General features: G+C 48.8%; 6 pseudogenes; all 6 read left to right on the top strand.

The window, feature by feature from the left end:
- The window catches only part of LOC121288409, a 9202-nt pseudogene extending 3725 nt beyond the window's left edge, over positions 1 to 5477 (top strand).
- Positions 5478 to 18385: 12908 nt separating this feature from the next.
- LOC121288408 lies at positions 18386 to 22045 on the top strand (annotated as a pseudogene).
- A 6149-nt stretch (positions 22046 to 28194) lies between these two features.
- LOC121288407 lies at positions 28195 to 33717 on the top strand (annotated as a pseudogene).
- A 498-nt stretch (positions 33718 to 34215) lies between these two features.
- LOC121288406 lies at positions 34216 to 39634 on the top strand (annotated as a pseudogene).
- Positions 39635 to 40916: 1282 nt separating this feature from the next.
- Positions 40917 to 55857, top strand: LOC121288405 (annotated as a pseudogene).
- A 2116-nt stretch (positions 55858 to 57973) lies between these two features.
- Positions 57974 to 76285, top strand: LOC121288404 (annotated as a pseudogene).
- Positions 76286 to 137264: the final 60979 nt, after the last annotated feature.

Here is a 137264-nt window from a genome sequence, read left to right as displayed (position 1 = left end):
GCAACATGAGCTAAAAGAATCGTAACAGCAGCAGCAGCAACAGCAACAGCAGCATAACAGCAGCAGCAGCAACTGCAACAACAGGAACAGCAATAGCAACAGCAACAGGAACAGCAACAAGAGCAACAGCAGCAGCAACAGCAACAGCATCAGCAGCAACAGCAAGAGCAACAATAACAGCCAAAGAACCAACACCAGCAAGAGGAAAAAAAGCTGCAGCAGGAACAGCAACAACAGCAGCAAAAGCAGCAGTAACAGCAGCAACAGGAAGAGCAAGAGCATTAGGAGCAACAGCCGCAGCAATTGTCGCAGTAGCAACAACAGCAGGAACAGCAAGAGCAGCAGGAAGAGCAACAGCAGCAGCAACAACAGCAAAAGGAACAGCAACAACAGCAACAGCAACAACAGCAACAGCAGCAGCAAAAGCAGCAACAGGAGTAGCAACAGCAGCAATAGCAGCAGCAACAGTATGAGCAGCAACAGCAACAGCAACAGCAGTTGCAACAGGAATAGCAGCAACAGGAACAGCAACAACAACAGCAACAGCAGCAGCAAAAACACAACAGCAATAGCAACAGAAGAAGCAGGAACTGCAACAACAGCAGGCACAACAACAGCAAAAGCAGAAACAGGCGCAGCAACAGCAGCAGCAACAGGAACAGCAGCAACAGCAACAGCAACAACAACACAACAGCAACAGCAGAAGCAGGAACAGCAGCAGCAGCAGGGACAGCAACAGCAACAGCAGCAACAGGTGCAGCTACAGCAGCAGCAACAGGAACAGCAGTGACAGCAACAGCATCAGCAACAGCAACAGCAGCTTAACAGCAGGAACAGCAGCAGCAGCAGCAAAAACACAACAGCAATAGCAACAGAAGAAGCAGGAACTGCAACAACAGCAGGCACAACAACAGCAAAAGCAGAAACAGGCGCAGCAACAGCATCAGCAACAGCAACAGCAGCTTAACAGCAGGAACAGCAGCAGCAGCAGCAAGAGGAACAGGAACAACAGCAGCAACAGCAGCAAAAGTATAAGCAACAGCAGCATCAACAGTTGCAACAGCAGCAGCTAGAGGAACAGCAGCAGCAATAGCAACTGAAAAAGCAATAGCAGCAACAACCGCAGCAATAGTAACAGCAAAAACAACACAACAGCAACAGCAACAGCAGAAGCAGGAACAACAACAGCAGCGGGCACAGCAAGAGCAACACCAGCAACAGGTGAACAGGTGCAGCTACAGCAGCAGCAACAGCAACAGAAGCAACAGGTACAGCTACAGCAGCAGCAACAGCAAGAGCAACAATAACAGTCAAATCTGCAGCAACAACACCAACAGCAACAACAGCAGCAACAGGAACAGCAGCAACAGCAGCAACAGCATCAGCAGCAACAGCAAGAGCAACAATAACAGCCAAAGCTGCAACAGCAGCAACTGGAACAACAGCAGCAACAGAAACAGCAATAACAGCAGCCACAAAAGCAGCAGCAACAACAGTAACAATAGGAACAGCAACAGCAGCATCAACAGCTGAAACAGCAACAGCAGAAACAGCAAAAGCAAGAAAAGCTGCAGCAGCAACAGCAGCAGCAACAGCAACAGCAACAGCAGCTGCAGCCGGAACAGCAGCAACAGCATCAGCAATAACAGCAACTTGAACACCAAAAACAGCAGCAGCGATTGTAGCATCAAAAGCTGCAACAGCAGCAGCACCAGCAGCAACTGCAACAGAAACAGCAGCAATAGGAACGGAATCAGCAGCAGCAACAGCAGCAACAGGAACAGCAACAGCATTAGGAGCAACAACCGCTGCAATAATAGCAGTAGCAACAACAGCAGGAACTTCAGCAGCAGCAGCAAAAACTGCAACAGGAACAGTAGCAACAGCAGCAGCAACAGCAACAGCATCAGCAGCAACAGCAAAAGCAGCAACAACAGAAGCAACAACAGCAAAAAGAACAGCAACAGCAGCAACAGGAAAAGGAGCAATAGGAACAGGAACAACAGCAGCAACAGCAGCAATAGGAACAGCAACAGCAGAAGCAACAGCAGCAACAGGATCAGCACATGCAAAAACAACAGCAGCAACAGCAGCAGCTACAGGAACAGCAGCTATGGGAACAGCAGCAATAGGAACAGCATCTACAGCAGCAACAACAGCAGCAACAGCAGCAACAGCAGCAGCAGGAACAGCAACAGCATTAGGAGCAACAACTACGGCAATTGTAGCAGTAGCAATAACAGCAGGAACAGCAAGAGCAGCAGGAAGAGCAACAGCAGCAGCAACAGCTGAAACAGCAACAGCAGAAACAGGAAAAGCAAGAAAAGCTGCAGCAGCAACAGCAGCAGCAACAGCAACACCAGCAACAGGTGCAGCTACAGCAGCAGCAAAAGCAAGAGCAACAATAACAGTCAAATCTGCAGCATCAACACGAACAGCAACAACAGCAGCAACAGGAACAGCAGCAACAGCAGCAACAGCATCAGCAGCAACAGCAAGAGCAACAATAACAGCCAAAGCTGCAACAGCAGCAACTGGAACAACAGCAGCAACAGGAACAGCAATAACAGCAGCCACAAAAGCAGCAGCAGCAACAGTAAAAATAGGAACAGCAACAGCAGCATCAACAGCTGAAACAGCAACAGCAGAAACAGCAAAAGCAAGAAAAGCTGCAGCAGCAACAGCAGCAGCAACAGCAACAGCAACAGCAGCTGCAGCCGGAACAGCAGCAACAGCATCAGCAACAACAGCATCTTGAATACCAAAAATAGCAGCAGCGATTGTAGCAGCAGCAGCAGCAACAGCAGCAGCACCAGCAGCAACAGCAAGAGCAACAATAACAGCCAAAGATGCAACACCAGCAAGAGGAACAAAAGTTGCAGCAGGAACAGCAACGACAGCAACGACAGCAGCAACAGCAGCAACAGGAACAGCAACAGCATTAGGAGCAACAACCGCAGCAATTGTAGCAGGAGCAACAATAGCAGGAACAGCAACAGGAACAGCAACAGCAGCAGGAATAGCAACAGCAGCAGGAACAACAGCAACAGGAACAGCAGCAACAGCATTAGCAGCAATCGGAACAGTAGCAACAACAGCAGCAAAATGAGCTAAAAGAATCGTAACAGCAACAGCAGCAGCAGCAACAGCAGCATAACAGCAGCAGCAGCAATTGTGACAACAGGAACAGCAATAACAACAGCAACAGGAACAGCAACAAGAGCAACAGCAGCAGCAACAGCAACAGCATCAGCAGCAACAGCAAGAGCAACAATAACAGCCAAAGCTGCAACACCAGGAAGAGGAACAAACGCTGCAGCAGGAATAGCAACAACAGCAGCAGCAGCAACAACAGCAAAAATATGAACATTACAGCAGCATCAATTGCAGAAACAGCAACAGCAACAACAGCAGGAGCAACAGCAGCAATTTGACCCACAGCAGCAGCATTAACAGCAGAAATAGCAACAGCGACATCCGCAGCAAGAACAACAGCAACAGCAGCTGCAGCTGGAACAGCAGCAACAGGAACAGTAACAACAGCAGCAATAACATCAGCAATAATAACAATAGGAACAGCAAAAACAGCAGCATCAATTGTAGCAGCAGCAGCTGCAACAGCAGCAGCAACAGCAGCAACAAGAGCAACCACAGTGGTGACAGCAACAGCAGCAACAGCAACAGCGACAGCATAAGCAACAATTGGAAAAGCAACAATAACAGCATCAATAGGAACAACATCTACAGCAGCAACAACAGCAGCAACAGCAGCAACAGGAACAGCAACAGCATTAGGAGCAACAACCGCAGCAATTGTAGCAGTAGCATCAACAGCCGGAACAGCAACAGGAACAGCAACAGCAACAGGAACAGCAACAGCAGCAGGAACCACAGCAACAGGAACAGCAGCAACAGCATTAGCAGCAATAGGAACAGCAGCAACAACAGCAGCAACATGAGCAAAAGGAATCGTAACAGCAGAAGCAGCAACAGCAACAGCAGCATAACAACAGCAACAGAAGCAACAGGTGCAGCTACAGCAGCAGCAACAGCAAGAGCAACAATAACAGTCAAATCTGCAGCAACAACACCAACAGCAACAACAGCAGCAACAGGAACAGCAGCAACAGCAGCAACAGCATCAGCAGCAACAGCAAGAGCAACAATAACAGCCAAAGCTGCAACAGCAGCAACTGGAACAACAGCAGCAACAGGAACAGCAATAACAGCAGCCACAAAAGCAGCAGCAACAACAGTAACAATAGGAACAGCAACAGCAGCATCAACAGCTGAAACGGCAACAGCAGAAACAGCAAAAGCAAGAAAAGCTGCAGCAGCAACAGCTGCAGCAACAGCAACAGCAACAGCAGCTGCAGCCGGAACAGCTGCAACAGCATCAGCAATAACAGCAACTTGAACACCAAAAACAGCAGCAGCGATTGTAGCATCAAAAGCTGCAACAGCAGCAGCACCAGCAGCAACTGCAACAGAAACAGCAGCAATAGGAACAGAATCAGCAGCAGCAACAGCAGCAACAGGAACAGCAACAGCATTAGGAGCAACAACCGCTGCAATAATAGCAGTAGCAACAACAGCAGGAACTTCAGCAGCAGCAGCAATAACTGCAACAGGAACAGTAGCAACAGCAGCAGCAACAGCAACAGCATCAGCAGCAACAGCAAAAGCAGCAACAACAGAAGCAACAACAGCAAAAAGAACAGCAACAGCAGCAACAGGAAAAGGAGCAATAGGAACAGGAACAACAGCAGCAACAGCAGCAATAGGAACAGCAACAGCAGAAGCAACAGCAGCAACAGGATCAGCACATGCAAAAACAACAGCAGCAACAGCAGCAGCTACAGGAACAGCAGCTATGGGAACAGCAGCAATAGGAACAGCATCTACAGCAGCAACAACAGCAGCAACAGCAGCAACAGCAGCAGCAGGAACAGCAACAGCATTAGGAGCAACAACTACGGCAATTGTAGCAGTAGCAATAACAGCAGGAACAGCAACAGGAACAGCAACAGCAGCAGGAACAGCAACAGCAGCAGGAACAACAGCAACAGGAACAGCAGCAACAGCATTAGCAGCAATAGGAACAGTAGCAACAACAGCAGCAACATGAGCAAAAAGAATCGTAACAGCAGCAGCAGCAACAGCAACAGCAGCATAACAGCAGCAGCAATTGCAACAACAGGAAAAGCAATAACAACAGCAACAGGAACAGCAACAAGAGCAACAGCAGCAGCAACAGCAACAGCATCAGCAGCAACAGCAAGAGCAACAATAACAGCCAAAGATGCAACACCAGCAAGAGGAACAAAAGCTGCAGCAGGAACAGCAACGACAGCAGCAACAGCAGCAACAGGAACAGCAACAGCATTAGGAGCAACAACCGCAGCAATTGTAGCAGTAGCAACAACAGCAGGAACAGCAAGAGCAGCAGGAAGAGCAACAGCAGCAGCAACAAGAGCAACAGGAACAGCAACAATAGCAACTGCAACAACAGCAACAGCAGCAGCAAAAGAAGCAACAGGAGTAGCAAATGCAGCAATAGCAGCAGCAACAGTATGAAAAGCAACAGCAACAGCAGTCGCAACAGGAATAGCAGCAACAGGAACAGCAACAACAACAGCAACAGCAGCAGCAAAAGCACAACAGCAACAGCAACAGCAGAAACAGGAACTGCAACAACAGCAGGCACAGCAACAGCAAAAGCAGAAACAGGCGCAGCAACAGCAGCAGCAACAGGAACAGCAGCAACAGCAACAGCAACAACAACACAACAGCAACAGCAACAGCAGAAGCAGGAACAGCAACAGCAGTAGGGACAGCAACAGCAACAGCAGCAACTGGTGCAGCTACAGTAGCAGCAACAGGAACAGCAGTAACAGCAACAGCATCAGCAACAGCAACAGCAGCATAACAGCAGGAACAGCAGCAGCAGCAGCAACAGGAACAGGAACAACAGCAGCAACAGCAGCAACAGGATAAGCAACAGCAGCATTGACAGTTGCAACAGCAGCAGCTACAGGAACAGCAGCAGCAATAGCAACTGAAAAAGCAATAGCAGCAACAACCGCAACAATAGTAAAAGCAAAAACAACACAACACCAAAAGCAACAGCAGAAGCAGGAACAACAACAGCAGCGGGCACAGCAACAGCAACACCAGCAACAGGTGCAGCTACAGCAGCAGCAACAGCAAGAGCAACAATAACAGTCAAATCTGCAGCAACAACACCAACAGCAACAACAGCAGCAACAGGAACAGCAGCAACAGCAGCAACAGCATCAGCAGCAACAGCAAGAGCAACAATAACAGCCAAAGCTGCAACAGCAGCAACTGGAACAACAGCAGCAACAGGAACAGCAATAACAGCAGCCACAAAAGCAGCAGCAGCAACAGTAACAATAGGAACAGCAACAGCAGCATCAACAGCTGAAACAGCAACAGCAGAAACAGCAAAAGCAAGAAAAGCTGCAGCAGCAACAGCAGCAGCAACAGCAACAGCAACAGCAGCTGCAGCCGGAACAGCAGCAACAGCATCAGCAATAACAGCAACTTGAATACCAAAAATAGCAGCAGCGATTGTAGCAGCAGCAGCAGCAACAGCAGCAGCACCAGCAGCAACAGCAAGAGCAACAATAACAGCCAAAGATGCAACACCAGCAAGAGGAACAAAAGTTGCAGCAGGAACAGCTACGACAGCAACGACAGCAGCAACAGCAGCAACAGGAACAGCAACAGCATTAGGAGCAACAACCGCAGCAATTGTAGCAGGAGCAACAATAGCAGGAACAGCAACAGGAACAGCAACAGCAGCAGGAATAGCAACAGCAGCAGGAATAACAGCAACAGGAACAGCAGCAACAGCATTAGCAGCAATCGGAACAGTAGCAACAACAGCAGCAACATGAGCTAAAAGAATTGTAACAGCAACAGCAGCAACAGCAACAGCAGCATAACAGCAGCAGCAGCAATTGTGACAACAGGAACAGCAATAACAACAGCAACAGGAACAGCAACAAGAGCAACAGCAGCAGCAACAGCATCAGCAGCAACAGCAAGAGCAACAATAACAGCCAAAGCTGCAAAACCAGGAAGTGGAACAAAAGATGCAGCAGGAATAGCAACAACAGCAGCAACAGCAGCAGCAGCAACAACAGCAACCATAGGAACATTACTGCAGCATCAATTGCAGAAACAGCAAAAGCACCAACAGCAGGAGCAAAAGAAGCAAGGTGAACCACAGCAGCAGCATTAACAGCAGAAATAGCAGCAGCGACATCAGCAGCAAGAACAACAGCAACAGCAGCTGCACCTGGAACAGCAGCAACAGGAACAGTAACAACAGCAGCAATAACATCAGCAATAATAACAATAGGAACAGCAAAAACGGCAGCATCAATTGTAGCAGCAGCAGCTGCAACAGCAGCAGCAACAGCAGCAACAAGAGCTACCGCAGTGTCGACAGCAACAGCAGCAACAGCAACAGTGACAGCATAAGCAACAGTGGGAAAAGCAACAATAACAGCAGCAGTAGGAAAATCTACAGCAGCAACAACAGCAGCAACAGCAGCAACAGGTACAGCAACAGCATTAGGAGCAACAACCGCAGCAATTGTAGCAGTAGCAACAACAGCCGGAACAGCAACAAGAACAGCAACAGCAACAGCAACAGGAACAGCAACAAGAGCAACAGCAGCAGCAACAGCAACAGCATCAGCAGCAACAGCAACAGCAAAAATAACAGCCAAAGCTGCAACACCAGCAAGAGGAATAAAAGCTGCAGCTGGAACAGCAACAACAGCAGCAACAGCAGCAGCAGCAACAACAGCAACAATAGGAACATTACAGCAGCATCAATCGCAGAAAAATCAACAGCAGCAACAGCAGGAGAAACCGCAGCAAGTGGAACCACAGCAGCAGCATTAACAGCAGAAATAGCAACAGCGACATCAGCAACAAGAACAACAGCAACAGCAGCTGCAGCTGGAACTGCAGGAACAGGCACAGTAACAACAGCAGCAATAACATCAGCAATAATAACAATAGGAACAGCAAAAATAGCAGCATCAATTGTAGCAGCGGCAGCTGCAACAGCAGCAGAAACAGCAGCGACAAGAGCAATGCAGTGGCGACAGCAACAGCAGCAACAGCAACAGTGACAGCTTCAGCAATAATAGGAAAAGCAACAATAACAGCATCAATAGGAACAACATCTACAGCAGCAACAACAGCAGCAACAGCAGCAACAGGAACAGCAACAGCATTAGGAGCAACAACCGCAAAATTGTAGCAGTAGCAACAACAGCCGGAACAGCAACAGGAACAGCAACAGCAGCAGGAACAGCAACAGCAGCAGGAACCACAGCAACAGGAACAGCAGCAACAGCATTAGCAGCAATAGGAACAGCAGCAACAGCATTAGCAGCAATAGGAACAGCAGCAACAACAGCAGCAACATGAGCTAAAAGAATCGTAACAGCAGCATAACAGCAGCAGCAGCAACTGCAACAACAGGAACAGCAATAGCAACAGCAACAGGAACAGCAACAAGAGCAACAGCAGCAGCAACAGCAACAGCATCAGCAGCAACAGCAAGAGCAACAATAACAGCCAAAGAACCAACACCAGCAAGAGGAAAAAAAGCTGCAGCAGGAACAGCAACAACAGCAGCAAAAGCAGCAGTAACAGCAGCAACAGGAAGAGCAACAGCATTAGGAGCAACAGCCGCAGCAATTGTTGCAGTAGCAACAACAGCAGGAACAGCAAGAGCAGCAGGAAGAGCAACAGCAGCAGCAACAACAGCAAAAGGAACAGCAACAACAGCAACAGCAACAACAGCAACAGCAGCAGCAAAAGCAGCAACAGGAGTAGCAACAGCAGCAATAGCAGCAGCAACAGTATGAGCAGCAACAGCAACAGCAGCAGCAGTTGCAACAGGAATAGCAGCAACAGGAACAGCAACAACAACAGCAACAGCAGCAGCAAAAACACAACAGCAATAGCAACAGAAGAAGCAGGAACTGCAACAACAGCAGGCACAACAACAGCAAAAGCAGAAACAGGCGCAGCAACAGCAGCAGCAACAGGAACAGCAGCAACAGCAACAGCAACAACAACACAACAGCAACAGCAGAAGCAGGAACAGCAACAGCAGCAGGGACAGCAACAGCAACAGCAGCAACAGGTGCAGCTACAGCAGCAGCAACAGGAACAGCAGTGACAGCAACAGCATCAGCAACAGCAACAGCAGCTTAACAGCAGGAACAGCAGCAGCAGCAGCAAGAGGAACAGGAACAACAGCAGCAACAGCAGCAAAAGGATAAGCAACAGCAGCATCAACAGTTGCAACAGCAGCAGTTACAGGAACAGCAGCAGCAATAGCAACTGAAAAAGCAATAGCAGCAACAACCGCAGCAATAGTAACAGCAAAAACAACACAACAGCAACAGCAACAGCAGAAGCAGGAACAACAACAGCAGCGGGCACAGCAACAGCAACACCAGCAACAGGTGCAGCTACAGCAGCAGCAACAGCAACAGAAGCAACAGGTGCAGCTACAGCAGCAGCAACAGCAAGAGCAACAATAACAGTCAAATCTGCAGCAACAACACCAACAGCAACAACAGCAGCAACAGGAACAGCAGCAACAGCAGCAACAGCATCAGCAGCAACAGCAAGAGCAACAATAACAGCCAAAGCTGCAACAGCAGCAACTGGAACAACAGCAGCAACAGGAACAGCAATAACAGCAGCCACCAAAGCTGCAGCAACAACAGTAACAATAGGAACAGCAACAGCAGCATCAACAGCTGAAACAGCAACAGCAGAAACAGCAAAAGCAAGAAAAGCTGCAGCAGCAACAGCAGCAGCAACAGCAACAGCAACAGCAGCTGCAGCCGGAACAGCAGCAACAGCATCAGCAATAACAGCAACTTGAACACCAAAAACAGCAGCAGCGATTGTAGCATCAAAAGCTGCAACAGCAGCAGCACCAGCAGCAACTGCAACAGAAACAGCAGCAATAGGAACGGAATCAGCAGCAGCAACAGCAGCAACAGGAACAGCAACAGCATTAGGAGCAACAACCGCTGCAATAATAGCAGTAGCAACAACAGCAGGAACTTCAGCAGCAGCAGCAAAAACTGCAACAGGAACAGTAGCAACAGCAGCATCAACAGCAACAGCATCAGCAGCAACAGCAAAAGCAGCAACAACAGAAGCAACAACAGCAAAAAGAACAGCAACAGCAGCAACAGGAAAAGGAGCAATAGGAACAGGAACAACAGCAGCAACAGCAGCAATAGGAACAGCAACAGCAGAAGCAACAGCAGCAACAGGATCAGCACATGCAAAAACAACAGCAGCAACAGCAGCAGCTACAGGAACAGCAGCTATGGGAACAGCAGCAATAGGAACAGCATCTACAGCAGCAACAACAGCAGCAACAGCAGCAACAGCAGCAGCAGGAACAGCAACAACATTAGGAGCAACAACTACGGCAATTGTAGCAGTAGCAATAACAGCAGGAACAGCAACAGGAACAGCAACAGCAGCAGGAACAGCAACAGCAGCAGGAACAACAGCAACAGGAACAGCAGCAACAGCATTAGCAGCAATAGGAACAGTAGCAACAACAGCAGCAACATGAGCAAAAAGAATCGTAACAGCAGCAGCAGCAACAGCAACAGCAGCATAACAGCAGCAGCAATTGCAACAACAGGAAAAGCAATAACAACAGCAACAGGAACAGCAACAAGAGCAACAGCAGCAGCAACAGCAGCAGCACCAGCAGCAACAGCAAGAGCAACAATAACAGCCAAAGATGCAACACCAGCAAGAGGAACAAAAGTTGCAGCAGGAACAGCAACGACAGCAGCAACAGCAGCAACAGGAACAGCAACAGCATTAGGAGCAACAACCGCAGCAATTGTAGCAGGAGCAACAATAGCAGGAACAGCAACAGGAACAGCAACAGCAGCAGGAATAGCAACAGCAGCAGGAATAACAGCAACAGGAACAGCAGCAACAGCATTAGCAGCAATCGGAACAGTAGCAACAACAGCAGCAACATGAGCTAAAAGAATTGTAACAGCAACAGCAGCAACAGCAACAGCAGCATCAATTGTGACAACAGGAACAGCAATAACAACAGCAACAGGAACAGCAACAAGAGCAACAGCAGCAGCAACAGCATCAGCAGCAACAGCAAGAGCAACAATAACAGCCAAAGCTGCAAAACCAGGAAGTGGAACAAAAGATGCAGCAGGAATAGCAACAACAGCAGCAACAGCAGCAGCAGCAACAACAGCAACCATAGGAACATTACTGCAGCATCAATTGCAGAAACAGCAAAAGCACCAACAGCAGGAGCAAAAGAAGCAAGGTGAACCACAGCAGCAGCATTAACAGCAGAAATAGCAGCAGCGACATCAGCAGCAAGAACAACAGCAACAGCAGCTGCACCTGGAACAGCAGCAACAGGAACAGTAACAACAGCAGCAATAACATCAGCAATAATAACAATAGGAACAGCAAAAACGGCAGCATCAATTGTAGCAGCAGCAGCTGCAACAGCAGCAGCAACAGCAGCAACAAGAGCAACCGCAGTGTCGACAGCAACAGCAGCAACAGCAACAGTGACAGCATAAGCAACAATGGGAAAAGCAACAATAACAGCAGCAGTAGGAAAATCTACAGCAGCAACAACAGCAGCAACAGCAGCAACAGGTACAGCAACAGCATTAGGAGCAACAACCGCAGCAATTGTAGCAGTAGCAACAACAGCCGGAACAGCAACAAGAACAGCAACAGCAACAGCAACAGGAACAGCAACAAGAGCAACAGCAGCAGCAACAGCAACAGCATCAGCAGCAACAGCAACAGCAAAAATAACAGCCAAAGCTGCAACACCAGCAAGAGGAATAAAAGCTGCAGCTGGAACAGCAACAACAGCAGCAACAGCAGCAGCAGCAGCAACAGCAACAATAGGAACATTACAGCAGCATCAATCGCAGAAAAATCAACAGCAGCAACAGCAGGAGAAACCACAGCAAGTGGAACCACAGCAGCAGCATTAACAGCAGAAATAGCAACAGCGACATCAGCAACAAGAACAACAGCAACAGCAGCTGCAGCTGGAACTGCAGGAACAGGCACAGTAACAACAGCAGCAATAACATCAGCAATAATAACAATAGGAACAGCAAAAATAGCAGCATCAATTGTAGCAGCAGCAGCTGCAACAGCAGCAGAAACAGCAGCAACAAGAGCAATGCAGTGGCGACAGCAACAGCAGCAACAGCAACAGTGACAGCTTCAGCAATAATAGGAAAAGCAACAATAACAGCATCAATAGGAATAACATCTACAGCAGCAACAACAGCAGCAACAGCAGCAACAGGAACAGCAACAGCATTAGGAGCAACAACCGCAAAATTGTAGCAGTAGCAACAAGAGCCGGAACAGCAACAGGAACAGCAACAGCAGCAGGAACAGCAACAGCAGCAGGAACCACAGCAACAGGAACAGCAGCAACAGCATTAGCAGCAATAGGAACAGCAGCAACAGCATTAGCAGCAATAGGAACAGCAGCAACAACAGCAGCAACATGAGCTAAAAGAATCGTAACAGCAGCAGCAGCAACAGCAACAGCAGCATAACAGCAGCAGCAGCAACTGCAACAACAGGAACAGCAATAGCAACAGCAACAGGAACAGCAACAAGAGCAACAGCAGCAGCAACAGCAACAGCATCAGCAGCAACAGCAAGAGCAACAATAACAGCCAAAGAACCAACACCAGCAAGAGGAAAAAAAGCTGCAGCAGGAACAGCAACAACAGCAGCAAAAGCAGCAGTAACAGCAGCAACAGGAAGAGCAAGAGCATTAGGAGCAACAGCCGCAGCAATTGTCGCAGTAGCAACAACAGCAGGAACAGCAAGAGCAGCAGGAAGAGCAACAGCAGCAGCAACAACAGCAAAAGGAACAGCAACAACAGCAACAGCAACAACAGCAACAGCAGCAGCAAAAGCAGCAACAGGAGTAGCAACAGCAGCAATAGCAGCAGCAACAGTATGAGCAGCAACAGCAACAGCAACAGCAGTTGCAACAGGAATAGCAGCAACAGGAACAGCAACAACAACAGCAACAGCAGCAGCAAAAACACAACAGCAATAGCAACAGAAGAAGCAGGAACTGCAACAACAGCAGGCACAACAACAGCAAAAGCAGAAACAGGCGCAGCAACAGCAGCAGCAACAGGAACAGCAGCAACAGCAACAGCAACAACAACACAACAGCAACAGCAGAAGCAGGAACAGCAACAGCAGCAGGGACAGCAACAGCAACAGCAGCAACAGGTGCAGCTACAGCAGCAGCAACAGGAACAGCAGTGACAGCAACAGCATCAGCAACAGCAACAGCAGCTTAACAGCAGGAACAGCAGCAGCAGCAGCAAGAGGAACAGGAACAACAGCAGCAACAGCAGCAAAAGGATAAGCAACAGCAGCATCAACAGTTGCAACAGCAGCAGCTACAGGAACAGCAGCAGCAATAGCAACTGAAAAAGCAATAGCAGCAACAACCGCAGCAATAGTAACAGCAAAAACAACACAACAGCAACAGCAACAGCAGAAGCAGGAACAACAACAGCAGCGGGCACAGCAACAGCAACACCAGCAACAGGTGCAGCTACAACAGCAGCAACAGCAACAGAAGCAACAGGTGCAGCTACAGCAGCAGCAACAGCAAGAGCAACAATAACAGTCAAATCTGCAGCAACAACACCAACAGCAACAACAGCAGCAACAGGAACAGCAGCAACAGCAGCAACAGCATCAGCAGCAACAGCAAGAGCAACAATAACAGCCAAAGCTGCAACAGCAGCAACTGGAACAACAGCAGCAACAGGAACAGCAATAACAGCAGCCACAAAAGCAGCAGCAACAACAGTAACAATAGGAACAGCAACAGCAGCATCAACAGCTGAAACAGCAACAGCAGAAACAGCAAAAGCAAGAAAAGCTGCAGCAGCAACAGCAGCAGCAACAGCAACAGCAACAGCAGCTGCAGCCGGAACAGCAGCAACAGCATCAGCAATAACAGCAACTTGAACACCAAAAACAGCAGCAGCGATTGTAGCATCAAAAGCTGCAACAGCAGCAGCACCAGCAGCAACTGCAACAGAAACAGCAGCAATAGGAACAGAATCAGCAGCAGCAACAGCAGCAACAGGAACAGCAACAGCATTAGGAGCAACAACCGCTGCAATAATAGCAGTAGCAATAACAGCAGGAACTTCAGCAGCAGCAGCAATAACTGCAACAGGAACAGTAGCAACAGCAGCAGCAACAGCAACAGCATCAGCAGCAACAGCAAAATCAGCAACAACAGAAGCAACAACAGCAAAAAGAACAGCAACAGCAGCAACAGGAAAAGGAGCAATAGGAACAGGAACAACAGCAGCAACAGCAGCAATAGGAACAGCAACAGCAGAAGCAACAGCAGCAACAGGATCAGCACATGCAAAAACAACAGCAGCAACAGCAGCAGCTACAGGAACAGCAGCTATGGGAACAGCAGCAATAGGAACAGCATCTACAGCAGCAACAACAGCAGCAACAGCAGCAACAGCAGCAGCAGGAACAGCAACAGCATTAGGAGCAACAACTACGGCAATTGTAGCAGTAGCAATAACAGCAGGAACAGCAACAGGAACAGCAACAGCAGCAGGAACAGCAACAGCAGCAGGAACAACAGCAACAGGAACAGCAGCAACAGCATTAGCAGCAATAGGAACAGTAGCAACAACAGCAGCAACATGAGCAAAATGAATCGTAACAGCAGCAGCAGCAACAGCAACAGCAGCATAACAGCAGCAGCAATTGCAACAACAGGAAAAGCAATAACAACAGCAACAGGAACAGCAACAAGAGCAACAGCAGCAGCAACAGCAACAGCATCAGCAGCAACAGCAAGAGCAACAATAACAGCCAAAGATGCAACACCAGCAAGAGGAACAAAAGCTGCAGCAGGAACAGCAACGACAGCAGCAACAGCAGCAACAGGAACAGCAAAGCATTAGGAGCAACAACCGCAGCAATTGTAGCAGGAGCAACAATAGCAGGAACAGCAACAGCAGCAGGAATAGAAACAGCAGCAGGAACAACAGCAACAGGAACAGCAGCAACAGCATTAGCAGCAATCGGAACAGTAGCAACAACAGCAGCAAAATGAGCTAAAAGAATCGTAACAGCAACAGCAGCAGCAGCAACAGCAGCATAACAGCAGTAGCAGCAATTGTGACAACAGGAACAGCAATAACAACAGCAACAGGAACAGCAACAAGAGCAACAGCAGCAGCAACAGCAACAGCATCAGCAGCAACAGCAAGAGCAACAATAACAGCCAAAGCTGCAACACCAGGAAGAGGAACAAACGCTGCAGCAGGAATAGCAACAACAGCAGGAGCAACAGCAGCAATTTGACCCACAGCAGCAGCATTAACAGCAGAAATAGCAACAGCGACATCCGCAGCAAGAACAACAGCAACAGCAGCTGCAGCTGGAACAGCAGCAACAGGAACAGTAACAACAGCAGCAATAACATCAGCAATAATAACAATAGGAACAGCAAAAACAGCAGCATCAATTGTAGCAGCAGCAGCTGCAACAGCAGCAGCAACAGCAGCAACAAGAGCAACCACAGTGGTGACAGCAACAGCAGCAACAGCAACAGCGACAGCATAAGCAACAATTGGAAAAGCAACAATAACAGCATCAATAGGAACAACATCTACAGCAGCAACAACAGCAGCAACAGCAGCAACAGGAACAGCAACAGCATTAGGAGCAACAACCGCAGCAATTGTAGCAGTAGCATCAACAGCCGGAACAGCAACAGGAACAGCAACAGCAACAGGAACAGCAACAGCAGCAGGAACCACAGCAACAGGAACAGCAGCAACAGCATTAGCAGCAATAGGAACAGCAGCAACAACAGCAGCAACATGAGCAAAAGGAATCGTAACAGCAGCAGCAGCAACAGCAACAGCAGCATAACAGCAGCAGCAGCAACTGCAACAGGAACAGCAATAGCAACAGCAACAGGAACAGCAACAAGAGCAACAGCAGCAGCAACAGCAACAGCATCAGCAGCAACAGCAAGAGCAACAATAACAGCCAAAGAACCAACACCAGCAAGAGGAACAAAAGCTGCAGCAGCAACAGCAACAACAGCAGCAGCAAAAGCAGAAGCAGCAACAACAGCAACAATAGGAAAATTACAGCAGCATCAATCGCAAAACAGCAAAAGCACCAACAGCAGGAGCAACAGCAGCAAGTGGAACCAGAGCAGCAGCATTAACAGCAGAAATAGCAGCAGCAACAGCAGCAACAAGAGCAACAGCAGAAGCGACAGCAACAGCAACAGCGACAGCATCAGCAGCAATAGGAAAAGCAACAATAACAGCAGCAATAGGAACAGCATCTACAGAAGCAACAGCAGCAGCAACAGCAGGAACAGGAACAGCAACAACATTAGGAGCAACAACCGCAGCAATTGTAGCAGTAGCAACAACAGCAGGAAAAGCAAGAGCAGCAGGAAGAGCAACAGCAGCAGCAACAGCTGAAACAGCAACAGCAGAAACAGCAAAAGCAAGAAAAGCTGCAGCAGCAACAGCAGCAGCAACAGCAACAGAAGCAACAGGTGCAGCTACAGCAGCAGCAAAAGCAAGAGCAACAATAACAGTCAAATCTGCAGCATCAACACGAACAGCAACAACAGCAGCAACAGGAACAGCAGCAACAGCAGCAACAGCATCAGCAGCAACAGCAAGAGCAACAATAAAAGCGAAAGCTGCAACAGCAGCAACTGGAACAACAGCAGCAACAGGAACAGCAATAACAGCAGCCACAAAAGCTGAAACAGCAACAGCAGAAACAGCAAAAGCAAGAAAAGCTGCAGCAGCAACAGCAGCAGCAACAGCAACAGCAACAGCAGCTGCAGCCGGAACAGCAGCAACAGCATCAGCAACAACAGCAACTTGAATACCAAAAATAGCAGCAGCGATTGTAGCAGCAGCAGCAGCAACAGCAGCAGCACCAGCAGCAACAGCAAGAGCAACAATAACAGCCAAAGATGCAACACCAGCAAGAGGAACAAAAGTTGCAGCAGGAACAGCAACGACAGCAACGACAGCAGCAACAGCAGCAACAGGAACAGCAACAGCATTAGGAGCAACAACCGCAGCAATTGTAGCAGGAGCAACAATAGCAGGAACAGCAACAGGAACAGCAACAGCAGCAGGAATAGCAACAGCAGCAGGAACAACAGCAACAGGAACAGCAGCAACAGCATTAGCAGCAATCGGAACAGTAGCAACAACAGCAGCAAAATGAGCTAAAAGAATCGTAACAGCAACAGCAGCAGCAGCAACAGCAGCATAACAGCAGCAGCAGCAATTGTGACAACAGGAACAGCAATAACAACAGCAACAGGAACAGCAACAAGAGCAACAGCAGCAGCAACAGCAACAGCATCAGCAGCAACAGCAAGAGCAACAATAACAGCCAAAGCTGCAACACCAGGAAGAGGAACAAACGCTGCAGCAGGAATAGCAACAACAGCAGCAGCAGCAACAACAGCAACAATATGAACATTACAGCAGCATCAATTGCAGAAACAGCAACAGCAACAACAGCAGGAGCAACAGCAGCAATTTGACCCACAGCAGCAGCATTAACAGCAGAAATAGCAACAGCGACATCCGCAGCAAGAACAACAGCAACAGCAGCTGCAGCTGGAACAGCAGCAACAGGAACAGTAACAACAGCAGCAATAACATCAGCAATAATAACAATAGGAACAGCAAAAACAGCAGCATCAATTGTAGCAGCAGCAGCTGCAACAGCAGCAGCAACAGCAGCAACAAGAGCAACCACAGTGGTGACAGCAACAGCAGCAACAGCAACAGCGACAGCATAAGCAACAATTGGAAAAGCAACAATAACAGCATCAATAGGAACAACATCTACAGCAGCAACAACAGCAGCAACAGCAGCAACAGGAACAGCAACAGCATTAGGAGCAACAACCGCAGCAATTGTAGCAGTAGCATCAACAGCCGGAACAGCAACAGGAACAGCAACAGCAACAGGAACAGCAACAGCAGCAGGAACCACAGCAACAGGAACAGCAGCAACAGCATTAGCAGCAATAGGAACAGCAGCAACAACAGCAGCAACATGAGCAAAAGGAATCGTAACAGCAGAAGCAGCAACAGCAACAGCAGCATAACAACAGCAACAGAAGCAACAGGTGCAGCTACAGCAGCAGCAACAGCAAGAGCAACAATAACAGTCAAATCTGCAGCAACAACACCAACAGCAACAACAGCAGCAACAGGAACAGCAGCAACAGCAGCAACAGCATCAGCAGCAACTGCAAGAGCAACAATAACAGCCAAAGCTGCAACAGCAGCAACTGGAACAACAGCAGCAACAGGAACAGCAATAACAGCAGCCACAAAAGCAGCAGCAACAACAGTAACAATAGGAACAGCAACAGCAGCATCAACAGCTGAAACGGCAACAGCAGAAACAGCAAAAGCAAGAAAAGCTGCAGCAGCAACAGCTGCAGCAACAGCAACAGCAACAGCAGCTGCAGCCGGAACAGCTGCAACAGCATCAGCAATAACAGCAACTTGAACACCAAAAACAGCAGCAGCGATTGTAGCATCAAAAGCTGCAACAGCAGCAGCACCAGCAGCAACTGCAACAGAAACAGCAGCAATAGGAACAGAATCAGCAGCAGCAACAGCAGCAACAGGAACAGCAACAGCATTAGGAGCAACAACCGCTGCAATAATAGCAGTAGCAACAACAGCAGGAACTTCAGCAGCAGCAGCAATAACTGCAACAGGAACAGTAGCAACAGCAGCAGCAACAGCAACAGCATCAGCAGCAACAGCAAAAGCAGCAACAACAGAAGCAACAACAGCAAAAAGAACAGCAACAGCAGCAACAGGAAAAGGAGCAATAGGAACAGGAACAACAGCAGCAACAGCAGCAATAGGAACAGCAACAGCAGAAGCAACAGCAGCAACAGGATCAGCACATGCAAAAACAACAGCAGCAACAGCAGCAGCTACAGGAACAGCAGCTATGGGAACAGCAGCAATAGGAACAGCATCTACAGCAGCAACAACAGCAGCAACAGCAGCAACAGCAGCAGCAGGAACAGCAACAGAATTAGGAGCAACAACTACGGCAATTGTAGCAGTAGCAATAACAGCAGGAACAGCAACAGGAACAGCAACAGCAGCAGGAACAGCAACAGCAGCAGGAACAACAGCAACAGGAACAGCAGCAACAGCATTAGCAGCAATAGGAACAGTAACAACAACAGCAGCAACATGAGCAAAATGAATCGTAACAGCAGCAGCAGCAACAGCAACAGCAGCATAACAGCAGCAGCAATTGCAACAACAGGAAAAGCAATAACAACAGCAACAGGAACAGCAACAAGAGCAACAGCAGCAGCAACAGCAACAGCATCAGCAGCAACAGCAAGAGCAACAATAACAGCCAAAGATGCAACACCAGCAAGAGGAACAAAAGCTGCAGCAGGAACAGCAACGACAGCAGCAACAGCAGCAACAGGAACAGCAACAGCATTAGGAGCAACAACTGCAGCAATTGTAGCAGGAGCAACAATAGCAGGAACAGCAACAGCAGCAGGAATAGAAACAGCAGCAGGAACAACAGCAACAGGAACAGCAGCAACAGCATTAGCAGCAATCGGAACAGTAGCAACAACAGCAGCAAAATGAGCTAAAAGAATCGTAACAGCAACAGCAGCAGCAGCAACAGCAGCATAACAGCAGTAGCAGCAATTGTGACAACAGGAACAGCAATAACAACAGCAACAGGAACAGCAACAAGAGCAACAGCAGCAGCAACAGCAACAGCATCAGCAGCAACAGCAAGAGCAACAATAACAGCCAAAGCTGCAACACCAGGAAGAGGAACAAACGCTGCAGCAGGAATAGCAACAACAGCAGCAGCAGCAACAACAGCAACAATATGAACATTACAGCAGCATCAATTGCAGAAACAGCAACAGCAACAACAGCAGGAGCAACAGCAGCAATTTGACCCACAGCAGCAGCATTAACAGCAGAAATAGCAACAGCGACATCCGCAGCAAGAACAACAGCAACAGCAGCTGCAGCTGGAACAGCAGCAACAGGAACAGTAACAACAGCAGCAATAACATCAGCAATAATAACAATAGGAACAGCAAAAACAGCAGCATCAATTGTAGCAGCAGCAGCTGCAACAGCAGCAGCAACAGCAGCAACAAGAGCAACCACAGTGGTGACAGCAACAGCAGCAACAGCAACAGCGACAGCATAAGCAACAATTGGAAAAGCAACAATAACAGCATCAATAGGAACAACATCTACAGCAGCAACAACAGCGGCAACAGCAGCAACAGGAACAGCAACAGCATTAGGAGCAACAACCGCAGCAATTGTAGCAGTAGCATCAACAGCCGGAACAGCAACAGGAACAGCAACAGCAACAGGAACAGCAACAGCAGCAGGAACCACAGCAATAGGAACAGCAGCAACAACAGCAGCAACATGAGCAAAAGGAATCGTAACAGCAGCAGCAGCAACAGCAACAGCAGCATAACAGCAGCAGCAGCAACTGCAACAGGAACAGCAATAGCAACAGCAACAGGAACAGCAACAAGAGCAACAGCAGCAGCAACAGCAACAGCATCAGCAGCAACAGCAAGAGCAACAATAACAGCCAAAGAACCAACACCAGCAAGAGGAACAAAAGCTGCAGCAGCAACAGCAACAACAGCAGCAGCAAAAGCAGAAGCAGCAACAACAGCAACAATAGGAAAATTACAGCAGCATCAATCGCAAAACAGCAAAAGCACCAACAGCAGGAGCAACAGCAGCAAGTGGAACCAGAGCAGCAGCATTAACAGCAGAAATAGCAGCAGCAACAGCAGCAACAAGAGCAACAGCAGAAGCGACAGCAACAGCAACAGCGACAGCATCAGCAGCAATAGGAAAAGCAACAATAACAGCAGCAATAGGAACAGCATCTACAGAAGCAACAGCAGCAGCAACAGCAGGAACAGGAACAGCAACAGCATTAGGAGCAACAACCGCAGCAATTGTAGCAGTAGCAACAACAGCAGGAACAGCAAGAGCAGCAGGAAGAGCAACAGCAGCAGCAACAGCTGAAACAGCAACAGCAGAAACAGCAAAAGCAAGAAAAGCTGCAGCAGCAACAGCAGCAGCAACAGCAACAGAAGCAACAGGTGCAGCTACAGCAGCAGCAAAAGCAAGAGCAACAATAACAGTCAAATCTGCAGCATCAACACGAACAGCAACAACAGCAGCAACAGGAACAGCAGCAACAGCAGCAACAGCATCAGCAGCAACAGCAAGAGCAACAATAACAGCCAAAGCTGCAATAGCAGCAACTGGAACAACAGCAGCAACAGGAACAGCAATAACAGCAGCCACAAAAGCAGCAGCAGCAACAGTAACAATAGGAACAGCAACAGCAGCATCAACAGCTGAAACAGCAACAGCAGAAACAGCAAAAGCAAGAAAAGCTGCAGCAGCAACAGCAGCAGCAACAGCAACAGCAACAGCAGCTGCAGCCGGAACAGCAGCAACAGCATCAGCAACAACAGCAACTTGAATACCAAAAATAGCAGCAGCGATTGTAGCAGCAGCAGCAGCAACAGCAGCAGCACCAGCAGCAACAGCAAGAGCAACAATAACAGCCAAAGATGCAACACCAGCAAGAGGAACAAAAGTTGCAGCAGGAACAGCAACGACAGCAACGACAGCAGCAACAGCAGCAACAGGAACAGCAACAGCATTAGGAGCAACAACCGCAGCAATTGTAGCAGGAGCAACAATAGCAGGAACAGCAACAGGAACAGCAACAGCAGCAGGAATAGCAACAGCAGCAGGAACAACAGCAACAGGAACAGCAGCAACAGCATTAGCAGCAATCGGAACAGTAGCAACAACAGCAGCAAAATGAGCTAAAAGAATCGTAACAGCAACAGCAGCAGCAGCAACAGCAGCATAACAGCAGCAGCAGCAATTGTGACAACAGGAACAGCAATAACAACAGCAACAGGAACAGCAACAAGAGCAACAGCAGCAGCAACAGCAACAGCATCAGCAGCAACAGCAAGAGCAACAATAACAGCCAAAGCTGCAACACCAGGAAGAGGAACAAACGCTGCAGCAGGAATAGCAACAACAGCAGCAGCAGCAACAACAGCAACAATATGAACATTACAGCAGCATCAATTGCAGAAACAGCAACAGCAACAACAGCAGGAGCAACAGCAGCAATTTGACCCACAGCAGCAGCATTAACAGCAGAAATAGCAACAGCGACATCCGCAGCAAGAACAACAGCAACAGCAGCTGCAGCTGGAACAGCAGCAACAGGAACAGTAACAACAGCAGCAATATCATCAGCAATAATAACAATAGGAACAGCAAAAACAGCAGCATCAATTGTAGCAGCAGCAGCTGCAACAGCAGCAGCAACAGCAGCAACAAGAGCAACCACAGTGGTGACAGCAACAGCAGCAACAGCAACAGCGACAGCATAAGCAACAATTGGAAAAGCAACAATAACAGCATCAATAGGAACAACATCTACAGCAGCAACAACAGCAGCAACAGCAGCAACAGGAACAGCAACAGCATTAGGAGCAACAACCGCAGCAATTGTAGCAGTAGCATCAACAGCCGGAACAGCAACAGGAACAGCAACAGCAACAGGAACAGCAACAGCAGCAGGAACCACAGCAACAGGAACAGCAGCAACAGCATTAGCAGCAATAGGAACAGCAGCAACATCAGCAGCAACATGAGCAAAAGGAATCGTAACAGCAGCAGCAGCAACAGCAACAGCAGCATAACAGCAGCAGCAGCAACTGCAACAGGAACAGCAATAGCAACAGCAACAGGAACAGCAACAAGAGCAACAGCAGCAGCAACAGCAACAGCATCAGCAGCAACAGCAAGAGCAACAATAACAGCCAAAGAACCAACACCAGCAAGAGGAACAAAAGCTGCAGCAGCAACAGCAACAACAGCAGCAGCAAAAGCAGAAGCAGCAACAACAGCAACAATAGGAAAATTACAGCAGCATCAATCGCAAAACAGCAAAAGCACCCACAGCAGGAGCAACAGCAGCAAGTGGAACCAGAGCAGCAGCATTAACAGCAGAAATAGCAGCAGCAACAGCAGCAACAAGAGCAACAGCAGAAGCGACAGCAACAGCAACAGCGACAGCATCAGCAGCAATAGGAAAAGCAACAATAACAGCAGCAATAGGAACAGCATCTACAGAAGCAACAGCAGCAGCAACAGCAGGAACAGGAACAGCAACAACATTAGGAGCAACAACCGCAGCAATTGTAGCAGTAGCAACAACAGCAGGAACAGCAAGAGCAGCAGGAAGAGCAACAGCAGCAGCAACAGCTGAAACAGCAAAGGCAGAAACAGCAAAAGCAAGAAAAGCTGCAGCAGCAACAGCAGCAGCAACAGCAACAGAAGCAACAGGTGCAGCTACAGCAGCAGCAAAAGCAAGAGCAACAATAACAGTCAAATCTGCAGCATCAACACGAACAGCAACAACAGCAGCAACAGGAACAGCAGCAACAGCAGCAACAGCATCAGCAGCAACAGCAAGAGCAACAATAACAGCCAAAGCTGCAACAGCAGCAACTGGAACAACAGCAGCAACAGGAACAGCAATAACAGCAGCCACAAAAGCAGCAGCAACAACAGTAACAATAGGAACAGCAACAGCAGCATCAACAGCTGAACCAGCAACAGCAGAAACAGCAAAAGCAAGAAAAGCTGCAGCAGCAACAGCAGCAGCAACAGCAACAGCAACAGCAGCTGCAGCCGGAACAGCAGCAACAGCATCAGCAATAACAGCAACTTGAATACCAAAAATAGCAGCAGCGATTGTAGCAGCAGCAGCAGCAACAGCAGCAGCACCAGCAGCAACAGCAAGAGCAACAATAACAGCCAAAGATGCAACACCAGCAAGAGGAACAAAAGTTGCAGCAGGAACAGCAACGACAGCAACGACAGCAGCAACAGCAGCAACAGGAACAGCAACAGCATTAGGAGCAACAACCGCAGCAATTGTAGCAGGAGCAACAATAGCAGGAACAGCAACAGGAACAGCAACAGCAGCAGGAATAGCAACAGCAGCAGGAATAACAGCAACAGGAACAGCAGCAACAGCATTAGCAGCAATCGGAACAGTAGCAACAACAGCAGCAACATGAGCTAAAAGAATTGTAACAGCAACAGCAGCAACAGCAACAGCAGCATAACAGCAGCAGCAGCAATTGTGACAACAGGAACAGCAATAACAACAGCAACAGGAACAGCAACAAGAGCAACAGCAGCAGCAACAGCATCAGCAGCAACAGCAAGAGCAACAATAACAGCCAAAGCTGCAAAACCAGGAAGTGGAACAAAAGATGCAGCAGGAATAGCAACAACAGCAGCAACAGCAGCAGCAGCAACAACAGCAACCATAGGAACATTACTGCAGCATCAATTGCAGAAACAGCAAAAGCACCAACAGCAGGAGCAAAAGAAGCAAGGTGAACCACAGCAGCAGCATTAACAGCAGAAATAGCAGCAGCGACATCAGCAGCAAGAACAACAGCAACAGCAGCTGCACCTGGAACAGCAGCAACAGGAACAGTAACAACAGCAGCAATAACATCAGCAATAATAACAATAAGAACAGCAAAAACGGCAGCATCAATTGTAGCAGCAGCAGCTGCAACAGCAGCAGCAACAAGAGCAACCGCAGTGTCGACAGCAACAGCAGCAACAGCAACAGTGACAGCATAAGCAACAATGGGAAAAGCAACAATAACAGCAGCAGTAGGAAAATCTACAGCAGCAACAACAGCAGCAACAGCAGCAACAGGTACAGCAACAGCATTAGGAGCAACAACCGCAGCAATTGTAGCAGTAGCAACAACAGCCGGAACAGCAACAAGAACAGCAACAGCAACAGCAACAGGAACAGCAACAAGAGCAACAGCAGCAGCAACAGCAACAGCATCAGCAGCAACAGCAACAGCAAAAATAACAGCCAAAGCTGCAACACCAGCAAGAGGAATAAAAGCTGCAGCTGGAACAGCAACAACAGCAGCAACAGCAGCAGCAGCAACAACAGCAACAATAGGAACATTACAGCAGCATCAATCGCAGAAAAATCAACAGCAGCAACAGCAGGAGAAACCGCAGCAAGTGGAACCACAGCAGCAGCATTAACAGCAGAAATAGCAACAGCGACATCAGCAACAAGAACAACAGCAACAGCAGCTGCAGCTGGAACTGCAGGAACAGGCACAGTAACAACAGCAGCAATAACATCAGCAATAATAACAATAGGAACAGCAAAAATAGCAGCATCAATTGTAGCAGCGGCAGCTGCAACAGCAGCAGAAACAGCAGCGACAAGAGCAATGCAGTGGCGACAGCAACAGCAGCAACAGCAACAGTGACAGCTTCAGCAATAATAGGAAAAGCAACAATAACAGCATCAGTAGGAACAACATCTACAGCAGCAACAACAGCAGCAACAGCAGCAACAGGAACAGCAACAGCATTAGGAGCAACAACCGCAAAATTGTAGCAGTAGCAACAACAGCCGGAACAGCAACAGGAACAGCAACAGCAGCAGGAACAGCAACAGCAGCAGGAACCACAGCAACAGGAACAGCAGAAACAGCATTAGCAGCAATAGGAACAGCAGCAACAGCATTAGCAGCAATAGGAACAGCAGCAACAACAGCAGCAACATGAGCTAAAAGAATCGTAACAGCAGCAGCAGCAACAGCAACAGCAGCATAACAGCAGCAGCAGCAACTGCAACAACAGGAACAGCAATAGCAACAGCAACAGGAACAGCAACAAGAGCAACAGCAGCAGCAACAGCAACAGCATCAGCAGCAACAGCAAGAGCAACAATAACAGCCAAAGAACCAACACCAGCAAGAGGAAAAAAAGCTGCAGCAGGAACAGCAACAACAGCAGCAAAAGCAGCAGTAACAGCAGCAACAGGAAGAGCAACAGCATTAGGAGCAACAGCCGCAGCAATTGTTGCAGTAGCAACAACAGCAGGAACAGCAAGAGCAGCAGGAAGAGCAACAGCAGCAGCAACAACAGCAAAAGGAACAGCAACAACAGCAACAGCAACAACAGCAACAGCAGCAGCAAAAGCAGCAACAGGAGTAGCAACAGCAGCAATAGTAGCAGCAACAGTATGAGCAGCAACAGCAACAGCAGCAGCAGTTGCAACAGGAATAGCAGCAACAGGAACAGCAACAACAACAGCAACAGCAGCAGCAAAAACACAACAGCAATAGCAACAGAAGAAGCAGGAACTGCAACAACAGCAGGCACAACAACAGCAAAAGCAGAAACAGGCGCAGCAACAGCAGCAGCAACAGGAACAGCAGCAACAGCAACAGCAACAACAACACAACAGCAACAGCAGAAGCAGGAACAGCAACAGCAGCAGGGACAGCAACAGCAACAGCAGCAACAGGTGCAGCTACAGCAGCAGCAACAGGAACAGCAGTGACAGCAACAGCATCAGCAACAGCAACAGCAGGTTAACAGCAGGAACAGCAGCAGCAGCAGCAAGAGGAACAGGAACAACAGCAGCAACAGCAGCAAAAGGATAAGCAACAGCAGCATCAACAGTTGCAACAGCAGCAGCTACAGGAACAGCAGCAGCAATAGCAACTGAAAAAGCAATAGCAGCAACAACTGCAGCAATAGTAACAGCAAAAACAACACAACAGCAACAGCAACAGCAGAAGCAGGAACAACAACAGCAGCGGGCACAGCAACAGCAACACCAGCAACAGGTGCAGCTACAGCAGCAGCAACAGCAACAGAAGCAACAGGTGCAGCTACAGCAGCAGCAACAGCAAGAGCAACAATAACAGTCAAATCTGCAGCAACAACACCAACAGCAACAACAGCAGCAACAGGAACAGCAGCAACAGCAGCAACAGCATCAGCAGCAACAGCAAGAGCAACAATAACAGCCAAAGCTGCAACAGCAGCAACTGGAACAACAGCAGCAACAGGAACAGCAATAACAGCAGCCACAAAAGCAGCAGCAACAACAGTAACAATAGGAACAGCAACAGCAGCATCAACAGCTGTAACAGCAACAGCAGAAACAGCAAAAGCAAGAAAAGCTGCAGCAGCAACAGCAGCAGCAACAGCAACAGCAACAGCAGCTGCAGCCGGAACAGCAGCAACAGCATCAGCAATAACAGCAACTTGAACACCAAAAACAGCAGCAGCGATTGTAGCATCAAAAGCTGCAACAGCAGTAGCACCAGCAGCAACTGCAACAGAAACAGCAGCAATAGGAACGGAATCAGCAGCAGCAACAGCAGCAACAGGAACAGCAACAGCATTAGGAGCAACAACCGCTGCAATAATAGCAGTAGCAACAACAGCAGGAACTTCAGCAGCAGCAGCAAAAACTGCAACAGGAACAGTAGCAACAGCAGCAGCAACAGCAACAGCATCAGCAGCAACAGCAAAAGCAGCAACAACAGAAGCAACAACAGCAAAAAGAACAGCAACAGCAGCAACAGGAAAAGGAGCAATAGGAACAGGAACAACAGCAGCAACAGCAGCAATAGGAACAGCAACAGCAGAAGCAACAGCAGCAACAGGATCAGCACATGCAAAAACAACAGCAGCAACAGCAGCAGCTACAGGAACAGCAGCTATGGGAACAGCAGCAATAGGAACAGCATCTACAGCAGCAACAACAGCAGCAACAGCAGCAACAGAAGCAGCAGGAACAGCAACAGCATTAGGAGCAACAACTACGGCAATTGTAGCAGTAGCAATAACAGCAGGAACAGCAACAGGAACAGCAACAGCAGCAGGAACAGCAACAGCAGCAGGAACAACAGCAACAGGAACAGCAGCAACAGCATTAGCAGCAATAGGAACAGTAGCAACAACAGCAGCAACATGAGCAAAAAGAATCGTAACAGCAGCAGCAGCAACAGCAACAGCAGCATAACAGCAGCAGCAATTGCAACAACAGGAAAAGCAATAACAACAGCAACAGGAACAGCAACAAGAACAACAGCAGCAGCAACAGCAACAGCATCAGCAGCAACAGCAAGAGCAACAATAACAGCCAAAGATGCAACACCAGCAAGAGGAACAAAAGCTGCAGCAGGAACAGCAACGACAGCAGCAACAGCAGCAACAGGAACAGCAACAGCATTAGGAGCAACAACCGCAGCAATTGTAGCAGGAGCAACAATAGCAGGAACAGCAACAGGAACAGCAACAGCAGCAGGAATAGCAACAGCAGCAGGAACAACAGCAACAGGAACAGCAGCAACAGCATTAGCAGCAATCGGAACTGTAGCAACAACAGCAGCAAAATGAGCTAAAAGAATCGTAACAGCAACAGCAGCAGCAGCAACAGCAGCATAACAGCAGCAGCAGCAATTGTGACAACAGGAACAGCAATAACAACAGCAACAGGAACAGCAACAAGAGCAACAGCAGCAGCAACAGCAACAGCATCAGCAGCAACAGCAAGAGCAACAATAACAGCCAAAGCTGCAACACCAGGAAGAGGAACAAACGCTGCAGCAGGAATAGCAACAACAGCAGCAGCAGCAACAACAGCAACAATATGAACATTACAGCAGCATCAATTGCAGAAACAGCAACAGCAACAACAGCAGGAGCAACAGCAGCAATTTGACCCACAGCAGCAGCATTAACAGCAGAAATAGCAACAGCGACATCCGCAGCAAGAACAACAGCAACAGCAGCTGCAGCTGGAACAGCAGCAACAGGAACAGTAACAACAGCAGCAATAACATCAGCAATAATAACAATAGGAACAGCAAAAACAGCAGCATCAATTGTAGCAGCAGCAGCTGCAACAGCAGCAGCAACAAGAGCAACCACAGTGGTGACAGCAACAGCAGCAACAGCAACAGCGACAGCATAAGCAACAATTGGAAAAGCAACAATAACAGCATCAATAGGAACAACATCTACAGCAGCAACAACAGCAGCAACAGCAGCAACAGGAACAGCAACAGCATTAGGAGCAACAACCGCAGCAATTGTAGCAGTAGCATCAACAGCCGGAACAGCAACAGGAACAGCAACAGCAACAGGAACAGCAACAGCAGCAGGAACCACAGCAACAGGAACAGCAGCAACAGCATTAGCAGCAATAGGAACAGCAGCAACAACAGCAGCAACATGAGCAAAAGGAATCGTAACAGCAGCAGCAGCAACAGCAACAGCAGCATAACAGCAGCAGCAGCAACTGCAACAGGAACAGCAATAGCAACAGCAACAGGAACAGCAACAAGAGCAACAGCAGCAGCAACAGCAACAGCATCAGCAGCAACAGCAAGAGCAACAATAACAGCCAAAGAACCAACACCAGCAAGAGGAACAAAAGCTGCAGCAGCAACAGCAACAACAGCAGCAGCAAAAGCAGAAGCAGCAACAACAGCAACAATAGGAAAATTACAGCAGCATCAATCGCAAAACAGCAAAAGCACCAACAGCAGGAGCAACAGCAGCAAGTGGAACCAGAGCAGCAGCATTAACAGCAGAAATAGCAGCAGCAACAGCAGCAACAAGAGCAACAGCAGAAGCGACAGCAACAGCAACAGCGACAGCATCAGCAGCAATAGGAAAAGCAACAATAACAGCAGCAATAGGAACAGCATCTACAGAAGCAACAGCAGCAGCAACAGCAGGAACAGGAACAGCAACAGCATTAGGAGCAACAACCGCAGCAATTGTAGCAGTAGCAACAACAGCAGGAACAGCAAGAGCAGCAGGAAGAGCAACAGCAGCAGCAACAGCTGAAACAGCAACAGCAGAAACAGCAAAAGCAAGAAAAGCTGCAGCAGCAACAGCAGCAGCAACAGCAACAGAAGCAACAGGTGCAGCTACAGCAGCAGCAAAAGCAAGAGCAACAATAACAGTCAAATCTGCAGCATCAACACGAACAGCAACAACAGCAGCAACAGGAACAGCAGCAACAGCAGCAACAGCATCAGCAGCAACAGCAAGAGCAACAATAACAGCCAAAGCTGCAACAGCAGCAACTGGAACAACAGCAGCAACAGGAACAGCAATAACAGCAGCCACAAAAGCAGCAGCAACAACAGTAACAATAGGAACAGCAACAGCAGCATCAACAGCTGAACCAGCAACAGCAGAAACAGCAAAAGCAAGAAAAGCTGCAGCAGCAACAGCAGCAGCAACAGCAACAGCAACAGCAGCTGCAGCCGGAACAGCAGCAACAGCATCAGCAATAACAGCAACTTGAATACCAAAAATAGCAGCAGCGATTGTAGCAGCAGCAGCAGCAACAGCAGCAGCACCAGCAGCAACAGCAAGAGCAACAATAACAGCCAAAGATGCAACACCAGCAAGAGGAACAAAAGTTGCAGCAGGAACAGCAACGACAGCACGACAGCAGCAACAGCAGCAACAGGAACAGCAACAGCATTAGGAGCAACAACCGCAGCAATTGTAGCAGGAGCAACAATAGCAGGAACAGCAACAGGAACAGCAACAGCAGCAGGAATAGCAACAGCAGCAGGAATAACAGCAACAGGAACAGCAGCAACAGCATTAGCAGCAATCGGAACAGTAGCAACAACAGCAGCAACATGAGCTAAAAGAATTGTAACAGCAACAGCAGCAACAGCAACAGCAGCATAACAGCAGCAGCAGCAATTGTGACAACAGGAACAGCAATAACAACAGCAACAGGCACAGCAACAAGAGCAACAGCAGCAGCAACAGCATCAGCAGCAACAGCAAGAGCAACAATAACAGCCAAAGCTGCAAAACCAGGAAGTGGAACAAAAGATGCAGCAGGAATAGCAACAACAGCAGCAACAGCAGCAGCAGCAACAACAGTAACCATAGGAACATTACTGCAGCATCAATTGCAGAAACAGCAAAAGCACCAACAGCAGGAGCAAAAGAAGCAAGGTGAACCACAGCAGCAGCATTAACAGCAGAAATAGCAGCAGCGACATCAGCAGCAAGAACAACAGCAACAGCAGCTGCACCTGGAACAGCAGCAACAGGAACAGTAACAACAGCAGCAATAACATCAGCAATAATAACAATAGAACAGCAAAAACGGCAGCATCAATTGTAGCAGCAGCAGCTGCAACAGCAGCACAGCAGCAACAAGAGCAACCGCAGTGTCGACAGCAACAGCAGCAACAGCAACAGTGACAGCATAAGCAACAATGGGAAAAGCAACAATAACAGCAGCAGTAGGAAAATCTACAGCAGCAACAACAGCAGCAACAGCAGCAACAGGTACAGCAACAGCATTAGGAGCAACAACCGCAGCAATTGTAGCAGTAGCAACAACAGCCGGAACAGCAACAAGAACAGCAACAGCAACAGCAACAGGAACAGCAACAAGAGCAACAGCAGCAGCAACAGCAACAGCATCAGCAGCAACAGCAACAGCAAAAATAACAGCCAAAGCTGCAACACCAGCAAGAGGAATAAAAGCTGCAGCTGGAACAGCAACAACAGCAGCAACAGCAGCAGCAGCAACAACAGCAACAATAGGAACATTACAGCAGCATCAATCGCAGAAAAATCAACAGCAGCAACAGCAGGAGAAACCGCAGCAAGTGGAACCACAGCAGCAGCATTAACAGCAGAAATAGCAACAGCGACATCAGCAACAAGAACAACAGCAACAGCAGCTGCAGCTGGAACTGCAGGAACAGGCACAGTAACAACAGCAGCAATAACATCAGCAATAATAACAATAGGAACAGCAAAAATAGCAGCATCAATTGTAGCAGCGGCAGCTGCAACAGCAGCAGAAACAGCAGCGACAAGAGCAATGCAGTGGCGACAGCAACAGCAGCAACAGCAACAGTGACAGCTTCAGCAATAATAGGAAAAGCAACAATAACAGCATCAGTAGGAACAACATCTACAGCAGCAACAACAGCAGCAACAGCAGCAACAGGAACAGCAACAGCATTAGGAGCAACAACCGCAAAATTGTAGCAGTAGCAACAACAGCCGGAACAGCAACAGGAACAGCAACAGCAGCAGGAACAGCAACAGCAGCAGGAACCACAGCAACAGGAACAGCAGAAACAGCATTAGCAGCAATAGGAACAGCAGCAACAGCATTAGCAGCAATAGGAACAGCAGCAACAACAGCAGCAACATGAGCTAAAAGAATCGTAACAGCAGCAGCAGCAACAGCAACAGCAGCATAACAGCAGCAGCAGCAACTGCAACAACAGGAACAGCAATAGCAACAGCAACAGGAACAGCAACAAGAGCAACAGCAGCAGCAACAGCAACAGCATCAGCAGCAACAGCAAGAGCAACAATAACAGCCAAAGAACCAACACCAGCAAGAGGAAAAAAAGCTGCAGCAGGAACAGCAACAACAGCAGCAAAAGCAGCAGTAACAGCAGCAACAGGAAGAGCAACAGCATTAGGAGCAACAGCCGCAGCAATTGTTGCAGTAGCAACAACAGCAGGAACAGCAAGAGCAGCAGGAAGAGCAACAGCAGCAGCAACAACAGCAAAAGGAACAGCAACAACAGCAACAGCAACAACAGCAACAGCAGCAGCAAAAGCAGCAACAGGAGTAGCAACAGCAGCAATAGTAGCAGCAACAGTATGAGCAGCAACAGCAACAGCAGCAGCAGTTGCAACAGGAATAGCAGCAACAGGAACAGCAACAACAACAGCAACAGCAGCAGCAAAAACACAACAGCAATAGCAACAGAAGAAGCAGGAACTGCAACAACAGCAGGCACAACAACAGCAAAAGCAGAAACAGGCGCAGCAACAGCAGCAGCAACAGGAACAGCAGCAACAGCAACAGCAACAACAACACAACAGCAACAGCAGAAGCAGGAACAGCAACAGCAGCAGGGACAGCAACAGCAACAGCAGCAACAGGTGCAGCTACAGCAGCAGCAACAGGAACAGCAGTGACAGCAACAGCATCAGCAACAGCAACAGCAGGTTAACAGCAGGAACAGCAGCAGCAGCAGCAAGAGGAACAGGAACAACAGCAGCAACAGCAGCAAAAGGATAAGCAACAGCAGCATCAACAGTTGCAACAGCAGCAGCTACAGGAACAGCAGCAGCAATAGCAACTGAAAAAGCAATAGCAGCAACAACTGCAGCAATAGTAACAGCAAAAACAACACAACAGCAACAGCAACAGCAGAAGCAGGAACAACAACAGCAGCGGGCACAGCAACAGCAACACCAGCAACAGGTGCAGCTACAGCAGCAGCAACAGCAACAGAAGCAACAGGTGCAGCTACAGCAGCAGCAACAGCAAGAGCAACAATAACAGTCAAATCTGCAGCAACAACACCAACAGCAACAACAGCAGCAACAGGAACAGCAGCAACAGCAGCAACAGCATCAGCAGCAACAGCAAGAGCAACAATAACAGCCAAAGCTGCAACAGCAGCAACTGGAACAACAGCAGCAACAGGAACAGCAATAACAGCAGCCACAAAAGCAGCAGCAACAACAGTAACAATAGGAACAGCAACAGCAGCATCAACAGCTGAAACAGCAACAGCAGAAACAGCAAAAGCAAGAAAAGCTGCAGCAGCAACAGCAGCAGCAACAGCAACAGCAACAGCAGCTGCAGCCGGAACAGCAGCAACAGCATCAGCAATAACAGCAACTTGAACACCAAAAACAGCAGCAGCGATTGTAGCATCAAAAGCTGCAACAGCAGTAGCACCAGCAGCAACTGCAACAGAAACAGCAGCAATAGGAACGGAATCAGCAGCAGCAACAGCAGCAACAGGAACAGCAACAGCATTAGGAGCAACAACCGCTGCAATAATAGCAGTAGCAACAACAGCAGGAACTTCAGCAGCAGCAGCAAAAACTGCAACAGGAACAGTAGCAACAGCAGCAGCAACAGCAACAGCATCAGCAGCAACAGCAAAAGCAGCAACAACAGAAGCAACAACAGCAAAAAGAACAGCAACAGCAGCAACAGGAAAAGGAGCAATAGGAACAGGAACAACAGCAGCAACAGCAGCAATAGGAACAGCAACAGCAGAAGCAACAGCAGCAACAGGATCAGCACATGCAAAAACAACAGCAGCAACAGCAGCAGCTACAGGAACAGCAGCTATGGGAACAGCAGCAATAGGAACAGCATCTACAGCAGCAACAACAGCAGCAACAGCAGCAACAGAAGCAGCAGGAACAGCAACAGCATTAGGAGCAACAACTACGGCAATTGTAGCAGTAGCAATAACAGCAGGAACAGCAACAGGAACAGCAACAGCAGCAGGAACAGCAACAGCAGCAGGAACAACAGCAACAGGAACAGCAGCAACAGCATTAGCAGCAATAGGAACAGTAGCAACAACAGCAGCAACATGAGCAAAAAGAATCGTAACAGCAGCAGCAGCAACAGCAACAGCAGCATAACAGCAGCAGCAATTGCAACAACAGGAAAAGCAATAACAACAGCAACAGGAACAGCAACAAGAGCAACAGCAGCAGCAACAGCAACAGCATCAGCAGCAACAGCAAGAGCAACAATAACAGCCAAAGATGCAACACCAGCAAGAGGAACAAAAGCTGCAGCAGGAACAGCAACGACAGCAGCAACAGCAGCAACAGGAACAGCAACAGCATTAGGAGCAACAACCGCAGCAATTGTAGCAGGAGCAACAATAGCAGGAACAGCAACAGGAACAGCAACAGCAGCAGGAATAGCAACAGCAGCAGGAACAACAGCAACAGGAACAGCAGCAACAGCATTAGCAGCAATCGGAACTGTAGCAACAACAGCAGCAAAATGAGCTAAAAGAATCGTAACAGCAACAGCAGCAGCAGCAACAGCAGCATAACAGCAGCAGCAGCAATTGTGACAACAGGAACAGCAATAACAACAGCAACAGGAACAGCAACAAGAGCAACAGCAGCAGCAACAGCAACAGCATCAGCAGCAACAGCAAGAGCAACAATAACAGCCAAAGCTGCAACACCAGGAAGAGGAACAAACGCTGCAGCAGGAATAGCAACAACAGCAGCAGCAGCAACAACAGCAACAATATGAACATTACAGCAGCATCAATTGCAGAAACAGCAACAGCAACAACAGCAGGAGCAACAGCAGCAATTTGACCCACAGCAGCAGCATTAACAGCAGAAATAGCAACAGCGACATCCGCAGCAAGAACAACAGCAACAGCAGCTGCAGCTGGAACAGCAGCAACAGGAACAGTAACAACAGCAGCAATAACATCAGCAATAATAACAATAGGAACAGCAAAAACAGCAGCATCAATTGTAGCAGCAGCAGCTGCAACAGCAGCAGCAACAAGAGCAACCACAGTGGTGACAGCAACAGCAGCAACAGCAACAGCGACAGCATAAGCAACAATTGGAAAAGCAACAATAACAGCATCAATAGGAACAACATCTACAGCAGCAACAACAGCAGCAACAGCAGCAACAGGAACAGCAACAGCATTAGGAGCAACAACCGCAGCAATTGTAGCAGTAGCATCAACAGCCGGAACAGCAACAGGAACAGCAACAGCAACAGGAACAGCAACAGCAGCAGGAACCACAGCAACAGGAACAGCAGCAACAGCATTAGCAGCAATAGGAACAGCAGCAACAACAGCAGCAACATGAGCAAAAGGAATCGTAACAGCAGCAGCAGCAACAGCAACAGCAGCATAACAGCAGCAGCAGCAACTGCAACAGGAACAGCAATAGCAACAGCAACAGGAACAGCAACAAGAGCAACAGCAGCAGCAACAGCAACAGCATCAGCAGCAACAGCAAGAGCAACAATAACAGCCAAAGAACCAACACCAGCAAGAGGAACAAAAGCTGCAGCAGCAACAGCAACAACAGCAGCAGCAAAAGCAGAAGCAGCAACAACAGCAACAATAGGAAAATTACAGCAGCATCAATCGCAAAACAGCAAAAGCACCAACAGCAGGAGCAACAGCAGCAAGTGGAACCAGAGCAGCAGCATTAACAGCAGAAATAGCAGCAGCAACAGCAGCAACAAGAGCAACAGCAGAAGCGACAGCAACAGCAACAGCGACAGCATCAGCAGCAATAGGAAAAGCAACAATAACAGCAGCAATAGGAACAGCATCTACAGAAGCAACAGCAGCAGCAACAGCAGGAACAGGAACAGCAACAGCATTAGGAGCAACAACCGCAGCAATTGTAGCAGTAGCAACAACAGCAGGAACAGCAAGAGCAGCAGGAAGAGCAACAGCAGCAGCAACAGCTGAAACAGCAACAGCAGAAACAGCAAAAGCAAGAAAAGCTGCAGCAGCAACAGCAGCAGCAACAGCAACAGAAGCAACAGGTGCAGCTACAGCAGCAGCAAAAGCAAGAGCAACAATAACAGTCAAATCTGCAGCATCAACACGAACAGCAACAACAGCAGCAACAGGAACAGCAGCAACAGCAGCAACAGCATCAGCAGCAACAGCAAGAGCAACAATAACAGCCAAAGCTGCAACAGCAGCAACTGGAACAACAGCAGCAACAGGAACAGCAATAACAGCAGCCACAAAAGCAGCAGCAACAACAGTAACAATAGGAACAGCAACAGCAGCATCAACAGCTGAACCAGCAACAGCAGAAACAGCAAAAGCAAGAAAAGCTGCAGCAGCAACAGCAGCAGCAACAGCAACAGCAACAGCAGCTGCAGCCGGAACAGCAGCAACAGCAGCAGCAATAACAGCAACTTGAATACCAAAAATAGCAGCAGCGATTGTAGCAGCAGCAGCAGCAACAGCAGCAGCACCAGCAGCAACAGCAAGAGCAACAATAACAGCCAAAGATGCAACACCAGCAAGAGGAACAAAAGTTGCAGCAGGAACAGCAACGACAGCAGCAACAGCAGCAACAGGAACAGCAACAGCATTAGGAGCAACAACCGCAGCAATTGTAGCAGGAGCAACAATAGCAGGAACAGCAACAGGAACAGCAACAGCAGCAGGAATAGCAACAGCAGCAGGAATAACAGCAACAGGAACAGCAGCAACAGCATTAGCAGCAATCGGAACAGTAGCAACAACAGCAGCAACATGAGCTAAAAGAATTGTAACAGCAACAGCAGCAACAGCAACAGCAGCATAACAGCAGCAGCAGCAATTGTGACAACAGGAACAGCAATAACAACAGCAACAGGCACAGCAACAAGAGCAACAGCAGCAGCAACAGCATCAGCAGCAACAGCAAGAGCAACAATAACAGCCAAAGCTGCAAAACCAGGAAGTGGAACAAAAGATGCAGCAGGAATAGCAACAACAGCAGCAACAGCAGCAGCAGCAACAACAGTAACCATAGGAACATTACTGCAGCATCAATTGCAGAAACAGCAAAAGCACCAACAGCAGGAGCAAAAGAAGCAAGGTGAACCACAGCAGCAGCATTAACAGCAGAAATAGCAGCAGCGACATCAGCAGCAAGAACAACAGCAACAGCAGCTGCACCTGGAACAGCAGCAACAGGAACAGTAACAACAGCAGCAATAACATCAGCAATAATAACAATAGGAACAGCAAAAACGGCAGCATCAATTGTAGCAGCAGCAGCTGCAACAGCAGCAGCAACAGCAGCAACAAGAGCAACCGCAGTGTCGACAGCAACAGCAGCAACAGCAACAGTGACAGCATAAGCAACAATGGGAAAAGCAACAATAACAGCAGCAGTAGGAAAATCTACAGCAGCAACAACAGCAGCAACAGCAGCAACAGGTACAGCAACAGCATTAGGAGCAACAACCGCAGCAATTGTAGCAGTAGCAACAACAGCCGGAACAGCAACAAGAACAGCAACAGCAACAGCAACAGGAACAGCAACAAGAGCAACAGCAGCAGCAACAGCAACAGCATCAGCAGCAACAGCAACAGCAAAAATAACAGCCAAAGCTGCAACACCAGCAAGAGGAATAAAAGCTGCAGCTGGAACAGCAACAACAGCAGCAACAGCAGCAGCAGCAGCAACAGCAACAATAGGAACATTACAGCAGCATCAATCGCAGAAAAATCAACAGCAGCAACAGCAGGAGAAACCGCAGCAAGTGGAACCACAGCAGCAGCATTAACAGCAGAAATAGCAACAGCGACATCAGCAACAAGAACAACAGCAACAGCAGCTGCAGCTGGAACTGCAGGAACAGGCACAGTAACAACAGCAGCAATAACATCAGCAATAATAACAATAGGAACAGCAAAAATAGCAGCATCAATTGTAGCAGCAGCAGCTGCAACAGCAGCAGAAACAGCAGCAACAAGAGCAATGCAGTGGCGACAGCAACAGCAGCAACAGCAACAGTGACAGCTTCAGCAATAATAGGAAAAGCAACAATAACAGCATCAATAGGAATAACATCTACAGCAGCAACAACAGCAGCAACAGCAGCAACAGGAACAGCAACAGCATTAGGAGCAACAACCGCAAAATTGTAGCAGTAGCAACAAGAGCCGGAACAGCAACAGGAACAGCAACAGCAGCAGGAACAGCAACAGCAGCAGGAACCACAGCAACAGGAACAGCAGCAACAGCATTAGCAGCAATAGGAACAGCAGCAACAGCATTAGCAGCAATAGGAACAGCAGCAACAACAGCAGCAACATGAGCTAAAAGAATCGTAACAGCAGCAGCAGCAACAGCAACAGCAGCATAACAGCAGCAGCAGCAACTGCAACAACAGGAACAGCAATAGCAACAGCAACAGGAACAGCAACAAGAGCAACAGCAGCAGCAACAGCAACAGCATCAGCAGCAACAGCAAGAGCAACAATAACAGCCAAAGAACCAACACCAGCAAGAGGAAAAAAAGCTGCAGCAGGAACAGCAACAACAGCAGCAAAAGCAGCAGTAACAGCAGCAACAGGAAGAGCAAGAGCATTAGGAGCAACAGCCGCAGCAATTGTCGCAGTAGCAACAACAGCAGGAACAGCAAGAGCAGCAGGAAGAGCAACAGCAGCAGCAACAACAGCAAAAGGAACAGCAACAACAGCAACAGCAACAACAGCAACAGCAGCAGCAAAAGCAGCAACAGGAGTAGCAACAGCAGCAATAGCAGCAGCAACAGTATGAGCAGCAACAGCAACAGCAACAGCAGTTGCAACAGGAATAGCAGCAACAGGAACAGCAACAACAACAGCAACAGCAGCAGCAAAAACACAACAGCAATAGCAACAGAAGAAGCAGGAACTGCAACAACATCAGGCACAACAACAGCAAAAGCAGAAACAGGCGCAGCAACAGCAGCAGCAACAGGAACAGCAGCAACAGCAACAGCAACAACAACACAACAGCAACAGCAGAAGCAGGAACAGCAGCAGCAGCAGGGACAGCAACAGCAACAGCAGCAACAGGTGCAGCTACAGCAGCAGCAACAGGAACAGCAGTGACAGCAACAGCATCAGCAACAGCAACAGCAGCTTAACAGCAGGAACAGCAGCAGCAGCAGCAAGAGGAACAGGAACAACAGCAGCAACAGCAGCAAAAGGATAAGCAACAGCAGCATCAAAAGTTGCAACAGCAGCAGCTACAGGAACAGCAGCAGCAATAGCAACTGAAAAAGCAATAGCAGCAACAACCGCAGCAATAGTAACAGCAAAAACAACACAACAGCAACAGCAACAGCAGAAGCAGGAACAACAACAGCAGCGGGCACAGCAACAGCAACACCAGCAACAGGTGCAGCTACAGCAGCAGCAACAGAAGCAACAGGTGCAGCTACAGCAGCAACAGCAAGAGCAACAATAACAGTCAAATCTGCAGCAACAACACCAACAGCAACAACAGCAGCAACAGGAACAGCAGCAACAGCAGCAACAGCATCAGCAGCAACAGCAAGAGCAACAATAACAGCCAAAGCTGCAACAGCAGCAACTGGAACAACAGCAGCAACAGGAACAGCAATAACAGCAGCCACAAAAGCAGCAGCAACAACAGTAACAATAGGAACAGCAACAGCAGCATCAACAGCTGAAACGGCAACAGCAGAAACAGCAAAAGCAAGAAAAGCTGCAGCAGCAACAGCTGCAGCAACAGCAACAGCAACAGCAGCTGCAGCCGGAACAGCTGCAACAGCATCAGCAATAACAGCAACTTGAACACCAAAAACAGCAGCAGCGATTGTAGCATCAAAAGCTGCAACAGCAGCAGCACCAGCAGCAACTGCAACAGAAACAGCAGCAATAGGAACAGAATCAGCAGCAGCAACAGCAGCAACAGGAACAGCAACAGCATTAGGAGCAACAACCGCTGCAATAATAGCAGTAGCAACAACAGCAGGAACTTCAGCAGCAGCAGCAATAACTGCAACAGGAACAGTAGCAACAGCAGCAGCAACAGCAACAGCATCAGCAGCAACAGCAAAAGCAGCAACAACAGAAGCAACAACAGCAAAAAGAACAGCAACAGCAGCAACAGGAAAAGGAGCAATAGGAACAGGAACAACAGCAGCAACAGCAGCAATAGGAACAGCAACAGCAGAAGCAACAGCAGCAACAGGATCAGCACATGCAAAAACAACAGCAGCAACAGCAGCAGCTACAGGAACAGCAGCTATGGGAACAGCAGCAATAGGAACAGCATCTACAGCAGCAACAACAGCAGCAACAGCAGCAACAGCAGCAGCAGGAACAGCAACAGCATTAGGAGCAACAACTACGGCAATTGTAGCAGTAGCAATAACAGCAGGAACAGCAACAGGAACAGCAACAGCAGCAGGAACAGCAACAGCAGCAGGAACAACAGCAACAGGAACAGCAGCAACAGCATTAGCAGCAATAGGAACAGTAGCAACAACAGCAGCAACATGAGCAAAATGAATCGTAACAGCAGCAGCAGCAACAGCAACAGCAGCATAACAGCAGCAGCAATTGCAACAACAGGAAAAGCAATAACAACAGCAACAGGAACAGCAACAAGAGCAACAGCAGCAGCAACAGCAACAGCATCAGCAGCAACAGCAAGAGCAACAATAACAGCCAAAGATGCAACACCAGCAAGAGGAACAAAAGCTGCAGCAGGAACAGCAACGACAGCAGCAACAGCAGCAACAGGAACAGCAACAGCATTAGGAGCAACAACCGCAGCAATTGTAGCAGGAGCAACAATAGCAGGAACAGCAACAGCAGCAGGAATAGAAACAGCAGCAGGAACAACAGCAACAGGAACAGCAGCAACAGCATTAGCAGCAATCGGAACAGTAGCAACAACAGCAGCAAAATGAGCTAAAAGAATCGTAACAGCAACAGCAGCAGCAGCAACAGCAGCATAACAGCAGTAGCAGCAATTGTGACAACAGGAACAGCAATAACAACAGCAACAGGAACAGCAACAAGAGCAACAGCAGCAGCAACAGCAACAGCATCAGCAGCAACAGCAAGAGCAACAATAACAGCCAAAGCTGCAACACCAGGAAGAGGAACAAACGCTGCAGCAGGAATAGCAACAACAGCAGCAGCAGCAACAACAGCAACAATATGAACATTACAGCAGCATCAATTGCAGAAACAGCAACAGCAACAACAGCAGGAGCAACAGCAGCAATTTGACCCACAGCAGCAGCATTAACAGCAGAAATAGCAACAGCGACATCCGCAGCAAGAACAACAGCAACAGCAGCTGCAGCTGGAACAGCAGCAACAGGAACAGTAACAACAGCAGCAATAACATCAGCAATAATAACAATAGGAACAGCAAAAACAGCAGCATCAATTGTAGCAGCAGCAGCTGCAACAGCAGCAGCAACAGCAGCAACAAGAGCAACCACAGTGGTGACAGCAACAGCAGCAACAGCAACAGCGACAGCATAAGCAACAATTGGAAAAGCAACAATAACAGCATCAATAGGAACAACATCTACAGCAGCAACAACAGCAGCAACAGCAGCAACAGGAACAGCAACAGCATTAGGAGCAACAACCGCAGCAATTGTAGCAGTAGCATCAACAGCCGGAACAGCAACAGGAACAGCAACAGCAACAGGAACAGCAACAGCAGCAGGAACCACAGCAACAGGAACAGCAGCAACAGCATTAGCAGCAATAGGAACAGCAGCAACAACAGCAGCAACATGAGCAAAAGGAATCGTAACAGCAGCAGCAGCAACAGCAACAGCAGCATAACAGCAGCAGCAGCAACTGCAACAGGAACAGCAATAGCAACAGCAACAGGAACAGCAACAAGAGCAACAGCAGCAGCAACAGCAACAGCATCAGCAGCAACAGCAAGAGCAACAATAACAGCCAAAGAACCAACACCAGCAAGAGGAACAAAAGCTGCAGCAGCAACAGCAACAACAGCAGCAGCAAAAGCAGAAGCAGCAACAACAGCAACAATAGGAAAATTACAGCAGCATCAATCGCAAAACAGCAAAAGCACCAACAGCAGGAGCAACAGCAGCAAGTGGAACCAGAGCAGCAGCATTAACAGCAGAAATAGCAGCAGCAACAGCAGCAACAAGAGCAACAGCAGAAGCGACAGCAACAGCAACAGCGACAGCATCAGCAGCAATAGGAAAAGCAACAATAACAGCAGCAATAGGAACAGCATCTACAGAAGCAACAGCAGCAGCAACAGCAGGAACAGGAACAGCAACAACATTAGGAGCAACAACCGCAGCAATTGTAGCAGTAGCAACAACAGCAGGAACAGCAAGAGCAGCAGGAAGAGCAACAGCAGCAGCAACAGCTGAAACAGCAACAGCAGAAACAGCAAAAGCAAGAAAAGCTGCAGCAGCAACAGCAGCAGCAACAGCAACAGAAGCAACAGGTGCAGCTACAGCAGCAGCAAAAGCAAGAGCAACAATAACAGTCAAATCTGCAGCATCAACACGAACAGCAACAACAGCAGCAACAGGAACAGCAGCAACAGCAGCAACAGCATCAGCAGCAACAGCAAGAGCAACAATAACAGCCAAAGCTGCAACAGCAGCAACTGGAACAACAGCAGCAACAGGAACAGCAATAACAGCAGCCACAAAAGCAGCAGCAGCAACAGTAACAATAGGAACAGCAACAGCAGCATCAACAGCTGAAACAGCAACAGCAGAAACAGCAAAAGCAAGAAAAGCTGCAGCAGCAACAGCAGCAGCAACAGCAACAGCAACAGCAGCTGCAGCCGGAACAGCAGCAACAGCATCAGCAACAACAGCAACTTGAATACCAAAAATAGCAGCAGCGATTGTAGCAGCAGCAGCAGCAACAGCAGCAGCACCAGCAGCAACAGCAAGAGCAACAATAACAGCCAAAGATGCAACACCAGCAAGAGGAACAAAAGTTGCAGCAGGAACAGCAACGACAGCAACGACAGCAGCAACAGCAGCAACAGGAACAGCAACAGCATTAGGAGCAACAACCGCAGCAATTGTAGCAGGAGCAACATTAGCAGGAACAGCAACAGGAACAGCAACAGCAGCAGGAATAGCAACAGCAGCAGGAACAACAGCAACAGGAACAGCAGCAACAGCATTAGCAGCAATCGGAACAGTAGCAACAACAGCAGCAAAATGAGCTAAAAGAATCGTAACAGCAACAGCAGCAGCAGCAACAGCAGCATAACAGCAGCAGCAGCAATTGTGACAACAGGAACAGCAATAACAACAGCAACAGGAACAGCAACAAGAGCAACAGCAGCAGCAACAGCAACAGCATCAGCAGCAACAGCAAGAGCAACAATAACAGCCAAAGCTGCAACACCAGGAAGAGGAACAAACGCTGCAGCAGGAATAGCAACAACAGCAGCAGCAGCAACAACAGCAACAATATGAACATTACAGCAGCATCAATTGCAGAAACAGCAACAGCAACAACAGCAGGAGCAACAGCAGCAATTTGACCCACAGCAGCAGCATTAACAGCAGAAATAGCAACAGCGACATCCGCAGCAAGAACAACAGCAACAGCAGCTGCAGCTGGAACAGCAGCAACAGGAACAGTAACAACAGCAGCAATATCATCAGCAATAATAACAATAGGAACAGCAAAAACAGCAGCATCAATTGTAGCAGCAGCAGCTGCAACAGCAGCAGCAACAGCAGCAACAAGAGCAACCACAGTGGTGACAGCAACAGCAGCAACAGCAACAGCGACAGCATAAGCAACAATTGGAAAAGCAACAATAACAGCATCAATAGGAACAACATCTACAGCAGCAACAACAGCAGCAACAGCAGCAACAGGAACAGCAACAGCATTAGGAGCAACAACCGCAGCAATTGTAGCAGTAGCATCAACAGCCGGAACAGCAACAGGAACAGCAACAGCAACAGGAACAGCAACAGCAGCAGGAACCACAGCAACAGGAACAGCAGCAACAGCATTAGCAGCAATAGGAACAGCAGCAACAACAGCAGCAACATGAGCAAAAGGAATCGTAACAGCAGAAGCAGCAACAGCAACAGCAGCATAACAACAGCAACAGAAGCAACAGGTGCAGCTACAGCAGCAGCAACAGCAAGAGCAACAATAACAGTCAAATCTGCAGCAACAACACCAACAGCAACAACAGCAGCAACAGGAACAGCAGCAACAGCAGCAACAGCATCAGCAGCAACAGCAAGAGCAACAATAACAGCCAAAGCTGCAACAGCAGCAACTGGAACAACAGCAGCAACAGGAACAGCAATAACAGCAGCCACAAAAGCAGCAGCAACAACAGTAACAATAGGAACAGCAACAGCAGCATCAACAGCTGAAACGGCAACAGCAGAAACAGCAAAAGCAAGAAAAGCTGCAGCAGCAACAGCTGCAGCAACAGCAACAGCAACAGCAGCTGCAGCCGGAACAGCTGCAACAGCATCAGCAATAACAGCAACTTGAACACCAAAAACAGCAGCAGCGATTGTAGCATCAAAAGCTGCAACAGCAGCAGCACCAGCAGCAACTGCAACAGAAACAGCAGCAATAGGAACAGAATCAGCAGCAGCAACAGCAGCAACAGGAACAGCAACAGCATTAGGAGCAACAACCGCTGCAATAATAGCAGTAGCAACAACAGCAGGAACTTCAGCAGCAGCAGCAATAACTGCAACAGGAACAGTAGCAACAGCAGCAGCAACAGCAACAGCATCAGCAGCAACAGCAAAAGCAGCAACAACAGAAGCAACAACAGCAAAAAGAACAGCAACAGCAGCAACAGGAAAAGGAGCAATAGGAACAGGAACAACAGCAGCAACAGCAGCAATAGGAACAGCAACAGCAGAAGCAACAGCAGCAACAGGATCAGCACATGCAAAAACAACAGCAGCAACAGCAGCAGCTACAGGAACAGCAGCTATGGGAACAGCAGCAATAGGAACAGCATCTACAGCAGCAACAACAGCAGCAACAGCAGCAACAGCAGCAGCAGGAACAGCAACAGCATTAGGAGCAACAACTACGGCAATTGTAGCAGTAGCAATAACAGCAGGAACAGCAACAGGAACAGCAACAGCAGCAGGAACAGCAACAGCAGCAGGAACAACAGCAACAGGAACAGCAGCAACAGCATTAGCAGCAATAGGAACAGTAGCAACAACAGCAGCAACATGAGCAAAATGAATCGTAACAGCAGCAGCAGCAACAGCAACAGCAGCATAACAGCAGCAGCAATTGCAACAACAGGAAAAGCAATAACAACAGCAACAGGAACAGCAACAAGAGCAACAGCAGCAGCAACAGCAACAGCATCAGCAGCAACAGCAAGAGCAACAATAACAGCCAAAGATGCAACACCAGCAAGAGGAACAAAAGCTGCAGCAGGAACAGCAACGACAGCAGCAACAGCAGCAACAGGAACAGCAACAGCATTAGGAGCAACAACCGCAGCAATTGTAGCAGGAGCAACAATAGCAGGAACAGCAACAGCAGCAGGAATAGAAACAGCAGCAGGAACAACAGCAACAGGAACAGCAGCAACAGCATTAGCAGCAATCGGAACAGTAGCAACAACAGCAGCAAAATGAGCTAAAAGAATCGTAACAGCAACAGCAGCAGCAGCAACAGCAGCATAACAGCAGTAGCAGCAATTGTGACAACAGGAACAGCAATAACAACAGCAACAGGAACAGCAACAAGAGCAACAGCAGCAGCAACAGCAACAGCATCAGCAGCAACAGCAAGAGCAACAATAACAGCCAAAGCTGCAACACCAGGAAGAGGAACAAACGCTGCAGCAGGAATAGCAACAACAGCAGCAGCAGCAACAACAGCAACAATATGAACATTACAGCAGCATCAATTGCAGAAACAGCAACAGCAACAACAGCAGGAGCAACAGCAGCAATTTGACCCACAGCAGCAGCATTAACAGCAGAAATAGCAACAGCGACATCCGCAGCAAGAACACCAGCAACAGCAGCTGCAGCTGGAACAGCAGCAACAGGAACAGTAACAACAGCAGCAATAACATCAGCAATAATAACAATAGGAACAGCAAAAACAGCAGCATCAATTGTAGCAGCAGCAGCTGCAACAGCAGCAGCAACAGCAGCAACAAGAGCAACCACAGTGGTGACAGCAACAGCAGCAACAGCAACAGCGACAGCATAAGCAACAATTGGAAAAGCAACAATAACAGCATCAATAGGAACAACATCTACAGCAGCAACAACAGCAGCAACAGCAGCAACAGGAACAGCAACAGCATTAGGAGCAACAACCGCAGCAATTGTAGCAGTAGCATCAACAGCCGGAACAGCAACAGGAACAGCAACAGCAACAGGAACAGCAACAGCAGCAGGAACCACAGCAACAGGAACAGCAGCAACAGCATTAGCAGCAATAGGAACAGCAGCAACAACAGCAGCAACATGAGCAAAAGGAATCGTAACAGCAGCAGCAGCAACAGCAACAGCAGCATAACAGCAGCAGCAGCAACTGCAACAGGAACAGCAATAGCAACAGCAACAGGAACAGCAACAAGAGCAACAGCAGCAGCAACAGCAACAGCATCAGCAGCAACAGCAAGAGCAACAATAACAGCCAAAGAACCAACACCAGCAAGAGGAACAAAAGCTGCAGCAGCAACAGCAACAACAGCAGCAGCAAAAGCAGAAGCAGCAACAACAGCAACAATAGGAAAATTACAGCAGCATCAATCGCAAAACAGCAAAAGCACCAACAGCAGGAGCAACAGCAGCAAGTGGAACCAGAGCAGCAGCATTAACAGCAGAAATAGCAGCAGCAACAGCAGCAACAAGAGCAACAGCAGAAGCGACAGCAACAGCAACAGCGACAGCATCAGCAGCAATAGGAAAAGCAACAATAACAGCAGCAATAGGAACAGCATCTACAGAAGCAACAGCAGCAGCAACAGCAGGAACAGGAACAGCAACAGCATTAGGAGCAACAACCGCAGCAATTGTAGCAGTAGCAACAACAGCAGGAACAGCAAGAGCAGCAGGAAGAGCAACAGCAGCAGCAACAGCTGAAACAGCAACAGCAGAAACAGCAAAAGCAAGAAAAGCTGCAGCAGCAACAGCAGCAGCAACAGCAACAGAAGCAACAGGTGCAGCTACAGCAGCAGCAAAAGCAAGAGCAACAATAACAGTCAAATCTGCAGCATCAACACGAACAGCAACAACAGCAGCAACAGGAACAGCAGCAACAGCAGCAACAGCATCAGCAGCAACAGCAAGAGCAACAATAACAGCCAAAGCTGCAACAGCAGCAACTGGAACAACAGCAGCAACAGGAACAGCAATAACAGCAGCCACAAAAGCAGCAGCAGCAACAGTAACAATAGGAACAGCAACAGCAGCATCAACAGCTGAAACAGCAACAGCAGAAACAGCAAAAGCAAGAAAAGCTGCAGCAGCAACAGCAGCAGCAACAGCAACAGCAACAGCAGCTGCAGCCGGAACAGCAGCAACAGCATCAGCAACAACAGCAACTTGAATACCAAAAATAGCAGCAGCGATTGTAGCAGCAGCAGCAGCAACAGCAGCAGCACCAGCAGCAACAGCAAGAGCAACAATAACAGCCAAAGATGCAACACCAGCAAGAGGAACAAAAGCTGCAGCAGCAACAGCAACAACAGCAGCAGCAAAAACAGAAGCAGCAACAACAGCAACAATAGGAAAATTACAGCAGCATCAATCGCAAAACAGCAAAAGCACCAACAGCAGGAGCAACAGCAGCAAGTGGAACCAGAGCAGCAGCATTAACAGCAGAAATAGCAGCAGCAACAGCAGCAACAAGAGCAACAGCAGAAGCGACAGCAACAGCAACAGCGACAGCATCAGCAGCAATAGGAAAAGCAACAATAACAGCAGCAATAGGAACAGCATCTACAGAAGCAACAGCAGCAGCAACAGCAGGAACAGGAACAGCAACAACATTAGGAGCAACAACCGCAGCAATTGTAGCAGTAGCAACAACAGCAGGAACAGCAAGAGCAGCAGGAAGAGCAACAGCAGCAGCAACAGCTGAAACAGCAACAGCAGAAACAGCAAAAGCAAGAAAAGCTGCAGCAGCAACAGCAGCAGCAACAGCAACAGAAGCAACAGGTGCAGCTACAGCAGCAGCAAAAGCAAGAGCAACAATAACAGTCAAATCTGCAGCATCAACACGAACAGCAACAACAGCAGCAACAGGAACAGCAGCAACAGCAGCAACAGCATCAGCAGCAACAGCAAGAGCAACAATAACAGCCAAAGCTGCAACAGCAGCAACTGGAACAACAGCAGCAACAGGAACAGCAATAACAGCAGCCACAAAAGCAGCAGCAGCAACAGTAACAATAGGAACAGCAACAGCAGCATCAACAGCTGAAACAGCAACAGCAGAAACAGCAAAAGCAAGAAAAGCTGCAGCAGCAACAGCAGCAGCAACAGCAACAGCAACAGCAGCTGCAGCCGGAACAGCAGCAACAGCATCAGCAACAACAGCAACGTGAATACCAAAAATAGCAGCAGCGATTGTAGCAGCAGCAGCAGCAACAGCAGCAGCACCAGCAGCAACAGCAAGAGCAACAATAACAGCCAAAGATGCAACACCAGCAAGAGGAACAAAAGTTGCAGCAGGAACAGCAACGACAGCAACGACAGCAGCAACAGCAGCAACAGGAACAGCAACAGCATTAGGAGCAACAACCGCAGCAATTGTAGCAGGAGCAACATTAGCAGGAACAGCAACAGGAACAGCAACAGCAGCAGGAATAGCAACAGCAGCAGGAACAACAGCAACAGGAACAGCAGCAACAGCATTAGCAGCAATCGGAACAGTAGCAACAACAGCAGCAAAATGAGCTAAAAGAATCGTAACAGCAACAGCAGCAGCAGCAACAGCAGCATAACAGCAGCAGCAGCAATTGTGACAACAGGAACAGCAATAACAACAGCAACAGGAACAGCAACAAGAGCAACAGCAGCAGCAACAGCAACAGCATCAGCAGCAACAGCAAGAGCAACAATAACAGCCAAAGCTGCAACACCAGGAAGAGGAACAAACGCTGCAGCAGGAATAGCAACAACAGCAGCAGCAGCAACAACAGCAACAATATGAACATTACAGCAGCATCAATTGCAGAAACAGCAACAGCAACAACAGCAGGAGCAACAGCAGCAATTTGACCCACAGCAGCAGCATTAACAGCAGAAATAGCAACAGCGACATCCGCAGCAAGAACAACAGCAACAGCAGCTGCAGCTGGAACAGCAGCAACAGGAACAGTAACAACAGCAGCAATATCATCAGCAATAATAACAATAGGAACAGCAAAAACAGCAGCATCAATTGTAGCAGCAGCAGCTGCAACAGCAGCAGCAACAGCAGCAACAAGAGCAACCACAGTGGTGACAGCAACAGCAGCAACAGCAACAGCGACAGCATAAGCAACAATTGGAAAAGCAACAATAACAGCATCAATAGGAACAACATCTACAGCAGCAACAACAGCAGCAACAGCAGCAACAGGAACAGCAACAGCATTAGGAGCAACAACCGCAGCAATTGTAGCAGTAGCATCAACAGCCGGAACAGCAACAGGAACAGCAACAGCAACAGGAACAGCAACAGCAGCAGGAACCACAGCAACAGGAACAGCAGCAACAGCATTAGCAGCAATAGGAACAGCAGCAACAACAGCAGCAACATGAGCAAAAGGAATCGTAACAGCAGAAGCAGCAACAGCAACAGCAGCATAACAACAGCAACAGAAGCAACAGGTGCAGCTACAGCAGCAGCAACAGCAAGAGCAACAATAACAGTCAAATCTGCAGCAACAACACCAACAGCAACAACAGCAGCAACAGGAACAGCAGCAACAGCAGCAACAGCATCAGCAGCAACAGCAAGAGCAACAATAACAGCCAAAGCTGCAACAGCAGCAACTGGAACAACAGCAGCAACAGGAACAGCAATAACAGCAGCCACAAAAGCAGCAGCAACAACAGTAACAATAGGAACAGCAACAGCAGCATCAACAGCTGAAACGGCAACAGCAGAAACAGCAAAAGCAAGAAAAGCTGCAGCAGCAACAGCTGCAGCAACAGCAACAGCAACAGCAGCTGCAGCCGGAACAGCTGCAACAGCATCAGCAATAACAGCAACTTGAACACCAAAAACAGCAGCAGCGATTGTAGCATCAAAAGCTGCAACAGCAGCAGCACCAGCAGCAACTGCAACAGAAACAGCAGCAATAGGAACAGAATCAGCAGCAGCAACAGCAGCAACAGGAACAGCAACAGCATTAGGAGCAACAACCGCTGCAATAATAGCAGTAGCAACAACAGCAGGAACTTCAGCAGCAGCAGCAATAACTGCAACAGGAACAGTAGCAACAGCAGCAGCAACAGCAACAGCATCAGCAGCAACAGCAAAAGCAGCAACAACAGAAGCAACAACAGCAAAAAGAACAGCAACAGCAGCAACAGGAAAAGGAGCAATAGGAACAGGAACAACAGCAGCAACAGCAGCAATAGGAACAGCAACAGCAGAAGCAACAGCAGCAACAGGATCAGCACATGCAAAAACAACAGCAGCAACAGCAGCAGCTACAGGAACAGCAGCTATGGGAACAGCAGCAATAGGAACAGCATCTACAGCAGCAACAACAGCAGCAACAGCAGCAACAGCAGCAGCAGGAACAGCAACAGCATTAGGAGCAACAGCTACGGCAATTGTAGCAGTAGCAATAACAGCAGGAACAGCAACAGGAACAGCAACAGCAGCAGGAACAGCAACAGCAGCAGGAACAACAGCAACAGGAACAGCAGCAACAGCATTAGCAGCAATAGGAACAGTAGCAACAACAGCAGCAACATGAGCAAAATGAATCGTAACAGCAGCAGCAGCAACAGCAACAGCAGCATAACAGCAGCAGCAATTGCAACAACAGGAAAAGCAATAACAACAGCAACAGGAACAGCAACAAGAGCAACAGCAGCAGCAACAGCAACAGCATCAGCAGCAACAGCAAGAGCAACAATAACAGCCAAAGATGCAACACCAGCAAGAGGAACAAAAGCTGCAGCAGGAACAGCAACGACAGCAGCAACAGCAGCAACAGGAACAGCAACAGCATTAGGAGCAACAACCGCAGCAATTGTAGCAGGAGCAACAATAGCAGGAACAGCAACAGCAGCAGGAATAGAAACAGCAGCAGGAACAACAGCAACAGGAACAGCAGCAACAGCATTAGCAGCAATCGGAACAGTAGCAACAACAGCAGCAAAATGAGCTAAAAGAATCGTAACAGCAACAGCAGCAGCAGCAACAGCAGCATAACAGCAGTAGCAGCAATTGTGACAACAGGAACAGCAATAACAACAGCAACAGGAACAGCAACAAGAGCAACAGCAGCAGCAACAGCAACAGCATCAGCAGCAACAGCAAGAGCAACAATAACAGCCAAAGCTGCAACACCAGGAAGAGGAACAAACGCTGCAGCAGGAATAGCAACAACAGCAGCAGCAGCAACAACAGCAACAATATGAACATTACAGCAGCATCAATTGCAGAAACAGCAACAGCAACAACAGCAGGAGCAACAGCAGCAATTTGACCCACAGCAGCAGCATTAACAGCAGAAATAGCAACAGCGACATCCGCAGCAAGAACACCAGCAACAGCAGCTGCAGCTGGAACAGCAGCAACAGGAACAGTAACAACAGCAGCAATAACATCAGCAATAATAACAATAGGAACAGCAAAAACAGCAGCATCAATTGTAGCAGCAGCAGCTGCAACAGCAGCAGCAACAGCAGCAACAAGAGCAACCACAGTGGTGACAGCAACAGCAGCAACAGCAACAGCGACAGCATAAGCAACAATTGGAAAAGCAACAATAACAGCATCAATAGGAACAACATCTACAGCAGCAACAACAGCAGCAACAGCAGCAACAGGAACAGCAACAGCATTAGGAGCAACAACCGCAGCAATTGTAGCAGTAGCATCAACAGCCGGAACAGCAACAGGAACAGCAACAGCAACAGGAACAGCAACAGCAGCAGGAACCACAGCAACAGGAACAGCAGCAACAGCATTAGCAGCAATAGGAACAGCAGCAACAACAGCAGCAACATGAGCAAAAGGAATCGTAACAGCAGCAGCAGCAACAGCAACAGCAGCATAACAGCAGCAGCAGCAACTGCAACAGGAACAGCAATAGCAACAGCAACAGGAACAGCAACAAGAGCAACAGCAGCAGCAACAGCAACAGCATCAGCAGCAACAGCAAGAGCAACAATAACAGCCAAAGAACCAACACCAGCAAGAGGAACAAAAGCTGCAGCAGCAACAGCAACAACAGCAGCAGCAAAAGCAGAAGCAGCAACAACAGCAACAATAGGAAAATTACAGCAGCATCAATCGCAAAACAGCAAAAGCACCAACAGCAGGAGCAACAGCAGCAAGTGGAACCAGAGCAGCAGCATTAACAGCAGAAATAGCAGCAGCAACAGCAGCAACAAGAGCAACAGCAGAAGCGACAGCAACAGCAACAGCGACAGCATCAGCAGCAATAGGAAAAGCAACAATAACAGCAGCAATAGGAACAGCATCTACAGAAGCAACAGCAGCAGCAACAGCAGGAACAGGAACAGCAACAGCATTAGGAGCAACAACCGCAGCAATTGTAGCAGTAGCAACAACAGCAGGAACAGCAAGAGCAGCAGGAAGAGCAACAGCAGCAGCAACAGCTGAAACAGCAACAGCAGAAACAGCAAAAGCAAGAAAAGCTGCAGCAGCAACAGCAGCAGCAACAGCAACAGAAGCAACAGGTGCAGCTACAGCAGCAGCAAAAGCAAGAGCAACAATAACAGTCAAATCTGCAGCATCAACACGAACAGCAACAACAGCAGCAACAGGAACAGCAGCAACAGCAGCAACAGCATCAGCAGCAACAGCAAGAGCAACAATAACAGCCAAAGCTGCAACAGCAGCAACTGGAACAACAGCAGCAACAGGAACAGCAATAACAGCAGCCACAAAAGCAGCAGCAGCAACAGTAACAATAGGAACAGCAACAGCAGCATCAACAGCTGAAACAGCAACAGCAGAAACAGCAAAAGCAAGAAAAGCTGCAGCAGCAACAGCAGCAGCAACAGCAACAGCAACAGCAGCTGCAGCCGGAACAGCAGCAACAGCATCAGCAACAACAGCAACTTGAATACCAAAAATAGCAGCAGCGATTGTAGCAGCAGCAGCAGCAACAGCAGCAGCACCAGCAGCAACAGCAAGAGCAACAATAACAGCCAAAGATGCAACACCAGCAAGAGGAACAAAAGTGGCAGCAGGAACAGCAACGACAGCAACGACAGCAGCAACAGCAGCAACAGGAACAGCAACAGCATTAGGAGCAACAACCGCAGCAATTGTAGCAGGAGCAACAATAGCAGGAACAGCAACAGGAACAGCAACAGCAGCAGGAATAGCAACAGCAGCAGGAATAACAGCAACAGGAACAGCAGCAACAGCATTAGCAGCAATCGGAACAGTAGCAACAACAGCAGCAACATGAGCTAAAAGAATTGTAACAGCAACAGCAGCAACAGCAACAGCAGCATAACAGCAGCAGCAGCAATTGTGACAACAGGAACAGCAATAACAACAGCAACAGGAACAGCAACAAGAGCAACAGCAGCAGCAACAGCATCAGCAGCAACAGCAAGAGCAACAATAACAGCCAAAGCTGCAAAACCAGGAAGTGGAACAAAAGATGCAGCAGGAATAGCAACAACAGCAGCAACAGCAGCAGCAGCAACAACAGCAACCATAGGAACATTACTGCAGCATCAATTGCAGAAACAGCAAAAGCACCAACAGCAGGAGCAAAAGAAGCAAGGTGAACCACAGCAGCAGCATTAACAGCAGAAATAGCAGCAGCGACATCAGCAGCAAGAACAACAGCAACAGCAGCTGCACCTGGAACAGCAGCAACAGGAACAGTAACAACAGCAGCAATAACATCAGCAATAATAACAATAAGAACAGCAAAAACGGCAGCATCAATTGTAGCAGCAGCAGCTGCAACAGCAGCAGCAACAAGAGCAACCGCAGTGTCGACAGCAACAGCAGCAACAGCAACAGTGACAGCATAAGCAACAATGGGAAAAGCAACAATAACAGCAGCAGTAGGAAAATCTACAGCAGCAAGAACAGCAGCAACAGCAGCAACAGGTACAGCAACAGCATTAGGAGCAACAACCGCAGCAATTGTAGCAGTAGCAACAACAGCCGGAACAGCAACAAGAACAGCAACAGCAACAGCAACAGGAACAGCAACAAGAGCAACAGCAGCAGCAACAGCAACAGCATCAGCAGCAACAGCAACAGCAAAAATAACAGCCAAAGCTGCAACACCAGCAAGAGGAATAAAAGCTGCAGCTGGAACAGCAACAACAGCAGCAACAGCAGCAGCAGCAACAACAGCAACAATAGGAACATTACAGCAGCATCAATCGCAGAAAAATCAACAGCAGCAACAGCAGGAGAAACCGCAGCAAGTGGAACCACAGCAGCAGCATTAACAGCAGAAATAGCAACAGCGACATCAGCAACAAGAACAACAGCAACAGCAGCTGCAGCTGGAACTGCAGGAACAGGCACAGTAACAACAGCAGCAATAACATCAGCAATAATAACAATAGGAACAGCAAAAATAGCAGCATCAATTGTAGCAGCGGCAGCTGCAACAGCAGCAGAAACAGCAGCGACAAGAGCAATGCAGTGGCGACAGCAACAGCAGCAACAGCAACAGTGACAGCTTCAGCAATAATAGGAAAAGCAACAATAACAGCATCAGTAGGAACAACATCTACAGCAGCAACAACAGCAGCAACAGCAGCAACAGGAACAGCAACAGCATTAGGAGCAACAACCGCAAAATTGTAGCAGTAGCAACAACAGCCGGAACAGCAACAGGAACAGCAACAGCAGCAGGAACAGCAACAGCAGCAGGAACCACAGCAACAGGAACAGCAGAAACAGCATTAGCAGCAATAGGAACAGCAGCAACAGCATTAGCAGCAATAGGAACAGCAGCAACAACAGCAGCAACATGAGCTAAAAGAATCGTAACAGCAGCAGCAGCAACAGCAACAGCAGCATAACAGCAGCAGCAGCAACTGCAACAACAGGAACAGCAATAGCAACAGCAACAGGAACAGCAACAAGAGCAACAGCAGCAGCAACAGCAACAGCATCAGCAGCAACAGCAAGAGCAACAATAACAGCCAAAGAACCAACACCAGCAAGAGGAAAAAAAGCTGCAGCAGGAACAGCAACAACAGCAGCAAAAGCAGCAGTAACAGCAGCAACAGGAAGAGCAACAGCATTAGGAGCAACAGCCGCAGCAATTGTTGCAGTAGCAACAACAGCAGGAACAGCAAGAGCAGCAGGAAGAGCAACAGCAGCAGCAACAACAGCAAAAGGAACAGCAACAACAGCAACAGCAACAACAGCAACAGCAGCAGCAAAAGCAGCAACAGGAGTAGCAACAGCAGCAATAGTAGCAGCAACAGTATGAGCAGCAACAGCAACAGCAGCAGCAGTTGCAACAGGAATAGCAGCAACAGGAACAGCAACAACAACAGCAACAGCAGCAGCAAAAACACAACAGCAATAGCAACAGAAGAAGCAGGAACTGCAACAACAGCAGGCACAACAACAGCAAAAGCAGAAACAGGCGCAGCAACAGCAGCAGCAACAGGAACAGCAGCAACAGCAACAGCAACAACAACACAACAGCAACAGCAGAAGCAGGAACAGCAACAGCAGCAGGGACAGCAACAGCAACAGCAGCAACAGGTGCAGCTACAGCAGCAGCAACAGGAACAGCAGTGACAGCAACAGCATCAGCAACAGCAACAGCAGGTTAACAGCAGGAACAGCAGCAGCAGCAGCAAGAGGAACAGGAACAACAGCAGCAACAGCAGCAAAAGGATAAGCAACAGCAGCATCAACAGTTGCAACAGCAGCAGCTACAGGAACAGCAGCAGCAATAGCAACTGAAAAAGCAATAGCAGCAACAACTGCAGCAATAGTAACAGCAAAAACAACACAACAGCAACAGCAACAGCAGAAGCAGGAACAACAACAGCAGCGGGCTCAGCAACAGCAACACCAGCAACAGGTGCAGCTACAGCAGCAGCAACAGCAACAGAAGCAACAGGTGCAGCTACAGCAGCAGCAACAGCAAGAGCAACAATAACAGTCAAATCTGCAGCAACAACACCAACAGCAACAACAGCAGCAACAGGAACAGCAGCAACAGCAGCAACAGCATCAGCAGCAACAGCAAGAGCAACAATAACAGCCAAAGCTGCAACAGCAGCAACTGGAACAACAGCAGCAACAGGAACAGCAATAACAGCAGCCACAAAAGCAGCAGCAACAACAGTAACAATAGGAACAGCAACAGCAGCATCAACAGCTGAAACAGCAACAGCAGAAACAGCAAAAGCAAGAAAAGCTGCAGCAGCAACAGCAGCAGCAACAGCAACAGCAACAGCAGCTGCAGCCGGAACAGCAGCAACAGCATCAGCAATAACAGCAACTTGAACACCAAAAACAGCAGCAGCGATTGTAGCATCAAAAGCTGCAACAGCAGTAGCACCAGCAGCAACTGCAACAGAAACAGCAGCAATAGGAACGGAATCAGCAGCAGCAACAGCAGCAACAGGAACAGCAACAGCATTAGGAGCAACAACCGCTGCAATAATAGCAGTAGCAACAACAGCAGGAACTTCAGCAGCAGCAGCAAAAACTGCAACAGGAACAGTAGCAACAGCAGCAGCAACAGCAACAGCATCAGCAGCAACAGCAAAAGCAGCAACAACAGAAGCAACAACAGCAAAAAGAACAGCAACAGCAGCAACAGGAAAAGGAGCAATAGGAACAGGAACAACAGCAGCAACAGCAGCAATAGGAACAGCAACAGCAGAAGCAACAGCAGCAACAGGATCAGCACATGCAAAAACAACAGCAGCAACAGCAGCAGCTACAGGAACAGCAGCTATGGGAACAGCAGCAATAGGAACAGCATCTACAGCAGCAACAACAGCAGCAACAGCAGCAACAGAAGCAGCAGGAACAGCAACAGCATTAGGAGCAACAACTACGGCAATTGTAGCAGTAGCAATAACAGCAGGAACAGCAACAGGAACAGCAACAGCAGCAGGAACAGCAACAGCAGCAGGAACAACAGCAACAGGAACAGCAGCAACAGCATTAGCAGCAATAGGAACAGTAGCAACAACAGCAGCAACATGAGCAAAAAGAATCGTAACAGCAGCAGCAGCAACAGCAACAGCAGCATAACAGCAGCAGCAATTGCAACAACAGGAAAAGCAATAACAACAGCAACAGGAACAGCAACAAGAGCAACAGCAGCAGCAACAGCAACAGCATCAGCAGCAACAGCAAGAGCAACAATAACAGCCAAAGATGCAACACCAGCAAGAGGAACAAAAGCTGCAGCAGGAACAGCAACGACAGCAGCAACAGCAGCAACAGGAACAGCAACAGCATTAGGAGCAACAACCGCAGCAATTGTAGCAGGAGCAACAATAGCAGGAACAGCAACAGGAACAGCAACAGCAGCAGGAATAGCAACAGCAGCAGGAACAACAGCAACAGGAACAGCAGCAACAGCATTAGCAGCAATCGGAACTGTAGCAACAACAGCAGCAAAATGAGCTAAAAGAATCGTAACAGCAACAGCAGCAGCAGCAACAGCAGCATAACAGCAGCAGCAGCAATTGTGACAACAGGAACAGCAATAACAACAGCAACAGGAACAGCAACAAGAGCAACAGCAGCAGCAACAGCAACAGCATCAGCAGCAACAGCAAGAGCAACAATAACAGCCAAAGCTGCAACACCAGGAAGAGGAACAAACGCTGCAGCAGGAATAGCAACAACAGCAGCAGCAGCAACAACAGCAACAATATGAACATTACAGCAGCATCAATTGCAGAAACAGCAACAGCAACAACAGCAGGAGCAACAGCAGCAATTTGACCCACAGCAGCAGCATTAACAGCAGAAATAGCAACAGCGACATCCGCAGCAAGAACAACAGCAACAGCAGCTGCAGCTGGAACAGCAGCAACAGGAACAGTAACAACAGCAGCAATAACATCAGCAATAATAACAATAGGAACAGCAAAAACAGCAGCATCAATTGTAGCAGCAGCAGCTGCAAAAGCAGCAGCAACAAGAGCAACCACAGTGGTGACAGCAACAGCAGCAACAGCAACAGCGACAGCATAAGCAACAATTGGAAAAGCAACAATAACAGCATCAATAGGAACAACATCTACAGCAGCAACAACAGCAGCAACAGCAGCAACAGGAACAGCAACAGCATTAGGAGCAACAACCGCAGCAATTGTAGCAGTAGCATCAACAGCCGGAACAGCAACAGGAACAGCAACAGCAACAGGAACAGCAACAGCAGCAGGAACCACAGCAACAGGAACAGCAGCAACAGCATTAGCAGCAATAGGAACAGCAGCAACAACAGCAGCAACATGAGCAAAAGGAATCGTAACAGCAGCAGCAGCAACAGCAACAGCAGCATAACAGCAGCAGCAGCAACTGCAACAGGAACAGCAATAGCAACAGCAACAGGAACAGCAACAAGAGCAACAGCAGCAGCAACAGCAACAGCATCAGCAGCAACAGCAAGAGCAACAATAACAGCCAAAGAACCAACACCAGCAAGAGGAACAAAAGCTGCAGCAGCAACAGCAACAACAGCAGCAGCAAAAGCAGAAGCAGCAACAACAGCAACAATAGGAAAATTACAGCAGCATCAATCGCAAAACAGCAAAAGCACCAACAGCAGGAGCAACAGCAGCAAGTGGAACCAGAGCAGCAGCATTAACAGCAGAAATAGCAGCAGCAACAGCAGCAACAAGAGCAACAGCAGAAGCGACAGCAACAGCAACAGCGACAGCATCAGCAGCAATAGGAAAAGCAACAATAACAGCAGCAATAGGAACAGCATCTACAGAAGCAACAGCAGCAGCAACAGCAGGAACAGGAACAGCAACAGCATTAGGAGCAACAACCGCAGCAATTGTAGCAGTAGCAACAACAGCAGGAACAGCAAGAGCAGCAGGAAGAGCAACAGCAGCAGCAACAGCTGAAACAGCAACAGCAGAAACAGCAAAAGCAAGAAAAGCTGCAGCAGCAACAGCAGCAGCAACAGCAACAGAAGCAACAGGTGCAGCTACAGCAGCAGCAAAAGCAAGAGCAACAATAACAGTCAAATCTGCAGCATCAACACGAACAGCAACAACAGCAGCAACAGGAACAGCAGCAACAGCAGCAACAGCATCAGCAGCAACAGCAAGAGCAACAATAACAGCCAAAGCTGCAACAGCAGCAACTGGAACAACAGCAGCAACAGGAACAGCAATAACAGCAGCCACAAAAGCAGCAGCAACAACAGTAACAATAGGAACAGCAACAGCAGCATCAACAGCTGAACCAGCAACAGCAGAAACAGCAAAAGCAAGAAAAGCTGCAGCAGCAACAGCAGCAGCAACAGCAACAGCAACAGCAGCTGCAGCCGGAACAGCAGCAACAGCAGCAGCAATAACAGCAACTTGAATACCAAAAATAGCAGCAGCGATTGTAGCAGCAGCAGCAGCAACAGCAGCAGCACCAGCAGCAACAGCAAGAGCAACAATAACAGCCAAAGATGCAACACCAGCAAGAGGAACAAAAGTTGCAGCAGGAACAGCAACGACAGCAGCAACAGCAGCAACAGGAACAGCAACAGCATTAGGAGCAACAACCGCAGCAATTGTAGCAGGAGCAACAATAGCAGGAACAGCAACAGGAACAGCAACAGCAGCAGGAATAGCAACAGCAGCAGGAATAACAGCAACAGGAACAGCAGCAACAGCATTAGCAGCAATCGGAACAGTAGCAACAACAGCAGCAACATGAGCTAAAAGAATTGTAACAGCAACAGCAGCAACAGCAACAGCAGCATAACAGCAGCAGCAGCAATTGTGACAACAGGAACAGCAATAACAACAGCAACAGGCACAGCAACAAGAGCAACAGCAGCAGCAACAGCATCAGCAGCAACAGCAAGAGCAACAATAACAGCCAAAGCTGCAAAACCAGGAAGTGGAACAAAAGATGCAGCAGGAATAGCAACAACAGCAGCAACAGCAGCAGCAGCAACAACAGTAACCATAGGAACATTACTGCAGCATCAATTGCAGAAACAGCAAAAGCACCAACAGCAGGAGCAAAAGAAGCAAGGTGAACCACAGCAGCAGCATTAACAGCAGAAATAGCAGCAGCGACATCAGCAGCAAGAACAACAGCAACAGCAGCTGCACCTGGAACAGCAGCAACAGGAACAGTAACAACAGCAGCAATAACATCAGCAATAATAACAATAGGAACAGCAAAAACGGCAGCATCAATTGTAGCAGCAGCAGCTGCAACAGCAGCAGCAACAGCAGCAACAAGAGCAACCGCAGTGTCGACAGCAACAGCAGCAACAGCAACAGTGACAGCATAAGCAACAATGGGAAAAGCAACAATAACAGCAGCAGTAGGAAAATCTACAGCAGCAAGAACAGCAGCAACAGCAGCAACAGGTACAGCAACAGCATTAGGAGCAACAACCGCAGCAATTGTAGCAGTAGCAACAACAGCCGGAACAGCAACAAGAACAGCAACAGCAACAGCAACAGGAACAGCAACAAGAGCAACAGCAGCAGCAACAGCAACAGCATCAGCAGCAACAGCAACAGCAAAAACAACAGCCAAAGCTGCAACACCAGCAAGAGGAATAAAAGCTGCAGCTGGAACAGCAACAACAGCAGCAACAGCAGCAGCAGCAGCAACAGCAACAATAGGAACATTACAGCAGCATCAATCGCAGAAAAATCAACAGCAGCAACAGCAGGAGAAACCGCAGCAAGTGGAACCACAGCAGCAGCATTAACAGCAGAAATAGCAACAGCGACATCAGCAACAAGAACAACAGCAACAGCAGCTGCAGCTGGAACTGCAGGAACAGGCACAGTAACAACAGCAGCAATAACATCAGCAATAATAACAATAGGAACAGCAAAAATAGCAGCATCAATTGTAGCAGCAGCAGCTGCAACAGCAGCAGAAACAGCAGCAACAAGAGCAATGCAGTGGCGACAGCAACAGCAGCAACAGCAACAGTGACAGCTTCAGCAATAATAGGAAAAGCAACAATAACAGCATCAATAGGAATAACATCTACAGCAGCAACAACAGCAGCAACAGCAGCAACAGGAACAGCAACAGCATTAGGAGCAACAACCGCAAAATTGTAGCAGTAGCAACAAGAGCCGGAACAGCAACAGGAACAGCAACAGCAGCAGGAACAGCAACAGCAGCAGGAACCACAGCAACAGGAACAGCAGCAACAGCATTAGCAGCAATAGGAACAGCAGCAACAGCATTAGCAGCAATAGGAACAGCAGCAACAACAGCAGCAACATGAGCTAAAAGAATCGTAACAGCAGCAGCAGCAACAGCAACAGCAGCATAACAGCAGCAGCAGCAACTGCAACAACTGGAACAGCAATAGCAACAGCAACAGGAACAGCAACAAGAGCAACAGCAGCAGCAACAGCAACAGCATCAGCAGCAACAGCAAGAGCAACAATAACAGCCAAAGAACCAACACCAGCAAGAGGAAAAAAAGCTGCAGCAGGAACAGCAACAACAGCAGCAAAAGCAGCAGTAACAGCAGCAACAGGAAGAGCAAGAGCATTAGGAGCAACAGCCGCAGCAATTGTCGCAGTAGCAACAACAGCAGGAACAGCAAGAGCAGCAGGAAGAGCAACAGCAGCAGCAACAACAGCAAAAGGAACAGCAACAACAGCAACAGCAACAACAGCAACAGCAGCAGCAAAAGCAGCAACAGGAGTAGCAACAGCAGCAATAGCAGCAGCAACAGTATGAGCAGCAACAGCAACAGCAACAGCAGTTGCAACAGGAATAGCATCAACAGGAACAGCAACAACAACAGCAACAGCAGCAGCAAAAACACAACAGCAATAGCAACAGAAGAAGCAGGAACTGCAACAACATCAGGCACAACAACAGCAAAAGCAGAAACAGGCGCAGCAACAGCAGCAGCAACAGGAACAGCAGCAACAGCAACAGCAACAACAACACAACAGCAACAGCAGAAGCAGGAACAGCAGCAGCAGCAGGGACAGCAACAGCAACAGCAGCAACAGGTGCAGCTACAGCAGCAGCAACAGGAACAGCAGTGACAGCAACAGCATCAGCAACAGCAACAGCAGCTTAACAGCAGGAACAGCAGCAGCAGCAGCAAGAGGAACAGGAACAACAGCAGCAACAGCAGCAAAAGGATAAGCAACAGCAGCATCAAAAGTTGCAACAGCAGCAGCTACAGGAACAGCAGCAGCAATAGCAACTGAAAAAGCAATAGCAGCAACAACCGCAGCAATAGTAACAGCAAAAACAACACAACAGCAACAGCAACAGCAGAAGCAGGAACAACAACAGCAGCGGGCACAGCAACAGCAACACCAGCAACAGGTGCAGCTACAGCAGCAGCAACAGCAACAGAAGCAACAGGTGCTGCTACAGAAGCAGCAACAGCAAGAGCAACAATAACAGTCAAATCTGCAGCAACAACACCAACAGCAACAACAGCAGCAACAGGAACAGCAGCAACAGCAGCAACAGCATCAGCAGCAACAGCAAGAGCAACAATAACAGCCAAAGCTGCAACAGCAGCAACTGGAACAACAGCAGCAACAGGAACAGCAATAACAGCAGCCACAAAAGCAGCAGCAACAACAGTAACAATAGGAACAGCAACAGCAGCATCAACAGCTGAAACGGCAACAGCAGAAACAGCAAAAGCAAGAAAAGCTGCAGCAGCAACAGCTGCAGCAACAGCAACAGCAACAGCAGCTGCAGCCGGAACAGCTGCAACAGCATCAGCAATAACAGCAACTTGAACACCAAAAACAGCAGCAGCGATTGTAGCATCAAAAGCTGCAACAGCAGCAGCACCAGCAGCAACTGCAACAGAAACAGCAGCAATAGGAACAGAATCAGCAGCAGCAACAGCAGCAACAGGAACAGCAACAGCATTAGGAGCAACAACCGCTGCAATAATAGCAGTAGCAACAACAGCAGGAACTTCAGCAGCAGCAGCAATAACTGCAACAGGAACAGTAGCAACAGCAGCAGCAACAGCAACAGCATCAGCAGCAACAGCAAAAGCAGCAACAACAGAAGCAACAACAGCAAAAAGAACAGCAACAGCAGCAACAGGAAAAGGAGCAATAGGAACAGGAACAACAGCAGCAACAGCAGCAATAGGAACAGCAACAGCAGAAGCAACAGCAGCAACAGGATCAGCACATGCAAAAACAACAGCAGCAACAGCAGCAGCTACAGGAACAGCAGCTATGGGAACAGCAGCAATAGGAACAGCATCTACAGCAGCAACAACAGCAGCAACAGCAGCAACAGCAGCAGCAGGAACAGCAACAGCATTAGGAGCAACAACTACGGCAATTGTAGCAGTAGCAATAACAGCAGGAACAGCAACAGGAACAGCAACAGCAGCAGGAACAGCAACAGCAGCAGGAACAACAGCAACAGGAACAGCAGCAACAGCATTAGCAGCAATAGGAACAGTAGCAACAACAGCAGCAACATGAGCAAAATGAATCGTAACAGCAGCAGCAGCAACAGCAACAGCAGCATAACAGCAGCAGCAATTGCAACAACAGGAAAAGCAATAACAACAGCAACAGGAACAGCAACAAGAGCAACAGCAGCAGCAACAGCAACAGCATCAGCAGCAACAGCAAGAGCAACAATAACAGCCAAAGATGCAACACCAGCAAGAGGAACAAAAGCTGCAGCAGGAACAGCAACGACAGCAGCAACAGCAGCAACAGGAACAGCAACAGCATTAGGAGCAACAACCGCAGCAATTGTAGCAGGAGCAACAATAGCAGGAACAGCAACAGCAGCAGGAATAGAAACAGCAGCAGGAACAACAGCAACAGGAACAGCAGCAACAGCATTAGCAGCAATCGGAACAGTAGCAACAACAGCAGCAAAATGAGCTAAAAGAATCGTAACAGCAACAGCAGCAGCAGCAACAGCAGCATAACAGCAGTAGCAGCAATTGTGACAACAGGAACAGCAATAACAACAGCAACAGGAACAGCAACAAGAGCAACAGCAGCAGCAACAGCAACAGCATCAGCAGCAACAGCAAGAGCAACAATAACAGCCAAAGCTGCAACACCAGGAAGAGGAACAAACGCTGCAGCAGGAATAGCAACAACAGCAGCAGCAGCAACAACAGCAACAATATGAACATTACAGCAGCATCAATTGCAGAAACAGCAACAGCAACAACAGCAGGAGCAACAGCAGCAATTTGACCCACAGCAGCAGCATTAACAGCAGAAATAGCAACAGCGACATCCGCAGCAAGAACAACAGCAACAGCAGCTGCAGCTGGAACAGCAGCAACAGGAACAGTAACAACAGCAGCAATAACATCAGCAATAATAACAATAGGAACAGCAAAAACAGCAGCATCAATTGTAGCAGCAGCAGCTGCAACAGCAGCAGCAACAGCAGCAACAAGAGCAACCACAGTGGTGACAGCAACAGCAGCAACAGCAACAGCGACAGCATAAGCAACAATTGGAAAAGCAACAATAACAGCATCAATAGGAACAACATCTACAGCAGCAACAACAGCAGCAACAGCAGCAACAGGAACAGCAACAGCATTAGGAGCAACAACCGCAGCAATTGTAGCAGTAGCATCAACAGCCGGAACAGCAACAGGAACAGCAACAGCAACAGGAACAGCAACAGCAGCAGGAACCACAGCAACAGGAACAGCAGCAACAGCATTAGCAGCAATAGGAACAGCAGCAACAACAGCAGCAACATGAGCAAAAGGAATCGTAACAGCAGCAGCAGCAACAGCAACAGCAGCATAACAGCAGCAGCAGCAACTGCAACAGGAACAGCAATAGCAACAGCAACAGGAACAGCAACAAGAGCAACAGCAGCAGCAACAGCAACAGCATCAGCAGCAACAGCAAGAGCAACAATAACAGCCAAAGAACCAACACCAGCAAGAGGAACAAAAGCTGCAGCAGCAACAGCAACAACAGCAGCAGCAAAAGCAGAAGCAGCAACAACAGCAACAATAGGAAAATTACAGCAGCATCAATCGCAAAACAGCAAAAGCACCAACAGCAGGAGCAACAGCAGCAAGTGGAACCAGAGCAGCAGCATTAACAGCAGAAATAGCAGCAGCAACAGCAGCAACAAGAGCAACAGCAGAAGCGACAGCAACAGCAACAGCGACAGCATCAGCAGCAATAGGAAAAGCAACAATAACAGCAGCAACAGGAACAGCATCTACAGAAGCAACAGCAGCAGCAACAGCAGGAACAGGAACAGCAACAACATTAGGAGCAACAACCGCAGCAATTGTAGCAGTAGCAACAACAGCAGGAACAGCAAGAGCAGCAGGAAGAGCAACAGCAGCAGCAACAGCTGAAACAGCAACAGCAGAAACAGCAAAAGCAAGAAAAGCTGCAGCAGCAACAGCAGCAGCAACAGCAACAGAAGCAACAGGTGCAGCTACAGCAGCAGCAAAAGCAAGAGCAACAATAACAGTCAAATCTGCAGCATCAACACGAACAGCAACAACAGCAGCAACAGGAACAGCAGCAACAGCAGCAACAGCATCAGCAGCAACAGCAAGAGCAACAATAACAGCCAAAGCTGCAACAGCAGCAACTGGAACAACAGCAGCAACAGGAACAGCAATAACAGCAGCCACAAAAGCAGCAGCAGCAACAGTAACAATAGGAACAGCAACAGCAGCATCAACAGCTGAAACAGCAACAGCAGAAACAGCAAAAGCAAGAAAAGCTGCAGCAGCAACAGCAGCAGCAACAGCAACAGCAACAGCAGCTGCAGCCGGAACAGCAGCAACAGCATCAGCAACAACAGCAACTTGAATACCAAAAATAGCAGCAGCGATTGTAGCAGCAGCAGCAGCAACAGCAGCAGCACCAGCAGCAACAGCAAGAGCAACAATAACAGCCAAAGATGCAACACCAGCAAGAGGAACAAAAGTTGCAGCAGGAACAGCAACGACAGCAACGACAGCAGCAACAGCAGCAACAGGAACAGCAACAGCATTAGGAGCAACAACCGCAGCAATTGTAGCAGGAGCAACATTAGCAGGAACAGCAACAGGAACAGCAACAGCAGCAGGAATAGCAACAGCAGCAGGAACAACAGCAACAGGAACAGCAGCAACAGCATTAGCAGCAATCGGAACAGTAGCAACAACAGCAGCAAAATGAGCTAAAAGAATCGTAACAGCAACAGCAGCAGCAGCAACAGCAGCATAACAGCAGCAGCAGCAATTGTGACAACAGGAACAGCAATAACAACAGCAACAGGAACAGCAACAAGAGCAACAGCAGCAGCAACAGCAACAGCATCAGCAGCAACAGCAAGAGCAACAATAACAGCCAAAGCTGCAACACCAGGAAGAGGAACAAACGCTGCAGCAGGAATAGCAACAACAGCAGCAGCAGCAACAACAGCAACAATATGAACATTACAGCAGCATCAATTGCAGAAACAGCAACAGCAACAACAGCAGGAGCAACAGCAGCAATTTGACCCACAGCAGCAGCATTAACAGCAGAAATAGCAACAGCGACATCCGCAGCAAGAACAACAGCAACAGCAGCTGCAGCTGGAACAGCAGCAACAGGAACAGTAACAACAGCAGCAATATCATCAGCAATAATAACAATAGGAACAGCAAAAACAGCAGCATCAATTGTAGCAGCAGCAGCTGCAACAGCAGCAGCAACAGCAGCAACAAGAGCAACCACAGTGGTGACAGCAACAGCAGCAACAGCAACAGCGACAGCATAAGCAACAATTGGAAAAGCAACAATAACAGCATCAATAGGAACAACATCTACAGCAGCAACAACAGCAGCAACAGCAGCAACAGGAACAGCAACAGCATTAGGAGCAACAACCGCAGCAATTGTAGCAGTAGCATCAACAGCCGGAACAGCAACAGGAACAGCAACAGCAACAGGAACAGCAACAGCAGCAGGAACCACAGCAACAGGAACAGCAGCAACAGCATTAGCAGCAATAGGAACAGCAGCAACAACAGCAGCAACATGAGCAAAAGGAATCGTAACAGCAGAAGCAGCAACAGCAACAGCAGCATAACAACAGCAACAGAAGCAACAGGTGCAGCTACAGCAGCAGCAACAGCAAGAGCAACAATAACAGTCAAATCTGCAGCAACAACACCAACAGCAACAACAGCAGCAACAGGAACAGCAGCAACAGCAGCAACAGCATCAGCAGCAACAGCAAGAGCAACAATAACAGCCAAAGCTGCAACAGCAGCAACTGGAACAACAGCAGCAACAGGAACAGCAATAACAGCAGCCACAAAAGCAGCAGCAACAACAGTAACAATAGGAACAGCAACAGCAGCATCAACAGCTGAAACGGCAACAGCAGAAACAGCAAAAGCAAGAAAAGCTGCAGCAGCAACAGCTGCAGCAACAGCAACAGCAACAGCAGCTGCAGCCGGAACAGCTGCAACAGCATCAGCAATAACAGCAACTTGAACACCAAAAACAGCAGCAGCGATTGTAGCATCAAAAGCTGCAACAGCAGCAGCACCAGCAGCAACTGCAACAGAAACAGCAGCAATAGGAACAGAATCAGCAGCAGCAACAGCAGCAACAGGAACAGCAACAGCATTAGGAGCAACAACCGCTGCAATAATAGCAGTAGCAACAACAGCAGGAACTTCAGCAGCAGCAGCAATAACTGCAACAGGAACAGTAGCAACAGCAGCAGCAACAGCAACAGCATCAGCAGCAACAGCAAAAGCAGCAACAACAGAAGCAACAACAGCAAAAAGAACAGCAACAGCAGCAACAGGAAAAGGAGCAATAGGAACAGGAACAACAGCAGCAACAGCAGCAATAGGAACAGCAACAGCAGAAGCAACAGCAGCAACAGGATCAGCACATGCAAAAACAACAGCAGCAACAGCAGCAGCTACAGGAACAGCAGCTATGGGAACAGCAGCAATAGGAACAGCATCTACAGCAGCAACAACAGCAGCAACAGCAGCAACAGCAGCAGCAGGAACAGCAACAGCATTAGGAGCAACAACTACGGCAATTGTAGCAGTAGCAATAACAGCAGGAACAGCAACAGGAACAGCAACAGCAGCAGGAACAGCAACAGCAGCAGGAACAACAGCAACAGGAACAGCAGCAACAGCATTAGCAGCAATAGGAACAGTAGCAACAACAGCAGCAACATGAGCAAAATGAATCGTAACAGCAGCAGCAGCAACAGCAACAGCAGCATAACAGCAGCAGCAATTGCAACAACAGGAAAAGCAATAACAACAGCAACAGGAACAGCAACAAGAGCAACAGCAGCAGCAACAGCAACAGCATCAGCAGCAACAGCAAGAGCAACAATAACAGCCAAAGATGCAACACCAGCAAGAGGAACAAAAGCTGCAGCAGGAACAGCAACGACAGCAGCAACAGCAGCAACTGGAACAGCAACAGCATTAGGAGCAACAACCGCAGCAATTGTAGCAGGAGCAACAATAGCAGGAACAGCAACAGCAGCAGGAATAGAAACAGCAGCAGGAACAACAGCAACAGGAACAGCAGCAACAGCATTAGCAGCAATCGGAACAGTAGCAACAACAGCAGCAAAATGAGCTAAAAGAATCGTAACAGCAACAGCAGCAGCAGCAACAGCAGCATAACAGCAGTAGCAGCAATTGTGACAGCAGGAACAGCAATAACAACAGCAACAGGAACAGCACCAAGAGCAACAGCAGCAGCAACAGCAACAGCATCAGCAGCAACAGCAAGAGCAACAATAACAGCCAAAGCTGCAACACCAGGAAGAGGAACAAACGCTGCAGCAGGAATAGCAACAACAGCAGCAGCAGCAACAACAGCAGCAATATGAACATTACAGCAGCATCAATTGCAGAAACAGCAACAGCAACAACAGCAGGAGCAACAGCAGCAATTTGACCCACAGCAGCAGCATTAACAGCAGAAATAGCAACAGCGACATCCGCAGCAAGAACACCAGCAACAGCAGCTGCAGCTGGAACAGCAGCAACAGGAACAGTAACAACAGCAGCAATAACATCAGCAATAATAACAATAGGAACAGCAAAAACAGCAGCATCAATTGTAGCAGCAGCAGCTGCAACAGCAGCAGCAACAGCAGCAACAAGAGCAACCACAGTGGTGACAGCAACAGCAGCAACAGCAGCAGCACCAGCAGCAACAGCAAGAGCAACAATAACAGCCAAAGATGCAACACCAGCAAGAGGAACAAAAGTTGCAGCAGGAACAGCAACGACAGCAACGACAGCAGCAACAGCAGCAACAGGAACAGCAACAGCATTAGGAGCAACAACCGCAGCAATTGTAGCAGGAGCAACAATAGCAGGAACAGCAACAGGAACAGCAACAGCAGCAGGAATAGCAACAGCAGCAGGAATAACAGCAACAGGAACAGCAGCAACAGCATTAGCAGCAATCGGAACAGTAGCAACAACAGCAGCAACATGAGCTAAAAGAATTGTAACAGCAACAGCAGCAACAGCAACAGCAGCATAACAGCAGCAGCAGCAATTGTGACAACAGGAACAGCAATAACAACAGCAACAGGAACAGCAACAAGAGCAACAGCAGCAGCAACAGCATCAGCAGCAACAGCAAGAGCAACAATAACAGCCAAAGCTGCAAAACCAGGAAGTGGAACAAAAGATGCAGCAGGAATAGCAACAACAGCAGCAACAGCAGCAGCAGCAACAACAACAGCGACAGCATAAGCAACAATTGGAAAAGCAACAATAACAGCATCAATAGGAACAACATCTACAGCAGCAACAACAGCAGCAACAGCAGCAACAGGAACAGCAACAGCATTAGGAGCAACAACCGCAGCAATTGTAGCAGTAGCATCAACAGCCGGAACAGCAACAGGAACAGCAACAGCAACAGGAACAGCAACAGCAGCAGGAACCACAGCAACAGGAACAGCAGCAACAGCATTAGCAGCAATAGGAACAGCAGCAACAACAGCAGCAACATGAGCAAAAGGAATCGTAACAGCAGCAGCAGCAACAGCAACAGCAGCATAACAGCAGCAGCAACAGCTGCAACAGGAACAGCAATAGCAACAGCAACAGGAACAGCAACAAGAGCAACAGCAGCAGCAACAGCAACAGCATCAGCAGCAACAGCAAGAGCAACAATAACAGCCAAAGAACCAACACCAGCAAGAGGAACAAAAGCTGCAGCAGCAACAGCAACAACAGCAGCAGCAAAAGCAGAAGCAGCAACAACAGCAACAATAGGAAAATTACAGCAGCATCAATCGCAAAACAGCAAAAGCACCAACAGCAGGAGCAACAGCAGCAAGTGGAACCAGAGCAGCAGCATTAACAGCAGAAATAGCAGCAGCAACAGCAGCAACAAGAGCAACAGCAGAAGCGACAGCAACAGCAACAGCGACAGCATCAGCAGCAATAGGAAAAGCAACAATAACAGCAGCAATAGGAACAGCATCTACAGAAGCAACAGCAGCAGCAACAGCAGGAACAGGAACAGCAACAGCATTAGGAGCAACAACCGCAGCAATTGTAGCAGTAGCAACAACAGCAGGAACAGCAAGAGCAGCAGGAAGAGCAACAGCAGCAGCAACAGCTGAAACAGCAACAGCAGAAACAGCAAAAGCAAGAAAAGCTGCAGCAGCAACAGCAGCAGCAACAGCAACAGAAGCAACAGGTGCAGCTACAGCAGCAGCAAAAGCAAGAGCAACAATAACAGTCAAATCTGCAGCATCAACACGAACAGCAACAACAGCAGCAACAGGAACAGCAGCAACAGCAGCAACAGCATCAGCAGCAACAGCAAGAGCAACAATAACAGCCAAAGCTGCAACAGCAGCAACTGGAACAACAGCAGCAACAGGAACAGCAATAACAGCAGCCACAAAAGCAGCAGCAGCAACAGTAACAATAGGAACAGCAACAGCAGCATCAACAGCTGAAACAGCAACAGCAGAAACAGCAAAAGCAAGAAAAGCTGCAGCAGCAACAGCAGCAGCAACAGCAACAGCAACAGCAGCTGCAGCCGGAACAGCAGCAACAGCATCAGCAACAACAGCAACTTGAATACCAAAAATAGCAGCAGCGATTGTAGCAGCAGCAGCAGCAACAGCAGCAGCACCAGCAGCAACAGCAAGAGCAACAATAACAGCCAAAGATGCAACACCAGCAAGAGGAACAAAAGTTGCAGCAGGAACAGCAACGACAGCAACGACAGCAGCAACAGCAGCAACAGGAACAGCAACAGCATTAGGAGCAACAACCGCAGCAATTGTAGCAGGAGCAACAATAGCAGGAACAGCAACAGGAACAGCAACAGCAGCAGGAATAGCAACAGCAGCAGGAACAACAGCAACAGGAACAGCAGCAACAGCATTAGCAGCAATCGGAACAGTAGCAACAACAGCAGCAAAATGAGCTAAAAGAATCGTAACAGCAACAGCAGCAGCAGCAACAGCAGCATAACAGCAGCAGCAGCAATTGTGACAACAGGAACAGCAATAACAACAGCAACAGGAACAGCAACAAGAGCAACAGCAGCAGCAACAGCAACAGCATCAGCAGCAACAGCAAGAGCAACAATAACAGCCAAAGCTGCAACACCAGGAAGAGGAACAAACGCTGCAGCAGGAATAGCAACAACAGCAGCAGCAGCAACAACAACAACCATATGAACATTACAGCAGCATCAATTGCAGAAACAGCAACAGCAACAACAGCAGGAGCAACAGCAGCAATTTGACCCACAGCAGCAGCATTAACAGCAGAAATAGCAACAGCGACATCCGCAGCAAGAACAACAGCAACAGCAGCTGCAGCTGGAACAGCAGCAACAGGAACAGTAACAACAGCAGCAATATCATCAGCAATAATAACAATAGGAACAGCAAAAACAGCAGCATCAATTGTAGCAGCAGCAGCTGCAACAGCAGCAGCAACAGCAGCAACAAGAGCAACCACAGTGGTGACAGCAACAGCAGCAACAGCAACAGCGACAGCATAAGCAACAATTGGAAAAGCAACAATAACAGCATCAATAGGAACAACATCTACAGCAGCAACAACAGCAGCAACAGCAGCAACAGGAACAGCAACAGCATTAGGAGCAACAACCGCAGCAATTGTAGCAGTAGCATCAACAGCCGGAACAGCAACAGGAACAGCAACAGCAACAGGAACAGCAACAGCAGCAGGAACCACAGCAACAGGAACAGCAGCAACAGCATTAGCAGCAATAGGAACAGCAGCAACAACAGCAGCAACATGAGCAAAAGGAATCGTAACAGCAGCAGCAGCAACAGCAACAGCAGCATAACAGCAGCAGCAGCAACTGCAACAGGAACAGCAATAGCAACAGCAACAGGAACAGCAACAAGAGCAACAGCAGCAGCAACAGCAACAGCATCAGCAGCAACAGCAAGAGCAACAATAACAGCCAAAGAACCAACACCAGCAAGAGGAACAAAAGCTGCAGCAGCAACAGCAACAACAGCAGCAGCAAAAGCAGAAGCAGCAACAACAGCAACAATAGGAAAATTACAGCAGCATCAATCGCAAAACAGCAAAAGCACCCACAGCAGGAGCAACAGCAGCAAGTGGAACCAGAGCAGCAGCATTAACAGCAGAAATAGCAGCAGCAACAGCAGCAACAAGAGCAACAGCAGAAGCGACAGCAACAGCAACAGCGACAGCATCAGCAGCAATAGGAAAAGCAACAATAACAGCAGCAATAGGAACAGCATCTACAGAAGCAACAGCAGCAGCAACAGCAGGAACAGGAACAGCAACAGCATTAGGAGCAACAACCGCAGCAATTGTAGCAGTAGCAACAACAGCAGGAACAGCAAGAGCAGCAGGAAGAGCAACAGCAGCAGCAACAGCTGAAACAGCAACAGCAGAAACAGCAAAAGCAAGAAAAGCTGCAGCAGCAACAGCAGCAGCAACAGCAACAGAAGCAACAGGTGCAGCTACAGCAGCAGCAAAAGCAAGAGCAACAATAACAGTCAAATCTGCAGCATCAACACGAACAGCAACAACAGCAGCAACAGGAACAGCAGCAACAGCAGCAACAGCATCAGCAGCAACAGCAAGAGCAACAATAACAGCCAAAGCTGCAACAGCAGCAACTGGAACAACAGCAGCAACAGGAACAGCAATAACAGCAGCCACAAAAGCAGCAGCAACAACAGTAACAATAGGAACAGCAACAGCAGCATCAACAGCTGAAACAGCAACAGCAGAAACAGCAAAAGCAAGAAAAGCTGCAGCAGCAACAGCAGCAGCAACAGCAACAGCAACAGCAGCTGCAGCCGGAACAGCAGCAACAGCATCAGCAATAACAGCAACTTGAATACCAAAAATAGCAGCAGCGATTGTAGCAGCAGCAGCAGCAACAGCAGCAGCACCAGCAGCAACAGCAAGAGCAACAATAACAGCCAAAGATGCAACACCAGCAAGAGGAACAAAAGTTGCAGCAGGAACAGCAACGACAGCAACGACAGCAGCAACAGCAGCAACAGGAACAGCAACAGCATTAGGAGCAACAACCGCAGCAATTGTAGCAGGAGCAACAATAGCAGGAACAGCAACAGGAACAGCAACAGCAGCAGGAATAGCAACAGCAGCAGGAATAACAGCAACAGGAACAGCAGCAACAGCATTAGCAGCAATCGGAACAGTAGCAACAACAGCAGCAACATGAGCTAAAAGAATTGTAACAGCAACAGCAGCAACAGCAACAGCAGCATAACAGCAGCAGCAGCAATTGTGACAACAGGAACAGCAATAACAACAGCAACAGGAACAGCAACAAGAGCAACAGCAGCAGCAGCAGCAACAATAGGAAAATTACAGCAGCATCAATCGCAAAACAGCAAAAGCACCAACAGCAGGAGCAACAGCAGCAAGTGGAACCAGAGCAGCAGCATTAACAGCAGAAATAGCAACAGCAACAGCAGCAGCAAGAACATCAGCAACAGCAGCTGCAGCTAGAACAGCAGCAACATGAACAGTAACAGCAGCAGCAATAACATCAGCAATAATAACAATAGGAACAGCAAAAACAGCAGCATCAATTGTAGCAGCAGCAGCTGCAACAGCAGCAGCAACAGCAGCAACAAGAGCAACAGCAGCAGCGACAGCAACAGCAACAGCAACAGCATCAGCAGCAATAGGAAAAGCAACAACAACAGCAGCAATAGGAACAGCATCTACAGAAGGAACAGCAGCAGCAACAGCAGCAAGAGGAACAGCAACAACGGCAACAGCAACAACAGCAACAGCAGCAGCAAAAGCAGCAACAGGAGTAGCAACAGCAGCAATAGCAGCAGCAACAGTATGAGCAGCAACAGCAACAGCAACAGCAGTTGCAACAGGAATAGCAGCAACAGGAACAGCAACAACAACAGCAACAGCAGCAGCAAAAACACAACAGCAACAGCAACAGCAGAAGCAGGAACTGCAACAACAGCAGGCACAGCAACAGCAAAAGCAGAAACAAGCGCAGCAACAGCAGCAGCAACAGGAACAGCAGCAACAGCAACAGCAACAACAACACAACAGCAACAGCAACAGCAGAAGCAGGAACAGCAACAGCAGCAGGGACAGCAACAGCAACAGCAGCAACAGATGCAGCTACAGCAGCAGCAACAGGAACAGCAGTAACAGCAACAGCTTCAGCAACAGCAACAGCAGCATAACAGCAGGAACAGCAGCAGCAGCAGCAACAGGAACAGGAACAACAGCAGCAACAGCAGCAAAAGGATAAGCAACAGCAGCATCTACAGTTGCAACAGCAGCAGCTACAGGAACAGCAGCAGCAATAGCAACTGAGAAAGCAATAGCAGCAACAACCGCAGCAATATTATCAGCAAAAACAACACAACAGCAACAGCAACAGCAGAAGCAGGAACAACAACAGCAGCGGACACAGCAACAGCAACACCAGCAACAGGTGCAGCTACAGCAGCAGCAACAGCAACAGAAGCAACAGGTGCAGCTACAGCAGCAGCAACAGCAAGAGCAACAATAACAGTCAAATCTGCAGAAACAACACCAACAGCAACAACAGCAGCAACAGGAACAGCAATAACAGAAGCCACAAAAGCAGCAGCAACAACAGTAACAATAGGAACAGCAACAACAACACAACAGCAACAGCAACAGCAGAAGCAGGAACAGCAACAGCAGCAGGGACAGCAACAGCAAAAGCAGCAACAGGTGCAGCTACAGCAGCAGCAACAGGAACAGCAGTAACAGCAACAGCATCAGCAACAGCAACAGCAGCATAACAGCAGGAACAGCAGCAGCAGCAGCAGCAACAGGAACAGGAACGACAGCAGCAACAGCAGCAACAGGATAAGCAACAGCAGCATCAACAGTTGCAACAGCAGCAGTTACAGGAACAGCAGCAACGGCAACAGCAACAACAACACAACAGCAACAGCAACAGCAGAAGCAGGAACAGCAACAGCAGCAGGGACAGCAACAGCAACAGCAGCAACAGGTGCAGCTACAGCAGCAGCAACAGGAACAGCAGTAACAGGAACAGCATCAGCAACAGCAACAGCAGCATAACCGCAGGAACAGCAGCAGCTGCAGCAGCAACAGGAACAGAAACAACAGCAGCAACAGCAGCAACAGGATAAGCAACAGCAGCATCAACAGTTGCAACAGCAGCAGCTACAGGAACAGCAGCAGCAATAGCAACTGAAAAAGCAATAGCAGCAACAACCGCAACAATAGTAACAGCAACAACAACACAACAGCAACAGCAACAGCAGAAGCAGGAACAACAACAGCAGCGGGCACAGCAACAGCAACACCAGCAACAGGTCCAGCTACAGCAGCAGCAACAGCAACAGAAGCAACAGGTGCAGCTACAGCAGCAGCAACAGCAAGAGCAACAATAACAGTCAAATCTGCAGCAACAACACCAACAGCGACAACAGCAGCAACAGGAACAGCAGCAACAGCATTAGCAGCAACAGCAAGAGCAACAATAACAGCCAAAGCTGCAACAGCTGCAACTGGAACAACCGCAGCAACAGGAACAGCAATAACAGCAGCCACAAAAGCAGCAGCAACAACAGTAACAATAGGAACAGCGTCAGCAACAATGGGAAAAGCAACAATAACAGCAGCAATAGGAACAACATCTACAGCAGCAACAACAGCAGCAACAGCAGCAACAGGAACAGCAACAGCATTAGGTGCAACAACCGCAGCAATTGTAGCAGTAGCAACAACAGCCGGAACAGCAACAGGAACAGCAACAGCAACAGGAACAGCAACAGCAGCAGGAACCACAGCAACAGGAACAGCAGCAACAGCATTAGCAGCAATAGGAACAGCAGCAACAACAGCAGCAACATGAGTAAAAGGAATCGTAACAGCAGCAGCAGCAACAGCAACAGCAGCATAACAGCAGCAGCAGCAACTGCAACAGGAACAGCAATAGCAACAGCAACAGGAACAGCAACAAGAGCAACAGCAGCAGCAACAGCAACAGCATCAGCAGCAACAGCAAGAGCAACAATAACAGCCAAAGAACCAACACCAGCAAGAGGAACAAAAGCTGCAGCAGCAACAGCAACAACAGCAGCAAAAGCAGCAGTAGCAACAACAGCAACAATAGGAAAATTACAGCAGCATCAATCGCAAAACAGCAAAAGCACCAACAGCAGGAGCAACAGCAGCAAGTGGAACCAGAGCAGCAGCATTAACAGCAGAAATAGCAACAGCAACAGCAGCAGCAAGAACATCAGCAACAGCAGCTGCAGCTAGAACAGCAGCAACATGAACAGTAACAGCAGCAGCAATAACATCAGCAATAATAACAATAGGAACAGCAAAAACAGCAGCATCAATTGTAGCAGCAGCAGCTGCAACAGCAGCAGCAACAGCAGCAACAAGAGCAACAGCAGCAGCGACAGCAACAGCAACAGCGACAGCATCAGCAGCAATAGGAAAAGCAACAACAACAGCAGCAATAGGAACAGCATCTACAGAAGCAACAGCAGCAGCAACAGCAGCAAGAGGAACAGCAACAACAGCAACAGCAACAACAGCAACAGCAGCAGCAAAAGCAGCAACAGGAGTAGCAACAGCAGCAATAGCAGCAGCAACAGTATGAGCAGCAACAGCAACAGCAACAGCAGTTGCAACAGGAATAGCAAAGACAGGAACAGCAACAACAACAGCAACAGCAGCAGCAAAAACACAACAGCAACAGCAACAGCAGAAGCAGGAACTGCAACAACAGCAGGCACAGCAACAGCAAAAGCAGAAACAAGCGCAGCAACAGCAGCAGCAACAGGAACAGCAGCAACAGCAACAACAACACAACAGCAACAGCAACAGCAGAAGCAGGAACAGCAACAGCAGCAGGGACAGCAACAGCAACAGCAGCAACAGATGCAGCTACAGCAGCAGCAACAGGAACAGCAGTAACAACAACAGCTTCAGCAACAGCAACAGCAGCATAACAGCAGGAACAGCAGCAGCAGCAGCAACAGGAACAGGAACAACAGCAGCAACAGCAGCAAAAGGATAAGCAACAGCAGCATCTACAGTTGCAACAGCAGCAGCTACAGGAACAGCAGCAGCAATAGCAACTGAGAAAGCAATAGCAGCAACAACCGCAGCAATATTATCAGCAAAAACAACACAACAGCAACAGCAACAGCAGAAGCAGGAACAACAACAGCAGCGGGCACAGCAACAGCAACAGCAGCAACAGGTGCAGCTACAGCAGCAGCAACAGCAACAGAAGCAACAGGTGCAGCTACAGCAGCAGCAACAACAAGAGCAACAATAACAGTCAAATCTGCAGAAACAACACCAACAGCAACAACAGCAGCAACAGGAACAGCAGCAACAGCAGCAACAGCATCAGCAGCAACAGCAAGAGCAACAATAACAGCCAAAGCTGCAACAGCAGCAACTGGAACAACAGCAGCAACAGGAACAGCAATAACAGAAGCCACAAAAGCAGCAGCAACAACAGTAACAATAGGAACAGCAACAGCAGCATCAACAGCTGAAACAGCAACAGCAGAAACAGCAAAAGGAAGAAAAGCTGCAGCAGCAACAGCAGCAGCAACAGCAACAGCAACAGCAGCTGCAGCCGGGACAGCAGCAACAGCATCAGCAATAACAGCAACTTGAACACCAAAAACAGCAGCAGCGATTGTAGCAGCAACAGCTGCAACAGCAGCAGCACCAGCAGCAACTGCAACAGAAACAGCAGCAATAGGAACAGAATCAGCAGCAGCAACAGCAGCAACAGGAAGAGCAACAGCATTAGGAGCAACAACCGCTGCAATAATAGCATTAGGAACAACAGCAGGAACTTCAGCAGCAGCAGCAAAAACTGCAACAGGAAGAGTAGCAACAGCAGCAGCAACAGCAACAGCATCAGCAGCAACAACAACTGCAGCAACAACAGAAGCAACAACAGCAAAAAGAACAGCAACAGCAGCAACAGGAAAAGGAGCAATAGGAACAGGAACAACAGCAGCAACAGCAGCAATAGGAACAGCAACAGCAGAAGCAACAGCAGCAACAGGATCAGCACATGCAAAAACAACAGCAGCAACAGCAGCAGCTACAGGAACAGCAGCAATGGGAACAGCAGCAATAGGAACAGCATCTACAGCAGCAACAACCGCAGCAACAGCAGCAACAGCAGCAGCAGGAGCAGCAACAGCATTAGGAGCAACAACCTCTGCAATTGTAGCAGTAGCAATAACAGCAGGAACAGCAACAGGAAAAGCCACAGCAGCAGGAACAGCAACAGCAGCAGGAACAACAGCAACAGGAACAGCAGCAACAGCATTAGCAGCAATAGGAACAGTAGCAACAACAGCAGCAACATGAGCAAAAAGAATTGTAACAGCAGCAGCAGCAACAGCAACAGCAGCATAACAGCAGCAGCAATTGCAACAACAGGAAAAGCAATAACAACAGCAACAGGAACAGCAACAAGAGCAACAGCAGCAGCAACAGCAACAGCATCAGCAGCAACAGCAAGAGCAACAATAACAGCCAAAGATGCAACACCAGCAAGAGGATCAAAAGCTGCAGCAGGAACAGCAACGACAGCAACGACAGTAGCAACAGCAGCAACAGCAAAAGCAAAAGCAGAAACAGGCGCAGCAACAGCAGCAGCAACAGGAACAGCAGCAACAGCAACAGCAACAACAACACAACAGCAACAGCAACAGCAGAAGCAGGAACAGCAACAGCAGCAGCGACAGCAACAGCAAAAGCAGCAAGAGGTGCAGCTACAGCAGCAGCAACAGGAACAGCAGTAACAGCAACAGCATCAGCAACAGCAACAGCAGCATAACAGCAGGAACAGCAGCAGCAGCAGCAGCAACAGGAACAGGAACGACAGCAGCAACAGCAGCAACAGGATAAGCAACAGCAGCATCAACAGTTGCAACAGCAGCAGCTACAGGAACAGCAGCAACGGCAACAGCAACAGCAACACAACAGCAACAGCAACAGCAGAAGCAGGAACAGCAACAGCAGCAGGGACAGCAACAGCAACAGCAGCAACAGGTGCAGCTACAGCAGCAGCAACAGGAACATCAGTAACAGCAACAGCATCAGCAACAGCAACAGCAGCATAACCGCAGGAACAGCAGCAGCTGCAGCAGCAACAGGAACAGGAACAACAGCAGCAACAGCAGCAACAGGATAAGCAACAGCAGCATCAACAGTTGCAACAGCAGCAGCTACAGGAACAGCAGCAGCAATAGCAACTGAAAAAGCAATAGCAGCAACAACCACAACAATAGTAACAGCAACAACAACACAACAGCAACAGCAACAGCAGAAGCAGGAACAACAACAGCAGCGGGCAAAGCAACAGCAACACCAGCAACAGGTCCAGCTACAGCAGCAGCAACAGCAACAGAAGCAACAGGTGCAGCTACAGCAGCAGCAACAGCAAGAGCAACAATAACAGTCAAATCTGCAGCAACAACACCAACAGCAACAACAGCAGCAACAGGAACAGCAGCAACAGCAGCAACAGCATTAGCAGCAACAGCAAGAGCAACAATAACAGCCAAAGCTGCAACAGCAGCAACTGGAACAACCGCAGCAACAGGAACAGCAATAACAGCAGCCACAAAAGCAGCAGCAACAACAGTAACAATAGGAACAGCGTCAGCAACAATGGGAAAAGCAACAATAACAGCAGCTTTAGGAACAACATCTACAGCAGCAACAACAGCAGCAACAGCAGCAACAGGAACAGCAACAGCATTAGGTGCAACAACCGCAGCAATTGTAGCAGTAGCAACAACAGCCGGAACAGCAACAGGAACAGCAACAGCAACAGGAACAGCAACAGCAGCAGGAACCACAGCAACAGGAACAGCAGCAACAGCATTAGCAGCAATAGGAACAGCAGCAACAACAGCAGCAACATGAGTAAAAGGAATCGTAACAGCAGCAGCAGCAACAGCAACAGCAGCATAACAGCAGCAGCAGCAACTGCAACAGGAACAGCAATAGCAACAGCAACAGGAACAGCAACAAGAGCAACAGCAGCAGCAACAGCAACAGCATCAGCAGCAACAGCAAGAGCAACAATAACAGCCAAAGAACCAACACCAGCAAGAGGAACAAAAGCTGCAGCAGCAACAGCAACAACAGCAACAAAAGCAGCAGCAGAAACAACAGCAACAATAGGGAAATTACAGCAGCATCAATCGCAAAACAGCAAAAGCACCAACAGCAGGAGCAACAGCAGCAAGTGGAACCAGAGCAGCAGCATTAACAGCAGAAATAGCAACAGCAACAGCAGCAGCAAGAACATCAGCAACAGCAGCTGCAGCTAGAACAGCAGCAACATGAACAGTAACAGCAGCAGCAATAACATCAGCAATAATAACAATAGGAACAGCAAAAACAGCAGCATCAATTGTAGCAGCAGCAGCTGCAACAGCAGCAGCAACAGCAGCAGCAACAGCAACAGCAGCTGCAGCCGGGACAGCAGCAACAGCATCAGCAATAACAGCAAATTGAACACCAAAAACAGCAGCAGCGATTGTAGCAGCAACAGCTGCAACAGCAGCAGCACCAGCAGCAACTGCAACAGAAACAGCAGCAATAGGAACAGAATCAGCAGCAGCAACAGCAGCAACAGGAAGAGCAACAGCATTAGGAGCAACAACCGCTGCAATAATAGCATTAGCAACAACAGCAGGAGGAAAAACTTCAACAGGAAGAGTAGCAACAGCAGCAGCAACAGCAACAGCATCAGCAGCAACAACAACTGCAGCAACAACAGAAGCAACAACAGCAAAAAGAACAGCAACAGCAGCAACAGGAAAAGGAGCAATAGGAACAGGAACAACAGCAGCAACAGCAGCAATAGGAACAGCAACAGCAGAAGCAACAGCAGCAACAGGATCAGCACATGCAAAAACAGCAGCAGCAGCAGCAGCAGCTACAGGAACAGCAGCAATGGGAACAGCAGCAATAGGAACAGCATCTACAGCAGCAACAACAGCAGCAACAGCAGCAACAGCAGCAGCAGGAGCAGCAACAGCATTAGGAGCAACAACCTCTGCAATTGTAGCAGTAGCAATAACAGCAGGAACAGCAACAGGAAAAGCCACAGCAGCAGGAACAGCAACAGCAGCAGGAACAACAGCAACAGGAACAGCAGCAACAGCATTAGCAGCAATAGGAACAGTAGCAACAACAGCAGCAACATGAGCAAAAAGAATTGTAACAGCAGCAGCAGCAACAGCAACAGCAGCATAACAGCAGCAGCAATTGCAACAACAGGAAAAGCAATAACAACAGCAACAGGAACAGCAACAAGAGCAACAGCAGCAGCAACAGCAACAGCATCAGCAGCAACAGCAAGAGCAACAATAACAGCCAAAGATGCAACACCAGCAAGAGGATCAAAAGCTGCAGCAGGAACAGCAACGACAGCAACGACAGTAGCAACAGCAGCAACAGCAAAAGCAAAAGCAGAAACAGGCGCAGCAACAGCAGCAGCAACAGGAACAGCAGCAACAGCAACAGCAACAACAACACAACAGCAACAGCAACAGCAGAAGCAGGAACAGCAACAGCAGCAGCGACAGCAACAGCAAAAGCAGCAACAGGTGCAGCTACAGCAGCAGCAACAGGAACAGCAGTAACAGCAACAGCATCAGCAACAGCAACAGCAGCATAACAGCAGGAACAGCAGCAGCAGCAGCAGCAACAGGAACAGGAACGACAGCAGCAACAGCAGCAACAGGATAAGCAACAGCAGCATCAACAGTTGCAACAGCAGCAGCTACAGGAACAGCAGCAACGGCAACAGCAACAACAACACAACAGCAACAGCAACAGCAGAAGCAGGAACAGCAACAGCAGCAGGGACAGCAACAGCAACAGCAGCAACAGGTGCAGCTACAGCATCAGCAACAGGAACATCAGTAACAGCAACAGCATCAGCAACAGCAACAGCAGCATAACCGCAGGAACAGCAGCAGCTGCAGCAGCAACAGGAACAGGAACAACAGCAGCAACAGCAGCAACAGGATAAGCAACGGCAGCATCAACAGTTGCAACAGCAGCAGCTACAGGAACAGCAGCAGCAATAGCAACTGAAAAAGCAATAGCAGCAACAACCGCAACAATAGTAACAGCAACAACAACACAACAGCAACAGCAACAGCAGAAGCAGGAACAACAACAGCAGCGGGCACAGCAACAGCAACACCAGCAACAGGTCCAGCTACAGCAGCAGCAACAGCAACAGAAGCAACAGGTGCAGCTACAGCAGCAGCAACAGCTTGAGCAACAATAACAGTCAAATCTGCAGCAACAACACCAACAGCAACAACAGCAGCAACAGGAACAGCAGCAACAGCAGCAACAGCATTAGCAGCAACAGCAAGAGCAACAATAACAGCCAAAGCTGCAACAGCAGCAACTGGAACAACCGCAGCAACAGGAACAGCAATAACAGCAGCCACAAAAGCAGCAGCAACAACAGTAACAATAGGAACAGCGTCAGCAACAATGGGAAAAGCAAGAATAACAGCAGCAATAGGAACAACATCTACAGCAGCAACAACAGCAGCAACAGCAGCAACAGGAACAGCAACAGCATTAGGTGCAACAACCGCAGCAATTGTAGCAGTAGCAACAACAGCCGGAACAGCAACAGGAACAGCAACAGCAACAGGAACGGCAACAGCAGCAGGAACCACAGCAACAGGAACAGCAGCAACAGCATTAGCAGCAATAGGAACAGCAGCAACAACAGCAGCAACATGAGTAAAAGGAATCGTAACAGCAGCAGCAGCAACAGCAACAGCAGCATAACAGCAGCAGCAGCAACTGCAACAGGAACAGCAATAGCAACAGCAACAGGAACAGCAACAAGAGCAACAGCAGCAGCAACAGCAACAGCATCAGCAGCAACAGCAAGAGCAACAATAACAGCCAAAGAACCAACACCAGCAAGAGGAACAAAAGCTGCAGCAGCAACAGCAACAACAGCAACAAAAGCAGCAGCAGAAACAACAGCAACAATAGGAAAATTACAGCAGCATCAATCGCAAAACAGCAAAAGCACCAACAGCAGGAGCAACAGCAGCAAGTGGAACCAGAGCAGCAGCATTAACAGCAGAAATAGCAACAGCAACAGCAGCAGCAAGAACATCAGCAACAGCAGCTGCAGCTAGAACAGCAGCAACATGAACAGTAACAGCAGCAGCAATAACATCAGCAATAATAACAATAGGAACAGCAAAAACAGCAGCATCAATTGTAGCAGCAGCAGCTGCAACAGCAGCAGCAACAGCAGCAACAAGAGCAACAGCAGCAACGACAGCAACAGCAACAGCGACAGCATCAGCAGCAATAGGAAAAGCAACAACAACAGCAGCAATAGGAACAGCATCTACAGAAGCAACAGCAGCAGCAACAGCAGCAAGAGGAACAGCAACAACAGCAACAGCAACAACAGCAACAGCAGCAGCAAAAGCAGCAACAGGAGTAGCAACAGCAGCAATAGCAGCAGCAACAGTATGAGCAGCAACAGCAACAGCAACAGCAGTTGCAACAGGAATAGCAGCAACAGGAACAGCAACAACAACAGCAACAGCAGCAGCAAAAACACAACAGCAACAGCAACAGCAGAAGCTGGAACTGCAACAACAGCAGGCACAGCAACAGCAAAAGCAGAAACAAGCGCAGCAACAGCAGCAGCAACAGGAACAGCAGCAACAGCAACAGCAACAACAACACAACAGCAACAGCAACAGCAGAAGCAGGAACAGCAACAGCAGCAGGGACAGCAACAGCAACAGCAGCAACAGATGCAGCTACAGCAGCAGCAACAGGAACAGCAGTAACAGCAACAGCTTCAGCAACAGCAACAGCAGCATAACAGCAGGAACAGCAGCAGCAGCAGCAACAGGAACAGGAACAACAGCAGCAACAGCAGCAAAAGGATAAGCAACAGCAGCATCTACAGTTGCAACAGCAGCAGCTACAGGAACAGCAGCAGCAATAGCAACTGAGAAAGCAATAGCAGCAACAACCGCAGCAATATTATCAGCAAAAACAACACAACAGCAACAGCAACAGCAGAAGCAGGAACAACAACAGCAGCAGGCACAGCAACAGCAACACCAGCAACAGGTGCAGCTACAGCAGCAGCAACAGCAACAGAAGCAACAGGTGCAGCTACAGCAGCAGCAACAGCAAGAGCAACAATAACAGTCAAATCTGCAGAAACAACACCAACAGCAACAACAGCAGCAACAGGAACAGCAGCAACAGCAGCAACAGCATCAGCAGCAACAGCAAGAGCAACAATAACAGCCAAAGCTGCAACAGCAGCAACTGGAACAACAGCAGCAACAGGAACAGCAATAACAGAAGCCACAAAAGCAGCAGCAACAACAGTAATAATAGGAACAGCAACAGCAGCATCAACAGCTGAAACAGCAACAGCAGAAACAGCAAAAGGAAGAAAAGCTGCAGCAGCAACAGCAGCAGCAACAGCAACAGCAACAGCAGCTGCAGCCGGGACAGCAGCAACAGCATCAGCAGTAACAGCAACTTGAACACCAAAAACAGCAGCAGCGATTGTAGCAGCAACAGCTGCAACAGCAGCAGCACCAGCAGCAACTGCAACAGAAACAGCAGCAATAGGAACAGAATCAGCAGCAGCAACAGCAGCAACAGGAAGAGCAACAGCATTAGGAGCAACAACCGCTGCAATAATAGCATTAGCAACAACAGCAGGAACTTCAGCAGCAGCAGCAAAAACTGCAACAGGAAGAGTAGCAACAGCAGCAGCAACAGCAACAGCATCAGCAGCAACAACAACTGCAGCAACAACAGAAGCAACAACAGCAAAAAGAACAGCAACAGCAGCAACAGGAAAAGGAGCAATAGGAACAGGAACAACAGCAGCAACAGCAGCAATAGGAACAGCAACAGCAGAAGCAACAGCAGCAACAGGATCAGCACATGCAAAAACAACAGCAGCAACAGCAGCAGCTACAGGAACAGCAGCAATGGGAACAGCAGCAATAGGAACAGCATCTACAGCAGCAACAACAGCAGCAACAGCAGCAACAGCAGCAGCAGGAGCAGCAACAGCATTAGGAGCAACAACCTCTGCAATTGTAGCAGTAGCAATAACAGCAGGAACAGCAACAGGAAAAGCCACAGCAGCAGGAACAGCAACAGCAGCAGGAACAACAGCAACAGGAACAGCAGCAACAGCATTAGCAGCAATAGGAACAGTAGCAACAACAGCAGCAACATGAGCAAAAAGAATTGTAACAGCAGCAGCAGCAACAGCAACAGCAGCATAACAGCAGCAGCAATTGCAACAACAGGAAAAGCAATAACAACAGCAACAGGAACAGCAACAAGAGCAACAGCAGCAGCAACAGCAACAGCATCAGCAGCAACAGCAAGAGCAACAATAACAGCCAAAGATGCAACACCAGCAAGAGGATCAAAAGCTGCAGCAGGAACAGCAACGACAGCAACGACAGTAGCAACAGCAGCAACAGCAAAAGCAAAAGCAGAAACAGGCGCAGCAACAGCAGCAGCAACAGGAACAGCAGCAACAGCAACAGCAACAACAACACAACAGCAACAGCAACAGCAGAAGCAGGAACAGCAACAGCAGCAGGGACAGCAACAGCAAAAGCAGCAACAGGTGCAGCTACAGCAGCAGCAACAGGAACAGCAGTAACAGCAACAGCATCAGCAACAGCAACAGCAGCATAACAGCAGGAACAGCAGCAGCAGCAGCAGCAACAGGAACAGGAACGACAGCAGCAACAGCAGCAACAGGATAAGCGACAGCAGCATCAACAGTTGCAACAGCAGCAGTTACAGGAACAGCAGCAACGGCAACAGCAACAACAACACAACAGCAACAGCAACAGCAGAAGCAGGAACAGCAACAGCAGCAGGGACAGCAACAGCAACAGCAGCAACAGGTGCAGCTACAGCAGCAGCAACAGGAACAGCAGTAACAGCAACAGCATCAGCAACAGCAACAGCAGCATAACCGCAGGAACAGCAGCAGCTGCAGCAGCAACAGGAACAGGAACAACAGCAGCAACAGCAGCAACAGGATAAGCAACAGCAGCATCAACAGTTGCAACAGCAGCAGCTACAGGAACAGCAGCAGCAATAGCAACTGAAAAAGCAATAGCAGCAACAACCGCAACAATAGTAACAGCAACAACAACACAACAGCAACAGCAACAGCAGAAGCAGGAACAACAACAGCAGCGGGCACAGCAACAGCAACACCAGCAACAGGTCCAGCTACAGCAGCAGCAACAGCAACAGAAGCAACAGGTGCAGCTACAGCAGCAGCAACAGCAAGAGCAACAATAACAGTCAAATCTGCAGCAACACAACAGCACAACAGCAGCAACAGGAACAGCAGCAACAGCAGCAACAGCATTAGCAGCAACAGCAAGTGCAACAATAACAGCCAAAGCTGCAACAGCTGCAACTGGAACAACCGCAGCAACAGGAACAGCAATAACAGCAGCCACAAAAGCAGCAGCAACAACAGTAACAATAGGATCAGCGTCAGCAACAATGGGAAAAGCAACAATAACAGCAGCAATAGGAACAACATCTACAGCAGCAACAACAGCAGCAACAGCAGCAACAGGAACAGCAACAGCATTAGGTGCAACAACCGCAGCAATTGTAGCAGTAGCAACAACAGCCGGAACAGCAACAGGAACAGCAACAGCAACAGGAACAGCAACAGCAGCAGGAACCACAGCAACAGGAACAGCAGCAACAGCATTAGCAGCAATAGGAACAGCAGCAACAACAGCAGCAACATGAGTAAAAGGAATCGTAACAGCAAAGCAGCAACAGCAACAGCAGCATAACAGCAGCAGCAGCAACTGCAACAGGAACAGCAATAGCAACAGCAACAGGAACAGCAACAAGAGCAACAGCAGCAGCAACAGCAACAGCATCAGCAGCAACAGCAAGAGCAACAATAACAGCCAAAGAACCAACACCAGCAAGAGGAACAAAAGCTGCAGCAGCAACAGCAACAACAGCAGCAAAAGCAGCAGCAGCAACAACAGCAACAATAGGAAAATTACAGCAGCATCAATCGCAAAACAGCAAAAGCACCAACAGCAGGAGCAACAGCAGCAAGTGGAACCAGAGCAGCAGCATTAACAGCAGAAATAGCAACAGCAACAGCAGCAGCAAGAACATCAGCAACAGCAGCTGCAGCTAGAACAGCAGCAACATGAACAGTAACAGCAGCAGCAATAACATCAGCAATAATAACAATAGGAACAGCAAAAACAGCAGCATCAATTGTAGCAGCAGCAGCTGCAACAACAGCAGCAACAGCAGCAACAAGAGCAACAGCAGCAGCGACAGCAACAGCAACAGCGACAGCATCAGCAGCAATAGGAAAAGCAACAACAACAGCAGCAATAGGAACAGCATCTACAGAAGCAACAGCAGCAGCAACAGCAGCAAGAGGAACAGCAACAACAGCAACAGCAACAACAGCAACAGCAGCAGCAAAAGCAGCAACAGGAGTAGCAACAGCAGCAATAGCAGCAGCAACAGTATGAGCAGCAACAGCAACAGCAACAGCAGTTGCAACAGGAATAGCAGCAACTGGAACAGCAACAACAACAGCAACAGCAGCAGCAAAAACACAACAGCAACAGCAACAGCAGAAGCAGGAACTGCAACAACAGCAGGCACAGCAACAGCAAAAGCAGAAACAAGCGCAGCAACAGCAGCAGCAACAGGAACAGCAGCAACAGCAACAGCAACAACAACACAACAGCAACAGCAACAGCAGAAGCAGGAACAGCAACAGCAGCAGGGACAGCAACAGCAACAGCAGCAACAGATGCAGCTACAGCAGCAGCAACAGGAACAGCAGTAACAGCAACAGCTTCAGCAACAGCAACAGCAGCATAACAGCAGGAACAGCAGCAGCAGCAGCAACAGGAACAGGAACAACAGCAGCAACAGCAGCAAAAGGATAAGCAACAGCAGCATCTACAGTTGCAACAGCAGCAGCTACAGGAACAGCAGCCGCAATAGCAACTGAGAAAGCAATAGCAGCAACAACCGCAGCAATATTATCAGCAAAAACAACACAACAGCAACAGCAACAGCAGAAGCAGGAACAACAACAGCAGCGGGCACAGCAACAGCAACACCAGCAACAGGTGCAGCTACAGCAGCAGCAACAGCAACAGAAGCAACAGGTGCAGCTACAGCAGCAGCAACAGCAAGAGCAACAATAACAGTCAAATCTGCAGAAACAACACCAACAGCAACAACAGCAGCAACAGGAACAGCAGCAACAGCAGCAACAGCATCAGCAGCAACAGCAAGAGCAACAATAACAGCCAAAGCTGCAACAGCAGCAACTGGAACAACAGCAGCAACAGGAACAGCAATAACAGAAGTCACAAAAGCAGCAGCAACAACAGTAATAATAGGAACAGATACTGCAGCATCAACAGCTGAAACAGCAACAGCAGAAACAGCAAAAGGAAGAAAAGCTGCAGCAGCAACAGCAGCAGCAACAGCAACAGCAACAGCAGCTGCAGCCGGGACAGCAGCAACAGCATCAGCAGTAACAGCAACTTGAACACCAAAAACAGCAACAGCGATTGTAGCAGCAACAGCTGCAACAACAGCAGCACCAGCAGCAACTGCAACAGAAACAGCAGCAATAGGAACAGAATCAGCAGCAGCAACAGCAGCAACAGGAAGAGCAACAGCATTAGGAGCAACAACCGCTGCAATAATAGCATTAGGAACAACAGCAGGAACTTCAGCAGCAGCAGCAAAAACTGCAACAGGAAGAGTAGCAACAGCAGCAGCAACAGCAACAGCATCAGCAGCAACAACAACTGCAGCAACAACAGAAGCAACAACAGCAAAAAGAACAGCAACAGCAGCAACAGGAAAAGGAGCAATAGGAACAGGAACAACAGCAGCAACAGCAGCAATAGGAACAGCAACAGCAGAAGCAACAGCAGCAACAGGATCAGCACATGCAAAAACAACAGCAGCAACAGCAGCAGCTACAGGAACAGCAGCAATGGGAACAGCAGCAATAGAACAGCATCTACAGCAGCAACAACCGCAGCAACAGCAGCAACAGCAGCAGCAGGAGCAGCAACAGCATTAGGAGCAACAACCGCAGCAATTGTAGCAGTAGCAATAACAGCAGGAACAGCAACAGGAAAAGCCACAGCAGCAGGAACAGCAACAGCAGCAGGAACAACAGCAACAGCATCAGCAGCAACAGCAAGAGCAACAATAACAGCCAAAGATGCAACACCAGCAAGAGGATCAAAAGCTGCAGCAGGAACAGTAACGACAGCAACGACAGTAGCAACAGCAGCAAACAGCAAAAGCAAAAGCAGAAACAGGCGCAGCAACAGCAGCAGCAACAGGAACAGCAGCAACAGCAACAGCAACAACAACACAACAGCAACAGCAACAGCAGAAGCAGGAACAGCAACAGCAGCAGGGACAGCAACAGCAAAAGCAGCAACAGGTGCAGCTACAGCAGCAGCAACAGGAACAGCAGTAACAGCAACAGCATCAGCAACAGCAACAGCAGCATAACAGCAGGAACAGCAGCAGCAGCAGCAGCAACAGGAACAGGAACGACAGCAGCAACAGCAGCAACAGGATAAGCGACAGCAGCATCAACAGTTGCAACAGCAGCAGTTACAGGAACAGCAGCAACGGCAACAGCAACAACAACACAACAGCAACAGCAACAGCAGAAGCAGGAACAGCAACAGCAGCAGGGACAGCAACAGCAACAGCAGCAACAGGTGCAGCTACAGCAGCAGCAACAGGAACAGCAGTAACAGCAACAGCATCAGCAACAGCAACAGCAGCATAACCGCAGGAACAGCAGCAGCTGCAGCAGCAACAGGAACAGGAACAACAGCAGCAACAGCAGCAACAGGATAAGCAACAGCAGCATCAACAGTTGCAACAGCAGCAGCTACAAGAACAGCAGCAGCAATAGCAACTGAAAAAGCAATAGCAGCAACAACCGCAACAATAGTAACAGCAACAACAACACAACAGCAACAGCAACAGCAGAAGCAGGAACAACAACAGCAGCGGGCACAGCAACAGCAACACCAGCAACAGGTCCAGCTATAGCAGCAGCAACAGCAACAGAAGCAACAGGTGCAGCTACAGCAGCAGCAACAGCAAGAGCAACAATAACAGTCAAATCTGCAGCAACAACACCAACAGCAACAACAGCAGCAACAGGAACAGCAGCAACAGCAAGTGCAACAATAACAGCCAAAGCTGCAACAGCTGCAACTGGAACAACCGCAGCAACAGGAACAGCAATAACAGCAGCCACAAAAGCAGCAGCAACAACAGTAACAATAGGATCAGCGTCAGCAACAATGGGAAAAGCAACAATAACAGCAGCAATAGGAACAACATCTACAGCAGCAACAACAGCAGCAACAGCAGCAACAGGAACAGCAACAGCATTAGGTGCAACAACCGCAGCAATTGTAGCAGTAGCAACAACAGCCGGAACAGCAACAGGAACAGCAACAGCAACAGGAACAGCAACAGCAGCAGGAACCACAGCAACAGGAACAGCAGCAACAGCATTAGCAGCAATAGGAACAGCAGCAACAACAGCAGCAACATGAGTAAAAGGAATCGTAACAGCAAAAGCAGCAACAGCAACAGCAGCATAACAGCAGCAGCAGCAACTGCAACAGGAACAGCAATAGCAACAGCAACAGGAACAGCAACAAGAGCAACAGCAGCAGCAACAGCAACAGCATCAGCAGCAACAGCAAGAGCAACAATAACAGCCAAAGAACCAACACCAGCAAGAGGAACAAAAGCTGCAGCAGCAACAGCAACAACAGCAACAAAAGCAGCAGCAGCAACAACAGCAACAATAGGAAAATTACAGCAGCATCAATCGCAAAACAGCAAAAGCACCAACAGCAGGAGCAACAGCAGCAAGTGGAACCAGAGCAGCAGCATTAACAGCAGAAATAGCAACAGCAACAGCAGCAGCAAGAACATCAGCAACAGCAGCTGCAGCTAGAACAGCAGCAACATGAACAGTAACAGCAGCAGCAATAACATCAGCAATAATAACAATAGGAACAGCAAAAACAGCAGCATCAATTGTAGCAGCAGCAGCTGCAACAACAGCAGCAACAGCAGCAACAAGAGCAACAGCAGCAGCGACAGCAACAGCAACAGCGACAGCATCAGCAGCAATAGGAAAAGCAACAACAACAGCAGCAATAGGAACAGCATCTACAGAAGCAACAGCAGCAGCAACAGCAGCAAGAGGAACAGCAACAACAGCAACAGCAACAACAGCAACAGCAGCAGCAAAAGCAGCAACAGGAGTAGCAACAGCAGCAATAGCAGCAGCAACAGTATGAGCAGCAACAGCAACAGCAACAGCAGTTGCAACAGGAATAGCAGCAACAGGAACAGCAACAACAACAGCAACAGCAGCAGCAAAAACACAACAGCAACAGCAACAGCAGAAGCAGGAACTGCAACAACAGCAGGCACAGCAACAGCAAAAGCAGAAACAAGCGCAGCAACAGCAGCAGCAACAGGAACAGCAGCAACAGCAACAGCAACAACAACACAACAGCAACAGCAACAGCAGAAGCAGGAACAGCAACAGCAGCAGGGACAGCAACAGCAACAGCAGCAACAGATGCAGCTACAGCAGCAGCAACAGGAACAGCAGTAACAGCAACAGCTTCAGCAACAGCAACAGCAGCATAACAGCAGGAACAGCAGCAGCAGCAGCAACAGGAACAGGAACAACAGCAGCAACAGCAGCAAAAGGATAAGCAACAGCAGCATCTACAGTTGCAACAGCAGCAGCTACAGGAACAGCAGCAGCAATAGCAACTGAGAAAGCAATAGCAGCAACAACCGCAGCAATATTATCAGCAAAAACAACACAACAGCAACAGCAACAGCAGAAGCAGGAACAACAACAGCAGCGGGCACAGCAACAGCAACACCAGCAACAGGTGCAGCTACAGCAGCAGCAACAGCAACAGAAGCAACAGGTGCAGCTACAGCAGCAGCAACAGCAAGAGCAACAATAACAGTCAAATCTGCAGAAACAACACCAACAGCAACAACAGCAGCAACAGGAACAGCAGCAACAGCAGCAACAGCATCAGCAGCAACAGCAAGAGCAACAATAACAGCCAAAGCTGCAACAGCAGCAACTGGAACAACAGCAGCAACAGGAACAGCAATAACAGAAGCCACAAAAGCAGCAGCAACAACAGTAATAATAGGAACAGCAACAGCAGCATCAACAGCTGAAACAGCAACAGCAGAAACAGCAAAAGGAAGAAAAGCTGCAGCAGCAACAGCAGCAGCAACAGCAACAGCAACAGCAGCTGCAGCCGGGACAGCAGCAACAGCATCAGCAGTAACAGCAACTTGAACACCAAAAACAGCAGCAGCGATTGTAGCAGCAACAGCTGCAACAACAGCAGCACCAGCAGCAACTGCAACAGAAACAGCAGCAATAGGAACAGAATCAGCAGCAGCAACAGCAGCAACAGGAAGAGCAACAGCATTAGGAGCAACAACAGCTGCAATAATAGCATTAGGCAACAACAGCAGGAACTTCAGCAGCAGCAGCAAAATCTGCAACAGGAAGAGTAGCAACAGCAGCAGCAACAGCAACAGCATCAGCAGCAACAACAACTGCAGCAACAACAGAAGCAACAACAGCAAAAAGAACAGCAACAGCAGCAACAGGAAAAGGAGCAATAGGAACAGGAACAACAGCAGCAACAGCAGCAATAGGAACAGCAACAGCAGAAGCAACAGCAGCAACAGGATCAGCACATGCAAAAACAACAGCAGCAACAGCAGCAGCTACAGGAACAGCAGCAATGGGAACAGCAGCAATAGGAACAGCATCTACAGCAGCAACAACAGCAGCAACAGCAGCAACAGCAGCAGCAGGAGCAGCAACAGCATTAGGGAGCAACAACCTCTGCAATTGTAGCAGTAGCAATAACAGCAGGAACAGCAACAGGAAAAGCCACAGCAGCAGGAACAGCAACAGCAGCAGGAACAACAGCAACAGGAACAGCAGCAACAGCATTAGCAGCAATAGAAACAGTAGCAACAACAGCAGCAACATGAGCAAAAAGAATTGTAACAGCAGCAGCAGCAACAGCAACAGCAGCATAACAGCAGCAGCAATTGCAACAACAGGAAAAGCAATAACAACAGCAACAGGAACAGCAACAAGAGCAACAGCAGCAGCAACAGCAACAGCATCAGCAGCAACAGCAAGAGCAACAATAACAGCCAAAGATGCAACACCAGCAAGAGGATCAAAAGCTGCAGCAGGAACAGCAACGACAGCAACGACAGTAGCAACAGCAGCAACAGCAAAAGCAAAAGCAGAAACAGGCGCAGCAACAGCAGCAGCAACAGGAACAGCAGCAACAGCAACAGCAACAACAACACAACAGCAACAGCAATAGCAGAAGCAGGAACAGCAACAGCAGCAGCGACAGCAACAGCAAAACAACAAAAGCCAGCAAGAGTGCAGCTACAGCAGCAGCAACAGGAACAGCAGTAACAGCAACAGCATCAGCAACAGCAACACAGCATAACAGCAGAACAGCAGCAGCAGCAGCAGCAACAGAACAGGAACAACAGCAGCAACAGCAGCAACAGAAGCAACAGCAGCATCAACAGTTGCAACAGCAGCAGCAACAGGAACAGCAGCAACGGCAACAGCAACAGCAACACAACAGCAACAGCAACAGCAGAAGCAGCAACAGGAAGAGTAGCAACAGCAGCAGCAACAGCAACAGCATCAGCAGCAACAACAACAGCAGCAACAGCAGCAGCAACAACAGCAAAAAAGAACAGCAACAGCAAGCAACAGGAAACAGCAGCAATAGGAACAGGAACAACAGCAGCAACAGCAGCAATAGGAACAGCAACAGCAGAAGCAACAGCAGCAACAGGATCAGCACATGCAAAAACAACAGCAGCAACAGCAGCAGCTACAGGAACAGCAGCAATGGGAACAGCAGCAATAGGAACAGCATCTACAGCAGCAACAACCGCAGCAACAGCAGCAACAGCAGCAGCAGGAGCAGCAACAGCATTAGGAGCAACAACCGCAGCAATTGTAGCAGTAGCAATAACAGCAGGAACAGCAACAGGAAAAGCCACAGCAGCAGGAACAGCAACAGCAGCAGGAACAACAGCAACAGCATCAGCAGCAACAGCAAGAGCAACAATAACAGCCAAAGATGCAACACCAGCAAGAGGATCAAAAGCTGCAGCAGGAACAGTAACGACAGCAACGACAGTAGCAACAGCAGCAACAGCAAAAGCAAAAGCAGAAACAGGCGCAGCAACAGCAGCAGCAACAGGAACAGCAGCAACAGCAACAGCAACAACAACACAACAGCAACAGCAACAGCAGAAGCAGGAACAGCAACAGCAGCAGGGACAGCAACAGCAAAAGCAGCAACAGGTGCAGCTACAGCAGCAGCAACAGGAACAGCAGTAACAGCAACAGCATCAGCAACAGCAACAGCAGCATAACAGCAGGAACAGCAGCAGCAGCAGCAGCAACAGGAACAGGAACGACAGCAGCAACAGCAGCAACAGGATAAGCGACAGCAGCATCAACAGTTGCAACAGCAGCAGTTACAGGAACAGCAGCAACGGCAACAGCAACAACAACACAACAGCAACAGCAACAGCAGAAGCAGGAACAGCAACAGCAGCAGGGACAGCAACAGCAACAGCAGCAACAGGTGCAGCTACAGCAGCAGCAACAGGAACAGCAGTAACAGCAACAGCATCAGCAACAGCAACAGCAGCATAACCGCAGGAACAGCAGCAGCTGCAGCAGCAACAGGAACAGGAACAACAGCAGCAACAGCAGCAACAGGATAAGCAACAGCAGCATCAACAGTTGCAACAGCAGCAGCTACAAGAACAGCAGCAGCAATAGCAACTGAAAAAGCAATAGCAGCAACAACCGCAACAATAGTAACAGCAACAACAACACAACAGCAACAGCAACAGCAGAAGCAGGAACAACAACAGCAGCGGGCACAGCAACAGCAACACCAGCAACAGGTCCAGCTACAGCAGCAGCAACAGCAACAGAAGCAACAGGTGCAGCTACAGCAGCAGCAACAGCAAGAGCAACAATAACAGTCAAATCTGCAGCAACAACACCAACAGCAACAACAGCAGCAACAGGAACAGCAGCAACAGCATTAGCAGCAACAGCAAGAGCAACAATAACAGCCAAAGCTGCAACAGCTGCAACTGGAACAACCGCAGCAACAGGAACAGCAATAACAGCCGCCACAAAAGCAGCAGCAACAACAGTAACAATAGGAACAGCGTCAGCAACAATGGGAAAAGCAACAATAACAGCAGCAATAGGAACAACATCTACAGCAGCAACAACAGCAGCAACAGCAGCAACAGGAACAGCAACAGCATTAGGTGCAACAACCGCAGCAATTGTAGCAGTAGCAACAACAGCCGGAACAGCAACAGGAACAGCAACAGCAACAGGAACAGCAACAGCAGCAGGAACCACAGCAACAGGAACAGCAGCAACAGCATTAGCAGCAATAGGAACAGCAGCAACAACAGCAGCAACATGAGTAAAAGGAATCGTAACAGCAAAAGCAGCAACAGCAACAGCAGCATAACAGCAGCAGCAGCAACTGCAACAGGAACAGCAATAGCAACAGCAACAGGAACAGCAACAAGAGCAACAGCAGCAGCAACAGCAACAGCATCAGCAGCAACAGCAAGAGCAACAATAACAGCCAAAGAACCAACACCAGCAAGAGGAACAAAAGCTGCAGCAGCAACAGCAACAACAGCAACAAAAGCAGCAGCAGCAACAACAGCAACAATAGGAAAATTACAGCAGCATCAATCGCAAAACAGCAAAAGCACCAACAGCAGGAGCAACAGCAGCAAGTGGAACCAGAGCAGCAGCATTAACAGCAGAAATAGCAACAGCAACAGCAGCAGCAAGAACATCAGCAACAGCAGCTGCAGCTAGAACAGCAGCAACATGAACAGTAACAGCAGCAGCAATAACATCAGCAATAATAACAATAGGAACAGCAAAAACAGCAGCATCAATTGAAGCAGCAGCAGCTGCAACAACAGCAGCAACAGCAGCAACAAGAGCAACAGCAGCAGCGACAGCAACAGCAACAGCGACAGCATCAGCAGCAATAGGAAAAGCAACAACAACAGCAGCAATAGGAACAGCATCTACAGAAGCAACAGCAGCAGCAACAGCAGCAAGAGGAACAGCAACAACAGCAACAGCAACAACAGCAACAGCAGCAGCAAAAGCAGCAACAGGAGTAGCAACAGCAGCAATAGCAGCAGCAACAGTATGAGCAGCAACAGCAACAGCAACAGCAGTTGCAACAGGAATAGCAGCAACAGGAACAGCAACAACAACAGCAACAGCAGCAGCAAAAACACAACAGCAACAGCAACAGCAGAAGCAGGAACTGCAACAACAGCAGGCACAGCAACAGCAAAAGCAGAAACAAGCGCAGCAACAGCAGCAGCAACAGGAACAGCAGCAACAGCAACAGCAACAACAACACAACAGCAACAGCAACAGCAGAAGCAGGAACAGCAACAGCAGCAGGGACAGCAACAGCAACAGCAGCAACAGATGCAGCTACAGCAGCAGCAACAGGAACAGCAGTAACAGCAACAGCTTCAGCAACAGCAACAGCAGCATAACAGCAGGAACAGCAGCAGCAGCAGCAACAGGAACAGGAACAACAGCAGCAACAGCAGCAAAAGGATAAGCAACAGCAGCATCTACAGTTGCAACAGCAGCAGCTACAGGAACAGCAGCAGCAATAGCAACTGAGAAAGCAATAGCAGCAACAACCGCAGCAATATTATCAGCAAAAACAACACAACAGCAACAGCAACAGCAGAAGCAGGAACAACAACAGCAGCGGGCACAGCAACAGCAACACCAGCAACAGGTGCAGCTACAGCAGCAGCAACAGCAACAGAAGCAACAGGTGCAGCTACAGCAGCAGCAACAGCAAGAGCAACAATAACAGTCAATTCTGCAGAAACAACACCAACAGCAACAACAGCAGCAACAGGAACAGCAGCAACAGCATCAGCAGCAACAGCAAGAGCAACAATAACAGCCAAAGCTGCAACAGCAGCAACTGGAACAACAGCAGCAACAGGAACAGCAATAACAGAAGCCACAAAAGCAGCAGCAACAACAGTAACAATAGGAACAGCAACAGCAGCATCAACAGCTGAAACAGCAACAGCAGAAACAGCAAAAGGAAGAAAAGCTGCAGCAGCAACAGCAGCAGCAACAGCAACAGCAACAGCAGCTGCAGCCGGGACAGCAGCAACAGCATCAGCAATAACAGCAACTTGAACACCAAAAACAGCAGCAGCGATTGTAGCAGCAACAGCTGCAACAACAGCAGCACCAGCAGCAACTGCAACAGAAACAGCAGCAATAGGAACAGAATCAGCAGCAGCAACAGCAGCAACAGGAAGAGCAACAGCATTAGGAGCAACAACCGCTGCAATAATAGCATTAGGAACAACAGCAGGAACTTCAGCAGCAGCAGCAAAAACTGCAACAGGAAGAGTAGCAACAGCAGCAGCAACAGCAACAGCATCAGCAGCAACAACAACTGCAGCAACAACAGAAGCAACAACAGCAAAAAGAACAGCAACAGCAGCAACAGGAAAAGGAGCAATAGGAACAGGGACAACAGCAGCAACAGCAGCAATAGGAACAGCAACAGCAGAAGCAACAGCAGCAACAGGATCAGCACATGCAAAAACAACAGCAGCAACAGCAGCAGCTACAGGAACAGCAGCAATGGGAACAGCAGCAATAGGAACAGCATCTACAGCAGCAACAACCGCAGCAACAGCAGCAACAGCAGCAGCAGGAGCAGCAACAGCATTAGGAGCAACAACCGCAGCAATTGTAGCAGTAGCAATAACAGCAGGAACAGCAACAGGAAAAGCCACAGCAGCAGGAACAGCAACAGCAGCAGGAACAACAGCAACAGGAACAGCAGCAACAGCATTAGCAGCAATAGGAACAGTAGCAACAACAGCAGCAACATGAGCAAAAAGAATTGTAACAGCAGCAGCAGCAACAGCAACAGCAGCATAACAGCAGCAGCAATTGCAACAACAGGAAAAGCAATAACAACAGCAACAGGAACAGCAACAAGAGCAACAGCAGCAGCAACAGCAACAGCATCAGCAGCAACAGCAAGAGCAACAATAACAGCCAAAGATGCAACACCAGCAAGAGGATCAAAAGCTGCAGCAGGAACAGCAACGACAGCAACGACAGTAGCAACAGCAGCAACAGCAAAAGCAAAAGCAGAAACAGGCGCAGCAACAGCAGCAGCAACAGGAACAGCAGCAACAGCAACAGCAACAACAACACAACAGCAACAGCAATAGCAGAAGCAGGAACAGCAACAGCAGCAGCGACAGCAACAGCAAAAGCAGCAAGAGGTGCAGCTACAGCAGCAGCAACAGGAACAGCAGTAACAGCAACAGCATCAGCAACAGCAACAGCAGCATAACAGCAGGAACAGCAGCAGCAGCAGCAGCAACAGGAACAGGAACGACAGCAGCAACAGCAGCAACAGGATAAGCAACAGCAGCATCAACAGTTGCAACAGCAGCAGCTACAGGAACAGCAGCAACGGCAACAGCAACAGCAACACAACAGCAACAGCAACAGCAGAAGCAGGAACAGCAACAGCAGCAGGGACAGCAACAGCAACAGCAGCAACAGGTGCAGCTACAGCAGCAGCAACAGGAACATCAGTAACAGCAACAGCATCAGCAACAGCAACAGCAGCATAACCGCAGGAACAGCAGCAGCTGCAGCAGCAACAGGAACAGGAACAACAGCAGCAACAGCAGCAACAGGATAAGCAACAGCAGCATCAACAGTTGCAACAGCAGCAGCTACAGGAACAGCAGCAGCAAAACAACTGAAAAAGCAATAGCAGCAACAACCGCAACAATAGTAACAGCAACAACAACACAACAGCAACAGCAACAGCAGAAGCAGGAACAACAACAGCAGCGGGCACAGCAACAGCAACACCAGCAACAGGTCCAGCTACAGCAGCAGCAACAGCAACAGAAGCAACAGGTGCAGCTACAGCAGCAGCAACAGCAAGAGCAACAATAACAGTCAAATCTGCAGCAACAACACCAACAGCAACAACAGCAGCAACAGGAACAGCAGCAACAGCAGCAACAGCATTAGCAGCAACAGCAAGAGCAACAATAACAGCCAAAGCTGCAACAGCAGCAACTGGAACAACCGCAGCAACAGGAACAGCAATAACAGCAGCCACAAAAGCAGCAGCAACAACAGTAACAATAGGAACAGCGTCAGCAACAATGGGAAAAGCAACAATAACAGCAGCAATAGGAACAACATCTACAGCAGCAACAACAGCAGCAACAGCAGCAACAGGAACAGCAACAGCATTAGGTGCAACAACCGCAGCAATTGTAGCAGTAGCAACAACAGCCGGAACAGCAACAGGAACAGCAACAGCAACAGGAACAGCAACAGCAGCAGGAACCACAGCAACAGGAACAGCAGCAACAGCATTAGCAGCAATAGGAACAGCAGCAACAACAGCAGCAACATGAGTAAAAGGAATCGTAACAGCAGCAGCAGCAACAGCAACAGCAGCATAACAGCAGCAGCAGCAACTGCAACAGGAACAGCAATAGCAACAGCAACAGGAACAGCAACAAGAGCAACAGCAGCAGCAACAGCAACAGCATCAGCAGCAACAGCAAGAGCAACAATAACAGCCAAAGAACCAACACCAGCAAGAGGAACAAAAGCTGCAGCAGCAACAGCAACAACAGCAACAAAAGCAGCAGCAGAAACAACAGCAACAATAGGAAAATTACAGCAGCATCAATCGCAAAACAGCAAAAGCACCAACAGCAGGAGCAACAGCAGCAAGTGGAACCAGAGCAGCAGCATTAACAGCAGAAATAGCAACAGCAACAGCAGCAGCAAGAACATCAGCAATAATAACAATAGGAACAGCAAAAACAGCAGCATCAATTGTAGCAGCAGCAGCTGCAACAGCAGCAGCAACAGCAACAGCAGCTGCAGCCGGGACAGCAGCAACAGCATCAGCAATAACAGCAAATTGAACACCAAAAACAGCAGCAGCGATTGTAGCAGCAACAGCTGCAACAGCAGCAGCACCAGCAGCAACTGCAACAGAAACAGCAGCAATAGGAACAGAATCAGCAGCAGCAACAGCAGCAACAGGAAGAGCAACAGCATTAGGAGCAACAACCGCTGCAATAATAGCATTAGCAACAACAGCAGGAGCAAAAACTGCAACAGGAAGAGTAGCAACAGCAGCAGCAACAGCAACAGCATCAGCAGCAACAACAACTGCAGCAACAACAGAAGCAACAACAGCAAAAAGAACAGCAACAGCAGCAACAGGAAAAGGAGCAATAGGAACAGGAACAACAGCAGCAACAGCAGCAATAGGAACAGCAACAGCAGAAGCAACAGCAGCAACAGGATCAGCACATGCAAAAACAACAGCAGCAACAGCAGCAGCTACAGGAACAGCAGCAATGGGAACAGCAGCAATAGGAACAGCATCTACAGCAGCAACAACAGCAGCAACAGCAGCAACAGCAGCAGCAGGAGCAGCAACAGCATTAGGAGCAACAACCTCTGCAATTGTAGCAGTAGCAATAACAGCAGGAACAGCAACAGGAAAAGCCACAGCAGCAGGAACAGCAACAGCAGCAGGAACAACAGCAACAGGAACAGCAGCAACAGCATTAGCAGCAATAGGAACAGTAGCAACAACAGCAGCAACATGAGCAAAAAGAATCGTAACAGCAGCAGCAGCAACAGCAACAGCAGCATAACAGCAGCAGCAATTGCAACAACAGGAAAAGCAATAACAACAGCAACAGGAACAGCAACAAGAGCAACAGCAGCAGCAACAGCAACAGCATCAGCAGCAACAGCAAGAGCAACAATAACAGCCAAAGATGCAACACCAGCAAGAGGATCAAAAGCTGCAGCAGGAACAGCAACGACAGCAACGACAGTAGCAACAGCAGCAACAGCAAAAGCAAAAGCAGAAACAGGCGCAGCAACAGCAGCAGCAACAGGAACAGCAGCAACAGCAACAGCAACAACAACACAACAGCAACAGCAACAGCAGAAGCAGGAACAGCAACAGCAGCAGCGACAGCAACAGCAAAAGCAGCAAGAGGTGCAGCTACAGCAGCAGCAACAGGAACAGCAGTAACAGCAACAGCATCAGCAACAACAACAGCAGCATAACAGCAGGAACAGCAGCAGCAGCAGCAGCAACAGGAACAGGAACGACAGCAGCAACAGCAGCAACAGGATAAGCAACAGCAGCATCAACAGTTGCAACAGCAGCAGCTACAGGAACAGCAGCAACGGCAACAGCAACAACAACACAACAGCAACAGCAACAGCAGAAGCAGGAACAGCAACAGCAGCAGGGACAGCAACAGCAACAGCAGCAACAGGTGCAGCTACAGCATCAGCAACAGGAACATCAGTAACAGCAACAGCATCAGCAACAGCAACAGCAGCATAACCGCAGGAACAGCAGCAGCTGCAGCAGCAACAGGAACAGGAACAACAGCAGCAACAGCAGCAACAGGATAAGCAACGGCAGCATCAACAGTTGCAACAGCAGCAGCTACAGGAACAGCAGCAGCAATAGCAACTGAAAAAGCAATAGCAGCAACAACCGCAACAATAGTAACAGCAACAACAACACAACAGCAACAGCAACAGCAGAAGCAGGAACAACAACAGCAGCGGGCACAGCAACAGCAACACCAGCAACAGGTCCAGCTACAGCAGCAGCAACAGCAACAGCAGCTGCAGCCGGGACAGCAGCAACAGCATCAGCAATAACAGCAAATTGAACACCAAAAACAGCAGCAGCGATTGTAGCAGCAACAGCTGCAACAGCAGCAGCACCAGCAGCAACTGCAACAGAAACAGCAGCAATAGGAACAGAATCAGCAGCAGCAACAGCAGCAACAGGAAGAGCAACAATAACAGCCAAAGAACCAACACCAGCAAGAGGAACAAAAGCTGCAGCAGCAACAGCAACAACAGCAACAAAAGCAGCAGCAGCAACAACAGCAACAATAGGAAAATTACAGCAGCATCAATCGCAAAACAGCAAAAGCACCAACAGCAGGAGCAACAGCAGCAAGTGGAACCAGAGCAGCAGCATTAACAGCAGAAATAGCAACAGCAACAGCAGCAGCAAGAACATCAGCAACAGCAGCTGCAGCTAGAACAGCAGCAACATGAACAGTAACAGCAGCAGCAATAACATCAGCAATAATAACAATAGGAACAGCAAAAACAGCAGCATCAATTGAAGCAGCAGCAGCTGCAACAACAGCAGCAACAGCAGCAACAAGAGCAACAGCAGCAGCGACAGCAACAGCAACAGCGACAGCATCAGCAGCAATAGGAAAAGCAACAACAACAGCAGCAATAGGAACAGCATCTACAGAAGCAACAGCAGCAGCAACAGCAGCAAGAGGAACAGCAACAACAGCAACAGCAACAACAGCAACAGCAGCAGCAAAAGCAGCAACAGGAGTAGCAACAGCAGCAATAGCAGCAGCAACAGTATGAGCAGCAACAGCAACAGCAACAGCAGTTGCAACAGGAATAGCAGCAACAGGAACAGCAACAACAACAGCAACAGCAGCAGCAAAAACACAACAGCAACAGCAACAGCAGAAGCAGGAACTGCAACAACAGCAGGCACAGCAACAGCAAAAGCAGAAACAAGCGCAGCAACAGCAGCAGCAACAGGAACAGCAGCAACAGCAACAGCAACAACAACACAACAGCAACAGCAACAGCAGAAGCAGGAACAGCAACAGCAGCAGGGACAGCAACAGCAACAGCAGCAACAGATGCAGCTACAGCAGCAGCAACAGGAACAGCAGTAACAGCAACAGCTTCAGCAACAGCAACAGCAGCATAACAGCAGGAACAGCAGCAGCAGCAGCAACAGGAACAGGAACAACAGCAGCAACAGCAGCAAAAGGATAAGCAACAGCAGCATCTACAGTTGCAACAGCAGCAGCTACAGGAACAGCAGCAGCAATAGCAACTGAGAAAGCAATAGCAGCAACAACCGCAGCAATATTATCAGCAAAAACAACACAACAGCAACAGCAACAGCAGAAGCAGGAACAACAACAGCAGCGGGCACAGCAACAGCAACACCAGCAACAGGTGCAGCTACAGCAGCAGCAACAGCAACAGAAGCAACAGGTGCAGCTACAGCAGCAGCAACAGCAAGAGCAACAATAACAGTCAATTCTGCAGAAACAACACCAACAGCAACAACAGCAGCAACAGGAACAGCAGCAACAGCATCAGCAGCAACAGCAAGAGCAACAATAACAGCCAAAGCTGCAACAGCAGCAACTGGAACAACAGCAGCAACAGGAACAGCAATAACAGAAGCCACAAAAGCAGCAGCAACAACAGTAACAATAGGAACAGCAACAGCAGCATCAACAGCTGAAACAGCAACAGCAGAAACAGCAAAAGGAAGAAAAGCTGCAGCAGCAACAGCAGCAGCAACAGCAACAGCAACAGCAGCTGCAGCCGGGACAGCAGCAACAGCATCAGCAATAACAGCAACTTGAACACCAAAAACAGCAGCAGCGATTGTAGCAGCAACAGCTGCAACAACAGCAGCACCAGCAGCAACTGCAACAGAAACAGCAGCAATAGGAACAGAATCAGCAGCAGCAACAGCAGCAACAGGAAGAGCAACAGCATTAGGAGCAACAACCGCTGCAATAATAGCATTAGGAACAACAGCAGGAACTTCAGCAGCAGCAGCAAAAACTGCAACAGGAAGAGTAGCAACAGCAGCAGCAACAGCAACAGCATCAGCAGCAACAACAACTGCAGCAACAACAGAAGCAACAACAGCAAAAAGAACAGCAACAGCAGCAACAGGAAAAGGAGCAATAGGAACAGGGACAACAGCAGCAACAGCAGCAATAGGAACAGCAACAGCAGAAGCAACAGCAGCAACAGGATCAGCACATGCAAAAACAACAGCAGCAACAGCAGCAGCTACAGGAACAGCAGCAATGGGAACAGCAGCAATAGGAACAGCATCTACAGCAGCAACAACCGCAGCAACAGCAGCAACAGCAGCAGCAGGAGCAGCAACAGCATTAGGAGCAACAACCGCAGCAATTGTAGCAGTAGCAATAACAGCAGGAACAGCAACAGGAAAAGCCACAGCAGCAGGAACAGCAACAGCAGCAGGAACAACAGCAACAGGAACAGCAGCAACAGCATTAGCAGCAATAGGAACAGTAGCAACAACAGCAGCAACATGAGCAAAAAGAATTGTAACAGCAGCAGCAGCAACAGCAACAGCAGCATAACAGCAGCAGCAATTGCAACAACAGGAAAAGCAATAACAACAGCAACAGGAACAGCAACAAGAGCAACAGCAGCAGCAACAGCAACAGCATCAGCAGCAACAGCAAGAGCAACAATAACAGCCAAAGATGCAACACCAGCAAGAGGATCAAAAGCTGCAGCAGGAACAGCAACGACAGCAACGACAGTAGCAACAGCAGCAACAGCAAAAGCAAAAGCAGAAACAGGCGCAGCAACAGCAGCAGCAACAGGAACAGCAGCAACAGCAACAGCAACAACAACACAACAGCAACAGCAATAGCAGAAGCAGGAACAGCAACAGCAGCAGCGACAGCAACAGCAAAAGCAGCAAGAGGTGCAGCTACAGCAGCAGCAACAGGAACAGCAGTAACAGCAACAGCATCAGCAACAGCAACAGCAGCATAACAGCAGGAACAGCAGCAGCAGCAGCAGCAACAGGAACAGGAACGACAGCAGCAACAGCAGCAACAGGATAAGCAACAGCAGCATCAACAGTTGCAACAGCAGCAGCTACAGGAACAGCAGCAACGGCAACAGCAACAGCAACACAACAGCAACAGCAACAGCAGAAGCAGGAACAGCAACAGCAGCAGGGACAGCAACAGCAACAGCAGCAACAGGTGCAGCTACAGCAGCAGCAACAGGAACATCAGTAACAGCAACAGCATCAGCAACAGCAACAGCAGCATAACCGCAGGAACAGCAGCAGCTGCAGCAGCAACAGGAACAGGAACAACAGCAGCAACAGCAGCAACAGGATAAGCAACAGCAGCATCAACAGTTGCAACAGCAGCAGCTACAGGAACAGCAGCAGCAAAACAACTGAAAAAGCAATAGCAGCAACAACCGCAACAATAGTAACAGCAACAACAACACAACAGCAACAGCAACAGCAGAAGCAGGAACAACAACAGCAGCGGGCACAGCAACAGCAACACCAGCAACAGGTCCAGCTACAGCAGCAGCAACAGCAACAGAAGCAACAGGTGCAGCTACAGCAGCAGCAACAGCAAGAGCAACAATAACAGTCAAATCTGCAGCAACAACACCAACAGCAACAACAGCAGCAACAGGAACAGCAGCAACAGCAGCAACAGCATTAGCAGCAACAGCAAGAGCAACAATAACAGCCAAAGCTGCAACAGCAGCAACTGGAACAACCGCAGCAACAGGAACAGCAATAACAGCAGCCACAAAAGCAGCAGCAACAACAGTAACAATAGGAACAGCGTCAGCAACAATGGGAAAAGCAACAATAACAGCAGCAATAGGAACAACATCTACAGCAGCAACAACAGCAGCAACAGCAGCAACAGGAACAGCAACAGCATTAGGTGCAACAACCGCAGCAATTGTAGCAGTAGCAACAACAGCCGGAACAGCAACAGGAACAGCAACAGCAACAGGAACAGCAACAGCAGCAGGAACCACAGCAACAGGAACAGCAGCAACAGCATTAGCAGCAATAGGAACAGCAGCAACAACAGCAGCAACATGAGTAAAAGGAATCGTAACAGCAGCAGCAGCAACAGCAACAGCAGCATAACAGCAGCAGCAGCAACTGCAACAGGAACAGCAATAGCAACAGCAACAGGAACAGCAACAAGAGCAACAGCAGCAGCAACAGCAACAGCATCAGCAGCAACAGCAAGAGCAACAATAACAGCCAAAGAACCAACACCAGCAAGAGGAACAAAAGCTGCAGCAGCAACAGCAACAACAGCAACAAAAGCAGCAGCAGAAACAACAGCAACAATAGGAAAATTACAGCAGCATCAATCGCAAAACAGCAAAAGCACCAACAGCAGGAGCAACAGCAGCAAGTGGAACCAGAGCAGCAGCATTAACAGCAGAAATAGCAACAGCAACAGCAGCAGCAAGAACATCAGCAATAATAACAATAGGAACAGCAAAAACAGCAGCATCAATTGTAGCAGCAGCAGCTGCAACAGCAGCAGCAACAGCAACAGCAGCTGCAGCCGGGACAGCAGCAACAGCATCAGCAATAACAGCAAATTGAACACCAAAAACAGCAGCAGCGATTGTAGCAGCAACAGCTGCAACAGCAGCAGCACCAGCAGCAACTGCAACAGAAACAGCAGCAATAGGAACAGAATCAGCAGCAGCAACAGCAGCAACAGGAAGAGCAACAGCATTAGGAGCAACAACCGCTGCAATAATAGCATTAGCAACAACAGCAGGAGCAAAAACTGCAACAGGAAGAGTAGCAACAGCAGCAGCAACAGCAACAGCATCAGCAGCAACAACAACTGCAGCAACAACAGAAGCAACAACAGCAAAAAGAACAGCAACAGCAGCAACAGGAAAAGGAGCAATAGGAACAGGAACAACAGCAGCAACAGCAGCAATAGGAACAGCAACAGCAGAAGCAACAGCAGCAACAGGATCAGCACATGCAAAAACAACAGCAGCAACAGCAGCAGCTACAGGAACAGCAGCAATGGGAACAGCAGCAATAGGAACAGCATCTACAGCAGCAACAACAGCAGCAACAGCAGCAACAGCAGCAGCAGGAGCAGCAACAGCATTAGGAGCAACAACCTCTGCAATTGTAGCAGTAGCAATAACAGCAGGAACAGCAACAGGAAAAGCCACAGCAGCAGGAACAGCAACAGCAGCAGGAACAACAGCAACAGGAACAGCAGCAACAGCATTAGCAGCAATAGGAACAGTAGCAACAACAGCAGCAACATGAGCAAAAAGAATCGTAACAGCAGCAGCAGCAACAGCAACAGCAGCATAACAGCAGCAGCAATTGCAACAACAGGAAAAGCAATAACAACAGCAACAGGAACAGCAACAAGAGCAACAGCAGCAGCAACAGCAACAGCATCAGCAGCAACAGCAAGAGCAACAATAACAGCCAAAGATGCAACACCAGCAAGAGGATCAAAAGCTGCAGCAGGAACAGCAACGACAGCAACGACAGTAGCAACAGCAGCAACAGCAAAAGCAAAAGCAGAAACAGGCGCAGCAACAGCAGCAGCAACAGGAACAGCAGCAACAGCAACAGCAACAACAACACAACAGCAACAGCAACAGCAGAAGCAGGAACAGCAACAGCAGCAGCGACAGCAACAGCAAAAGCAGCAAGAGGTGCAGCTACAGCAGCAGCAACAGGAACAGCAGTAACAGCAACAGCATCAGCAACAACAACAGCAGCATAACAGCAGGAACAGCAGCAGCAGCAGCAGCAACAGGAACAGGAACGACAGCAGCAACAGCAGCAACAGGATAAGCAACAGCAGCATCAACAGTTGCAACAGCAGCAGCTACAGGAACAGCAGCAACGGCAACAGCAACAACAACACAACAGCAACAGCAACAGCAGAAGCAGGAACAGCAACAGCAGCAGGGACAGCAACAGCAACAGCAGCAACAGGTGCAGCTACAGCATCAGCAACAGGAACATCAGTAACAGCAACAGCATCAGCAACAGCAACAGCAGCATAACCGCAGGAACAGCAGCAGCTGCAGCAGCAACAGGAACAGGAACAACAGCAGCAACAGCAGCAACAGGATAAGCAACGGCAGCATCAACAGTTGCAACAGCAGCAGCTACAGGAACAGCAGCAGCAATAGCAACTGAAAAAGCAATAGCAGCAACAACCGCAACAATAGTAACAGCAACAACAACACAACAGCAACAGCAACAGCAGAAGCAGGAACAACAACAGCAGCGGGCACAGCAACAGCAACACCAGCAACAGGTCCAGCTACAGCAGCAGCAACAGCAACAGCAGCTGCAGCCGGGACAGCAGCAACAGCATCAGCAATAACAGCAAATTGAACACCAAAAACAGCAGCAGCGATTGTAGCAGCAACAGCTGCAACAGCAGCAGCACCAGCAGCAACTGCAACAGAAACAGCAGCAATAGGAACAGAATCAGCAGCAGCAACAGCAGCAACAGGAAGAGCAACAGCATTAGGAGCAACAACCGCTGCAATAATAGCATTAGCAACAACAGCAGGAGCAAAAACTGCAACAGGAAGAGTAGCAACAGCAGCAGCAACAGCAACAGCATCAGCAGCAACAACAACTGCAGCAACAACAGAAGCAACAACAGCAAAAAGAACAGCAACAGCAGCAACAGGAAAAGGAGCAATAGGAACAGGAACAACAGCAGCAACAGCAGCAATAGGAACAGCAACAGCAGAAGCAACAGCAGCAACAGGATCAGCACATGCAAAAACAACAGCAGCAACAGCAGCAGCTACAGGAACAGCAGCAATGGGAACAGCAGCAATAGGAACAGCATCTACAGCAGCAACAACAGCAGCAACAGCAGCAACAGCAGCAGCAGGAGCAGCAACAGCATTAGGAGCAACAACCTCTGCAATTGTAGCAGTAGCAATAACAGCAGGAACAGCAACAGGAAAAGCCACAGCAGCAGGAACAGCAACAGCAGCAGGAACAACAGCAACAGGAACAGCAGCAACAGCATTAGCAGCAATAGGAACAGTAGCAACAACAGCAGCAACATGAGCAAAAAGAAACGTAACAGCAGCAGCAGCAACAGCAACAGCAGCATAACAGCAGCAGCAATTGCAACAACAGGAAAAGCAATAACAACAGCAACAGGAACAGCAACAAGAGCAACAGCAGCAGCAACAGCAACAGCATCAGCAGCAACAGCAAGAGCAACAATAACAGCCAAAGATGCAACACCAGCAAGAGGATCAAAAGCTGCAGCAGGAACAGCAACGACAGCAACGACAGTAGCAACAGCAGCAACAGCAAAAGCAAAAGCAGAAACAGGCGCAGCAACAGCAGCAGCAACAGGAACAGCAGCAACAGCAACAGCAACAACAACACAACAGCAACAGCAACAGCAGAAGCAGGAACAGCAACAGCAGCAGCGACAGCAACAGCAAAAGCAGCAAGAGGTGCAGCTACAGCAGCAGCAACAGGAACAGCAGTAACAGCAACAGCATCAGCAACAACAACAGCAGCATAACAGCAGGAACAGCAGCAGCAGCAGCAGCAACAGGAACAGGAACGACAGCAGCAACAGCAGCAACAGGATAAGCAACAGCAGCATCAACAGTTGCAACAGCAGCAGCTACAGGAACAGCAGCAACGGCAACAGCAACAACAACACAACAGCAACAGCAACAGCAGAAGCAGGAACAGCAACAGCAGCAGGGACAGCAACAGCAACAGCAGCAACAGGTGCAGCTACAGCATCAGCAACAGGAACATCAGTAACAGCAACAGCATCAGCAACAGCAACAGCAGCATAACCGCAGGAACAGCAGCAGCTGCAGCAGCAACAGGAACAGGAACAACAGCAGCAACAGCAGCAACAGGATAAGCAACGGCAGCATCAACAGTTGCAACAGCAGCAGCTACAGGAACAGCAGCAGCAATAGCAACTGAAAAAGCAATAGCAGCAACAACCGCAACAATAGTAACAGCAACAACAACACAACAGCAACAGCAACAGCAGAAGCAGGAACAACAACAGCAGCGGGCACAGCAACAGCAACACCAGCAACAGGTCCAGCTACAGCAGCAGCAACAGCAACAGAAGCAACAGGTGCAGCTACAGCAGCAGCAACAGCAAGAGCAACAATAACAGTCAAATCTGCAGCAACAACACCAACAGCAACAACAGCAGCAACAGGAACAGCAGCAACAGCAGCAACAGCATTAGCAGCAACAGCAAGAGCAACAATAACAGCCAAAGCTGCAACAGCAGCAACTGGAACAACCGCAGCAACAGGAACAGCAATAACAGCAGCCACAAAAGCAGCAGCAACAACAGTAACAATAGGAACAGCGTCAGCAACAATGGGAAAAGCAACAATAACAGCAGCAATAGGAACAACATCTACAGCAGCAACAACAGCAGCAACAGCAGCAACAGGAACAGCAACAGCATTAGGTGCAACAACCGCAGCAATTGTAGCAGTAGCAACAACAGCCGGAACAGCAACAGGAACAGCAACAGCAACAGGAACAGCAACAGCAGCAGGAACCACAGCAACAGGAACAGCAGCAACAGCATTAGCAGCAATAGGAACAGCAGCAACAACAGCAGCAACATGAGTAAAAGGAATCGTAACAGCAGCAGCAGCAACAGCAACAGCAGCATAACAGCAGCAGCAGCAACTGCAACAGGAACAGCAATAGCAACAGCAACAGGAACAGCAACAAGAGCAACAGCAGCAGCAACAGCAACAGCATCAGCAGCAACAGCAAGAGCAACAATAACAGCCAAAGAACCAACACCAGCAAGAGGAACAAAAGCTGCAGCAGCAACAGCAACAACAGCAACAAAAGCAGCAGCAGAAACAACAGCAACAATAGGAAAATTACAGCAGCATCAATCGCAAAACAGCAAAAGCACCAACAGCAGGAGCAACAGCAGCAAGTGGAACCAGAGCAGCAGCATTAACAGCAGAAATAGCAACAGCAACAGCAGCAGCAAGAACATCAGCAACAGCAGCTGCAGCTAGAACAGCAGCAACATGAACAGTAACAGCAGCAGCAATAACATCAGCAATAATAACAATAGGAACAGCAAAAACAGCAGCATCAATTGTAGCAGCAGCAGCTGCAACAGCAGCAGCAACAGCAGCAACAAGAGCAACAGCAGCAACGACAGCAACAGCAACAGCGACAGCATCAGCAGCAATAGGAAAAGCAACAACAACAGCAGCAATAGGAACAGCATCTACAGAAGCAACAGCAGCAGCAACAGCAGCAAGAGGAACAGCAACAACAGCAACAGCAACAACAGCAACAGCAGCAGCAAAAGCAGCAACAGGAGTAGCAACAGCAGCAATAGCAGCAGCAACAGTATGAGCAGCAACAGCAACAGCAACAGCAGTTGCAACAGGAATAGCAGCAACAGGAACAGCAACAACAACAGCAACAGCAGCAGCAAAAACACAACAGCAACAGCAACAGCAGAAGCTGGAACTGCAACAACAGCAGGCACAGCAACAGCAAAAGCAGAAACAAGCGCAGCAACAGCAGCAGCAACAGGAACAGCAGCAACAGCAACAGCAACAACAACACAACAGCAACAGCAACAGCAGAAGCAGGAACAGCAACAGCAGCAGGGACAGCAACAGCAACAGCAGCAACAGATGCAGCTACAGCAGCAGCAACAGGAACAGCAGTAACAGCAACAGCTTCAGCAACAGCAACAGCAGCATAACAGCAGGAACAGCAGCAGCAGCAGCAACAGGAACAGGAACAACAGCAGCAACAGCAGCAAAAGGATAAGCAACAGCAGCATCTACAGTTGCAACAGCAGCAGCTACAGGAACAGCAGCAGCAATAGCAACTGAGAAAGCAATAGCAGCAACAACCGCAGCAATATTATCAGCAAAAACAACACAACAGCAACAGCAACAGCAGAAGCAGGAACAACAACAGCAGCAGGCACAGCAACAGCAACACCAGCAACAGGTGCAGCTACAGCAGCAGCAACAGCAACAGAAGCAACAGGTGCAGCTACAGCAGCAGCAACAGCAAGAGCAACAATAACAGTCAAATCTGCAGAAACAACACCAACAGCAACAACAGCAGCAACAGGAACAGCAGCAACAGCAGCAACAGCATCAGCAGCAACAGCAAGAGCAACAATAACAGCCAAAGCTGCAACAGCAGCAACTGGAACAACAGCAGCAACAGGAACAGCAATAACAGAAGCCACAAAAGCAGCAGCAACAACAGTAATAATAGGAACAGCAACAGCAGCATCAACAGCTGAAACAGCAACAGCAGAAACAGCAAAAGGAAGAAAAGCTGCAGCAGCAACAGCAGCAGCAACAGCAACAGCAACAGCAGCTGCAGCCGGGACAGCAGCAACAGCATCAGCAGTAACAGCAACTTGAACACCAAAAACAGCAGCAGCGATTGTAGCAGCAACAGCTGCAACAGCAGCAGCACCAGCAGCAACTGCAACAGAAACAGCAGCAATAGGAACAGAATCAGCAGCAGCAACAGCAGCAACAGGAAGAGCAACAGCATTAGGAGCAACAACCGCTGCAATAATAGCATTAGCAACAACAGCAGGAACTTCAGCAGCAGCAGCAAAAACTGCAACAGGAACAGTAGCAACAGCAGCAGCAACAGCAACAGCATCAGCAGCAACAACAACTGCAGCAACAACAGAAGCAACAACAGCAAAAAGAACAGCAACAGCAGCAACAGGAAAAGGAGCAATAGGAACAGGAACAACAGCAGCAACAGCAGCAATAGGAACAGCAACAGCAGAAGCAACAGCAGCAACAGGATCAGCACATGCAAAAACAACAGCAGCAACAGCAGCAGCTACAGGAACAGCAGCAATGGGAACAGCAGCAATAGGAACAGCATCTACAGCAGCAACAACAGCAGCAACAGCAGCAACAGCAGCAGCAGGAGCAGCAACAGCATTAGGAGCAACAACCTCTGCAATTGTAGCAGTAGCAATAACAGCAGGAACAGCAACAGGAAAAGCCACAGCAGCAGGAACAGCAACAGCAGCAGGAACAACAGCAACAGGAACAGCAGCAACAGCATTAGCAGCAATAGGAACAGTAGCAACAACAGCAGCAACATGAGCAAAAAGAATTGTAACAGCAGCAGCAGCAACAGCAACAGCAGCATAACAGCAGCAGCAATTGCAACAACAGGAAAAGCAATAACAACAGCAACAGGAACAGCAACAAGAGCAACAGCAGCAGCAACAGCAACAGCATCAGCAGCAACAGCAAGAGCAACAATAACAGCCAAAGATGCAACACCAGCAAGAGGATCAAAAGCTGCAGCAGGAACAGCAACGACAGCAACGACAGTAGCAACAGCAGCAACAGCAAAAGCAAAAGCAGAAACAGGCGCAGCAACAGCAGCAGCAACAGGAACAGCAGCAACAGCAACAACAACACAACAGCAACAGCAACAGCAGAAGCAGGAACAGCAACAGCAGCAGGGACAGCAACAGCAAAAGCAGCAACAGGTGCAGCTACAGCAGCAGCAACAGGAACAGCAGTAACAGCAACAGCATCAGCAACAGCAACAGCAGCATAACAGCAGGAACAGCAGCAGCAGCAGCAGCAACAGGAACAGGAACGACAGCAGCAACAGCAGCAACAGGATAAGCAACAGCAGCATCAAGAGTTGCAACAGCAGCAGTTACAGGAACAGCAGCAACGGCAACAGCAACAACAACACAACAGCAACAGCAACAGCAGAAGCAGGAACAGCAACAGCAGCAGGGACAGCAACAGCAACAGCAGCAACAGGTGCAGCTACAGCAGCAGCAACAGGAACAGCAGTAACAGCAACAGCATCAGCAACAGCAACAGCAGCATAACCGCAGGAACAGCAGCAGCTGCAGCAGCAACAGGAACAGGAACAACAGCAGCAACAGCAGCAACAGGATAAGCAACAGCAGCATCAACAGTTGCAACAGCAGCAGCTACAGGAACAGCAGCAGCAATAGCAACTGAAAAAGCAATAGCAGCAACAACCGCAACAATAGTAACAGCAACAACAGCACAACAGCAACAGCAACAGCAGAAGCAGGAACAACAACAGCAGCGGGCACAGCAACAGCAACACCAGCAACAGGTCCAGCTACAGCAGCAGCAACAGCAACAGAAGCAACAGGTGCAGCTACAGCAGCAGCAACAGCAAGAGCAACAATAACAGTCAAATCTGCAGCAACAACACCAACAGCAACAACAGCAGCAACAGGAACAGCAGCAACAGCAGCAACAGCATTAGCAGCAACAGCAAGAGCAACAATAACAGCCAAAGCTGCAACAGCAGCAACTGGAACAACCGCAGCAACAGGAACAGCAATAACAGCAGCCACAAAAGCAGCAGCAACAACAGTAACAATAGGAACAGCGTCAGCAACAATGGGAAAAGCAACAATAACAGCAGCAATAGGAACAACATCTACAGCAGCAACAACAGCAGCAACAGCAGCAACAGGAACAGCAACAGCATTAGGTGCAACAACCGCAGCAATTGTAGCAGTAGCAACAACAGCCGGAACAGCAACAGGAACAGCAACAGCAACAGGAACAGCAACAGCAGCAGGAACCACAGCAACAGGAACAGCAGCAACAGCATTAGCAGCAATAGGAACAGCAGCAACAACAGCAGCAACATGAGTAAAAGGAATCGTAACAGCAGCAGCAGCAACAGCAACAGCAGCATAACAGCAGCAGCAGCAACTGCAACAGGAACAGCAATAGCAACAGCAACAGGAACAGCAACAAGAGCAACAGCAGCAGCAACAGCAACAGCATCAGCAGCAACAGCAAGAGCAACAATAACAGCCAAAGAACCAACACCAGCAAGAGGAACAAAAGCTGCAGCAGCAACAGCAACAACAGCAACAAAAGCAGCAGCAGCAACAACAGCAACAATAGGAAAATTACAGCAGCATCAATCGCAAAACAGCAAAAGCACCAACAGCAGGAGCAACAGCAGCAAGTGGAACCAGAGCAGCAGCATTAACAGCAGAAATAGCAACAGCAACAGCAGCAGCAAGAACATCAGCAACAGCAGCTGCAGCTAGAACAGCAGCAACATGAACAGTAACAGCAGCAGCAATAACATCAGCAATAATAACAATAGGAACAGCAAAAACAGCAGCATCAATTGTAGCAGCAGCAGCTGCAACAGCAGCAGCAACAGCAGCAGCACCAGCAACAGCAGCTGCAGCCGGGACAGCAGCAACAGCATCAGCAATAACAGCAAATTGAACACCAAAAACAGCAGCAGCGATTGTAGCAGCAACAGCTGCAACAGCAGCAGCACCAGCAGCAACTGCAACAGAAACAGCAGCAATAGGAACAGAATCAGCAGCAGCAACAGCAGCAACAGGAAGAGCAACAGCATTAGGAGCAACAACCGCTGCAATAATAGCATTAGCAACAACAGCAGGAGCAAAAACTGCAACAGGAAGAGTAGCAACAGCAGCAGCAACAGCAACAGCATCAGCAGCAACAACAACTGCAGCAACAACAGAAGCAACAACAGCAAAAAGAACAGCAACAGCAGCAACAGGAAAAGGAGCAATAGGAACAGGAACAACAGCAGCAACAGCAGCAATAGGAACAGCAACAGCAGAAGCAACAGCAGCAACAGGATCAGCACATGCAAAAACAACAGCAGCAACAGCAGCAGCTACAGGAACAGCAGCAATGGGAACAGCAGCAATAGGAACAGCATCTACAGCAGCAACAACAGCAGCAACAGCAGCAACAGCAGCAGCAGGAGCAGCAACAGCATTAGGAGCAACAACCTCTGCAATTGTAGCAGTAGCAATAACAGCAGGAACAGCAACAGGAAAAGCCACAGCAGCAGGAACAGCAACAGCAGCAGGAACAACAGCAACAGGAACAGCAGCAACAGCATTAGCAGCAATAGGAACAGTAGCAACAACAGCAGCAACATGAGCAAAAAGAATTGTAACAGCAGCAGCAGCAACAGCAACAGCAGCATAACAGCAGCAGCAATTGCAACAACAGGAAAAGCAATAACAACAGCAACAGGAACAGCAACAAGAGCAACAGCAGCAGCAACAGCAACAGCATCAGCAGCAACAGCAAGAGCAACAATAACAGCCAAAGATGCAACACCAGCAAGAGGATCAAAAGCTGCAGCAGGAACAGCAACGACAGCAACGACAGTAGCAACAGCAGCAACAGCAAAAGCAAAAGCAGAAACAGGCGCAGCAACAGCAGCAGCAACAGGAACAGCAGCAACAGCAACAGCAACAACAACACAACAGCAACAGCAACAGCAGAAGCAGGAACAGCAACAGCAGCAGCGACAGCAACAGCAAAAGCAGCAAGAGGTGCAGCTACAGCAGCAGCAACAGGAGCAGCAGTAACAGCAACAGCATCAGCAACAGCAACAGCAGCATAACAGCAGGAACAGCAGCAGCAGCAGCAGCAACAGGAACAGGAACGACAGCAGCAACAGCAGCAACAGGATAAGCAACAGCAGCATCAACAGTTGCAACAGCAGCAGCAATAGCAACTGAAATAGCAATAGCAGCAACAACCGCAACAATAGTAACAGCAACAACAACACAACAGCAACAGCAACAGCAGAAGCAGGAACAACAACAGCAGCGGGCACAGCAACAGCAACACCAGCAACAGGTCCAGCTACAGCAGCAGCAACAGCAACAGAAGCAACAGGTGCAGCTACAGCAGCAGCAACAGCTTGAGCAACAATAACAGTCAAATCTGCAGCAACAACACCAACAGCAACAACAGCAGCAACAGGAACAGCAGCAACAGCAGCAACAGCATTAGCAGCAACAGCAAGAGCAACAATAACAGCCAAAGCTGCAACAGCAGCAACTGGAACAACCGCAGCAACAGGAACAGCAATAACAGCAGCCACAAAAGCAGCAGCAACAACAGTAACAATAGGAACAGCGTCAGCAACAATGGGAAAAGCAACAATAACAGCAGCAATAGGAACAACATCTACAGCAGCAACAACAGCAGCAACAGCAGCAACAGGAACAGCAACAGCATTAGGTGCAACAACCGCAGCAATTGTAGCAGTAGCAACAACAGCCGGAACAGCAACAGGAACAGCAACAGCAACAGGAACAGCAACAGCAGCAGGAACCACAGCAACAGGAACAGCAGCAACAGCATTAGCAGCAATAGGAACAGCAGCAACAAAAGCAGCAACATGAGTAAAAGGAATCGTAACAGCAGCAGCAGCAACAGCAACAGCAGCATAACAGCAGCAGCAGCAACTGCAACAGGAACAGCAATAGCAACAGCAACAGGAACAGCAACAAGAGCAACAGCAGCAGCAACAGCAACAGCATCAGCAGCAACAGCAAGAGCAACAATAACAGCCAAAGAACCAACACCAGCAAGAGGAACAAAAGCTGCAGCAGCAACAGCAACAACAGCAACAAAAGCAGCAGCAGAAACAACAGCAACAATAGGAAAATTACAGCAGCATCAATCGCAAAACAGCAAAAGCACCAACAGCAGGAGCAACAGCAGCAAGTGGAACCAGAGCAGCAGCATTAACAGCAGAAATAGCAACAGCAACAGCAGCAGCAAGAACATCAGCAACAGCAGCTGCAGCTAGAACAGCAGCAACATGAACAGTAACAGCAGCAGCAATAACATCAGCAATAATAACAATAGGAACAGCAAAAACAGCAGCATCAATTGTAGCAGCAGCAGCTGCAACAGCAGCAGCAACAGCAGCAACAAGAGCAACAGCAGCAACGACAGCAACAGCAACAGCGACAGCATCAGCAGCAATAGGAAAAGCAACAACAACAGCAGCAATAGGAACAGCATCTACAGAAGCAACAGCAGCAGCAACAGCAGCAAGAGGAACAGCAACAACAGCAACAGCAACAACAGCAACAGCAGCAGCAAAAGCAGCAACAGGAGTAGCAACAGCAGCAATAGCAGCAGCAACAGTATGAGCAGCAACAGCAACAGCAACAGCAGTTGCAACAGGAATAGCAGCAACAGGAACAGCAACAACAACAGCAACAGCAGCAGCAAAAACACAACAGCAACAGCAACAGCAGAAGCTGGAACTGCAACAACAGCAGGCACAGCAACAGCAAAAGCAGAAACAAGCGCAGCAACAGCAGCAGCAACAGGAACAGCAGCAACAGCAACAGCAACAACAACACAACAGCAACAGCAACAGCAGAAGCAGGAACAGCAACAGCAGCAGGGACAGCAACAGCAACAGCAGCAACAGATGCAGCTACAGCAGCAGCAACAGGAATAGCAGTAACAGCAACAGCTTCAGCAATAGCAACAGCAGCATAACAGCAGGAACAGCAGCAGCAGCAGCAACAGGAACAGGAACAACAGCAGCAACAGCAGCAAAAGGATAAGCAACAGCAGCATCTACAGTTGCAACAGCAGCAGCTACAGGAACAGCAGCAGCAATAGCAACTGAGAAAGCAATAGCAGCAACAACCGCAGCAATATTATCAGCAAAAACAACACAACAGCAACAGCAACAGCAGAAGCAGGAACAACAACAGCAGCAGGCACAGCAACAGCAACACCAGCAACAGGTGCAGCTACAGCAGCAGCAACAGCAACAGAAGCAACAGGTGCAGCTACAGCAGCAGCAACAGCAAGAGCAACAATAACAGTCAAATCTGCAGCAACAACACCAACAGCAACAACAGCAGCAACAGGAACAGCAGCAACAGCAGCAACAGCATCAGCAGCAACAGCAAGAGCAACAATAACAGCCAAAGCTGCAACAGCAGCAACTGGAACAACAGCAGCAACAGGAACAGCAATAACAGAAGCCACAAAAGCAGCAGCAACAACAGTAATAATAGGAACAGCAACAGCAGCATCAACAGCTGAAACAGCAACAGCAGAAACAGCAAAAGGAAGAAAAGCTGCAGCAGCAACAGCAGCAGCAACAGCAACAGCAACAGCAGCTGCAGCCGGGACAGCAGCAACAGCATCAGCAGTAACAGCAACTTGAACACCAAAAACAGCAGCAGCGATTGTAGCAGCAACAGCTGCAACAGCAGCAGCACCAGCAGCAACTGCAACAGAAACAGCAGCAATAGGAACAGAATCAGCAGCAGCAACAGCAGCAACAGGAAGAGCAACAGCATTAGGAGCAACAACAGCTGCAATAATAGCATTAGCAACAACAGCAGGAACTTCAGCAGCAGCAGCAAAATCTGCAACAGGAAGAGTAGCAACAGCAGCAGCAACAGCAACAGCATCAGCAGCAACAACAACTGCAGCAACAACAGAAGCAACAACAGCAAAAAGAACAGCAACAGCAGCAACAGGAAAAGGAGCAATAGGAACAGGAACAACAGCAGCAACAGCAGCAATAGGAACAGCAACAGCAGAAGCAACAGCAGCAACAGGATCAGCACATGCAAAAACAACAGCAGCAACAGCAGCAGCTACAGGAACAGCAGCAATGGGAACAGCAGCAATAGGAACAGCATCTACAGCAGCAACAACAGCAGCAACAGCAGCAACAGCAGCAGCAGGAGCAGCAACAGCATTAGGAGCAACAACCTCTGCAATTGTAGCAGTAGCAATAACAGCAGGAACAGCAACAGGAAAAGCCACAGCAGCAGGAACAGCAACAGCAGCAGGAACAACAGCAACAGGAACAGCAGCAACAGCATTAGCAGCAATAGCAACAGTAGCAACAACAGCAGCAACATGAGCAAAAAGAATTGTAACAGCAGCAGCAGCAACAGCAACAGCAGCATAACAGCAGCAGCAATTGCAACAACAGGAAAAGCAATAACAACAGCAACAGGAACAGCAACAAGAGCAACAGCAGCAGCAACAGCAACAGCATCAGCAGCAACAGCAAGAGCAACAATAACAGCCAAAGATGCAACACCAGCAAGAGGATCAAAAGCTGCAGCAGGAACAGCAACGACAGCAACGACAGTAGCAACAGCAGCAACAGCAAAAGCAAAAGCAGAAACAGGCGCAGCAACAGCAGCAGCAACAGGAACAGCAGCAACAGCAACAGCAACAACAACACAACAGCAACAGCAACAGCAGAAGCAGGAACAGCAACAGCAGCAGGGACAGCAACAGCAAAAGCAGCAACAGGTGCAGCTACAGCAGCAGCAACAGGAACAGCAGTAACAGCAACAGCATCAGCAACAGCAACAGCAGCATAACAGCAGGAACAGCAGCAGCAGCAGCAGCAACAGGAACAGGAACGACAGCAGCAACAGCAGCAACAGGATAAGCAACAGCAGCATCAACAGTTGCAACAGCAGCAGCTACAGGAACAGCAGCAGCAATAGCAACTGAAAAAGCAATAGCAGCAACAACCACAACAATAGTAACAGCAACAACAACACAACAGCAACAGCAACAGCAGAAGCAGGAACAACAACAGCAGCGGGCACAGCAACAGCAACACCAGCAACAGGTCCAGCTACAGCAGCAGCAACAGCAACAGAAGCAACAGGTGCAGCTACAGCAGCAGCAACAGCAAGAGCAACAATAACAGTCAAATCTGCAGCAACAACACCAACAGCAACAACAGCAGCAACAGGAACAGCAGCAACAGCAGCAACAGCATTAGCAGCAACAGCAAGAGCAACAATAACAGCCAAAGCTGCAACAGCAGCAACTGGAACAACCGCAGCAACAGGAACAGCAATAACAGCAGCCACAAAAGCAGCAGCAACAACAGTAACAATAGGAACAGCGTCAGCAACAATGGGAAAAGCAACAATAACAGCAGCAATAGGAACAACATCTACAGCAGCAACAACAGCAGCAACAGCAGCAACAGGAACAGCAACAGCATTAGGTGCAACAACCGCAGCAATTGTAGCAGTAGCAACAACAGCCGGAACAGCAACAGGAACAGCAACAGCAACAGGAACAGCAACAGCAGCAGGAACCACAGCAACAGGAACAGCAGCAACAGCATTAGCAGCAATAGGAACAGCAGCAACAACAGCAGCAACATGAGTAAAAGGAATCGTAACAGCAGCAGCAGCAACAGCAACAGCAGCATAACAGCAGCAGCAGCAACTGCAACAGGAACAGCAATAGCAACAGCAACAGGAACAGCAACAAGAGCAACAGCAGCAGCAACAGCAACAGCATCAGCAGCAACAGCAAGAGCAACAATAACAGCCAAAGAACCAACACCAGCAAGAGGAACAAAAGCTGCAGCAGCAACAGCAACAACAGCAACAAAAGCAGCAGCAGAAACAACAGCAACAATAGGAAAATTACAGCAGCATCAATCGCAAAACAGCAAAAGCACCAACAGCAGGAGCAACAGCAGCAAGTGGAACCAGAGCAGCAGCATTAACAGCAGAAATAGCAACAGCAACAGCAGCAGCAAGAACATCAGCAACAGCAGCTGCAGCTAGAACAGCAGCAACATGAACAGTAACAGCAGCAGCAATAACATCAGCAATAATAACAATAGGAACAGCAAAAACAGCAGCATCAATTGTAGCAGCAGCAGCTGCAACAGCAGCAGCAACAGCAGCAGCAACAGCAACAGCAGCTGCAGCCGGGACAGCAGCAACAGCATCAGCAATAACAGCAAATTGAACACCAAAAACAGCAGCAGCGATTGTAGCAGCAACAGCTGCAACAGCAGCAGCACCAGCAGCAACTGCAACAGAAACAGCAGCAATAGGAACAGAATCAGCAGCAGCAACAGCAGCAACAGGAAGAGCAACAGCATTAGGAGCAACAACCGCTGCAATAATAGCATTAGCAACAACAGCAGGAGCAAAAACTGCAACAGGAAGAGTAGCAACAGCAGCAGCAACAGCAACAGCATCAGCAGCAACAACAACTGCAGCAACAACAGAAGCAACAACAGCAAAAAGAACAGCAACAGCAGCAACAGGAAAAGGAGCAATAGGAACAGGAACAACAGCAGCAACAGCAGCAATAGGAACAGCAACAGCAGAAGCAACAGCAGCAACAGGATCAGCACATGCAAAAACAACAGCAGCAACAGCAGCAGCTACAGGAACAGCAGCAATGGGAACAGCAGCAATAGGAACAGCATCTACAGCAGCAACAACAGCAGCAACAGCAGCAACAGCAGCAGCAGGAGCAGCAACAGCATTAGGAGCAACAACCTCTGCAATTGTAGCAGTAGCAATAACAGCAGGAACAGCAACAGGAAAAGCCACAGCAGCAGGAACAGCAACAGCAGCAGGAACAACAGCAACAGGAACAGCAGCAACAGCATTAGCAGCAATAGCAACAGTAGCAACAACAGCAGCAACATGAGCAAAAAGAATTGTAACAGCAGCAGCAGCAACAGCAACAGCAGCATAACAGCAGCAGCAATTGCAACAACAGGAAAAGCAATAACAACAGCAACAGGAACAGCAACAAGAGCAACAGCAGCAGCAACAGCAACAGCATCAGCAGCAACAGCAAGAGCAACAATAACAGCCAAAGATGCAACACCAGCAAGAGGATCAAAAGCTGCAGCAGGAACAGCAACGACAGCAACGACAGTAGCAACAGCAGCAACAGCAAAAGCAAAAGCAGAAACAGGCGCAGCAACAGCAGCAGCAACAGGAACAGCAGCAACAGCAACAGCAACAACAACACAACAGCAACAGCAACAGCAGAAGCAGGAACAGCTACAGCAGCAGCGACAGCAACAGCAAAAGCAGCAACAGGTGCAGCTACAGCAGCAGCAACAGGAACAGCAGTAACAGCAACAGCATCAGCAACAGCAACAGCAGCATAACAGCAGGAACAGCAGCAGCAGCAGCAGCAACAGGAACAGGAACGACAGCAGCAACAGCAGCAACAGGATAAGCAACAGCAGCATCAACAGTTGCAACAGCAGCAGCTACAGGAACAGCAGCAACGGCAACAGCAGCAACAACACAACAGCAACAGCAACAGCAGAAGCAGGAACAGCAACAGCAGCAGGGACAGCAACAGCAACAGCAGCAACAGGTGCAGCTACAGCATCAGCAACAGGAACATCAGTAACAGCAACAGCATCAGCAACAGCAACAGTAGCATAACCGCAGGAACAGCAGCAGCTGCAGCAGCAACAGGAACAGGAACAACAGCAGCAACAGCAGCAACAGGATAAGCAACGGCAGCATCAACAGTTGCAACAGCAGCAGCTACAGGAACAGCAGCAGCAATAGCAACTGAAAAAGCAATAGCAGCAACAACCGCAACAATAGTAACAGCAACAACAACACAACAGCAACAGCAACAGCAGAAGCAGGAACAACAACAGCAGCGGGCACAGCAACAGCAACACCAGCAACAGGTCCAGCTACAGCAGCAGCAACAGCAACAGAAGCAACAGGTGCAGCTACAGCAGCAGCAACAGCTTGAGCAACAATAACAGTCAAATCTGCAGCAACAACACCAACAGCAACAACAGCAGCAACAGGAACAGCAGCAACAGCAGCAACAGCATTAGCAGCAACAGCAAGAGCAACAATAACAGCCAAAGCTGCAACAGCAGCAACTGGAACAACCGCAGCAACAGGAACAGCAATAACAGCAGCCACAAAAGCAGCAGCAACAACAGTAACAATAGGAACAGCGTCAGCAACAATGGGAAAAGCAACAATAACAGCAGCAATAGGAACAACATCTACAGCAGCAACAACAGCAGCAACAGCAGCAACAGGAACAGCAACAGCATTAGGTGCAACAACCGCAGCAATTGTAGCAGTAGCAACAACAGCCGGAACAGCAACAGGAACAGCAACAGCAACAGGAACAGCAACAGCAGCAGGAACCACAGCAACAGGAACAGCAGCAACAGCATTAGCAGCAATAGGAACAGCAGCAACAACAGCAGCAACATGAGTAAAAGGAATCGTAACAGCAGCAGCAGCAACAGCAACAGCAGCATAACAGCAGCAGCAGCAACTGCAACAGGAACAGCAATAGCAACAGCAACAGGAACAGCAACAAGAGCAACAGCAGCAGCAACAGCAACAGCATCAGCAGCAACAGCAAGAGCAACAATAACAGCCAAAGAACCAACACCAGCAAGAGGAACAAAAGCTGCAGCAGCAACAGCAACAACAGCAACAAAAGCAGCAGCAGAAACAACAGCAACAATAGGAAAATTACAGCAGCATCAATCGCAAAACAGCAAAAGCACCAACAGCAGGAGCAACAGCAGCAAGTGGAACCAGAGCAGCAGCATTAACAGCAGAAATAGCAACAGCAACAGCAGCAGCAAGAACATCAGCAACAGCAGCTGCAGCTAGAACAGCAGCAACATGAACAGTAACAGCAGCAGCAATAACATCAGCAATAATAACAATAGGAACAGCAAAAACAGCAGCATCAATTGTAGCAGCAGCAGCTGCAACAGCAGCAGCAACAGCAGCAACAAGAGCAACAGCAGCAACGACAGCAACAGCAACAGCGACAGCATCAGCAGCAATAGGAAAAGCAACAACAACAGCAGCAATAGGAACAGCATCTACAGAAGCAACAGCAGCAGCAACAGCAGCAAGAGGAACAGCAACAACAGCAACAGCAACAACAGCAACAGCAGCAGCAAAAGCAGCAACAGGAGTAGCAACAGCAGCAATAGCAGCAGCAACAGTATGAGCAGCAACAGCAACAGCAACAGCAGTTGCAACAGGAATAGCAGCAACAGGAACAGCAACAACAACAGCAACAGCAGCAGCAAAAACACAACAGCAACAGCAACAGCAGAAGCTGGAACTGCAACAACAGTAGGCACAGCAACAGCAAAAGCAGAAACAAGCGCAGCAACAGCAGCAGCAACAGGAACAGCAGCAACAGCAACAGCAACAACAACACAACAGCAACAGCAACAGCAGAAGCAGGAACAGCAACAGCAGCAGGGACAGCAACAGCAACAGCAGCAACAGATGCAGCTACAGCAGCAGCAACAGGAACAGCAGTAACAGCAACAGCTTCAGCAACAGCAACAGCAGCATAACAGCAGGAACAGCAGCAGCAGCAGCAACAGGAACAGGAACAACAGCAGCAACAGCAGCAAAAGGATAAGCAACAGCAGCATCTACAGTTGCAACAGCAGCAGCTACAGGAACAGCAGCAGCAATAGCAACTGAGAAAGCAATAGCAGCAACAACCGCAAAAATATTATCAGCAAAAACAACACAACAGCAACAGCAACAGCAGAAGCAGGAACAACAACAGCAGCAGGCACAGCAACAGCAACACCAGCAACAGGTGCAGCTACAGCAGCAGCAACAGCAACAGAAGCAACAGGTGCAGCTACAGCAGCAGCAACAGCAAGAGCAACAATAACAGTCAAATCTGCAGAAACAACACCAACAGCAACAACAGCAGCAACAGGAACAGCAGCAACAGCAGCAACAGCATCAGCAGCAACAGCAAGAGCAACAATAACAGCCAAAGCTGCAACAGCAGCAACTGGAACAACAGCAGCAACAGGAACAGCAATAACAGAAGCCACAAAAGCAGCAGCAACAACAGTAATAATAGGAACAGCAACAGCAGCATCAACAGCTGAAACAGCAACAGCAGAAACAGCAAAAGGAAGAAAAGCTGCAGCAGCAACAGCAGCAGCAACAGCAACAGCAACAGCAGCTGCAGCCGGGACAGCAGCAACAGCATCAGCAGTAACAGCAACTTGAACACCAAAAACAGCAGCAGCGATTGTAGCAGCAACAGCTGCAACAGCAGCAGCACCAGCAGCAACTGCAACAGAAACAGCAGCAATAGGAACAGAATCAGCAGCAGCAACAGCAGCAACAGGAAGAGCAACAGCATTAGGAGCAACAACCGCTGCAATAATAGCATTAGCAACAACAGCAGGAACTTCAGCAGCAGCAGCAAAAACTGCAACAGGAAGAGTAGCAACAGCAGCAGCAACAGCAACAGCATCAGCAGCAACAACAACTGCAGCAACAACAGAAGCAACAACAGCAAAAAGAACAGCAACAGCAGCAACAGGAAAAGGAGCAATAGGAACAGGAACAACAGCAGCAACAGCAGCAATAGGAACAGCAACAGCAGAAGCAACAGCAGCAACAGGATCAGCACATGCAAAAACAACAGCAGCAACAGCAGCAGCTACAGGAACAGCAGCAATGGGAACAGCAGCAATAGGAACAGCATCTACAGCAGCAACAACAGCAGCAACAGCAGCAACAGCAGCAGCAGGAGCAGCAACAGCATTAGGAGCAACAACCTCTGCAATTGTAGCAGTAGCAATAACAGCAGGAACAGCAACAGGAAAAGCCACAGCAGCAGGAACAGCAACAGCAGCAGGAACAACAGCAACAGGAACAGCAGCAACAGCATTAGCAGCAATAGGAACAGTAGCAACAACAGCAGCAACATGAGCAAAAAGAATTGTAACAGCAGCAGCAGCAACAGCAACAGCAGCATAACAGCAGCAGCAATTGCAACAACAGGAAAAGCAATAACAACAGCAACAGGAACAGCAACAAGAGCAACAGCAGCAGCAACAGCAACAGCATCAGCAGCAACAGCAAGAGCAACAATAACAGCCAAAGATGCAACACCAGCAAGAGGATCAAAAGCTGCAGCAGGAACAGCAACGACAGCAACGACAGTAGCAACAGCAGCAACAGCAAAAGCAAAAGCAGAAACAGGCGCAGCAACAGCAGCAGCAACAGGAACAGCAGCAACAGCAACAGCAACAACAACACAACAGCAACAGCAACAGCAGAAGCAGGAACAGCAACAGCAGCAGGGACAGCAACAGCAAAAGCAGCAACAGGTGCAGCTACAGCAGCAGCAACAGGAACAGCAGTGACAGCAACAGCATCAGCAACAGCAACAGCAGCATAACAGCAGGAACAGCAGCAGCAGCAGCAGCAACAGGAACAGGAACGACAGCAGCAACAGCAGCAACAGGATAAGCAACAGCAGCATCAACAGTTGCAACAGCAGCAGTTACAGGAACAGCAGCAACGGCAACAGCAACAACAACACAACAGCAACAGCAACAGCAGAAGCAGGAACAGCAACAGCAGCAGGGACAGCAACAGCAACAGCAGCAACAGGTGCAGCTACAGCAGCAGCAACAGGAACAGCAGTAACAGCAACAGCATCAGCAACAGCAACAGCAGCATAACCGCAGGAACAGCAGCAGCTGCAGCAGCAACAGGAACAGGAACAACAGCAGCAACAGCAGCAACAGGATAAGCAACAGCAGCATCAACAGTTGCAACAGCAGCAGCTACAGGAACAGCAGCAGCAATAGCAACTGAAAAAGCAATAGCAGCAACAACCGCAACAATAGTAACAGCAACAACAACACAACAGCAACAGCAACAGCAGAAGCAGGAACAACAACAGCAGCGGGCACAGCAACAGCAACACCAGCAACAGGTCCAGCTACAGCAGCAGCAACAGCAACAGAAGCAACAGGTGCAGCTACAGCAGCAGCAACAGCAAGAGCAACAATAACAGTCAAATCTGCAGCAACAACACCAACAGCAACAACAGCAGCAACAGGAACAGCAGCAACAGCAGCAACAGCATTAGCAGCAACAGCAAGAGCAACAATAACAGCCAAAGCTGCAACAGCAGCAACTGGAACAACCGCAGCAACAGGAACAGCAATAACAGCAGCCACAAAAGCAGCAGCAACAACAGTAACAATAGGAACAGCGTCAGCAACAATGGGGAAAGCAACAATAACAGCAGCAATAGGAACAACATCTACAGCAGCAACAACAGCAGCAACAGCAGCAACAGGAACAGCAACAGCATTAGGTGCAACAACCGCAGCAATTGTAGCAGTAGCAACAACAGCCGGAACAGCAACAGGAACAGCAACAGCAACAGGAACAGCAACAGCAGCAGGAACCACAGCAACAGGAACAGCAGCAACAGCATTAGCAGCAATAGGAACAGCAGCAACAACAGCAGCAACATGAGTAAAAGGAATCGTAACAGCAGCAGCAGCAACAGCAACAGCAGCATAACAGCAGCAGCAGCAACTGCAACAGGAACAGCAATAGCAACAGCAACAGGAACAGCAACAAGAGCAACAGCAGCAGCAACAGCAACAGCATCAGCAGCAACAGCAAGAGCAACAATAACAGCCAAAGAACCAACACCAGCAAGAGGAACAAAAGCTGCAGCAGCAACAGCAACAACAGCAGCAGCAAAAGCAGAAGCAGCAACAACAGCAACAATAGGAAAATTACAGCAGCATCAATCGCAAAACAGCAAAAGCACCAACAGCAGGAGCAACAGCAGCAAGTGGAACCAGAGCAGCAGCATTAACAGCAGAAATAGCAACAGCAACAGCAGCAGCAAGAACATCAGCAACAGCAGCTGCAGCTAGAACAGCAGCAACATGAACATTAACAGCAGCAGCAATAACATCAGCAATAATAACAATAGGAACAGCAAAAACAGCAGCATCAATTGTAGCAGCAGCAGCTGCAACAGCAGCAGCAACAGCAGCAACAAGAGCAACAGCAGCAACGACAGCAACAGCAACAGCGACAGCATCAGCAGCAATAGGAAAAGCAACAACAACAGCAGCAATAGGAACAGCATCTACAGTAGCAACAGCAGCAGCAACAGCAGCAGGAGGAACAGCAACAACGGCAACAGCAACAACAGCAACAGCAGCAGCAAAAGCAGCAACAGGAGTAGCAACAGCAGCAATAGCAGCAGCAACAGTATGAGCAGCAACAGCAACAGCAACAGCAGTTGCAACAGGAATAGCAGCAACAGGAACAGCAACAACAACAGCAACAGCAGCAGCAAAAACACAACAGCAACAGCAACAGCAGAAGCAGGATCTGCAACAACAGCAGGCACAGCAACAGCAAAAGCAGAAACAAGCGCAGCAACAGCAGCAGCAACAGGAACAGCAGCAACAGCAACAGCAACAACAACACAACAGCAACAGCAACAGCAGAAGCAGGAACAGCAACAGCAGCAGGGACAGCAACAGCAACAGCAGCAACAGATGCAGCTACAGCAGCAGCAACAGGAACAGCAGTAACAGAAACAGCTTCAGCAACAGCAACAGCAGCATAACAGCAGGAACAGCAGCAGCAGCAGCAACAGGAACAGGAACAACAGCAGCAACAGCAGCAAAAGGATAAGCAACAGCAGCATCTACAGTTGCAACAGCAGCAGCTACAGGAACAGCAGCAGCAATAGCAACTGAGAAAGCAATAGCAGCAACAACCGCAGCAATATTATCAGCAAAAACAACACAACAGCAACAGCAACAGCAACAGCAGAAGCAGGAACAACAACAGGAGCGGGCACAGCAACAGCAACACCAGCAACAGGTGCAGCTACAGCAGCAGCAACAGCAACAGAAGCAACAGGTGCAGCTACAGCAGCAGCAACAGCAAGAGCAACAATAACAGTCAAATCTGCAGAAACAACACCAACAGCAACAACAGCAACAGCAGCAACAGCAGCAACAGCATCAGCAGCAACATCAAGAGCAACAATAACAGCCAAAGCTGCAACAGCAGCAACTGGAACAACAGCAGCAACAGGAACAGCAATAACAGAAGCCACAAATGCAGCAGCAACAACAGTAACAATAGGAACAGCAACAGCAGCATCAACAGCTGAAACAGCAACAGCAGAAACAGCAAAAGGAAGAAAAGCTGCAGCAGCAACAGCAGCAGCAACAGCAACAGCAACAGCAGCTGCAGCCGGGACAGCAGCAACAGCATCAGCAATAACAGCAACTTGAACACCAAAAACAGCAGCAGCGATTGTAGCAGCAACAGCTGCAACAGCAGCAGCACCAGCAGCAACTGCAACAGAAACAGCAGCAATAGGAACAGAATCAGCAGCAGCAACAGCAGCAACAGGAAGAGCAACAGCATTAGGAGCAACAACCGCTGCAATAATAGCATTAGCAACAACAGCAGGAACTTCAGCAGCAGCAGCAAAAACTGCAACAGGAAGAGTAGCAACAGCAGCAGCAACAGCAACAGCATCAGCAGCAACAACAACTGCAGCAACAACAGAAGCAACAACAGCAAAAAGAACAGCAACAGCAGCAACAGGAAAAGGAGCAATAGGAACAGGAACAACAGCAGCAACAGCAGCAATAGGAACAGCAACAGCAGAAGCAACAGCAGCAACAGGATCAGCACATGCAAAAACAACAGCAGCAACAGCAGCAGCTACAGGAACAGCAGCAATGGGAACAGCAGCAGTAGGAACAGCATCTACAGCAGCAACAACAGCAGCAACAGCAGCAACAGCAGCAGCAGGAGCAGCAACAGCATTAGGAGCAACAACCTCTGCAATTGTAGCAGTAGCAATAACAGCAGGAACAGCAACAGGAAAAGCCACAGCAGCAGGAACAGCAACAGCAGCAGGAACAACAGCAACAGGAACAGCAGCAACAGCATTAGCAGCAATAGGAACAGTAGCAACAACAGCAGCAACATGAGCAAAAAGAATTGTAACAGCAGCAGCAGCAACAGCAACAGCAGCATAACAGCAGCAGCAATTGCAACAACAGGAAAAGCAATAACAACAGCAACAGGAACAGCAACAAGAGCAACAGCAGCAGCAACAGCAACAGCATCAGCAGCAACAGCAAGAGCAACAATAACAGCCAAAGATGCAACACCAGCAAGAGGATCAAAAGCTGCAGCAGGAACAGCAACGACAGCAACGACAGTAGCAACAGCAGCAACAGGAACAGCAACAGCATTAGGAGCAACAACCGCAGCAATTGTAGCAGGAGCAACAATAGCAGGAACAGCAACAGGAACAGCAACAGCAGCAGGAATAGCAACAGCAGCAGGAACAGCAACAAGAGCAACAGCAGCAGCAACAGCAACAGCATCAGCAGCAACAGCAAAGCAACAATAACAGCCAAAGAACCAACACCAGCAAGAGGAACAAAAGCTGCAGCAGCAACAGCAACAACAGCTGCAAAAGCAGCAGCAGCAACAACAGCAACAATAGGAAAATTACAGCAGCATCAATCGCAAAACAGGAAAAGCAACAACAGCAGGAGCAACAGCAGCAAGTGGAACCAGAGCAGCAGCATTAACAGCAGATATAGCAACAGCGACAGCAGCACCAAGAACATCAGCAACAGCAGCTGCAGCTGGAACAGCAGCAACAGGAACAGTAACAACAGCAGCAATAACATCAGCAATAATAACAATAGGAACAGCAAAAACAGCAGCATCAATTGTAGCAGCAGCAGCTGCAACAGCAGCAGCAACAGCAGCAACAAGAGCAACAGCAGCAGCGACAGCAACAGCAGCAACAGCAACAGCGACAGCATCAGCAGCAATAGGAAAAGCAACAGGAACAGCATCAATAGGAACAGCATCTACAGCAGCAACAGCAGCAGCAACAGCAGCAACAGGAACAGCAACAGCATTAGGAGCAACAACCGCAGCAATTGTAGCAGTAGCAAAAACAGCAGGAACAGCAAGAGCAGCAGGAAGAGCAACAGCAGCAGCAACAACTGCAACAGGAACAGCAACAAGAGCAACAGCAACAACAGCAACTGCAGCAGCAAAAGCAGCAACAGGAGTAGCAACAGCAGCAATAACAGCAGCAACAGTATGAGCAGCAACAGCAACAGCAACAGCAGTCGCAACAGGAATAGCAGCAAAAGAAACAGCAACAACAACAGCAACAGCAGCAGCAAAAACACAATAGCAACAGCAACAGCAGAAGCAGGAACTGCAACAACAGCAGCAACAGCAAAAGCAAAAGCAGAAACAGGCGCAGCAACAGCAGCAGCAACAGGAACAGCAGCAGCAATAGCAACTGAGAAAGCAATAGCAGCAACAACCGCAGCAATATTATCAGCAAAAACAACACAACAGCAACAGCAACAGCAGAAGCAGGAACAACAACAGCAGCAGGCACAGCAACAGCAACACCAGCAACAGGTGCAGCTACAGCAGCAGCAATAGCAACAGAAGCAACAGGTGCAGCTACCGCAGCAGCAACAGCAAGAGCAACAATAACAGTCAAATCTGCAGAAACAACACCAACAGCAACAACAGCAGCAACAGGAACAGCAGCAACAGCAGCAACAGCATCAGCAGCAACAGCAAGAGCAACAATAACAGCCAAAGCTGCAACAGCAGCAACTGGAACAACCGCAGCAACAGGAACAGCAATAACAGAAGCCACAAAAGCAGCAGCAACAACAGTAACAATAGGAACAGCGTCAGCAACAATGGGAAAAGCAACAATAACAGCAGCAATAGGAACAACATCTACAGCAGCAACAACAGCAGCAACAGCAGCAACAGGAACAGCAACAGCATTAGGTGCAACAACCGCAGCAATTGTAGCAGTAGCAACAACAGCCGGAACAGCAACAGGAACAGCAACAGCAACAGGAACAGCAACAGCAGCAGGAACCATAGCAACAGGACCAGCAGCAACAGCATCAGCAGCAACAGCAAGTGCAGCAACAACAGAAGCAACAACAGCAAAAAGAACAGCAACAGCAGCAATAGGAGAAGGAGCAATAGGAACAGGAACAACAGCAGCAACAGCAGCAATAGGAACAGCAACAGCAGAAGCAACAGCAGCAACAGGATCAGCACATGCAAAAACAACAGCAGAAACAACAGCAGCTACAGGAACAGCAGCAATGGGAACAGCAGCAATAGGAACAGCATCTACAGCAGCAACAACAGCAGCAACAGCAGCAACAGCAGCAGCAGGAACAGCAACAGCATTAGGAGCAACAACCATGGCAATTGTAGCAGTAGCAATAACAGCAGGAACAGCAACAGGAACAGCAACAGCAGCAGGAAAAGCAATAGCAGCAGGAACAACAGCAACAGGAACAGCAGCAACAGCATTAGCAGCAATAGGAACAGTAGCAACAACAGCAGTAACATGAGCAAAAAGAATCGTAACAGCAGCAGCAGCAACAGCAACAGCAGCATAACAGCAGCAGCAATTGCAACAACAGGAAAAGCAATAACAACAGCAACAGGAACAGCAACAAGAGCAACAGCAGCAGCAACAGCAACAGCATCAGCAGCAACAGCAAGAGCAACAATAACAGCCAAAGATGCAACACCAGCAAGAGGAACAAAAGCTGCAGCAGGAACAGCAACGACAGGAACGACAGCAGCAACAGCAGCAACTGGAACAGCAACAGCATTAGGAGCAACAACCGCAGCAATTGTAGCAGGAGCAACAATAGCAGGAACAGCAACAGGAACAGCAACAGCAGCAGGAATAGGAACAGCAGCAGGAACAGCAACAAGAGCAACAGCAGCAGCAACAGCAAGAGCATCAGCAGCAACTGCAAAGCAACAATAACAGCCAAAGAACCAACACCAGTAAGAGGAACAAAAGCTGCAGCAGGAACAGCAACAACAGCAGCAAAAGCAGCAGCAGCAACAATAGCAACAGTAGGAAAATTGCAGCAGCATCAATCGCAAAACAGCAAAAGCACCAACAGCAGGAGCAACAGCAGCAAGTGGAACCAGAGCAGCAGCATTAACAGCAGAAATAGCAACAGCGACAGCAGCAGCAAGAACATCAGCAACAGCAGCTGCAGCTGGAACAGCAGTAACAGGAACAGTAACAACAGCAGCTTTAACATCAGCAATAATAACAATAGAAACAGCAAAAACCGCAGCATCAATTGTAGCAGCAGCAGCTGCAACAGCAGCAGCAACAGCAGCAACAAGAGCAACAGCAGCAGCGACAGCAACAGCAGCAACAGCAACAGCGACAGCATCAGCAGCAATGGGAAAAGCAACAGCAACAGCATCAATAGGAACAGCATCTATAGCAGCAACAGCAGCAGCAACAGCAGCAACAGGAACAGCAACAGCATTAGGAGCAACAACCGCAGCAATTGTAGCAGTAGCAACAACAGGAGGAACAGCAAGAGCAGCAGGAAGAGCAACAGCAGCAGCAACAACAGCAACAGGAACAGCAACAAGAGCAACAGCAACAACAGCAACAGCAGCAGCAAAAGCAGCAACAGGAGTAGCAACAGCAGCAATAACAGCAGCAACAGTGTGAGCAGCAACAGCAACAGCAACAGCAGTCGCAACAGGAATAGCAGCAAAAGGAACAGCAACAACAACAGCAACAGCAGCAGCAAAAACACTATAGCAACAGCAACAGCAGAAGCAGGAACTGCAACAACAGCAGCAACAGCAAAAGCAAAAGCAGAAACAGGCGCAGCAACAGCAGCAGCAACAGGAACAGCAGCAACAGCAACAGCAACAACAACACAACAGCAACAGCAACAGCAGAAGCAGGAACAGCAACAGTAGCAGGGACAGCAACAGCAACAGCAGCAACAGGTGCAGCTACAGCAGCAGCAACAGGAACAGCAGTAACAGCAACAGCATCAGCAACAGCAACAGCAGCATAACAGCAGGAACAGCAGCAGCAGCAGCAACAGGAACAGGAACAACAGCAGCAACAGCAGCAACAGGATAAGCAACAGCAGCATCAACAGTTGCAACAGCAGCAGCTACAGGAACAGCAGCAACGGCAACAGCAACAACAACACAACAGCAACAGGAACAGCAGAAGCAGGAACAGCAACAGCAGCAGGGACAGCAACAGCAACACCAGCAACAGGTGCAGCTACAGCAGCAGCAACAGGAACAGCAGTAACAGCAACAGCATCAGCAACAGCAACAGCAGCATAACAGCAGGAACAGCAGCAGGAACAGCAACAGCAGCAGGAATAGCAACAGCAGCAGGAATAGCAACAAGAGCAACAGCAGCAGCAACAACAACAGCATCAGCAGCAACAGCAAGAGCAACAATAACCGCCAAAGAACCAACACCAGCAAGAGGAACAAAAGCTGCAGCAGGAACAGCAACAACAGCAGCAAAAGCAGCAGCAGCAACAACAGCAACAATAGGAAAATTACAGCAGCATCAATCGCAAAACAGCAAAAGCACCAACAGCAGGAGCAACAGCAGAAAGTGGAACCAGAGCAGCAGCATTAACAGCAGAAATAGCAACAGCAACAGCAGCAGCAAGAACATCAGCAACAGCAGCTGCAGCTAGAACAGCAGCAACATGAACAGTAACAGCAGCAGCAATAACATCAGCAATATTAACAATAGGAACAGCAAAAACAGCAGCATCAATTGTAGCAGCAGCAGCTGCAACAGCAGCAGCAACAGCAGCAACAAGAGCAACAGCAGCAGCGACAGCAACAGCAGCAACAGCAACAGCGACAGCATCAGCAGCAATAGGAAAAGCAACAGAAACAGCATCAATAGGAACAGCATCTACATCAGCAACAGCAGCAGCAACAGCAGCAACAGGAACAGCAACAGCATTAGGAGCAACAACCGCAGCAATTGTAGCAGTAGCAACAACAGCCGTAACAGCAACAGGAACAGCAACCGCAGCAGGAACAGCAGTCGCAACAGGAATAGCAGCAACAGGAACAGCAACAACAACAGCAACAGCCGCAGCAAAAACACAATAGCAACAGCAACAGCAGAAGCAGGAACTGCAACAACAGCAGGCACAGCAACAGCAAAAGCAGAAACAGCAGCAGAAACAGGAACAGCAGCAACAGCAACAGCAACAACAACAGAACAGCAACAGCAACAGCAGAAGCAGGAACAGCAACAGCAGCAGGGACAGAAACAGCAACAGCAGCAACAGGTGCAGCGACAGCAGCAGCAACAGGAACAGCAGTGACAGCAAC

The sequence above is a fragment of the Carcharodon carcharias genome, chromosome 15, assembly GCF_017639515.1.
Source record: "Carcharodon carcharias isolate sCarCar2 chromosome 15, sCarCar2.pri, whole genome shotgun sequence".
Lineage (NCBI taxonomy): Eukaryota > Metazoa > Chordata > Chondrichthyes > Lamniformes > Lamnidae > Carcharodon > Carcharodon carcharias.
This window is presented reverse-complemented; position numbering and strand designations above follow the sequence as displayed.